Source organism: Rhineura floridana, chromosome 7 (genome assembly GCF_030035675.1).
Source record: "Rhineura floridana isolate rRhiFlo1 chromosome 7, rRhiFlo1.hap2, whole genome shotgun sequence".
Classification (NCBI taxonomy): domain Eukaryota; kingdom Metazoa; phylum Chordata; class Lepidosauria; order Squamata; family Rhineuridae; genus Rhineura; species Rhineura floridana.
In genome coordinates, this window is record NC_084486.1 from 25,060,720 (window position 1) to 25,204,898 (window position 144,179).

General features: G+C 40.8%; 1 protein-coding gene and 2 long non-coding RNA genes across 14 annotated transcripts; 1 reads left to right on the forward strand and 2 right to left on the reverse strand.

The window, feature by feature from the left end:
- Positions 1 to 17,681: 17,681 nt before the first annotated feature.
- On the reverse strand, positions 17,682 to 83,023 carry CCSER2 (coiled-coil serine rich protein 2). Of its 10 annotated transcripts, XM_061635058.1 has the most exons (12): positions 82,202 to 82,388; positions 73,577 to 75,053; positions 72,168 to 72,367; positions 59,316 to 59,406; positions 57,150 to 57,309; positions 55,672 to 55,861; positions 50,250 to 50,333; positions 47,882 to 47,968; positions 46,666 to 46,764; positions 34,724 to 34,808; positions 27,676 to 27,734; positions 17,682 to 23,427 (listed from the first exon to the last, which is right to left on the reverse strand). In XM_061635058.1, the coding sequence occupies exons 2-12, from the start codon at positions 75,006 to 75,008 to the stop codon at positions 22,624 to 22,626; spliced, it is 3,291 nt and encodes a 1,096-aa protein (XP_061491042.1). In that variant the 5' UTR covers positions 75,009 to 75,053; positions 82,202 to 82,388; the 3' UTR covers positions 17,682 to 22,623. The 10 variants fall into 10 exon arrangements, with proteins under 10 accessions (XP_061491042.1, XP_061491035.1, XP_061491033.1 ...); XM_061635057.1 differs by lacking the exon at positions 27,676 to 27,734 and having other exon boundaries at positions 23,246 to 23,427; XM_061635056.1 differs by lacking the exon at positions 27,676 to 27,734 and having other exon boundaries at positions 23,246 to 23,427; positions 72,168 to 72,373.
- Positions 83,024 to 86,819: 3,796 nt separating this feature from the next.
- LOC133388768 (uncharacterized) lies at positions 86,820 to 95,218 on the reverse strand. Of its 2 annotated transcripts, none has more exons than XR_009763902.1 (3): positions 95,104 to 95,218; positions 92,844 to 92,954; positions 86,820 to 88,396 (listed from the first exon to the last, which is right to left on the reverse strand). It is a non-coding gene; the product is annotated as an uncharacterized LOC133388768 (long non-coding RNA). The 2 variants fall into 2 exon arrangements; XR_009763903.1 differs by lacking the exon at positions 95,104 to 95,218 and adding an exon at positions 93,937 to 94,094.
- On the forward strand, positions 93,556 to 103,732 carry LOC133388767 (uncharacterized). Of its 2 annotated transcripts, none has more exons than XR_009763900.1 (3): positions 93,556 to 93,723; positions 97,470 to 97,532; positions 103,348 to 103,732. It is a non-coding gene; the product is annotated as an uncharacterized LOC133388767 (long non-coding RNA). The 2 variants fall into 2 exon arrangements; XR_009763901.1 differs by lacking the exon at positions 103,348 to 103,732 and adding an exon at positions 102,937 to 103,004.
- The last annotated feature ends 40,447 nt before the right edge of the window (positions 103,733 to 144,179 follow it).

Here is a 144,179-nt window from a genome sequence, read left to right on the forward strand (position 1 = left end):
TGTTGCTAGAGGTCCAGATGACTTCAGTGGCTAGGAGTGCCTTTTACCAGCTTCCGCTGGTAAGACAGCTGCGGCCATTTCTGGACCAGGATAGCCTGACCACTGTTGTCCATGCACTGGTAACCTCTAGGTTCGATTACTGTAATGCACTCTATGTGCGGCTGCCCTTGAGGTTGGTCCAGAAGATGCAGCTGGTGCAAAATGTGGCAGCGAGAGTGCTCACTGGGGCAGGGTATCGCCAACATGTCACTCCGCTGCTGAAAGAATTGCACTGACTGCCATTAGCTACCGGGCCAAGTTCAAGGTTCAAGTCTTGGTGTACAAAGCCCTCCACAGCTTAGGACCAGGTTACCTGAAAGACCGTCTTATCCCTTATATACCCAGTTGATCATTGCACTCTGCAGGTGAGGGCCTCCTACAGATACCAACTTATCAGGAGGTCCGTTCCACACAGCATAGGAAACAGACCTTTAGTGTGGCGGCACCTACCCTGTGGAATTTGCTCCCCATAAATATTAGACAGGCGCCATCTCTGTTATCTTTTCAGCACCTATTGAAGACCTTCCTCTTTCAACAAGCCTTTTAAGTTGAGACCTTATCCCAGTCTGCATCTGTGTTGGAATTGCTTTCTAATATGTTTTTAAATCTTTTTTTTTAAAAAAACAATGTCTTTTTAACTTTTTTTAAAGATGTCTTGAAAGCTTTAAAAATGTTTTTAAAGATGTTTTGTTTTAATGTATTTTAAAGTCTGTTTTTATGATGTTTTAAAGTGTTTTTAGTGCTTTTGTTTGCCGCCCTGGGCTCCTGCTGGGAGGAAGGGCAGGATATAAATCAAATAATAAATAAATAAATAAGTCCTGCAGGTTCATCAGGTTCCAGCTGGCAGAGCAGTTAAGTACTTGCTGATCTATTGGAAGCACATAATCTGTCTCCCTGCATTATCCTCTGTCAGTTTTGCCTACAACTTTCCCACAGCCTTTCACACTGAACATCGGACATACATATGGGAAATTATATATAAAAATCTCTTCTAATTTATGTATTACATTTTTTATATTTATTCATCACTTTTTACACCAACGTGTCTTAAAGCAACTTTCAGGATAAATATTGGAATAACAAGAAACATTAAAACCAAATATAAAAACAGCAATAAAACAAGACCTAACGTGCAAATGTGACCTATCCCACTTTAACGTTTGAGCACAAAAACGGGCCACAGGTATGTTACCCTCCAAATTAAGGACCAAAGGACTGAACAAATAAAAATGTTTATGCCTGGCTCCTAAAAGCAGACAATGATGGTGCCAGGCAAGCTTTCCTGGAGACAGCATTCCGCAAGTGAGGAGCCACCAATGAGAAGGCTCACTCTTATGCCACCACCATCTGCGCCTCCCTCAGGGCACACAGAGAAGAGCCTCCGTTGATTAATGCAGTGTCCATGTGGGTTCATATGGGGAAAGGCAGACCTGAGCCACATAAGGACTGATAGGTCAATACCAGCACTTTGAATCAAGCCCAGAAACTAATTGGTAGTCAGTGCAGTCATGCCAAGATTGGTGTTATATGCTCATACCATTTTGCCCCAGTCAGTCACCTTGCCATTGAATTCTGCACCAGCTGCAGTTTTCGAACCATCTTCAAAAGCAGCCCCTAGAAGTTATCCATCAGACACAACTGAATTCTGTTGTACTACTGTGCTTTATACTGTTCAGATCATGCAAAGCCACATCTTTACCAAATGTGTATTTACCACACATTTTGTCCACATCAGGGTTGTTTGTGTGGGCTTTGAGAGAATAAGGCTACAATCCAATACATGTGTATTAAGAAGAAAGCTCCATTGGGTTCAGTGGGACTTACTCCCAGGTAAGTGTGTATTGGATTGCAGTCTAAGTTACTACGTTGTATGTATAATTCTTCAGTAAGTCAGATATCTGAATTGTCTGATAGGAGAATTTTACCAGAAATTGTTTGTTGATGTGCAGCAAAATGTATCCACTCATGAAGCAAAAGATTACATACAGAATCTGTAGTGCTATTACACTTAAGTAACCTACACAAATGGCTGCAGCTCGTCTTGAATGAGACCAACAGTTCCTGTTTTAATTCATTGGTCATGTAGTTTTGAATATTGGGGAAAAACCAGATACAGCTATTCACAGCAAGTACAAAAAAAAACCACCCACGTTTTTATGAAGCTGGAACTGTATGGCAAAAATTCAAGCAGCCCTGCTTTTAGTTTAAAAAATGTGTTTGAAGGGAACTCTTACTTGGGTTTCCTCAGAGTAAGTGGGCCCCCAAATGGCAGATGAATGACACACTGAGGAAAAACATCTTCTTCCCAAATATATTGAAGGGTTCTGAACAACCCATGTCTATCCAGGAAAATTATCCGGGGACAGGAGTGTTCCACTGAATAGCTTACATTAAAGCTGATGTGAAATTTCTGTGTTTTTTCTTAGGAAATTCCTGATAATGTTATTTTTCGCCTCTTCCTGAAAAAAAGAAGGTAATTTTGCAGACTATATTCATTTTCCAAATATTCTCTGCCTTTTTTTTGTGGTGGTTACCATTTTTTTAACCCATAATGTCCTGGAATGGTTCGAGGTCTGGGGTATTTTGGGTGATGTGAAGTGGCGGCAAAGCTGCCAACACAACCTTGGGGGCAGAGGGAGAAACTGTGCTGTTGTTGATGGGGACCCTGCCTCAAGCATCTCTTGGAAGAAATTTCTTCCCCCTGGAGAAAATTGAGTAAAATGGCACCCCCAGTTGTGTTGTCTGCAAATAAGGTGGAGACTTTCAGGAGGCAATTTTTGCTCAGCTGAAAACCATGTTAAGGTTTTTTAGGGAAGACACAAAATGAAACCATGTAAAAATCTATAGCAAGGGCGAGGAAACTGTGGTTTTCCAGCTGCCTCTGGATTACATTTCCCATCAGCCCTAGCCAGCATGTCCAATGATCAGCGATGGTGGGAGTTGGAGTCCAGCAACACCTGGAGGGTCATAGGTTCCCCAGGCCTGGTCTATAGCACAACCACATTTTGGAATATGGATCTGAGGTTTGGTCATCCCTTCTTGAAAAGAATAGTACAGAGCTGAAAAAGTACAGGAAAGGGCAATCAAAATAAGCAAAGAGTTAAAGGATTTTTCATTTGAGTAAAGACTAAAGTGCTTGGGGCTTTTAGTTTAGAAACTTGACAGGAGTTTATAAAAGTATAAAAGTTTATAAAATTATGAATGCTGTGGAGAAATTGGATGGAAAGAAACTTTTAGCTGATATGAGAGTCTGGAATCATCCACATATTCAGTTCAGATAAGTATTTCTTCATATACTCATAATAAACTTATGGAATTCAATACCACAAAATGAGTTGGCCACTAGCTAAGTTGCCTTTAAAGCAGCCTTCCCCAACTTGATGTCCTCCAGATGTTTTAGACTACAAACTCATAGAGGATAGATCTGTTGACAACCATCAGCAAAGATGGCGAAATGGAGCCTTTCATGTGGAGACAATATATCTCTGAATACCAGGTACTGGGACAAAAGTAAGGGAGAAGTGTTTCCTTCGTGCCTTGCTTGTGAGCTTCTTGGAGGCAATTAGTGGGCCACTAACGGCTACCAACACAGTCCTATGCATGTTGACTCAGTAGTAAGTCCCATTGTATTTAATGGGGTTTACTCTAAGATAAGTGTACAAGGGATTGCACTACTGATAGATCTGTAGGTGATTTGCAGGAAATGGCTAGGCTGTCAAAGAGTGGGGAGGTGAGAAGGAAGGGGGGAAGAGAGAGGGAGAGAGAGAGAGATCAGCAATTATACTTTGATTTCTGGATAGTTCTAGCTGATGCAGTCAGGACTTCACTGATAACACTCGCTAACAAGGCTCCTGATCTCAGAACCCAACCCAGGCCTGCAACAATTTTGTGACCTATTCAGAAAGAATATGGCCTCCTCCCTACCCACCCCCATAAGGACTGGGCATCCATTGCAGCACTGCCTAGCAACCACAGCAGATAGATGCTGTGTTCCAGCTGGGAGGAGTTAAGTCTCCAAAGGTGTTGATGAGATTATTCACATTTTATTGAAGTAGATTAAAGGCAACCCATGGAGATGAGATCCTTTTATCATAGCTGTAGAGATGAGAAAAGTAACTGAAAATAAATTCTGACAATGTTTGTTCTGTTTGTCTAAGAAATAACCCAAGCCCCCAAAGCACAGGAAAATTAATTATTATCATACTTTTGATAGAAGGAAGATGGATGCTGAGGGCTTCAGACGGCAAGCTAACACCTCGAAGGAGCAGGAACATAGCTGAAAAACGATTTCTGTGGTTTCACTAGTAAAAGGTTAATTCAATGTCAATTTACCTAATGCTGATGAAAGGCTGGTGTCAACTAGAGTTATGATGATAAAAAGCTCAGCAATACTTACAATACCTCAGGGTCACCGTGAAAAGGGGTAATTTATAGGCAACCAAGTCACAAAATATAATCAAGCTTCTGAATGTGAGTCTGGGGGAGGGACAATGGCACAAGCTAGTGTGAACTGGTGAGAAAAGGAGTTGGGATACATAAATGATCTGGAGTTAATTTTCTAAACAAGAACTGAAAAGATACTTAAAAATAATACAATAATAATCAAACAGCGATGATGATGATGATTCCTAACAAAATTCCTGTCACTGTGATGAGTGGGATGTATGTGGAGGAAAGACCTATATATTTGGAACAAAACAAATACCAAGTCATACCATTGGTCCATTTAACTTGGTATTGTCTACACCAACCTTCCCCAACTTGGTGCCCTCCAGATGTTTTAGACTATAATTCCCATTATTATCCCCAACTAACATGATCAATAGTTAGGAATTATAGGAGTTACAGTCTGAAACATCTGGGGAGCACCAGGATTGACAGGCAGTAGTTCATCAGGGTATTAAACAGTGGTCTTCCCTAGCCCTGTTTACTATGGAGTAAACCTGGGAATTATTGCATGCAAAGCATATGTGCTAGAGGAAAGCATATGGCCCTTTCTTTGAGTCACACTGTATACTCCCTTGTTGTCCCTGCTGGTGACCCAGTGCAGGCCACGAGTGGCAGAATAACCTGTGATAACCTGTGATAATCAGTGATAGAGGAGGCTCACTAAAGCCAGTAGACTTCTTTCCAGCCTCTTCATTCCCAAAAATGATGCTCTTGGGCATTCTGTTATACAGCCTTCCCCAACCAGGTAACATTTTGGACTACAACTCCGAGTCCACACAGCCATCATTATGCCATACTGGCTGGGGCTGATGCAGTCTCTAATATTATTTAGAGAAAATTAAGCATAAACCTGGGTTTAATTTGCATGAGTTCTAATTCATGTTTTTAAAATGCTGTTTTTTCTCCAAAATACATTCATCCAATAACTCTATTTTCTTGTTGCTTGAAATTATTTTCACGTACAAAGGTAATCCATAGTACCTATGTTAGAATCCCTATATACCTTAATAGAAAATGGTTTACAGTGCAGTTCTTGACATGGAATACTTTCAGTAGTATTCTCTTATCAAAATCTTAATGGTCCAATTCTGTTGACCACTGTGCAAGGCATTAAGTGGCTAACAGATTAGTGATGTTCCAATGGTGCAGCAAAATACCCATGTCATTTTAACAGTGCAACTCCACTGTTTACAACACAGAAGTAACTAAGCTGGGCAAGAACTTTCAGGAGTCAGATGCGGAGAGCTGAATAGGAGAGCAGCAAATATTTACTTTATCATTGTATCTGAGCTGAGGGAAAAACACAGTTACGAGATTTAGTATATCTGATCATAGAAAAGAGCCCAATTGCTTAAAGAGAAATTACCCCATTGAATTCAGATAACTGGATAAAGATGAAGACAGTTTGAAAATGGAGAAATAAATTGACCTGAGCACAGTTATCCCATTGATATTAGGATAACCCTTGGACAGCTGTGATGAAACAGGATACCCCAAATCTCCCTTAATCTACCAAATCTACCAAAATGTTGAAAATGTACTTTAAACTAACCAGCTCAATGGATTTCCTAGGCCAAAATCTACTATCGTAGCTATCCAAGAGGGGAGGGGAGAAAGAGAGAGCACCTTCTTTTCTTATTTTATTTTGAAACTCAATAGGAGATTTAAATGGCTTTTAAAAAGCAACCTAGTTCTTGTTGAATGAAGACCTGCCCTGTGCATCTCCTCCTCATCTGCTCCATGTTGAAAGCCTCTCCTCGCCCCCTCCATGGCTTTCCAGGAGCAACAGCTACCCTGCAGGTTAGCTCAGCAGCTCACTGCAATAATCCTCTAGCGCCACACAAAAGAGCAGAAGTTATGACAAGTGCCTGAGGCGGAGGCAAACATTTGGTGATATTCAGCCTTGCATATATCAGAAAACTGCCAGACATTCATGCTACGCTAAGAATGCTGTCCTAGTTTGGGAAGAGAATAGCTATTTGATATGTGGAATAAAGAGGATTGATTCCCCATCCCCTTGACTCATCAGTACTTTTCTAAAGAAGCGCAAAGCTGAGCAACTTCAGATGGAAGTGCTTTAAAGGGTATTTATCAAAAGGTATTATACAGGGTGGAATTATTGACTGAATATTGTTCAGTGCAAAATGTATACAAACCAACAAAAATACATGTAGTTTCTGGTCTCAAAGACTGGTTGTGCAATTACCTCATACAGCCCAAGCATATTAAAACACTGTGTTTTCAACAGCTGACAGAACTCTTAGAATGCTCCAGACCTCACTATTTAGGATGATTGTTCACTTATTGTTCAAGCAGAGGATAGGGGTGATCTTCATTCTAACTGCTGTGAGTCTGTTGCATTGGGCATAGCAGGATTAACACAAGGTGGGGACTGGGCAAAAATCATTGCACTAAAACAGTAATAGTACCTCAAAATCCCCATAAAAGGAAGTTCCTCTGTCATTAATTCCTTACTGTTTCAAGTGGCTGCCTTCCTGCTTGCTATCCTGATGTCTACAAATACTCTATTTTCTTTATTTCCAATATTTATAGACCACCTTTCACCAGAAACGGTCGCAAAGCAGTAGTACAGAACCACCAATAAAACAATACATCAATGAAATAATATGGTGTCTAAAACAATAAAATCCACAGGCACCCCCCCCCAATAGAATAGGCATAATGCCTGCTGGAAGACAAAGGTCTCTGTCAATTGCCTAAAGTTCAACAGGGAGGGGGCCTTTCTGATCTCAGATGGGAGGGTGTTCTTCAGAGTTGGGCCCATAATACTGAATGCACGGTTCCTAGTGGATACGGATCATGCACTTGAGCCATGGGGGAGCACTAGCAGAGGCTCCATCTGTTGGCCTATTATGCCTTCTGTGTTTCTCACAGAAAGAGATTCTGTAATAAAGGGGTTAAACAGTACTGGAACTGTCAAGGCCAGCAGATGGTTGGCAAGGGCAACCGCCCAGATAAGAGGCATAATGCACGGACAGTTCTGTGTGGGGGATAGTGTATGGAAGGAGAACTATGTCTAACAAACCTTAATGTCAGTAAAAGACTCTTAAAAGTACTTTGCCTAGCCTGGATCATTTCTAACCGATCTACATTGGCACCTCTTTATGGATCACACACACACGCACTGCCAACAATAGGGTTATGGGCCCAGGATCTGGTCCATAAACAGGGGTTCCGAGGCTGATCCAATCCGTAATTGAAGAGAAAAGGAGCAGTAAACAAAAAGCAAAGTAAAGGAGTAAGCAACATGGCGATAAACCTATCAACCGGGATGCCGATGGAAAGATTGAGTGCCGTAAATTATGCCAGTTGGAAGTGGAGAATGAAAGCAGTTCTAGTCAAAGAGGATTTATATGACGTGGTGGAAAATCCCCCTCCGGCCGCTCCATCAGCAGCGTGGACGAAAAGAGACGAGAAAGCGAAAGCATTTATTACTTTAGGGCTGTCTGATTCTCAACTGCTACACGTAAGGAATGAGCCGACTGCACATCAAATGTGGAAAACGTTAAGGGCTGCTCATGTGCAGCAAACAGCAGGGAGCCGGCTGTGTTTAGCGAGGAAATTATATCAGATGCGTTTTACAGAAGAAGTGACTATGAGTGAGCATCTTGCTGAGTTTCGTCGTCTATTTGCTGAGTTACAGGACCGTGGAGTAAATCACAGCGATCTGCAAATGGTTTATATTGTGTTATCTTCATTTAATCAAAAATGGGACAATCTGGTTACTACTATGGAAACATTACCAGATGGGACATTAAATTTGGACTTTGTAAAACAAAAGTTGCTACAGGAATGGAACAGAAGACAGGAGAGCAAAAGGACTGAGTCTAAAGAGGCTGAAACAGCACAACAGAATTATTCAAGAAACAGGCAAGAAATCAAAACGTGTTATTTTTGTGGTTCTCGAGGACATATCCAAAGAAATTGTTTGAGCAAGAAAAGAAGAAACAGGGACTATGGATGGCAGAATCCAAGTGTAAACTTTGTCACTAAGGAGAGCAATAAAACACTTAACTCTACATGGCTCTTAGACAGCGGAGCGTCAAATTGCCTAATTACAGAAGCAAGTCTGTTTCACACTTCAAAGCCTGTTCAGGAGAAGATTTGTTTAGCTGACGGATTGACGTGTGACGTAATTGCCAGGGGAACTTTAAGGTTGAGTAATCTTAAGACTATTATTACAGATGTACTTTTAGTTCCGAACTTAAAATATAATGTGCTTTCAGTGAAGAAATTAACTGAAATTAACTGAAATAGGTTATAAAGTGGTGTTTGAAAGAAAGAAATGTCTTGTGCAGAAAGGCAATGAAATATGCATGCAAGGGAGATTGCAGGATTCAATGTTTATAATACAAAGTGAGCACGCTGAACCGGAATGTGCTTGGTTAAGAGTAAATAAACAAATACACGAAATCTTGCATACATGAGTGGCATAGAAAACTGGGACACGCCAACTTTGAAAAGATTAAAAACACACCCAAAGCATAGTAGAGACTTAAAGCTGAAAAGTTGTGAGCATGTAGATGATTGTGATGCATGTTATAAAACAAAAATGACAGTGGCACCCATAAATAAGAGCATTGAAAGTACTACCACTGAACCATATCAGTTTATTCATGTTGATTTAGCAGGACCTCTGCAGTGTTCCAAAGGAGGAGCGAGATTCTTCATGGTGATAGTGGATGATTTTTCTAGATTTAGTCACGTGTACTTATTGAAAAAGAAAAGTGAAGCAGAGGACAAATTACGCACATTCATACAGAAAACAGAGACACAACATGGGGTCGTTATTAAAAATATTAGATCAGACCAGGAAGGTGAATTCACGAGTAATGCATTGAAAAAATATCTGGAAAAGAAGGGAATAGCCCAAAGTCTCACTGCCCCCTTCTCTCCATATTCTAACGGATTGGCAGAGAGGAAAAACAGATCTCTGCAAGATTCCATGAGAGCTATGCTAGCAGATGCAGAATTAAACAACATATATTGGGGTGAATGTCTTCTTTATGCTGTGTACATACAGAACCGTCTGATGCATAGAATGATAGGAATGTCTCCATACGAAAAGCTGACAGGGAGAAAGCCCAGACTAACACACATTGAACGTTTTGGCGCAAAATGTTGGGTTCATGTTCCTAAACAGAAAAGACGTGGAAAAATAGCTCCGAGAGCGCAAGAAGGCCGTGTATTAGGATTTCAGAATGCATATTATAGGATATGGGTTCCTGAAGCGCAACAAGTGGTACTTAGTAGAAGTATCAAAGTAATTGATCATACATGGAAACAAAGTCAAACAGTTGATCTGGAAGACACACACAGTCAGAGAGCAGCAGATGTACCACAAATACCTTTAAGAGATGCTTTAACAGACTTAATTAAGGGTGGCATGCGTAACGTTAAGAGACTTAGAAGCGAGGACAGAGTAATGCAGGACACAGAAGTGCCAGGAACAAGTGCTAGCACAAGTGCAGGAGCGATAAAAGATGAGAGTGAAGAAATGGAAACAGATAGTTTGAGACGTTCAGAAAGAGCAAACAAAGGAAAACCACCACATAGGTTCACATTTAGTGTAACACAACACAAGGAAAATGAGACAGATGAATATCCTACAGAATGGAAAAAAGAAGGGCCTATAGATACTGAAACAATGGATTTAATATGGAAATGCTGTATGGAAGAATGAAATGTAAACTAATTCTGAGAAATATGTTGTTAAATAAAATTCAACAGAAATGTATATTGTATGAATAAAGGAGAACAAGGAAAAAGAGACTGTATCAAAGTGATGGAAAACAAAATGATGTGTAAAATTGTTTACTGAAATGAATTGCCCTTGTATTATATTGTAAAATGTAAAATAAGATAAAGATTTTTTTGTGTGCTTTCTGTGAGCAACAGGTGGGGGCTGTTGGCCTATTATGCCTTCTGTGTTTCTCACAGAAAGAGATTCTGTAATAAAGGGGTTAAACAGTACTGGAACTGTCAAGGTCAGCAGATGGTTGGCAAGGGCAACCGCCCAGATAAGAGGCATAACGCACGGACAGTTCTGTGTAGGGGGATAGTGTATGGAAGGAGAACTGTGTCTAACAAACCTTAATGTCAGTAAAAGACTCTTAAAAGTACTTTGCCTAGCCTGGATCATTTCTAACCGATCTACATTGGCACCTCTTTATGGATCACACACACACGCACTGCCAACAGTCCCCTGAGCTCTCTGAGTTTGGATCCCTGCCGTTGTACCTCTGCTCTGCTTTACTCCACCAACTCTTCTTCTTCCCCTCAGGCCACCTTGATCACAGCAGGGGGCTGGGAGAGCAAAGGAGAATGATGAGCAGAAAGGACGTTTCTACTGAGTGGGGATCTAAGATTGTGTGCTGAGGCCACAGAGGCCCTTCAAACACAGAAGCAGGCAGGAGTGGACGACAGGAGAGTTTGTCTCCACTTACTTTGGACTAAGTCAGAATAAACCAAGCCAAGTTTAATCTAGAGAAGCATTGGGTTTTTTGAAAAATTAATATTTTATTGATTTTTTTTCTGGCAGGTTGAGATGGAGGGGCTTTAATAGTTTATCCCATTTAAGGCAGTCTTTTAAGAAATTTTGCTTATGAGCCTTGCAAGCAAAAACTTTGCCAGCTTCCCTACCAATGATTGACAGGCCTAGTAAAAATACTAGAAGCCTTGCCTTCTGCCCTTGCCTAATAAACTTAATATTTTTTCTGCTTCCTGTATACTTCAGGCTCCTAGCCAAGGTTTCAAATACTGACCCTAAGGATGTATGATTGAGAACAAATGCTCCAGTGTGGATTTGGCACAGCCACCCATAATTCTAGCAGGGTCCTGAAACTTACTTTTTTAAAAAGTAGAACACTGCCAGATGAAAAACAACTGTTTCTGAATCAACAAGGACTATCCATCATATTTCAAGTAAGATTAAACTGCAGAAAAACCAAATACTAACATGATAAATAGCTTAAGGAACACAGGAAAAGAAACACATTAAACACACACAGAGAGAGAGAGAGAGAGAGAGAGAGAGAGAGAGATGTATATTCTGGGATAGGCATATTATCAAAACCACTATATCTACCTTCAGTTCATGGGAAAGTTTGTGGATGCACATTTTATATTCTGTTTTTATTCACTTCCTTGATCTAGCTGAGAACTGCAACTGAACTGTCTGGAAGCAGTATATGGCATGGAAATGACTGGCCTATGCGTGAAAGATTTCCGCATTGATTTTCCCTAACCAGTGAAAAAGTCCAGCTAATAAAATTTATATATGCTATAAAATGCACCATTGGTTAATTTTTTTTTTTAGTGCCTGAACAATTGGTCCTTCTGATGCAGAAGTCCCACCGCTGAACCAGAAAGGCATAATTACTTACTGGTTCATATATTATGGGTTGGATTGAGATGTGCACAGTAATCCTATGTATGTCTACCCAGAAGTAAAAACCCCGGTATTCATGGGGATTTATTCCCTAGTATGTATTTTTAAAACTGTAGTCCTTTTCAGATGTTACTAATAATTTTGAAGTTACCATGCTGCAGAAGGGGAGGGGGGCAGTGGGTATGACTGCACAAGCTCTACCACCCCCCATATAATCATCTTTGTCACCATCCAACTTCTGGAGGGTGACCTTGTAGAGTGGGAAGCCTTCTGCACTCATGGAGACTCCCTGCATATTTTAAAAGACTGGGTTCTGAAATATATGAGGAGCTTCAAAGAAGACTCCCTGCTTCACAAGGTCATCATCCACAAGCTGGAGGATGATGAGAACAGTAATTATTGGAGTTTAGTATATATTGCAGCAGAGTGGGAAGACTAGTGCTTGAAAGAGTAAATAAACTTAAACTTTGTAACTACTGGGAAATAAAATCATTGTGACTAATACAGACATACATGTGGCCTTACAGAGTCATGAAGCTACATTCACACACATTATCTCTGACTAAATAGAAAAGGAAGTAAAGCCTGAGAAAAGCGAACAAGTGGTTATTTTAAAGGAATCGGCAAAGGAAGAATAAGTTGCCTTTCTGTCTATCCCCCCCCCACTTATTAAGTTTATGTGTTACAAGTGCTTTGCTGCCAACAGTGTTGAGGGAAGTAGAGCTAACAAATTCATTCATCTCCATTCCCCCATGTGGTAACTTAACTTTTATTCATAATGACTGAAGAGGGCTATAGTTGCACATAGTTCTTACTGAAATCAGTGAGAACTAAGTTAAGACATGGTCATCTTGCCCCATTGATTTCAATGGGACCCAAGTGTATGTAGTATATTTTTGTATTTTACTTTTGTTGTAAGTCGCTTTGAGACTTCCTTGATTGGAAAAAAGCTATGAATAAATTTATGAATAAATCCTGGATCCAACTCTATGACTGCTCAGATTTGTGTGAATCCTTCACAGAAGTTAACTACTCACTTGTAATATGGAAAAGCAATACACTGCAGTAGTAGTGTATATACATTATAAAAGGTAAAAGGTAAAGGTGTCCCCGCACTTATAGTGCGAGTCGTTTCCGACTCTTAGGGTGATGTCTTGCGACATTTACTAGGCAGACCGTATATATGGGGTGGGATTGCCAGTTCCATCCCCGGCCTTTCTTTACCCCCCAGCCGGGTACTCATTTCACCGACCACGGATGGATGGAAGGCCGAGTGGACCTCGACCCCTTTTACCAGAGATTCAACTTCCTCCTTTCGTTGGAATCGAACTCCGGCCGTGAGCAGAGCTTTCGGCTGCGTTACCGCCGCTTACCACTCTGCGCCACAGAGGATCTATATACATTATACAGAAGGTTATATATTTAATCCACAGCTTTTCTGGGCAGTGGGACTAGGGAAGATCTTTGTCCAACCTTTGAACACCCACTACCAGTCAGAGCAAACAATACTGATCTATTTGAAAGAGGCTTTATATATTAGAAAATAGGAGCTTCCATGAGCAGGGCATACTGAAGCATGAGAAAATAGTTATTTGCCTATGGCAGTTGTAGAGATCCATATTGGTCCATGCTACATATATTTAAAGCACATGACATCCCCCAAAGAATCCTGGGAACTGTAGTCTGTCCCTCTCAGAGCTACAATTCCCAGCATCCTTAACAAACTACAGTTACCAGGGTTCTTTGAGGGAAGTGATGTGCTTTAAATGTGCATTGAATGTGCTTTTTTGGTATTGTTCTGCTCGAAGTCACAAGCAACCTTTTGAGTCCTCCACAACTCTTCGTCAGGCTGGATGTTGAGTAAGACGGTGGGATGGGGTCGAAGCCAGGCGTGATATTCCTACCCCTAAAGTCTGCAGTTTATAACAGTCGTAAACTAGAGTGCAGGAGTAGATATGCAGACTGGCTTCAGTTCAAAGTGAAGAACAAATTCTCTCACTTTCACAATATTCAGCCCCTCTCCATATCTCCTCTTCCCATAGCTATGGATTATAAATGCAATCAGCTGGAAATATGAGGTCTATGAATGATACACATTAATAAACATTCTGTTTCTAATTACAAATAGGCTTCACCTGGATTATCCATCTCTTTTTGTCCCCATCCTCCCACCTCAATAATGACTGTCTCCTTCAGCTGAAGAGTGGTGGCGGAGTTAATTTGCAATTGCTCACTGTCAAATATATTGGGGGGTGGGAAAGAAAAATCAGAAGTATTTAATTTGTGATCCTCCCATCACTGAGAACAAGACGGACATGAATGGTAGACTGCAACAAAAGCATTTGTCACGGGCCCAGGCACTGCACTAGGAAGCTGTTTCTGACACAGGCGGGAGTTTTATGCACCTTTTTAGAACACACATTTTTTCATCAGCTTGTATCACAGTGCCCTCTGCTGCACAGTAGCCAAAGCAAACATCTTCCCCCCTCTCTCACATATCCTTAAAAACAAGCAGGGAAGACAGAAGGAACTGAAACTACAAAGCACAGTTACATCTTTTCTTGGGAAGTAGCTGAAGTGATTTTACCTCACTCATTGTCAAGCCTTGGTCCTGTGTGTGTGAAACAGCATTCCACCCAATGTGAAATGATGAAAACTACCCATGTCAGAGTTGATGTGAAGGGGAAGGGGCAGCAGAAGCTAGATTAAAAAGTGATTTCACTGGTAGCTTTTCAGGTTTTCATCTGAGAGGCTATTTCACACAAATAGCTTTCAATGCAAAAACTAAACAGTAAGATCACCTTGTGAAATCAACCAACTCTGAAATATGTGACAGTCACAAGCTTTTACAATGGAAGTTATCACAGAATTGTGATGAAGAAAGGCCACATTCGTTCACAAAAACAGCATGATGTGGCATTGTCCTCTTCCAAATTGATCACTCTCTTCTCCTGCCTCGCAACCCCTTCACCATTCTCGACTGGGAGAAAAACAGGTGCTTCTGGTCTTGAGGCACATCTGACAAGAGAACAGCCCACACTTTCCTTTTTTTTTAAAAAAAAAAAATTGAGGTTGAATTGAACTAGGTTACTTGGCTTGCCCAGAGGGCTAAATAGATGCCTTGCCTAAAGACTGGCTGGAGGAGCAACAGTCTCCTTTTGAATTGAGATGGATCAAGTGCCAGAGGGCAAAGCTAGGTTTGATCACTGACTTGGGCTTCGGCAGCCATAACTGGTCTGTTTCCTCATCTCCAGCTACCAATTAGTACCATTAAAACAGGGGTAGCCAACACAGTACCCTCCAGATGTTGTTGGACTACAGCTCTCCAGCAGTCCCTGCCAGCATGGTCAACAGTCAGAGATGATGAGAGTTGTTGCAGTCCAGCAACATGTGGAGAGCACCACATTGGCTACCCCCGCCTTAGAGTTTGGGCTTCTCATGGCTAGTTCAGAAATAGCATTGGACCACTTGGTTTGTTAAGACACAAGCAGGAAATATAAAGCAAGTGGCTAAAGTATTTCCATTTGCATGCAACTGTTGTACTCAGTAGTTGCCCAGTGCTTGGATTATATAACCCTACTCTTCTTCCTAGCAGTTCCACTATCCATGGAAAGAGAGGTTATATTTTACCTCCATTTGTTGCACAAATCCCCAGCTTAACCCTAATCCCTGTTTCTAGGATATTTAGGGTATAAACTGTTTATGGGCTTTGAGTAGGTCAGTTCCTCTCCTCCTGCTGCCCCTTTCATTGGATGTGGTGCTTTGACAGCTGGGCCTGGGCATGGGAAATTCCACTGCAAATTCTCTCTCATATATGAGCTCATTGAGTAGCCCTACTCAAGCGATATTTAATGTACCTTCCAGATGAAGAGAAACTAAAATGGTCATTGGATGGAGACTTTCCGCGTAGTACAGTGGGTAGAATGTTAGCGAGTGTCTGAGAATAAATTCCTGCATAGCCATTGAGCTCACTGACCTTGGGCAGTCACTTTCTCTCAGTTTAACCTACCTTGTGAGGGTATTATGAAGATTCATTTGGAAGAATGACAGGTCTGCCACCTTGAGCTCCTTGGAGAAAGTATGGTATGCAAATATGATCAGGGCAGATAGCATAATGGATATTTAAACAGAGGTAGGTGCTACCAAAGCACAAGTTCAAATCACAGTGTGCCTGACCTTAGTTTTTTTATGAAAGAAGTTGTGAGTGGAATTGAGGTGCATACTACATTTTGGGAACCCATGCATGTACTCCAATCAAAATGAGTATGTTAACTCCAAAATGTATACCTGGACTACAGTGTTCTATATATAATGAAATCCAAGTTCTCCCCTGAAATCCTAACTTTTAGAGCAGCATTATGGAGAAATATTTAGGGAATACATAGATTAATCCAATATTACTAAAACTTGGAAGGCACAAATACCAGAATACTGTTCTCCCACAACTATGAACATTTTACATGTTCAGCTATTACAGTAAGGCCCCCGCTTTACAGCGCTTTGCTTTACGGCAATTCGCTAATACAACGGTCTCAATTAGACTAAAGCCCCACACATACGGAGCTTGTTCCGCTTTTATGGCGGTTTTCGGGCATCGCACGCCATTGTATTCAATGAGTTCCGCTTTACAGCGGGGGTCCAGAACGTAACCCACCATATGAGTGGGGCCCTACTGTACGTTATAGGCATTTTCTTTTGAGGAAGGCAGTGGGACAGGACCAAATAATAGTAATTAAAACCAATAAGTGAAAAGGTATATTTAAAGATGAATATACTGTAGTTTAGTGGTAAATACTGAAGCGAAGGAGTTCATCATGACAGTCCCATAGCCATACCCCCAAGAAATCCAAAGGTTGCACCAGCTGCCAGTTACTTTCTGAGTCTTGTTCAAGGTGATGTTTAATGCCTCTCATGGCCTAGGATCTGTATACCTTATGGAGCATCAGTATGAGATCTCTCTCTCTTTTCTCCCCTACCCCTCACCATAAAATGGATGGGTAGAACCCAGGTTTAAATGTTGGTTTGGAGATCAGGACAACAGTAGGAAAGGTTGCTGCAAGATTGGTGCTATTTGCATTCCCATTTAATTTGCATGGTTCACATGACGTTACAGGCAGCTATCACACAGTTTTCCTGTATCAAACCAATCCAATTTTAATGTGAAAAGGAAAGGAAAAACAATTTCAGGTTCACTGTGGTCGTCTGTGTAGGCACTTTGCCTTGGTGTTTTTTTAGTGAGCAGACTGTCTTATGCCCCATCACCAGCTCTCTCTCTCTCTGCCACCCGCAAAATCTGCCTTTCACTCACTCCCCCCTCTGTTCAGTTTCACAGTTTCATGTCAACTGCACCCACTCCCTCTCCTGGCTTCAGCTGGGAGAGGTGTGCAATAGACAAGAAACAATGAAACTGACAAAAAAAAACCTCCCTCATACTCTGGAGGGGGTAAGCATATAAAATTAGGGACAGGGCCACAAGGAAACAACAATACTAAAACTTTCCAGAGGAATGCCTACTTGTGTGAAAGGAAAACAACAGATTTAAATGTAGGAAGTGTGAACTTTGCCAATCTATCATGATGGCACAAGCTGCATCTTTACTGCGAAGTTCAGCTCCCATGTGAATGAGCCCAAAGCCTGGCAATTTGTTTGCCAGTTCACCGATTTCTATTGACAACACTAGGCAGCAGAATAATCATTTTAAAATTAAGGTTCAGAATGCTCTGTATCTCCCAGAATTTACCTAGCAAGCCACACATATACAAATGACTGCTAACACACAAAAGACATTCAGAATTATGAATTTTATTCACTAAAGCAACACTGAGGAAAGTCTTTACATACAAGTTTTTAAATCATCTTTACAAGCAAGTTCCAATATACAGTATTTACTCTGAATTTTTTTGTTAAAAGAAATATTTTTGTATTAAGGGTACTTTTGCAGCTAGTACCGAATGTAATACTAACACTGCAGTTAATACCAATTTATTGTGGTGCTTTTGACATTTATGTAGGCAGTGAGCAGCTTTACTACAGCAGTGATCAAAATATTTTTGAGTTTTCCTATAGCATGGTTGTAGAAAAGTCTAAAATCCGGATCTACAACCACAACTGTGTTTCAACAGGGCAAAATTCACCAACATTAAGCACTTAAATTCCACTGATTTCAGTAAGGGAAAGCCAAGCACAAGCTTAACTCTCCTACTGAAAGCAACAGGCCTTAAGTGTTTAACTTTTGCTGAATTGTGTCTATGGTGGTCAGAGAACCTCTGCAACCTGATAAAAAAACAGATAAAATGGAAATCACATTCCAAAACCAATATCCATTTTAATGGCATGAGAAGACATCTCTATCAAAGACAGTTATGCAAAAAGTAATTATGTGTCATCCGCAGGCATGCTAATCTGCCAGTATACAAAACGTTTCATGAATGCACGTGGATTGACATGCAAGGGACAAAATAAACTACAAATGCCATTCACGTTATCTAAGCTGCATGAAAACAAAAAAACAGCATTTGAGAACCAAGGGTTGATTTGTGTGTTGTCAACTTGAGCTTCACCATAGTTGGATTTGAAGTTGCGTCACATTTATATCTGTGAACCACTTGAAAGATATGATGCTCATTGATTACACAAATGATTCACTCAAGTTGGAGGGGGGTTTAGTATTGCACATTCGTTCAATAACACCTCAAAAGTAATATCCAACCATATAAAACTTGAAGGACAAACCTCTGCAAAATTGAGTATTTAAGCCTCAGTTCTGGCAAGTGTGTCCACAAGGGCTTCTCTTTTGAAAGAAACTTTTAGCAACATTATATAAATATCAGATGTTAAATAAGTGGGTGTTTAGTGAGACAAACATTTGAGGGACAAAATCTTGCAGTAATGAAGTGATACCATGAACATCTGGACATAATAAAGAACAGGTGGCAGGGAGTGGATGTGGCTGGAGGCATTTTTAAGCTGCATTGTCCACGGAAAGCTTCCATTGTTTTAAAACCCTAAACCATAACTCCAATATATAATGAAAACTAACTCAACCACAGGCATTTAGAGTTAATTTAGGCACAACTCCAAGCAATAGAGCTCATAGTTTAAAGTGCAAAATTAGTTTTGTTCCACTTTCACATCTATTGTTAAAAGATCAATATTTTCATTATACATGTTTAAGGAGTAGTTTAATACTTTAGGAATTATTGCGCAAAGTAGAACGATGAAATACACTCTTTTAAAAGCCTAAACAATATCCCAATTGCTTTATATGTGCATTTAAAATAATTTCTACTGGTACTAATGGCATTTCTTCCCTTCAAATAAATATTCGTATTTCTTGAAACATTCACCCATTAGAGTCCCACTGCAGGCCTGGCATCCCACAAAGCTTTTTCTATAAACTACAGTGAGCCTTCCCTCTTCCCTCTCATCCACTAAAAAATATTTGTCTCATACTCTGGACTTTCTACACATACACTGTAACTTTCTTTGATATAGTTATACTCAGGGAAAGTTCACACATCTGGTTTAGAGACTGACAAATGCATGATGGTGAAAGCCATCAGTTCCCACCTTGGCTTCCTCTGTCAGATAACAGCCTTAGGTAGTGTGGTAGTGACCCATGGCAACTCATAAAGTGATGGTAGCCAACTCACCCTGCCACCCACAACCCCAATTTGCATATGTGCTGCAGCACAAACAATTTAGGCTACCCATCTCAAACTTGCATAAAACCAAGTTGCTATCCTCAGCTTCGCTTCTTCATTGCCAGTTTGACATTTAAAAAAATGGCACATGCAATCTTAAAATTATCTTTGGTTTTATTTTAGTAATATTAATATAAATAGAACCATGACCGGTTCCAGTGCTTACCTGTCATTAAGTGCCCTATGTAATACAGTGATTTTAGTATTAATTTTTAAAAAATAAATCCTTGAATGTTTTCTAATTTATATCCAGAAGCATTAATACAAATCCAGACTTTAACATGTGATGCAAAGGTATTTAATAATTGAATACAACTTAGAGTACTCGCCCCGGGCAAGTGGCAATTCCTTCCCAGAAGAGCTGTTAGACTGCTCACCATAAAAGTACACATTGGTGGGCTGGCAATTTCATTTTTTGTAGCTGGACTGAATGTGACTGAACAAAGGGAGATGTAGAATAGCAGGATGTAGTCAAATCAGTCATAAAACTTCATTTATTAGTGACAGCCAGACTGCTCTCTTTGACAAAATGTATAAACACATCTGAAGGGGCAAGCAGATACATGAAGCACTTCTGCTCCAGAAATGTGTAAATATTGGAGAACCAACTGTATGACAGTATGGAATCCTGCTATATTTGTTGTTCAAAGAGTAAGCATGCACCTTGACTCGAACTAGACATAAAAGTGTTTATATGACAAACTGCTGTGCCACTTTAAATGTTAAAATATCTGCTGCCACACTGTTCTTCAACCTTGGGTCCCTAAATGTTGCTGGACAACAACTCCCATCAACCCCAGCCACCTTAGCCAATGATGGATGATGGGAGTTATAGTCCAACATCTGGGGACCCAAGGTTGACGAACAGTGCACTATAACACTTATATGAGAGAACCACTCTTCAAAGTGACAATTTAACTTATCTAGACAGATGGAATATAAAAACAGATGTGTTAAGTCAGCCTCATTTAAACAGTATAATGTGAGAATCTCAGCTGTAATCCATTTCAAGGTTTGAGTAGGTAATGCCACAACAGAAAACCATTGTAGATTTTAAAATTTAAGTCCTCATATTACCCCTATCCCTGATCACTAAAAGGCAACTGAAGTTTTAAATGTTTGCAGTGCTTTAGGAAGCTGGTTGTACTTTAGCCCTTTTCATGCATTATAGATGCAAAAGGGCTCTAGAGGTGCTGTGTGCCTCCTCCCAGCTCCTTACGTTCAAAGGGTAACTTCTGAAGTGGGGAGTCCTCCCTTGCCATGTAGGCTCTCTAATTCAGAAGTTATCCCTCAACCATGAGAGGCTGGGAGGAGTTGCGCTAACGGAGAGGTAGGGCTAAATTTCACAACCCTGCAGCTCCTGTGTTGCCTCTTGAAGGTGGTCTCTGCCATTGGGAATTCTTGGGAAGGGGTATTCCCTAGTTGAGGAAAGCAACCAAGAATTCATGATCTTGCAGGTGTAAAAGTGGTGCATAGATAGTTAACCTAAGTGGATGTTCTTGGTCAGTCTTATGACTGATGGATCATGTTTGGTTAATGCATGTTTCTTCAACATCCCTTCCGAGGGAGGCAGATACTCTTGGCTTAAAAGAAGCCAAAGCTACAGGTGCTCTGGTTTCATTTTTATAATGTTTTATTTTTGCACAATCAATATTTGATCTAGTATTCAACAAAGGACTCTAAGCTGCTACTCTAATGTACTCATATCTGCTTCATTTAAAGCACAAAAGTTGTTCTCTGGTTTGTGTTGGAGTAAGACTTAGATGTAGTTAAGCTACTACAGCTTTGGTTTTATGGGCTGTAATGTTTTTATAGAACATTTTATTGCATATTTGCTAATTTAAGTTATAGGTATATCTTTACACTTCATTGTGCCATAAATACTTAACTACAACCATCTTCGGACAGAGTATCTAAGAGAGTTTTTCTAATTTACCAGTCACTTTCCATCTCTCATTCAACACCTAGGAACTAGCCACAAATACAGTATTATTAATCTCTGAAAGGAGTACCAGTTCTGTTCTTATGACTCCACAAGATTTCCCAAAGTGTTTCTGTATTTTAAAAATCTTTTTTTAAAAAACAAGTTTTTATTATGAAAAAATAAACTTCAAATCCCTACATTTATGGCAAAGTTTCGTGCAAACATTTCAAGTTGGGTTCTTAAGACTTGCAAAAGCACAGAAATGAATAAATAATTAACAATTAAGTTAAGTATTAAAATGAAAGATGCGTTGTGAAAATCCTCAATATGGATGACATAGACCCATTCTTCCCAGAGTCACATCACATACCATTTCACAACAGCCTACATGAAAAGGTTGTGGAAATATATCTACAATGCATGGATGGATGAATGTTTAAAATATAATTAAGATCCATTTCACCCTGTGAAATTTTGTTGGTGAGTAGTGAAATATAGATTCAAAAAGCAAACAGAGCAATTTGGGATCCTCTTGGCAAAAAATAAAACCTCAGTTCAACACTAAATATACATAATTAAGAACGTTGAGTTCAGTGTTGTAATAAATAGGAGCATTTTGCATAGGTCTCTGAGATACAGTTAGAATTATGGCTGAGAATGAAGATAAAAAAAGACCAGCTTTGTATAATTTGTTAATCACTTATAATTGATGTCAGAACCAAACATGTAGGCATATCTATCTATTATTCAGTAGTTTAGACTACTAAGGGTCAGATTTCCAGCCAGCAGACCATCCTCCTCAAGCAAATGGTGTATAACTCTAGCAACCAGTAGTCACTGCAAACATTAGTGTTAAACCAAACTATCTTTAAAGGGACTTATGGGCAATGCAATCAATGGATAGCACAGGCTTTTGAAGAATGATGCACATTTCTACATGGCACAAAATCAAGTATAGAACAGAACAGTTCAGTACCAAAAGAACAGCAGCATTCAGTGCTTTTGATGAGGAATCTTGACGGAGACAAGAAAAGATGAGGGTAAGCAGCTTCACTATACAGGACAAGAAGATGTGCATATGCAAGTCATTATTTCAATTATGTCTTTGGTTTAGGAAGGCGGGAATGCCGATTAGAAGCCACACTATCACCAGAATGAATGTTTGAATCTTGCTTCTGCATGTTTTCTTTTGCTTGTGTTAGTTGCCTTGAGCGGGTGGTCTTGGAGCAGGCGTTCTGAGGTTCAGGAGGTATCATGATTTTGGGATTTGTCATTTGCTTGGGCCTAAAGGAAGCAGTTGGAGGACGAAGTTTAGAGGTCTTCTGGCTCTTATGACTCAGTTCAGACTGACTGGATGCCGTCTGCAGTTGTGTTAGGCTGCTTGGTGGCAGCTGTTCAAGCTCCTTTGAAGCAGAGCCATTTGGAGATGGTGCTGCAACGGTTACTGGAGGAGGCACTAAAGCATTCTGCTTTGGGGTCTTTGTGGCTCTTGAAGTCTTTGGCGGTGAAGCCTGGTTTGTCTGTGAGCAATGTTTTTTTAGAACTAATTTGGTCTGCACTTCTTGAGTATTTACTTGGGAAGATGATTGAGAAGAGGGATGAGAACGTAATGTACTAAATTTTCTACCAGTTAGTTCTTTAGGGTTTTCTCTAACTTTTACATTCTTGGTGGAATGTGCATTCTCTTCTGACTTCCTTACATTTAACTGTGTATTTAAAGTGCTCAGTTCATTTAGGCTGTTGAAGGAGCCATCTGCAGCATTTTGATATTCATGGCCACCACTTCTCTGTTGGTCTTCTGATGGTTCACTGTGGGCCACGATGAGTGATGTTTTTATTAATTTTCCCTGGGCGAGGTCTGTGAAACGAGGAAGGTGGCTGGAAGGCTGTAGTACTTGAGGCTATAGGAGAGAGAGTTACATGCCAACAATTAGGGGGAAAGCAGTCAATATAAACGCAAGACATACTGATCTGTTATGGTACTTTGAAATTCAACTTATCCATTAAAGTTTACATCTGAAAGACAAATGAAACAATACATTCCAGACATCTGCAGCAACAACAAAAGAATAAAATCCAGCAATCTCAAATAAATTGTGCAATACAGAGAGAAATTTATTGACTCAACTGTAGCAGGTAAAGTAGCCAGATAAAACAATGAAAATAAAACATACTACTGTAGCAAAAGGAACATTAATGCTCAAGAACTGATGACTTTGCATAAAGCAAATTTAATGACACACACGTGAATGAGAAGTTACACCTATCATTTCCTATTAAGTGCTCATACACTGAACCTATTAAATAAGATCCGAGGACATAAGGCAGGGGTGGGCAACTTTTTCCCCTCATCGAGGGCTATATTCCCTTGCCAGTAACCTGTCAGGGTCCACGTTAACTGTGGCTGCCAAAAGTGGTGGGGCCACCCTTCTTTCCCTACTTCTTCTCTGCCCAACAGGCTAGAAGGGGATGAATAGATTGTTTTTGCCAGAGTTCTGGACAGACAGCTTTCAAAGGGCTTCTGAAATTGGGTCAAGGGCTGCAAAAAATTAGGGCAAGGGCTACGTGTTCATCCTTGACAAAAGGAATTTGTTGCACAAATTTGTTTGAAATAATACTTCGCAATGCATTGCAAAGGCTTACTTTTTTCAAGACGTTGAGACGCATGGAAGGCTTGATTATAAAGTTTCCCTAATTTGCTCAAAAACTTCAAAGAGATTTTTAATAAAGCCACTGCATAATAGGTTTATACAAAATGGACTCTGGGATTGGAGATTTTATACTGCCATCACCACTCCCCAGAAAAGCATGATAAATATAGGGAAGAATCCATATCTAAGTGAAAGAGCATGAATTTTGCATGCAATGGCCACATTCATACCAATGTCTCAGTTTAAATGATCACAGACAGCAGGGGTGGGAAAGATCTCTGCCCGAAACCTCAAAAAAATGTCCACCAGTCAGAATAGACACTTAGATAGCCTATTACGTTCACTGCATTTTATGTAAAGGCTCATGTGATTTTACCAATGGAATTACTGGCCCTTTTTGCCTCTGGAATCGCTAGCACTTAAAAAAAATCTACACTACATAAGAGTTTACATATAGCGCTTTAAGAAATGTGAATATGCCCCCCCCAAATAACTTTTGACTCTGAAAGAACTGGAGATTCCATGGTTCATAGTATCCCCCTCCCCCCGCCTTGGAGATCAACACATTGCCAGTTAGTGCAACATATGAAAAGCCCAGATTTAAGTTTTCTACATCAATACTTACAGTAGGTTGAGGTGTATCAAAAGCTAGTCAAAGACCAGGTTCACATACAACCGTAAGCCAAACCATAGCTTAAGTGCAAATGTGTGAGTTCCTAGAAAGAATATTGCTGCTTTGCTACTTCTCTGTCATGCTGCTCTGAGCTAAGCCATGAGTTGGTTTAGAGTGTCATCTGACCCCAGGCTTGTGGGTTTGTCTTGACCCAGACAAGCCATCTTGGTTTACAGCTCACGGTTTGTCTGGAGGAGACAAACCATGAGTCTGGGTTTAGATGGCATGCTGAACCAGGGGTGAAGAACTGCATCCAGCTGGAGGGCCAGGTCCTTACCTCCCCCTTCTTCCATGTGCCAACTCTGATATGTGGCTGGGGTTACCCATTTTCCTTTGCCCACACAGTCATTTTTCACAAGCTTCATCTTATTTTGATTGAAACAGAAGTGAATTATTTTTTTTCAACAAGCCAACATTTATGGCACAAAGTGAAATGCAAGCTTCCTTACCAGGAGCTCCCCAACTGTACCCTTTTATTGCTCAGGGCAGTTTAGAAAGCAACTTGGGGATTTGCTTGGGAGGTGGAGGTTGCCTCTAATGAAAGCACCCACATACTCTGCATGTAGTTAAGGGTGTCTCCCTGGGCCATAAATGCTTTAAGTGGACTTCAGACTGCCCAGTCGTAGAGATTCATGATTGAGTGGAATATAAACATTCATAAACTTTGCCGGTCAGGTGTACTTGCAGAGTAAATAACCTTCCTTTTTGCTATATGAGAGCAATAGAAGCTGAATGTTTTGGTATGATCTGGTTGTTTATGTTTCTATACATATTACACAACCCTCCTCTAGCCATACAAACTCGTGCCCCTCCCTTCATCACTGTCTAGGATTGCAGCCATTGTGAAGCCTCCTTTACAAAATGAAAGCGTTCTGTTGACACAAAGGACTTTAACTTTCTAAAGCTGTAATCTTAGCCACATTTACCTGAGCATAAATACCACTGAACTCAGTCAAACCTGAGTAGATATGCTGCCCTGGGATTCTTTGAGATGAAGGGCAGAATATAAATTTGATAAATGATTAATACATCAATAATAAATATGCAATTGTGCTGCTAATCACTTTCTATAGGTATCAAGGAATGCAGAACAATATTCTAAGAATTTCAAATATTTCTAAACCATCAACATTTTCAAACTCAATTTACCAAAATAAGATGACAATGTGTTCCATGGCATAATATTCATTGCTTGCATTTCCTAGCAGTCCATCATTTCTGACCAGAGAAGCATAAAGAAATGCAGGATGCATGCAAAACATATGACCTGATAACTATACTGATAACTCAATGAAAACATAATTATTACTAGCATAAAGAGGCATACATGTTCCAGACACTGTAATATGGTGTGAAAAAGGACAGAACCCACCCCGTTCTCCACCTCTAAATCCTACCCCATACCTAGAATTCTTTCATTTCCAGGTGTGTGTGTGTGTCATCTAGACTGCTGCAGGAAACACCAAATTATGTGCAACATTGTGTGTTGCTGTGCTTAAATTTCCAGACATCTTACTATCTTAGAGCATAAAGAGGAAGAAAGGAAATGGTTAACAGAAAAATGACAAGCAGAAGGACCAGAAAAAATATCCAAGCTTGGATCCTATATGCACTACCTTGACATCACCAGACTGTCAAAGTGGAGGTGGATGGCAGTGGATGATGAAGGCAAAAGGGATCATTCTATGCTTCTGCTATGTAGATTGTTTCTCCACCATTACAATGGCTACACTCCAATTATGCATAATAAAACAATAATCAGTAAAGTCATACGATCTTTGCAAAGATGCATGAGAGCAGTGGGATGCATCCAATAACGTAACAGAAGAACACTGTATTTTCAAAATTACTCCTAAGTCCAAGAAGCTCCTGTTTGCACAAGCGATGCATCAAGACATTTATATGGCCTACTCAAGCTTGTATACTACATTCTGTACTTACTTCACCAAAGGAGCATTAATGCTATTTTTCTTTATGGGCACAGTTCTTTGAATCAATTTGTTTTAACAATTCGGAGTCACTTCCCTAGTAAGAGGTCACTTAACCTGCCATCTGTCCTCTCACAAACTTAAAACCTGAAAAGCATTAAACATTCTTGGCTTTCAAACAAGCAAAGTAGGAAATTTAATTTCCCCTTCAGGTAGGGTACACAGAAATCCTTTCCCAAGATCAGAGGAACAATAAAGATAGAACAGCTGGAAATTCCACAAAATAAATTTATAAGACTTCTGTGCCAGAAGTTTGAATTAGTATGGAATTTATATTTATACCTGTGTAGTCTTATGCTGTCATTTATGTATTATAAGCTTCTTAAAAGGGAAATTACCTTATTAGCAAACTAGAATCAAATCCTGAAATTGAATCTCAATGCCAAATTTAGGATCATCCCACAACATCTAAAAAATCAATGTGTGGGCCAGGCAAAAAAACCCCACACACCTTATCAAACTTAAATTGAAGGAACATTTCTCTAATTAAACCATGGAAACAGTTTGCTCTTTATTTTAATTTTTTAAAACCTCCACATTCTTTTGTAGCATAAATATAATAGCCCCTCTTACATTATAAAGATTAATGAAAACTCATATGAAATGCTATGTGCACTTTCAAAAGTGCTATATAAAATTTTTACTGTGCTGTAAAATACTTCTGAATTTGTATAAGAAAAGAAGCCGGTTATGACAAAACATTAAACACCAATTGTGCCTTTGGATACACCCCACCTATAACACTGTAAAGAGTTATTTTTATAGTACATATGGGTTCTAGAAATTATCCATCTCCAGGTATCTCTAGATGTCTTATTATAAAGGAGCCCAATGTACCCTGCCACAATATAACAGCATCCTGTGAAGGCTGGTTCTACACGAGTTCTTGTGGGGTGCTCACTAGCAGAAAATCAATGAAGAGAATTGCCACGTAAGACACACAGAGTAAACCGGAATTTACTTAGAATGCTTTGCAGTTTTGCATACAACTTGATGCTATTCTGTAAGGTATAGAAAAATACAGGCATGAAAATGTGATTCTCTCGCTTATAACACGTGAGATGAACATTGACTGCAATTTCAGTAAGAACTGCAGAGCAACCTTTTCTTATTAAGTTGTGAGGGATGGAGAAAGTGAGACAACTGCATGCACAACTTTAACATGCATGCACCATGCAGGCAGCAAACACAGTAAGTGAAGAAGTGGAAGGAGGAAGAAATCTTAAGTTGTACTGTACCACGCTTTATCATAGAAGTAATGGACTAATTCCTCAACTCCTTGCAAATAGCAAAATGGAAAGCAGAGACAAGGAAAAGACAAGGACAGTGATGTCAGAGGACCAAGACATAACAATGAGCAATTGCCATGAACAAGAGTACCCTCCCATTCATTATATGGTTGTGTATATGTACCTATACAATGCAGCATCCATTCCAATGTAATAAACCACAGTCTTGTACATAAAACAGGTATATCCCTGAATTTCAAGAACAAATCTATGCTAACTTTTCAAAGGACTCACCTTTAGCAGGATCTCAGCATTTATTCTAATTACAATAATATGAAGGATTCCCCACGCACTCCAATAGTCTCGGTTTATTGCTTATCTCATAATTTTCTTGTGAACCGCCTAGAGAGCTTTGGCTATGGGGCGGTCTATAAGTTTAATGAAATAAATAAATAAATAAATTTTGGAAGTGGTATTTGTCTATAGCAGAGGTAGGGAATCTGAGCCCCTTCAGATGATGCTAGATTTCACCTGTCACAGGGAAGCGATCGTCAGCCAGTGCCAGTTCCAAAGCATACTTAACAGCCCAGTATTGATTCAAGGTCATTCTTTGTCTGCTAGCTGCTGCTTTTGCTGATCCTTTTTTTCCAACTCACAAAATATACTGATATTATTGAAAGGAAATATTGATAAAATTATTGTTCTTAATACAGGAATACCCCGCTATACAGACCTTCACTTTAAGGACACTCGCGAGTACGGACATACTTACAGTAGCACCATTCCTGTTTGCGTACGCTCGCTTCGCAAAAACGGACACTTAACCTTTGGTTGTGGCCTGTTTTTTTGGTCCGTGGGGTGATGGAAAGAGATGTGACCGCGAATCAGCTGGGAGGCACGATCGCGATCAGCTGGGAGGCGCGGCGGCGCAGCAGCAGAGACACCTGCGGCACAGCCGCAGAGAATTTAGCGCGGGGCCTTGAGGCTCCGCGTGAAGGAGAGGTGGCACAGTGGCGGCGCAAGTGAAAAACGGTAGTTTTGCCTCCCCCCTCTCCATGAGCCAGGATATTTCCATTGCTCATAACATTCTAAAACCACACCTCCTCTGTCCAACCTCCAGTTGGCTTTGCATACATTTCTATCCTGTAATTATGCCAAATAAGATCCACTTGTTTCCATCACCCTAGCTCAACATATGTATGATTTGTCTTTGATCACACCATCAGCACACCTCTGATCAAACACAACAGCACACTTTGATTGGAGTGGATAAAGTTTACCAGTTATCATGGTCTAGATCTGGTCTCTTCATATGTTATTGGCCTCCAATCCCATCAATCTAAGTCAGCATGTCCAATGGTCAGGCATACTGGGCGCTGGAGTCTAACAACATCTGGAGGAACATAAATTCACCACCCTTAATCTACACACATAAGAACTGGAACAAGGTCTACAGATGATTATTCTAAATACTTCGATCAATGGGGTTTTGTCATTATTTTAAACACAGGTTGATTTTTTAATCAACTCAGTCTGAATAAATTTTGGTTGTGTAAACAGATTTGCCACACACCTAAATGCAGCTTACCAGCCAAGGGTACTGTTGAAAACTGCGGAAACTCTGGGAACATGGCAAAACTGTTCAACATGGCCTGTCCCTACATACAAATTCAAGCTATAGTGGCTACACACAAACACACGCACAAACTTAACCCAGTTTGAAACTCCTGTAAAAAGAAATCCTTGGACAAAAAGTCATTATTTTATTAAGATTTGTCTAGAGAAAAGATTGTCGGTATATCATATTTTGACAGACCTATTCGTGCATGAAACTGCCATGGCCTGGTTCACATATCACATTAAATGATAGGTTAGATTTAAACTATGGTTTAATGTGAACGGCCAGTGTGCTAGTGCACACTGCTCCAAAGTTCCTGTGGGGCTCTTCCCAACTTCTGCTGCTGTCAGGACACAGACAAAACAAGTCAGGGTAGGGCATGTTGAACCTAGACTTGTTTGTTTCCCCCAAACAGACCTCAAGCAAGAGTCAAGAGCAAAACGTGGTTACTGCTTACTATTTATTTGAAAGAAACAAACTATGAGCCCAGATTTGGGCAATGTGACAAGCCAGATTCTAGCTTGTTTTTCTTCGTGATGCAGAGCACCACAGAGATTTTTTAGCAGTGTGCACCCTCGTTCACATTAAACCATAGATGGGGAACCTTTTCCAGCCTGATGGCCATATTGCCATCTGGACAACCTTCCGCATGCCACATCCCAGTGCTGGGTGAGAAGCAAAAGTGGATAGCACCTTTATGTAGTAGGCTAGTTTCTACACAAATATTCACATCTCTTTCTGTCCTCCATCTAAACTAGTAAAAGTCATTATCAGAGTTCAAGGACACATTCCAACTAGGCACAAACACTCAAAAAGTATACGAAGCAAGGCCAATTAGAGATCTAGTCTGGGAAAACATGGTGTTGGGGGAGAAGGTATGCAGCCTGGGGAGAGAAAGCCTTGGGCCAGAAAGACATGGCTGTAGAGGTGTATTTGGCCCCAACTCGAGGTTCCACACCCCTTTTATACAGTGATTTAATGTTATGGGTTAACTGGGCCAATAAGTGCATTCGACTGAATTTTTTCATATGATTCTTTCACTGATTTCCTAGCTCTTAGCAACTTTCAGTTCACAGCTCACACTACCAAATATGGACCACAAAATATGAAAGACATACTGAGAACATAAGAAGAGTCCTCCTGGACCACAACAGCAGTTCATCTAATCCAAGCTCGGTGAGAAGATGGGGCCATGTGAGTTCAGATTAAGAAGCCAAAGAAATTGCTTACCCCAGTCTAGCATAATGGAAAGTAGATGTTCATTTTTAAAAGTTGCAATTAGAAACATCTTTGACATTAAATGTTTTGATCACATCAGTCACTGAATATGGACATGTCATACATAGTTTGAAGCTATAATATTTTTTTCAGTGTTCTTTGGCCTTTTCCAAACATAAAGGATTCATAATTCAATGTTTTAGCTCTGAGCTTTCCCTTTTCTTCCTAGTCATGTCAAACTATTCCTTCCTTATACCAAGAAAAGTAGAGGATAGGTAATGCAAAGTGTGCTACAGAAGAGATGTGCAAACATGAGTTCCTTATTAATTAGAATAGTAGCATTATGGAGCTATTTTCACTAGCTTCTTAGTGTTCCTAGAGCATTCCAGCATGAGAGACTAATATTGTACTTTTCCACACTGGCTGGAATAATTTCAACCTTCCTTTGGAACCAGTAATAAACTTTTCAGAATTTGGATTTTTTTTTTGGATGTGTGTTTGTGTTGTAATACCTTGGTGTGTTGCTATTTAGAATAGCGGCATGTCCACATTACACATATAAACCAGTTTCAAAACTATTTTATTATCACATTTCTCAAACAAGCAACCAAGGCAAGTGTTGTTCTGTGGAGGAATTAAGAATCTTTAACACAGGATTATCAGTGTTCTCACTGAGACCAAATGCAAGAATTCTTCTAATCAGTGTAGATGTGCTGCCCTGGGATCCTGCTAGGAGGAAGGTCAGGAAATAAATAAATAAATAAATAAATGTGCTATTTAGAGAATTTTGAATGAAAGCACTATCCCTGGTAAATTAGTAATGTCCACAGTGGAATCCACTGATAATCCTAAAATAACCCCTCCACTGGGACTAATGAAGAACATCTAAAAGAAATGCAGGTGACATAGGGTAATTTACAATTATTGCCCCATCAAGTCTTCTGTAGCTGCTAAATCACAAGCTTGCCCCTCAACAGCTAACAAAAGGAGCCTGAGAAGCCTGAAGAGCTCCACCTGATGGATGACCTTTACTGGGAGAAAGACAGGGGGAGTGCAACCCTGTTATTTTTACAGGATCTCTCAGTGGCTTTTGATACCATTGAACATGGTATCCTTCTGAGCCTTGGTCAGATGGGTATCAGCACCACTGTTTTACAGTGATTCCGATCCTATCTCTAGGGTCATTTTCACAGAACAGCACTGTGACAATGGTGCTGTGGGGTGCCGCAGGATACCATCTTGTCCCCAATGCTGTTTAACATCTACATAAAGCCCTTGGGAGTGGTCATCAGGAGATCTGGGGTGAGGTGTCAGCAGTACGCTGATGATATCCAGCTCTGTTTCTCTGTAACTTCTGAATGGGGAGAGGCCATGCAAGCCCAGGACCAGTGCCTGGACTCAATGGTGGGCTAGATGAGGGCTAATAAACTGAGTCTGAATCCTCGCAAGATGGAGGTGCTGTGCGTTGGTGGTTCCCGAGCTCAAATAATTGGTCGGTTGCCTGCTTTGGATGGGGTCGTACTCCCTCTGAAAGATCAGGTTCGTAGTCTGGGGGTGCTCCTGGATCCATCTTTGTTGCTAAAGGCCCAGGTGACCTCAATGGCTAGGAGTGCCTTTTACCAGCTTTGGCTGATAAGACAGCTGCAGCCGTTTCTGGACCAGGATAGCCTGGCCACTGATGTCCATGCACTGGCAACCTCCAGGCTGGATTACTGTAATGTGCTCTATGTGGGGGCCGCCGCTGAGGTTAGTCTGGATGCAGCAGCTGGTGCAAAATGCTGTGGTGTGACTGCTTACAGAGACAGGATGTCACCAATATGTTACCCTGCAGCTGAAAGAATTGCACTGGCTGCCCATTTGCTACTGGGTCAAGTTCAAGGTTTTCGTTTACAAAGCCCTATGCAGCTTGGGGCCAGGATAACTAAGAGATCCATCTTACCCCTTATATACCTAGTCAACCACTGTGCTCTGCAGGTCAGGGCCTCTGCAGATACAATCTTATCAGGAGGGTCCGTTTCACACAACATAGGAAGTGCCATAGGTTGTGGCACCTATCCTTTGGAATTCCCTTAGACAGGCACCATCTCTGTTATCTTTTCGGTACCTACTGAAAACTTTCCTCTTTCAACAAGGCTTTTAAGTAGAGACCTTATCCCAGTCTGCATTGGAATTGCTTTTTAATATGTTTTTAAAGATGTTTTGTTTTAATACGTTTTAGAGTGCTTTTAGTGTTTTTGTTTGCTGCCCTGGGCTCCTTCAGAGAGAAAGAGTGGGATATAATTGATCAATAAAATAAATAAATAAAGGTAAGGAGAAATCCTCTTGTTAGAAGTCCTGGCTGGCACAAGATTGTAATGATACTAGAAGCTGTGAGCCTGTTCTGTCAACTCTAGGCTGGCACCCCACCAGTCTAATGGCATCCTACCAGTCTCTGCCCTCCCAAACCCTTTTGCATGGCTTTCCCCTGCATCACAACAGGAGCTACATGGGCCAAGGCAAAACCCAGAGAAAGGGTCAAAGGTTTCCCTTACACCAGTTCTCAAGGCCAATTCTGCACAGTACAACATCGAAACAGTCCCTTTTTTTGTTCAAAATAGAGCAAAAAAAATCATCTGGGTGGGGCCTGACAACAAATCAGCACATCTGTCTTCCATCTGCAGAATGTTTGTCAGTAAGCATTCAGTCTTAGTTTAGTTCCCAAAGAGCAATCTCAAAATATAGGTAGCCATTTAGTTACCATCTTTTTATATTCTTAAAAACACCATACCTAAATTACATGAAGACTGCTTTCTCTCCCACATCCAGACAACTCCCTATGTAGGAGTTGGAAAACAGTACATAGAGAATAGGTCACCAGTACTATGTTGTGTTATACTCTTTTTCATTACTTTGCTGAAGATTTTACTTTTTGCTCATACTGAATTCATTTAGTAACATGAAAACACTGAAGCTGATAATGCAAATTCTTAAAACCACAAAAAATATGTATGTCACCACTCAACTTTTACTAAAAGTTGTGGAAAAACATCCTTGTTTTGCAAGTCAGCTTTCTAAAGCGTGGATATTTTAAAACTAAAAAAAAATCTACCATAAACAAATGAATTTGTTTGCACAAATAAGGCAGTCACTTTGTATTTCCCCTGCAATAATTGAAGCTAGTGTTCCACAGTATATGAAGACTTACCAGTTTTCCACTCTACAGTACAAATACAGTACAGTACAAATTAGCAAATTTGTCTTTTCTATTGTGCATAAACAATACAAAAACACCCCATTTTAGTTCAAGCAGTTGCTAGTTAATGAGCAATATTAATATATCATGCATTGCTGAAAAAGCCACGTTTTCCTTAATCTGTTACATGGGCAATTGCAGATTGAGAGATCTTTTAGAAAAGCTACCCAGCTGAAAGAAAAGTGTAATTTTCCAAAGATATACTGTTATCAACGTATGGCTTCCATGAACATCATATTTGCATAATATTTGCGGAGATATGTGGATGAGCACACATGCTAAGGACAGGAACAAACAGGACAAACACTTTAAAAGCCATGGGAGGGGAAAAACAAGCAAACTGTGCTGCAGGATAAATGAAATAAAGCTTTCAGGTAGCTTTTTGACATCTATTATGAAACTGTTTGATAAAGCTGTTAAGTTGCAGTTATATCGCACGTGAAGGAGGAGCTGAGGTTAGACCACAGACTTGCATGTGTCTTATGTTTTTGCTTGGAAGCACAAAATGCTACACAATGAACAGTGCGTGCAAAGGGGAAACTGCTACTGGAGCACAGCGAGGGATATGAGTGAGAAGTACAGACTCACTCTGTCTGCGTTGCGGTGGAACAGTCCGAGGGGTGCCCTGGAATGAGCCCTGCCAGGGAGAGAAGGAAGGAGCAGAATACCCACCCTGTGCAGAGAAAGATGGGGGAGAAAGAATCATAAAAAAAGAGAACGGGGGGAAAACAGCACCCAAAGCCACATTGTTCCTCTTATTAAGAAGAAGCACTTCTAAATCTAGCCATCTCAAATTATTCAAAAGATCAGCAATGCTTAGTAAAAATTCCCTCCTGGAGAATATCTGAAGGAAAAATTTGGCTTTAGGTGTTCAAAATGTGTTTACCAAAAACAACATTAAGTCAACCATGGCACAAATAGCCTTTTCATACATATTTTAAAACCATTTCAGAGTACCTTGTGGGAGCCTGGTCTGTTTAAGAAATTGTTTTATTAGAAAAAGTTAACCAAGACTTTCAAATAAGCAGGGAAGGCTGCTTTAAAACTGTGTGTCTTTCAAACCTGAAAAGAGCAGCAAGACATCTAAGTAAGACTCTCTCCATTGCCTGAATGCATCGAGATATCTGGAAGGTGTTTTACTAGATCGCACTTTAGATGGCTGAGGCTCACATTAAGCTCACACAGCTGTTTCAGGTGTCCTAAAAATTTATGTAGCAAGAGCTATGTGGTTCCTTAGTCAATGGGATAAACCACAATTCCCAATCACATAGAGTTGTGATTTCCTTTTTGGACCCCATGGCAAGAATGCAACCCAAGAGTGATCCAACATACGCACAGAATAGTTTTACTTTCAGATTGTTTTGGCCTTCGGTTGCCAAGAATTCCTACATTTGTTGGCCAGGTAAACACAAGGAACTAATCAGTAACTGACAACAAATTACCTTAGCCTGAGTCTTGCTCAGCAAAGTTAACACCAAAACCAGCTTCAAAGAAAGGTATTTTCTTGCAGAAGGACCAGAATATATTTCAGAGTTCTCCACTTCAAGGGGTTTTTTTTTGTTAAAAAGGGTGTTTTATGTTCAATTTGATGAAAATTATTGCTTCCAAATACATTTTCTTCAACATGAAAAGTCCTATTGTTTTTACTAAAGCCAACAAAATGTAGACACTGAAAAATGGGACAAGTTAAGTTGTATGAACTTTGATAATTTTTAATTGTGGTAATGATTCAAGGTCAACTAATCTTCCAAATAGCCACATAAAGGAGTTGCTGTTCTCATAACTTTTCTTCACTGGTTTTTCTTGACAAATTCACTTAGATAAGGAGGGAGACATAAGTAATTTATTTTATTTAGGAACTGAAGTATCACCCTTAATCAAAAGAGATCCCAGGTTGGCTTACATAAAAAAAATACACTACTACACAAAATCCAATCAGCATACACATAAGACAAAATAGTAATTAAAATGGCATACTGAAATTGTCAAACATGGGAAAATAAAAAGGGTTTAGACTGGCACCTAAAAGGACAGAATAGATCCCAGGCTGGCTCCCTCTCCCTGGTTACCTTTCACCTGACAGCAGAGGAACTGAAAAAGAGTGTTCGTAGATTATTTGAACATTTGGACAGGTTGATATGGAAACAGGCATTTTATGTACCTGAGTCCCAAGTCATTTAGGAGCTTTAAAGTCAGCAACAGCACCTTGAACTGGGTTTGGAAATGAACTGGCAGTCAGTGAAATTCTTTTAATACTGGTGAGATATGTTCCCAGTGGCTGTCCCGGTAAAGTCTTATAGCCACACTCTGTATTACCTGCAGTTTCCAAACCTTCTTTCAAGAGCAATTCCATGTACAACACATGCAGACTAACTCCATAGATAACTGCAACTGAGCACATGCTTGGGTTTAGGGTTGTTTCAAATTTTAACAATATATAGCTCCAAGAGTCTGAGGGTGGCATGGAAATTCTCCAGGCAACTAACATGACAGCTGTCTTTTATTATAGCCACTGCATAAAGTAGTTGCCACATGGAGGTTCATGGAGGTTCTGAGCAGTAATCATCATGTGAAGACCAGTCTCCACCTTGACTTAGAAAAAGGGATGTCTAGTTTGTGCAGAAAGTTTTACTAGTACTAGTTTTGCAGAAAGTATGGAGAAGTTCCATACTTTCTGCAAAAACAAAACCAGGAGCAGACTGCAGTACAGATCATGAACTGGTTGTATCGGGAATCAGAGTAAAGCAAAAGAAGAAGAACAAAGCAATCATAATGCCAAAATGCAATTTAAATAACATCACAGAAGAATATAAAGGTCAAATAAGGAACAGATTTGAGGCTTTAAATTTAGTTGACAGAGAGCCAGAAGAACTATGGAGTGGTCAGAGACATTATCAGGGAAGATTCCAAAAGATTAGAGAAATGAAAGGGAAATTTAAACCACAAGTAGGGATGTTGAATAATCAACAGGGGAACACACTGACTGACCAAGATGAAATAAAAGGAAGATGGAAGCAATACAACTGAAGAACTCTATAAAAGAGATGCAAGGATGACAGATTCATGCATGGAGGAACTGTATGATGAAGAACCAGAAATTTTAGAATGTGTGGTAAAAGCTGATCTTAAAATACTTGGAAGAAACAAATCACCAGGAACAGATGTCATACCAATAGAGTTGCTACAAGCTACTGAGGCTGAATCGGTCCAAATTTTGGCAAACATTTGTCAACAAATATGGAAAACTAAGCAATGGCCACAGACTGGAAGCGTTCAATATATATCCCAATTCCAAAGAAAGGGGATCCCAGGGAATGCAGTAATTATCGAACTATTGCCTTAATATCCCATGCAAGTAAAGTAATGCTCAACATTCTACAACAAAGGCTCCCACCATATATGGAGCGAGAAATGCCAGATGTCCAACCTGGATTTAGAAAGGGAAGAGGCACCAGAGATCATATTGCAAACATATATTGGATAATGGAACGGACCAAGGAATTTCAGAAGAAAATAACTCTGTGCTTTATAGATTACAGCAAAGCCTTTGACTGTGTAGATCATAAAAAACTATGGAATGCTTTAAAAGAAATGGGGGTGCCACAGCATCTGATTGTCCTGATGCGCAACCTATACTCTGGACAAGAGGCTACTGCAAGGACAGAATATGGAGAAACTGATTGGTTCCCTATAGGAAAGGGTGTGAGACAGGGGTGTATTTTATCACCCTGTTTGTTTAATCTCTACGCAGAACATATCCTACAGAAAGCGGGATTGGACCAAGATGGAGGTGTTCAAAAATTGAAGGGAGAAATATCCATAATTAAGGTTATGCAGACTATACCATACTACTAGCAGAAACCAGTAATGATTTGAAACAAATGCTGATGAAAGTTCAAGAGGAAAGCACAAAAGCAGGACTACAGCTGAATGTCAAAAAGACTAAAGTAATGACAACAGAAGATTTATGTAACTTTACAGATGACAATGAGGACATTGAATTTGTCAAGGATTATCAATCCCTTGGCACAGTCATTAACCAAAATGGAGACAATAGTCAAGAAATCAGAAGAAGGCTAGGACTGGGGAGGGCAGCTGTGAGAGAACTAGAAAAGGTCCTCATATGCAAAGATGTATCACTGAACACTAAGTCAGCATCATTCAGACCATGCTATTTGCAATCTCTATGTATGGATGTGAAAGTGGGACAGTGAAAAAAGCGGGTAAGAGAAAAATCAACTCCTTTGAAATGTGGTGCTGGAGGAGAGCTTTGCGGATACCATGGACTGTGAAAAAGACAAATAATTGTGTGTTAGAACAAATTAAACCAGAACTGTCACTAGAAACTAAAATGATGAAACTGAGGTTATCATACTTTGGACACATCATGAGAAGACATATTCATTAGAAAAGATAATAATGGTGGGAAAAACAGAATGGAGTGGGAAAAAAGGAAGGCCAAACAAGAGATGGATTGGTTCCATAAAGGAAGGCACAGATCTGAACAGGGTGGTTCATGACAGATGCTCTTGGAGGTCGCTGATTCATAGGGTCGCCATAAGTCATAGTCGACTTGGAGGCACATAACAACAACAACAACCATAAGTCATAATCGACTTGAGGGCACATAACAACAACAACAAAGTTTGTATTCGTACTAATAAATGGGGAAATGTTGCTTTGAGGATAATGAAATATTTGTGCAGCCTGATCCTATCCATGCTTATTTAGAAATAAATTCTGTTGAATTCAGTGGGACTTGTTCCCAAATAATAATAATAATAATAATAATAATAATAATAATAATAATAATAATAATAATAATAATAATATACATGGGACTGCAACTGTAGAAAGATTACATGGATTTTGCTAATTTGAAACATAAGGCGTAGTCATGATACAGGAAACAGGCATGATACAGGAAAAAATAACACATTTAAATAAAATCTGACTTTTATGATTAGTTGAATGGGGGAAAGTACAGGTGGGTCAATCTTTTCAAAATAGCTCTGTGACCTACATGTGTGGATTGTATGCATTATGATAAACCCCAGAGATGACAAAAGTCTGCAATATAAGTAGAACATTCAGCAATGTTGCCTGAGGTTACATGACAAATCATTAAAGTTATTATATTTATATTCACCAACATTGTTCTGCCCCTCCCATTTCTATCCCCACAACAACCCTGTGAGGTAGGTTAACCTGAGAGACAGTGACTAGCCCAAGGTCACCCAGTCAGCTTCATGGCCAAGTGAGGATTTGAACCCTGGTCTCCCAGGTCCCAGACTGACATGCTTTACCACTATACCACACTGACTCTCTACTTCCGATAAGGTATAGTGTACAGTACAACGGTATGAAGAATAGATGGCATAGTACTGTCAGTCAGGTTTGTAAATATATATTTTTCTGGTTGCCTATGTGAAGAATCAACTGTGAGCAATCTTTACGTAAGATTTCACCCTTTTTATGTTGCATTTTACAAGGCTGCAGCAAACCTATAATGGTTTGGCTATACATCAGCAATCAGTAACTAAAGACTTGCCTCTTTCAACAAGCCTTTTAAGTTGAGACCTATCCCAGTCTGCGTTCTGTGTTAGAATTGCTTGTTAATATGTTTTTTTTAATAATGTTTCAACCTTTTTTTTAAAGATGTTTTTAAACCTTTTTTTAAAAAATGTTTTTAATGTTGTTTTGTTTTAATGTACTTAGAGCCATTTTGGTGTAGTGGTTAAGGTGTTGGACTAGGGTTTGAATCCCCACACAACCATGAAGCTCACTGGGTGACCTTGGGCCAGTCACTGCCTCTCAGCCTCAGAGGAAGGCAACGGTAAACCACCTCTGAATACCGATTACCATGAAAACCCTATTCATAGGGTAGCCATAAGTCGGGATCGACTTGAAGGCAGTCCAAGGTCTGTTTTTATGGTGTTTTTAAGTGTTTTTAGCGCTTCTGTTTGCTGCCCTGGGCTCCTGATGGGAGGAAGGGCGGGATATAAACCAAATAATAAATAAATAAATACATACATACATACATACATTAAAGAATACAAGCATATTTTTCCACCAATGTACTGTAAAGTTATCACTATCACTTCCCCTTCAACTAAACCCCTAGCATAGACCTTGCACCCTTCTGAATCTTTTTGAAAACCAGTTATTAACACTAAATCCCTCTCCCCAAATTACAGTAATGAAACACACAAAGAAATTCCGTAAGGCAACAATGTAACCTTATTGCAGAGGGGATGTAAAAAGGAATGTTAAAAATGGGCTCAAACATTTTCCTAAGCTGTGAGGCAGCCCCACCTTTTGTGGAGATATAACACTGGCACATTCTTTTCTCTCCATCCTAGCCAATTGGTGGAGGAAGGGAACTGAGAATATAACTGTAGGCAGAGCCAAAAGTAGCACCAGTTAGGGATGGGTTGCAGATATGACAGGGGACCTAAAGTCATCCTCATGCCTGCCCTAAAGGTGGCACCAACAGGAGCTCTGTAATAGGTTAGTAAAACTCAAGTCTTTTCTTTTAAATGTCCAGTTTCCCCTATTGAAATGAAAGGGAAAGTAACACTACCAAACGCCTAAGCTAGTTGTGGTTTATTTTATGCCTAGCAACTTCTCAAAATGGCATAAGGAAAATAACTTAGCATTTTGCCTAGTATCATAACCTCTTTTTTGTGTGTGGTTACACCTCTTCAAGAGCACTTGAATGGATTGGTTCCCCATTTTTTGTAAAACAAAACAAAAACCCTGTACAAAACCCCACAAAATATTACAATGCACTGAAGGGATCCATAGACCACAAGAGTAGATTTTACCCTAAGGGGTTAAATTCTGCTCCAGGTTGACTTTTACCTTAAGAACATAAGAAGAGCCTGCTGGATCAGGCCAGTGGCCCATCTAGTCCAGCATCCTGTTCTCACAGTGGCCAACCAGGTGCCTGGGGGAAGCCTGCAAGCAGGACCCGAGTGCAAGAACACTCTCCCCTCCTGAGGCTTCCGGCAACTGGTTTTCAGAAGCATGCTGCCTCTGACTAGGGTGGCAGAGCACAGCCATCATGGCTAGTAGCCATTGATAGCCCTGTCCTCCATGAATTTCTCTAATCTTCTTTTAAAGCCATCCAAGCTGGTGGCCATTACTGCATCTTGTGGGAGCAAATTCCATAGTTTAACTATGTGCTGAGTAAAGAAGTACTTCCTTTTGTCTGTCCTGAATCTTCCAACATTCAGCTTCTTTGAATGTCCACGAGTTCTAGTATTATGAGAGAGGGAGAAAAACTTTTCTCTATCCATTTTCTCAATGCCATGCATAATTTTATACACTTCTATCATGTCTCCTCTGGCCCGCCTTTTCTCTAAACTAAAAAGCCCCAAATGCTGCAACCTTTCCTCGTAAGGGAGTTGCTCCATCCCCTTGATCATTCCGGTTGCCCTCCTCTGAACCTTTTCCAACTCTATAATATCCTTTTTGAGATGAGGCGACCAGAACTGTACACAGTATTCCAAATGCGGCCGCACCATAGATTTATACAACGGCATTATGATATCGGCTGTTTTATTTTCAATACCTTTCCTAATTATCGCTAGCATGGAATTTGCCTTTTTCACAGCTGCCGCACACTGGGTCGACATTTTCATCGTACTGTCCACTACAACCCCAAGGTCTCTCTCCTGGTCGGTCACCGCCAGTTCAGACCCCATGAGCGTATATGTGAAATTAAGATTTTTTGCTCCAATATGCATAATTTTACACTTGTTTATATTGAATTACATTTGCCATTTTTCCACCCATTCACTCAGTTTGGAGAGGTCTTTTTGGAGCTCTTCACAATCCCTTTTTGTTTTAACAACCCTGAACAATTTAGTGTCGTCAGCAAACTTGGCCACTTCACTGCTCACTCCTAATTCTAGGTCATTAATGAACAAGTTGAAAAGTACAGGTCCCAATACCGATCCTTGAGGGACTCCACTTTCTACAGTCCTCCACTGGGAGAACTGTCCGTTTATTCCTACTCTCTGCTTTCTGCTTCTTAACCAATCCCTTATCCACAAGAGGACCTCTCCTCTTATTCCATGACTGCTAAGCTTCCTCAGAAGTCTTTGGTGAGGTACCTTGTCAAATGCTTTTTGAAAGTCTAAGTACACTATGTCCACTGGATCACCTCTATCTATATGCTTGTTGACACTCTCAAAGAATTCTAATAGGTTACTGAGACAGGACTTTCCCTTGCAGAAGCCATGCTGGCTCTGCTTCAGCAAGGCTTCTTCTTCTATGTGCTTAGTTAATCTAGCTTTAATAATACTTTCTACCAGTTTTCCAGGGACAGAAGTTAAGCTAACTGGCCTGTAATTTCTGGGATCCCCTCTGGATCCCTTTTTGAAGATTGGCGTTACATTGGCCACTTTCCAGTCCTCAGGCACGGAGGAGGACCCGAGGGACAAGTTACATATTTTAGTTAGCAGATCAGCAATTTCACATTTGAGTTCTTTGAGAACTCTCGGGTGGATGCCATCCGGGCCCGGTGATTTGTCAGTTTTTATATTGTCCATTAAGCCTAGAACTTCCTCTCTCGTTACCACTATTTGTCTCAGTTCCTCAGAATCCCTTCCTGCAAATGTTAGTTCAGGTTCAGGGATCTGCCCTGTATCTTCCACTGTGAAGACAGATGCAAAGAATTCATTTAGCTTCTCTGCAATCTCCTTATCGTTCTTTAGTACACCTTTGACTCCCTTATCATCCAAGGGTCCAATCGCCTCCCTAGATGGTCTCCTGCTTTGAATGTATTTATAGAATTTTTTGTTGTTGGTTTTTATGTTCTTAGCAATGTGCTCCTCAAAATCTTTTTTAGCATCCCTTATTGTCTTCTTGCATTTCTTTTGCCAGAGTTTGTGTTCCTTTTTATTTTCTTCATTCGGACAAGACTTCCATTTTCTGAAGGAAGACTTTTTGCCTCTAAGAGCTTCCTTGACTTTGCTCGTTAACCATGCTGGCATCTTCTTGGCCCTGGCGGTACCTTTTCTGATCTGCGGTATGCACTCCAGTTGAGCTTCTAATATAGTGTTTTTAAACAACTTCCAAGCATTTTCAAGTGATGTAACCCTCTGGACTTTGTTTTTCAGCTTTCTTTTTACCAATCCCCTCATTTTTGTGAAGTTTCCTCTTTTGAAGTCAAATGTGACCGTGTTGGATTTTCTTGGCAATTGGCCATTTACATGTATGTTTAATTTATTTATTTAATTTTATTTATTTATTTATTTATTTATTTTCATTTCTAGACCGCCCATAGCTAATAGCTCTCTGGGCGGTGTACAAAACGAGATTAAAATACAATATAGAATAAAATCAATAACAAAGGAACACATTACACTAAAAACATAAACATAAAGCATTAAACATTAAAATGCCTGGGAGTATAGCCAGGTCTTAACCTGGTGCCTAAAAGAAAGAACCGTAGGCGCCAGGCGTATTTCCTCCGGTAAGCTGTTCCATAATTCGGGGACCACCACAGAAAAGGCCCTAGATCTAGTAACAGTCCTCCGGGCATCCTGGTGAGTTGGTACCCGGAGGAGGGCCTTAGATACTGAACGAAGTGAACGGGTAGGTTCATAGCGGGAGAGGCGTTCCACAAGGTATTGCGGTCCCACACCGTGTAATTTAATAGCACTGTGGTCACTGCTCCCAATCGGTTCAACGACACTTACATCTTGCACCAGGTCCCGGTCCCCACTGAGGATTAAGTCCAGGGTTGCCGTCCCTCTGGTCGGTTCCATGACCAACTGGTCTAGGGAACAGTCATTTAGAATATCTAGAAACTTTGCTTCTTTGTCATGACTGGAACACATATGCGGCCAGTCTATGTCCGGGTAGTTGAAGTCACCCATTACTACCACATTTCCTAGTTTGGATGCTTCCTCAATTTCATATCTCATCTCAAGGTCTCCCTGAGCATTTTGATCAGGGGGACGATAGATTGTTCTATCGATAGATAGATCATTCCCAGTACTAAGTCCCTCCTGGGGCATGGTATCACCACCCACAACGATTCTGTGGAGGAGTCTGCCTCTTTTGGGGTTTCGAGCTTGCTGGATTCAATGCCTTGAATCCAGAGCGACTCCGCCACCAATACGTCCTTCCCTGTCCTTCCGATATAGTTTATATCCAGGGATAACCGTATCCCACTGGTTTTCTCCATTCCACCAGGTCTCCGTTATGCTCACTATATCAATGGCACCTTGGCACAAAAGGTGTTGTCATAGTACAAACTTGGAACGCTTTTTAAATTTTGCAACACTTTTTTTACTGATAATGTTCTATCTAACCCCTTCTTTATTTACTCTGATTTCACCTAGGCTATAGGTTTTGGTATAGGAAAAGGACAGTGGTTTCTCACAGAATTCTTCAACATGAGGGTCTCAGTAGGTCAACTAAATAAGATTCAGACGTATCTGTACACTGAATCATTGTTTCCAACAAAAATAAGAAGGGAAGCAAAATTACAATACAATTTGTTGATGTTTTAGTTAGGCTCATTTCAGACTTCCTTCAAGAAATATTCAAAAGCAGATTAGAATCAAAATGTTAAATCAGAATGTCTGAGTTTATTATTTGTAATCTAATCATGCATTTTCAAGGTATGGATTACAGTGCCATTATATTGCTCTGTACCAATTTTATTTGGCAGCAGATATGAAACATACCTCAATACCTCAATTCAAGCTCGATTCAAATTGCTGGTTTTAACCTATAAAGCCTTACTACAGCTTGGGACCACAATACCTGATGGAATGCCTCTATCAACACGAACCCACCCGTACACTACACTCAACATCAAAGGCCCTCCTCTGGGTGCATACTCCGAGGGAAGCTTTCTCAGCAGTAGCCCCCAAATTATGGAATGATGTTTCTGACGAGGTGTGCCTGGAGCCAACAGCGCTATCTTTTCGGCGCCAGGTCAAGACTTTCCTCTTCTCCCAGGCATTTTAGCATGTGTTTTTTTTAAAAAAAGTGTTTTTAACTTTGTATATTTGTTTTTAATGTTTTTAATTGCTGTAAACCGCCCAGAGAGCTTCGGCTATGGGGCGGTGTACAAATGTAATAAATAATAATAATAATAATACGAATGGAAGCAGAATTTAAGAAATAATAATAATACTATTATAGTTTTTTCATGTTATATTGGAAGGCTAAGAGCTTTGATTTCAGTATGTTTTTTCAAGCTATAGGTCTGAAAACTTATTCACCCAAACCATATACTGCATTGTGAAAGATGGCTTCCAGTACAAAATCCAAACACTAACTTCTAGTTCACAAAAGAAATCCACAGAGTGTCCACTAATAACTCTTACACTACACTAGAAATAGTGTAGGAGCTTCTGGGACAGGGTCATGGAATGTATATGACATTGTAGAGCAGTTGGTAGCCATTTCAACGTAGTCAAAATACACAGTAATCAAGATCCTGTTTGTGTGTTAACGTTTAATGTACCATATAGAAGATGTTCAACCATCAAAAACAGGTTGAATAAAATGCACAAAATTCAGATATCCTCTTTGCCCTCTTCATAATAAATATCAAAATACACAGCTCAAATTGGCTAGAGAATGGTGAATCCCACTTTTTCTAATACAAGTTTAGAACTAGTGGAATTCACTTCCTGGACGTGCAATGGCCTCCAGTGTTATTCTGAAATCCGAAAGCATTGTTCTTCTGTTAGGAGGACTTTTTCAAATTTTTGGCACTACTGTACATTTATGAATGCTAATGGCAAATGATGTCCTATTAGCATCCTTCAAACTTGCAGAGAATTATACTTCCATGTATGCCAGTACTTCAGATTCCAAAAATGGAAACCAAAAGTAAACCCAGGACTAAAAGCTGGCTGTTTTTAAATAGCCAAAGCAAAAGAGGTAATTTTGCCAAGGAAATATGTATTGGAAAACCGTTCTCATGAGATTTGAAAAGAGTGTGTTGTATCCAATTAAGTCATACTCAGAGTAGACCCACTGAAACTAAGTAACTTAAGTTAATCATGTCCATTAATTTCAATGGGTCTAGTATGAGTAAGACAAATACTGGAAACAACCCAGTTTGGGAGTTTAGTCCTGAAGGGTGACAAACTGAATAGACAACCCATCTAAAATGAATTCAGAGATCAATCCAGTTTCAGAATTCTGGCATGCCTGCAGCTCTAAAAAGTCCAATGTGAACCAGACTAGCAACATATTGCATTTAGATGGCATTCCTAAAAAGGGTATTTAGGAATCAGGAAGGACTAGAATCTGAGGTCTTACTAAAAATGCTACTTAAGAGCTGGAGCAAAGGGGAGTGAATCAACACAAGCACACACAAGAAGATTTCTCCACTGCTCTATCATATATACATTGGAGCAAATGGTGAAATGTTTTTAAAATTATATAAAAATTTTAAAAAGTAGGTATCCTGTCAAGAAGGAAAGAATTAATGGACCCAAACAAGGAACCATCTCACATAAAAACAGGATTTTTTTTTATCAGCTACTCACAGCACTTTTCCTCCAGGAGGTCTGGGTGTATTTGTCAGCATATGTGCACACAGCCTGTTCAGATTTCTGGCTGTCTCTGTTGCAGACACACCTAATAGACTTTACGCATACAGAAAACACAAAGGATTAGACAAAATTATTAGTTGTTTTACACAAGCATCTCAAAACGTAGTAAAATAGTACTAGATAGTAAAAGACACAACACAACATATGCAAACAAAAATATTAAAATAAAACACAATATGAGGTAGTCAAGCCATTTAGTTCCTCCATCCACCACAAACGGGCCCCAAAGAAAAAAAGAAAATATCACAAGCTGCTGCAAAGGGGATGCTTTTTTTGTCTGATAAGGTGGTCCAAAGGCTAATTCACGCAAGAGATATTAGAAATACTTAATTCAGGTATAAACTGTTTATAAGCAGCTGTACAGAATGTCTGTAGTACTTAGTTTCCCAGAACGTAACCTAGACTCTCATCTACTGAGGCTTTATTATGCTCAACAGTTCTCAGCAATTAACATGAAGGATTTCTAAAATGCTTACAACAGATCCAAATCTTTAGAGAGTTTTCAATTTTTAATTCTAAATACCTTCATCCATAATATTTCCCCTAATAAAATTTATTTTAGGCTTCACATTATCATACACAATATCTGCTGCTCTTCAGAATACTGTTAGCTTATTCAAGTCAAAGCTCATCACTTGATTCAAAATGTAAAATGCAGTAAAATTGAGTGTAAAGTGAGACTATGCGACACACTAAAATGCATAAAAGAGTTGAAACACATCCTTCTTTGAGAATCCTGTGTTCTTAAGTTAACATTCATTTCATGCACATACATTCAGGAAACATGATCATCACTTGTCAGGAACAGATAGACAGATGCCATACTCCTGATCCAGGAATTCCTGCAAGAGCTTTGTTTCTCATAAGAAGCTCCCTATAAAAGGTTTTCCCTTTTACAGTATTTAACTACTGAGGTCAGTCCTACTCAGGTGACTGGGAAGCCCTCTCACGTTGATGAAAACTCCTGCGGTGTTTTGAATTAAGTTGTACATAAATATAGCTGCATCACCTCACAACAAAAATGTACTCATCTGTGTTTACAAATTTCAAGTTGCATGAATCTCTCAAACCTAAATCTATCCTATTACAGAGACATTTATAGAAATTATTGTAGATATCACATTCTGTACAGAGTTTATAATATACTCACAAGCCGATGTTCTAGTTGTTTGATTGTTTCATCTTTTTTCTTTAAATCTTCTTTAAGCTGTGTGATCTCATTAAGCAAATCATCAGTCTGGTAGACGAAAGAAAACAAAAACAACGAAGATATTAATGTTTTACCATGAAGTACATAGAATATTTCTAATTATCTCTCTCAGAGTGGGAGTGGGCAGAAGAAGTGAAAACCCATGCTGCCTAGGAGCTAATAATTTTTGAAAGATTAGGTTCCACATTGTTTTCATTACCAAATGTTGAGAAGTAATATCAACTGCAGATATTGGCAGCATGCTAGCATACTGGCTAAGGCCTCAAGCCAACACCTGTCTACTCAAAAGTAAGCTCCATTGGGTTCAATAGGACTTGCTCCCAGGAGTGTATTGGATCGCAGTCCAAGCCACTGTTTGTTTGGATATTCAGGACAACTAACTATGGACAGCTAATTATGGTTTATTTTGGGGCAACAAACCACTGGGTGAAATCCAACTACATTATACACTGCATGAACCTACTGAAACTTAATTTGATTTCAGTGGGTCTATCCACAGTTTGAAGTCACTGCTTGTTGTTGACATGAATTTTGGTTTGTTTTACTTGTCACTGTGTGAACCCAAGATCCTTGCTTAACTGATTTGTTTTGCCACCCTGCCCCAGCTTCTCACCAAAGGCAAGAGGAGCAGGAAAACAAAACCTCCTTCATTGGCAAAGTGATTCTTGATGGTGCTTTTCCAGAAGTGGCCTTCTCCCCTCATTCTGCTTGGCTACAGGCTTTTTCCCCTGTCTAGTTTCTCCACGACAAGAACAATTTCTCAAGCCAGACTACCTAGTTTTGCAGCGGCTTTGCAAGGGGAGGAAAATGTACAGGGATCCTTCTGCAACTTTAACTAATATATATGAAGGCCTGCAGGTCAAAAGCAATGCCTAACTCTTAGTGAACTACCTTCACTATTTTACCTACTTAGGATACTTATATCACACTTTTTCAACCAACAGTCCTGAAAGAAGCACTGTCACTAGAGTCAGAAACCTTTTCATTGGCCCAGTTAGCACATCATGCTAAAACCATGGTTTAGCATTACAAGGATGAGCTCCATATGAAGCTTTCCATATGAAACTTAATCTGTGGTTAATCTTAGTCATCATCAGTGAAAATAAGTCATCTTTTACAGTGGCTAATCCTTGTAGCATTAAAATCACGGTCCAGCATTAAATGCAAATGCTGCCGTTGTGTTTCAATTACCTTTTATGAAGGCTAGTTATAAAAGCCACCTGTACCCTACTCTTCAGCACACTCTTCAACTATCACACAGCATAGTACTCATAATTTATGTATTCTTTCTTTCTGCTCCTATTTTTACAGCACAATCCTATGCATGCCTACTCAGAAGTCCCACTGAATTAAATGGAGTTTACTTTGCAGCCTTATACTAAGCAATTTACATCCTATGTCTCAGTTTAATCTTTCAGGATTTTTTTTAGTACTTAAGACTTATTTTATCTGCTCAGAAATATGATTACAAATAATAAATCGTTTTTATTCTTTTCATATTCAATGTTATTAATATCCCTTATATCCTTCTTTATGTTCTGTGTGCCCTTTAAGGCTTTTAAATATTTGCATCTGCACTTTTTAAACTTTTCAGTCTTTATATCTAAAAACGTTATTTCCTGAAATCTCATCTATTGGATTCCTATATATATATATATGAATGAGTAGGGTCTTTTAAACTTTATTTTAAGTGCCTAGTTAATTTTAGGCCCTTAATCTTATATTAAGCAATGTATCAAATAATAAATTAAGCAGCTACTACCAAATTGCTTTATTTCCATGTGTAAACTGTTCATAAAACAAGTGGGTTCTATCCAAAGCCATCTAAGCACCAGCAGAGCAGACTTCCACTCATGCAACAGGATGTCATCTTCCTCTCCTTCCCCACCCCCCATGCTCTAAAAATCTGCTGCAGAGGGTAAGCAAACCCTCCAGAGCACAGTTTTGGAGTGTGTAAGGGAAGGGGAATTCCCATTGTGTGAACCCATCTCCTTGTGCATTGTTGAATTTTGCCCCATAAAAATAAACTGTTCGGAAAATACACCTTTGCATACCAGATACTATGGGTCGCACTCAGCCAAGTCATTCTTAAAGTGCACCGAAATCAATGGGCATGACTAAGTCCTTTCATTTCAATGGTCTACTCTGAAAACGACTTGGTTGGATACCCTATAGTTTTGCAAATATTATTTACATCTACCTGATTTATCTAATTAGACATGACTTCAACATGAAAGCCAAGGAATTGTTTAAAATTTTATTTTCTTCATCCAAAAGGCTCACCTCTAAACAAACACAAATGGTTTACCTTATATATTGGTTCAGACTCCTGCAGTTCTGGGCTTGAAGGAACTGAGAGTGTGATGTTGTGGAGTGACACATTTTCATCATTCTGCAATAAAAGAAGATTTTCCCATTTACATGAACACCTAAATCCTAACATAGTCTTTGAACTATAAATAGTACTAACTACTGGATTATTCCTGATGTTTTGTACAGACTTTGGGAGACTTTAAATTAAACTAAACAGTGAGATCTGCTAATAAAATGGACAAATTTTATTTGTGTAACATGCACTGATTATTATTTTACATTCTCAGTATTGAGAATCCAACTGTTTTCTTGACCTGTGAACTGCAAGGAAAATGGGTAACAGAAAGGGTCACTATAAAATAAATATAAATATCCAAGTTCATATAATTCTGGAGTATGTAGGCTTCATAATATATTGTTAACATCTAAATTAGCTTCACTGCTCTGCACCTTGTTCTTCTTTTGTGACTTTTTAATTTGGAGCCCCAATAATTGTACTGCCATCATCTCATCTTTGATGATGTCAAACAACCTCTGACACCCATCTTCAAAAAAACAAGTGTTCTATTTTTCTTTCTCTAGCTATAGCCAACATTTTAATTCTAACTTGGACACAAACCATACTTTCTTTCAGTTCTATATTTTATCTTTTGAACACCTAGTCAATGCAATGATTTAATTCAAGAGTTATCAGGCAAGAAATCAAAGCTTAATTTGTTACTACCAGATTGTTTGCTGAATAATTAGAAAAAAGTCACACAGCTGTGGAGTGTTACTGTTCCACTTTCACCAAAACTTTTTTGGTTCAGTGATTTGCATACATCTTGTGATCTAGAAGGCAAACAACTACAGAAAAATGAAGCTTGTATCTAGACTATTTTGTATGTGTATCCATAGACTTTACATTAAAAATTAACAGTCCTAATACAACAAGGTTCTTTAAGCCTCACTAAAATGGTAAATCTGTGTTTGGGCTGTACCATTTCAAAATGCAGGTGTAGGCTCCTCCATTCAAGCCATTACCACTATATGTGATGTTCATTTCATGCAATGTTTCTACTGTACACTATTTGTAGTGCAGTATTTGCCATGAAAAATCAACAAAATGAATATTAAAAAATATGTCATGGGATAAGGTTCTATCCATGGCTTCTCCCCAACATGCTAGTTTCCTATACATAGGAAGGCATTCAATCACGTGAGCATCCCCAACCTGTAGTTTGAAGTGGTATAATCCAGACACAGGTTTAAGGATTAGTCACTGAGGTGTCACAGCAAACTGAGTGTCACTATTACCAGAAAAATAATTTAGAATATTTAATAAATTTTAATTTTGGCTCATGTATCCGCTAACCTAATGTTGAAATCAATTTTATACAGTATAAATTTAAAAGTTCAAAATAATTTAGCAGCTGTTCTTTCATTGCCTATGATCTATTCTCTTAACAGTATTGGTTGCGTACAAGTATAACAGGTAAACACACACAAAACAGTATAATTCCCATGGATTAAAAAGGATGGTTAAAGGGGGAGCTATCCATATGCTCCAATCTAACCAGGGACCATACATAAGAAGAATGAGGCTGTCACTGCTATATCCCTAGCTTGATAGGGAACTGCATGCATAAAGTTGCTCCATGCATAGGCAGCTCTCCTGCCCGATCTACCAACAAGGATTACGCATACCCAGCTTCAGGTTAGAAACATAACACCCATTTTCTGTTTAGGCTGGGGAGCAGCAGCTGGTTGATTGAGTTCTCTCCACCAAAAAGCAGTTGGGCCTAGAGATGTGAAATTTCCAGAAATTTTGGAGCCATTGGGGGGGGGGATGGGATGGATTTTCTCCCATTTTTTTCCCAGAAAAAAAATGGAAATTTTTGGAAAAATTGAAAAAATGCAATATTTGCACTTTTTACAGATTGAAAGTCACTTTGTTACCTCAGGAACATCAAATATAATTATGTACAAGTTGGTTTGGCATAAAATTATCTCATTTGGTATATTAAAAGTACATTTTATTCAAACAATTATTACAAATTAAATTTACTTTTTTTAATTTTTTTGCCTTTTTTTGTAACAAATGGATCTACAAGATCCTGAAATGTAAGGAACCTCTTTCGTTTTGCCAGTTTATGAGGAGCAGGCCAAAAACAATTTAAAAAAAACCCAGAAGAAACTATCAACATTAATAACGAAGAAAATTATTTATGTCTCCGCTAGTCCTCCACGGTGTCAAGCAGACATAAAGGATCCATTCCCATAAAAAGAACTGAGAAAAGGGGCGGGCAAGATTCAATGAAACATTTTATTCATCATGCTAAAATAAAACATTCCATAATCCATTTTTCTTCATTTTTTCAATTTCAGAAAAAAACAAAAAAGGCTTCAGAAAAAAACAGAAAAAAAACAGTTTTTTTCTTAATTTTTCCAGTTTTTTTCCGGGCCTTCACATCTCTAAAAAGGTAAAGGTGTCCCTGCACTTGTAGTGCAAGTCGTTTCCGACTCTTAGGGTGACGTCTTGTGACATTTACTAGGCAGACCTTATATATGGAATGGGATTGCCAGTTCCATCCCCAGCCTTTCTTTACCCCCCAGGATATGCCGGGTACTCATTTTACTGACCACGGATGGATGGAAGGCTGAGTGGACCTCGACCCCTTTTACCGGAGATTCGACTTCCTCCTTCCGTTGGAATTGAACTCCGACCGCGAGCATAGCTTCGGTTGCATTACCGCCGCTTACCACTCTGCGCCACAGAGCCCTATTCAAAACTCTCTCTAACAAAAGGTACAGAACTTGCATGTGCGTGAATGTGGATCGAGAGTCATCATGCTTAGCTGTTCTGAGATTATAGCCATTCAGCAGTTACAAAGGGCTGGCTAAAACACAGCTCTGTTATCTACCCCCAGAAGTGATATTTCTTCATTTCACTGTGTCATCATGATATAAAAAAACTGCCACAGATGGAGGTGTCTGTATTATGAATCATTGAAGACTTAGCATTTTCATACAAAAAATATTACCCACAGACACAGGATTTTTGCACAGATACAGGGTATGTGTACATGCATGCCTATGTAACAAGCAAGGTAATGTAAATACAATCATATCGTGATGGACATAACTATCATATACATGATTATATCTTTAATTAGATGAGACATGAACAACCCTGCTGGCACATGCAACTCCTTTACTTTTTCCTTTGCACTGCACAAGCAAACAACTAAGAAGAATTCTTCAATTAAGCATAGCTTTCAGTTTCATCCAAACCAGGAGACTAATTACCAATTTTGGAAGAAACCAGACTATTAAACATGGTTTGAATGTGGCTTAATAGCCTGGGTTGTTCCAAAGTGGTAAACACGGTTTCCCAGTTTGAAGAAAATGGGAAACTATGCATAATCATCATCACCAAATTTATTATCCGCCCTTCATCAGTAGATCCCAGGGTGGGTCACAATGATATAAAACACATTATTAGAAACACTCTAAAACAAATTAGAAGCTTCATGGTTTAATTAAAGCTCATGCAAAAGGAGGAGTGAAGGGGTTGCATACCCAGGGAAAAGGTTCGTTCATCTTTCAGCTTATTAAGGCAATATATGATTGTCTGAACTGGCACTGTGTGCTTAGGTCCCAAGGTTTGATCCCTGCTAGTCAGAGTAGTAAAGAGACAGATAAATAGTCTGAACTAATATAAGGCAGCTTCTTCAGGCTCATAATATCCAAAAGGGATCCACTGCAAGAAAACTGAACTTCAGAGCACCTTAGTCAGCCTTCCCCAATCTGGTGCCTTTCAGGTGTTGTTAGATTAGAAATCCCATAATCTCAAATCATAGGCCATGCTGCTTGGGTCTGATGGAAGTTGTAGTCCAACAAGATAATGGGGAAAGTAGACTTTAAAAATCATTTCAGAATTTATTAGCTAAAACATAAGACAGTTATTAAGTGTTAGAATTATTAACAGCTAAAGAAAAGACAGGGGTACATCTCCAAAAGAGACCTCTGTGAAATATTGTCAGTACTAGAAAACAACCTTTTTTCCCGATTTTACTTTCCATCCATATGGCCTATACTGAATTCTTCGTATATTTCCCAGTGTAGCTGAAAGAAACATAATCTCCTTGACCAAAGGCTACATAGCTGCTTTTAGGAACAAAGAATGCTGAGCTCTGCTATCCAAAAGGACATCATCAGTGACATCATAGAACAATTGTAATAGGCAAAACTCCTCTACAAAGCCAGCACTAGTACGTTAGAAAAGGAAATATTTTAAGTAGCTTACATTTTGCCACCAATGTAACATATTAGCAGCACAAATTAGATCTGGGGACACATAACATATCCCTGTGATGCTTTATTTCATGTTCCTTGACAAAAAGCACTTTTGGCTTGGGGAGCAGGTGCTGAAAACTGTTCCTTTGTTGCCTAGTGCTCCTAGCCACAGCTGTAGTTCAGAGAGAGACGTTCCAGAGGAAGCTTCCCCGCCGAAAAGCGAAAACCGCTGAAAAGCGGAACTCATTGAATAGAATGGCATGCGACACCTGAAAACCACCGTAAAAGCGGAACAAGCGCCATATGAGTGGGGCTTCAGATGAATTGCGTCTAATTGAGACCGCCGCATTAGCGAAGCACCGTAAAGCGAAGCTTAGGAGATAGAATTGAAGCAGAAGAAAGACTTATTCAATTCTGTGAAGCCAATAATTTGTTTCTTGCAAACACATATTTTGAGCAACCAAAAAGATGACTGTACACATGGACATCTCCAAATGGTCAATACAGAAATCAAATCGATTATATAATTGGTAACAGAAGATGGAGAAGTTCCATACTTTCTGCGAAAACAAGACCAGGAACAGACTGTGGTACAGTTCATGAACTGGTAATACTGAAAATCAGAGTAAAGCTAAAGAACAACAACAAAGCAATCATAATGCCAAAATGCAATTTAAATAACTTCACAGAAGAATATAAAGATCAAATAAGGGACAGATTTGAGGCTTTAAACTTAGCTGATAGAGAACCAGTAGAACTATGGAGTGAAGTCAGAGACATTATTAGGGAAGAACGCATAAGGACAATACCAAAGTATTCCAAGTGATATTTCACTTGCAGAAGTGAACTGTTGTCCTTCCTCCCCAATACCCCTAAAATATCAATTCTAAACGTGAGGAGACCCCGAGGGACAGTGTTGAGTACAGCATGGTAGGTTGAAGATTAGGAGAAAGTTGGCAGACATCTCTCCCAAACCCCACGAGCAGAAATGCCTTTCCACTCACACTAGACACCTCTGTCCCAGCCACTATTTAAGCAACAGCTTTAACAAATTAAGCTATTACTATTATTTACCATAACACAAAAACTAGTGACAAGTGTTCCTTCAACCCTCACATTCTGTTCATAAACCTCCTAACCTGATTAAGTATTCTTTTCATTTTTAATAACTGTGTTTTCACAGCTGTGCAGTCTTGAACCATATGCCGAAGTGTCATTTCATCCAACATCACAGTGTTTGCCGGCAAACTCCTCAGAGGTGGGTACAAGTCTGGTGCTCCATATCCTTCAAGATGACCAGCAGGAGGTGAGTCAAAATAGTTGAAGCCCCTGAAAGACGTTTTTGAAATGTTTGATCTACAGTCCTATGTTGTATTTCAACAGGAAACAGATTCTGAAAACTTGGTGCACATGTTCAAAAACAGTCAAATATTATGAGAGTAGGAAGAAAGTACTTATATTAAAAATAATTAACTTTTTTTCAAAAAATGTTGCCTAACTGGGGATTCTTTTTAGTTAATTAAAATGGTGTTTAATCAGTTAGACTAAATGTCTGATCAATTAAAGGCTGCAACAATAAAGACTATAATCAAATATACAAAATATTTTTATCATTACTATGCCAACAGACCTTTTTGTTTTCTGATATAGCAAGAAAAACTCTCCTGATTACACCTCAAGGTAAGGTGAGGAGAATAGTTTAGTCTTCAAAATGCAAAGTCAGACCTTGATTCTAGTCTACAAGTATATATTTTTTAAAATTACAAAACAGTGAAAGCTAACAACTAAGAGTTAGAACATAAAAACATAAGGAGAGCCTGCTGGATCAGGCCAATGGCCCATCTAGTCCAGCATCCTGTTCTCACAGCGGCCAACCAGTAGCCCATGGGAAATCCACAAGCAGAACCTAAGTGCAAAAAACACTCTCCCCTCCTGTGATTTCCAGCAACTGGTATTTAGAAGCATACTGCCTTTGGAAACATAGTTGCTGGGGAGTGCACACTGACATTCCAATTCATAGGCAACATTAGCTAGGGTGCACACACCCCACAAGTTACCTTGCATTACAAGACCATTCCCATGTTAGGAATGTCTAGCAAATACACCAACCAGACCAGCATACCAAAGCACTAAAAACTAAATATATGCATTGCTATAATCCTTTGTGTCTTAGCTTTAGTATCTTTTCAGGAAGGAAAAGTACCGAAACACATAAAATGAATTGCCTTATCCAATGTGCTAGACTTACATTACGTATGCATGCATGCGTGCATGCATTTAGAGCCTATTACATGTACAAGATGGCCTGGAGGGTGGGGGTGGGGAGAAGGGAGCATTAGACCGGTATCTATCGTATTTAAATGTTGTTCACCAGAGGAAAAATAATCACTGATAGGATTCTATAACTAAGACATCTGTCTCGCTATCCCTTGCATCCCTCACTATATTCCCTTATGTCTCCTACCCAAGTATCCCGATTTCAGATGAGAGAGAAATTTCTCTTTACTTACGCTCATCTGTAAAGCACCATGTTTTACTGATGGCATAATACAAATAATTATAGTTTTAACAACAACAACAAAAACACCTGGACTATCATTATCTTCAAGGACCTTACCTGTTTAAATCATTTCTACTGTGGGAATAGTGGTCGGAGTGACCAAGATGATAATGGTCTTGGCTATTCCATCGTTGTGGTGTCCTCTTCCACAATCCCTCCTTCTGCTGTCGAATATTTCTATCTGGTCGGTCATAACGATTCATATTTTCACAATCCACTACACGGATAGGAGAAAATATTACAACATTCATCTATACAAAGGGAACTATTATCACCAGAAATCCAAAGTGCTTGCTAGGCATTACTCATTACTGATTTACAATGATGTACAAAATTAAGTACAGGAATTGATGTAAAGCACATTTCTGTTAAACTGCTATGGCTGCTAATTTGGTACATTTAATTATTTGTATAATATTGTGATGAGGCTATCGTTAATCAGCTGAAGAGCAAAAAGCAGAATACAAATGTTTTAGATAACTGCATAAATACAGCTTTATACTACACTAAAATGTCAAGCAACAGGGATTTCATATGATATCCTGAAAGTAGTTTCCTCACACAATAGTTACTACTTCAGTTACTACTTCAGTTAAGCAATTTAATAATTCAGTCATATAAGACAAGAAGTGATCAAACCTTATAGTAATGCTTAGACAATTAACTCTGTTTTTTTTGTTCTAAGGACTAAATTCTTTACCATTAGAATCTTAAGTTTAAGAGCAATGTTTAAAAACAATACGAACAGCACTTCATTTTATGGCAAAACAGCTTTCTTTCAACATTCATATAGCTATCTACTAAAAAGAAAGGTTTTTTATTATAGAAAAGTTTAAACATATTCATTCTACCACATATGACGAAAATGTGATTTTAGAGCTCTGTCAGTCTGCATAGCTAACAGACTGGTACGTGAAAGCTGTGACTGGCAGCTAACTCAAAAATATAAATTGCAGCCGGAGAGGACAAAAGTTTCAAGAAACCCTTTAGGCTTTTTACTTACCCAGACACTTTCACTTCACATTGTTAGGCTTTAACTATGAGAAGCTTTTCATAAAACCGAGCAGTCTGTTATTTTACTGCCTACTCAGACACAGTTTTGCATAAGACAGTGGTAAACAGGCCTTCCTTCCTGCTCATTCTCTGCTTGCGTATTGTTGGGAAATGAGCCCAATTTGACCCTGTGATTTAGAACTGCCGTACTTGCTCACTGAGTACATACTTGTTGCACTAGAACAGTTGCTATAAATAGAGTGCAACTTCCATCACAGACTCCAAAATGGAACAAGGAAAATACAAGCCTATGAACTAGTCTAGCATACTTGTTTAGTCAATCCATGTACAATTATTAACCATCTGTGACCTGCAAAGCACCAGGGTAAGATTTTTTTGTTCTTCAGACATTTTAAATTATATCATGTTATGTCCTTGCAATTTCAGCTCCTGATTTGTTGGTTGATTTTAACTCCCGAGATCTGTATTGTACTTTACTGTGTTATTATGTCTGGGTTTTATGCTGGGTCGGATTTTAACATTTAGTATGGATTTTACTGTAGGAGTATGTTTTTAACTGATTTATACGATACTTAGAAAACTTCTTTATGAAGCATAAAGACGGTGCATTTAAATGTTCAACACAATTGTACATTAAAAGCCACTCTTTAACAGATATTTGGACTTAGTCTCAATTTAACAGCTTTTAACAACTTAATCATAACACATCAAGAAGTATTTATATAGGTTACACTCTAGCAGAGCTTTTACACAAAAAGGTATGCAATTACTTAACAAAAAACTTTTTTGTTATATAGAATGCATTACATAACACAGCAAGAATCCTCCTTAAAAGTACTAAAAAAGCTGAGAGCCATTAGGTGTTCAGAAAACTCTTTATTATTTATTATTATTTATTATTTATTTCATTTCTAGACCGCCCATAGCTAATAGCTCTCTTTGAAAAAGATTCAGAAAAAATGCTGTTTCCAACACATTTATTCCGATTCCGACTGGATGCTTTAGAAGCTCTATAATAGCTGCAGCTGTTTTCTCTGAACATAGACATAAAGCTGAACATAGGGACCTAGTACTGCTAGTGGTGCCTCTGGGTGCATCCTAAGTTTTAAAATGGAAGGAGTGGTTGGCAAGGGAAAAGGCAGGAAGCGCTACCAGAATAGAGGAAAGTTACAAGAAAGCATTTAGACACATTACAATTATTTCACTAACCATTATCACAGGGCACATCTTCAGGCAAGTCAACATCAAGCATAAGATCATCATCTTCCAGATCACATGAATCAAGGTTATTCAAAATATCCTACAAGAAAATAAAAAATACTTTCTGCAAGATCTGCACATTTGAGTCTGTTTCTCCAATTTAAAGTTATCTATGTGCATTTTAAAATCAAATTTTTATTTAATCTTCAGCCATCTAATACAATAAAACACCAAAGTGAAAAGAAATAACCATGCTCCAAGCCTCTTAACCGGTGTGTTGTCTATTCAAGTTCCTGGGAAGTGCCAGGAGAGCTAGCTTCTCTTCCTTATAAAGTTCTAGTTTATAGTGTTGCATCTTCTACATAAAAACAAACTGGTTTAGAAATCAAGGGTAAAAAGGAACGGAAGCAGGTATAAGATCTTCCTACATGAGTCTGTCAGACTTGAACAGCTGCAAAGGTAGTTATACAACGAGACAGAATAATCATTACAATGGCTGCAGGAGATCCATCTACAGAAGCAAATTCTAAGATACGGAGGGGAAAAGAGGGATTTTATCTCTACATCAGGGGTGGGAAACAGGACCCAGCCACTCAGATCCTGAGTTCCCCCCACAGGCCACTTTGACATGTGGGCAGGGTTGTCCGTATGTCAATCAACTGCCAACACCACACTATCAGGTGACCCAACTTCAAAGGAAACTTTGAATGTACTCCTGCACTTTAAATATTCTCCTGATTCTTTCCTTTCTTCCTTTACAGACTGGCTGCAACTCAAGCTGGGCTGCAAAGGAAGAACGCAGCCAAAAGTGTGCCTTGCAACCCTTATTTTTGTCAGAAATCAGCTGCACTCAGGAGCTCCTGATAACAAACTCCCTAGTGCAACTGATCCCAGTGGGGCTTGCTGTCAGTGCTAATTAGCACTTTAAGGCTACTGATTGTTCCTTTGCAGACACCTTTTTATCCATCAGATGAGAGGCAGGTGGGTGTGACTTGCAGAAAATGGCCTCACCAGGCCAAATCAGGACTCCTGATGGGCCTAATCTGGCCTGCAGGCTAGAGACATCCCGTTCCTGTTTTACATAATTTAGTTTTAAAAGTGCTTTATAAATATAGGTAGAATTTCTTAATAAAGTGTTATAAATTTTACTCATTTTAAGTAGTCTATTACATTTTAATGAAGAGACTATACACTGGAAAGTCTTAGTTTAAAAATATTTTGTCATTAAAAGCAGCACAAATATATTTGTCAAAAGAAACTGACCATTTCTGTATTTTCAATAAATATGCAATAAAAACTCACCAGACTGACATTTAGCTGCCTCATCTCAATAAAAGTTATAAAATGAAACATGGCAAATAAACTGACAGAACATAACATTAAGGTTAGAATCATCTGAATGATGTCATCCTGGTTCCCATTCCCTTGGCAATGCCATAATGTCAAGCTTAGTGACATCCTGTACTCAAAGAAATGAAGGACTGGCAGGCAAGACTGTGTGCTTCCCATTGCGTTACAACCTTCAGAGATAATTACAGAAAAGTAAGTACTCTCTCAAAAGAAAAGACCAATAAAACTAATTCCAATATATAAAACTCTAGTTTATGGTGTTGTGTTTTGAGCTGTCAAACCCTGAATGCCAGTGACTCCTACCCTGGTCAAAAAATTAATACAATGTTACAGCATTCATACCTTTAAGAAGGAAAAAAGGAAGATGATTAAGGGTAAAAATGCTCCACAACTTAGGCTTACTATTGCAGCTACCATGGAAACCATGTGGTAAGTCAGGGAGTCCTTCCAACCTAATCAGCTTGCTGTCCAATCAGGGAGCAGCAGCCACAGACATTGCCTGAATATTGCCAGTCTCCCTGAAGCCAACTAAACAATCACATGGGTCAGTGTATCTGTTGTCATGGTGAGAAACAAGTGCTATTAGCATTTGAAGCCACCATCCCTCCAACATCTTACTGACTCTTCCACCAATGAAGTCTTTGCTGAGCTAAAAATTAGGGGGAAACTTATTTGGACAAATATGGTCTATTTCCATTTAACAAGCAAGTCAATATTTCTACACTGTAATTTCTCCATGTAGGCTACCCATAGAATGAGGGATGTTTAGCATACATTTACTCTCCACAGTAGCTATGCATGTGCCAAAGAACAGATGCAAGACAGCTATCTCATACAAATCTAAAGGAGATAACTAAGCACAGTAATAATTTATTGTTATTACCGATGAAGCATTCATATTTTGTGTAATACTGTTCTCAAAAATATTAGAATATGCTTCTTTTTACAAGGGCAACTCACTAAATTTCCATCCTCTGCACCAGAACATGATTCCATTTTTTCCAAGTAACATTTTGTTTGCTCCCTCCAACTTGCTAGGTACAAGAATGAGTGCATGAAGTTGAGAATATTCCTACATGTTTAGAACACAAGGATAAAAAGCAATGTGTCTAGCACACATGGAATTAACATTTAATGGCAATGCTTTTGTGCAGCTTCCTCTGGTTTATTTCAAAAAGACCTGTTCAAGAGAACTTTCCACTGGCTTCCATCCACAGCATGTGTCCTGAAAATTTATTCTGTTGATCTCTATATTTTTATACTGGGCCTACAAAGGGACTATGGGACTGGGATAATTTCTAATAGTATAGTTATTCTTCACTAGCCTGTAAGATTTAAACATACAGGTCAATGCCAGCCTCCAGTTTTACTCATTTCTTAGGTTCTCGTCTCATTTGAGTCCACCTATGTTTCTCTTTATAGGCTCACATTAGCTCAGTGTGGCAGGGTGTGCCCTCTACAACCCTGTATTTTATTTCGTTGCCAAAGACAATCTTGAGCTTTAACAAGTTTGGAAACAAAATACAGACAAGTTTCTTACTGGTAAAGCAGTTTTGTATAGAACAGCAACAAACCAACACCTACTCATTTCAAAGAAGCTGAAAGACATCTGAAGTTGAAGCAGTCCCACATTTGAAGTGAGAATGTAGATCATATTGAAGCTTCTCTTTAGCATCTCTCAGTTTTTTGGAGTAATATGATAAAACTCTAACACCAAATCGGAGAAATGAGTGCCTACATACTAGAAGATTTTTTTAAATGAGTACAGCAGTCCTATGTACAACATCCATGAGAAAAATGGAAAGCAACTCCACAGTATTTACAAGTATTATATATTTTATATTCTAGCCAAAGTTCATGCTCAGGTTTAAACAACTAGACTGAGATAATGACAGATATTCATAACCTATTATCTTTCAAATGTCATTAGGATTGCTGACATAAAATACATGTTTACTACCACAGCGAAGCAACATGTTCATAGCACCCTATTTTCTGAAATACATTAAAATAAGTCAAGAATACTGTAGCTTGAAAAACATCCTGTAAGGTAGGGATAGGCAGCCCTCGGGTCTTGCTTGGTTTTGTTTGTTTTTAAGCCAGAACTTCTGTGGTCCACAGATGCATTTTAAGTTTATGAAACAAGAGATCTGAAGTATATCCTCCTAATAAGGAGTAACTAAGGCGTAAAGGTCCTGAGAATGTACCCTTTCCCTGCTGATGGGATCAGATTAAGGTCCACCCTAATCCACCATTCTTTGCAAAACTCACAGTAGTCAGTAGGTGTTAGACCTAACTGTTAGGTGGACAACCAGAAATTAGCCAACAATATACCAGTGAAACAATACACCGCCCATAGCAGCAATTCCAACCCCCAATATATTATTATTATTATTATTATTATTATTATTTATTAAATTTATATACCGCCCGACTAGCAATAGCTCTCTGGGCGGTAAACATAAAACAGCATAAAAATACAATAAATAACAAAACAATACTAAAATACAAGCAACAATCCAACACAATAAACATTTTTAAAATTAAATCAGTGTAATTTAAAATGCTTCAGAGAATAGGAAGGTTTTGACCTGGCGCCGGAAGGAGAGCAGAGTCGGCGCCAGGCGTACTTCCTCAGGGAGACTGTTCCATAGTTCGGGGGCCACCACTGAGAAGGCCCTAGATCTTGTCATCACCCTCCGGGCCTCCCTGTGAGTTGGAACCCGGAGGAGGGCCTTCGTAGCAGAACGTAGTGCACGGGCCGGTTCATATCGGAAGAGGCGTTCCGCAAGGTATCGTGGTCCCGCACCGTATAAGGCTTTATAGGTTAATACCAACACTTTGAATCTAGCCCGGAAACATATTGGCAACCAGTGCAAGCTGGCCAGAACAGGTGTTATATGCTCGGACCGCTTGGTCCTTGTCAGCAATCTGGCCGCCGCATTTTGCACTAGTTGTAGCTTCCGAACTGTCTTCAAAGGTAGCCCTACGTAAAGCGCATTACAGTAATCCAAACGTGAGGTTACCAGAGCATGTACCACTGATGTAAGGTCCTCTTTACTCAAATAGGGACGTAGCTGGGCTACCAACCGAAGTTGGTAAAACGCATTCCTAACCACCGAGGCTACTTGAGCCTCAAGTGAGAGGGAAGAGTCTAAAAAGACTCCCAGACTACGAACCCGGTCCTTTAGGGGGAGTGTAACCCCGTCCAGGACAGGGTATATATCCACCATCCGATCAGAGAACCCGTCCACCAACAGCATCTCAGTCTTGTCTGGATTGAGCTTCAGTTTGTTAACTCTCATCCAGTCCATTGTCGAGGCCAGGCAACGGTTCAGCAAATCGACAGCCTCACCTGAAGAAGATGAAAAGGAGAAGTAGAGCTGCGTGTCATCAGCATACTGATGACAACACACTCCAAAACTCCTGATGACCTCTCCCAACGGCTTCATGTAGATATTAAAAAGCAGGGGGGACAAAACTGACCCCTGCGGGACCCCATATTGGAGAGCCCGCGGTGTCGAGCAATGTTCCCCAAGCACTACCTTCTGGAGACGACCCGCCAAGTAGGAGCAGAACCACTGCCAAGCAGTACCTCCAACTCCCAACTCCGCGAGCCTCTCCAGAAGGATACCATGGTCGATGGTATCAAAAGCCGCTGAGAGATCAAGGAGAATCAACAGAGTTACACTCCCTCTGTCCCTCTCCCGACATAGGTCATCGTACAGGGCGACCAAGGCTGTCTCAGTGCCAAAACCGGGCCTAAAACCCGATTGAAATGGATCTAGATAATCAGTTTCATCCAATAGCGCCTGGAGCTGGCCAGCAACCACCCGTTCCAAGACCTTGCCCAGGAATGGAACGTTCGCCACTGGCCTGTAGCTGTTAAAATTGTCTGGGTCCAAGGAAGGCTTTTTCAGGAGTGGTCTCACCACTGCCTCTTTCAGACAGCCCGGGACCACTCCCTCTCGTAAAGAGGCATTTATCACTTCCTTGGCCCAGCTACCTGTTCCATTCCTACTAGTTTTTATCAGCCAGGAGGGGCAAGGATCCAGTACCGAAGTGGTTGCACGTACCTGTCCAAGCACCTTGTCCACGTCCTCGAGTTGAACCAACTGAAGCTCATCCAACAAAACAGGACAAGACTGTGCTCCGGACATCTCACTAGGATCTACTGCTATAACTTGAGAGTCTAGGTCCCGGCGGATACATGAGATCTTATTCTGGAAGTGATCGGCAAACTGATTACAGCGGGCCTCCGATGATTCCACCGTATCCGGAGGGTTTGAATGGAGAAGCCAAAGGAACCTTTGACCTTCCAGATGCTGCTGAACTACAACTCCCATCAGCCCCAGCAAGCATGGTCAATGCCCTGGGATTATAGGAGTTGTAGTTCAGCAACATCTGAGGCGCCAAAGGCTTCCCACACCTGCTCTAGATGTAGAGGGCTAGGAAGAAAAATATGAAACCAATCTAGTTTGGGGCATCAATAAAACCAAAACCTGTTTCACTACATATCACAGAAAGCAAAGATTAAATATTAAGTTCCTTTTAGTAGCTTGTTTATTTTATTAATACAGCCAGTACTTTTGCTTATACAAAAGGAAAGGATAGGAGCTCTTTGCAAATGTGTAATCAATATACTATTACAGGAGGTATTATCATTTGCTTTATGTGAAATCTTCACTGCTTCTAAGAAAAATGGAAAACTAGGATAGTGAAGAGGCAGTTTGTTATATGCAATGAGAACAAGACATGCAGAGCAGGTATCTAAAGATGTAAATTCCATTATGTATTCCATTATCCCTTTATCCCATTATGTATTCACATAGTGAATTTACATCATCAGATTTCATAACATAAAAAATAGGTTCTTTAAGTCCTGGCAGTGGAACGGCAGGGCATAATTGTTTTAAATAAAATCACAAATAACGGCACCCTAAAGATATATGCTATTGGCTGTATTTGCACTGTCATCTGATATAAAATACAGATAGCATTGTTTAAGTGGAATTAAACAGCACCAATGATATTTCGTACCTAATAACAGTTTTTTCAAAACTTTATTTTACTAAAGATTTAACTTGGAAATCTATGACAAGTATGTCTGGTCATGATTTACACAGATGTTATCTATTGCACAGATACTAATTTTCACTATGGAAAGTTCAGCAAAGCATATAATCAAGCAACTTTGCTACCTACAATAAAAGCAAACAATATGAGAGCAGTCAACTTATCAAGATTTGAAGGATGTTAAAACCATCAGATTCTGGTCCTCTGCTACCATCTAGCCAAAAATTTGCAAGATCTGCATTAAATGTTCACCACCACATAGAATTCAACCAACCGAGGAGGGGGGGGGGAGGGAGAGAGAGGCTAGTAAAATGTGGATTAGATGACACTACTGTTGGGTAGATCCACAACTGGTTGAACAACTATACCCAATGTGTGCTCATCAATGCCTTTGTGTCAATTTCAAGGGAGGACTTGAGCAGGGTGTCATAAGGAGGGGTGTGCCTCAGGCCCTATGCTGTTAAACCTTTTTTAAAATGGCTAGGACAAAGGAGTAGAAGGGATGTTAGTGTCATCTGCAGATTTGACAGAGCTGGGAGGTGTAATTAACATCATAAAAGGCAGCACCAGTATTCAAAATTATCCAGGAAGGTTGGAATGCTGAACTGAAATCATCACAATAAAACTCAACAGAAATAAATGGAAAGTCCTGCATTTAGATACCAAGAATCAAAAACACAAATATAGGATAGGGAGAAAACCTAACTTAGCAGCAGTACTTTGAAAGGAATCTATATTGATTGTAAGACAAGCCAGCAATGAAGCTGCTAAAATAACAAATGCAATCTCAGGCAGCGTTGTCAGAAGCATAGTGTACACTCTATTCTGTACAAGTTAGACCAGATCTGAAATACTATTTAAGTCTAGCTCTAGACTCCACCTTTTGAGAAGGACACTGACAATCTGGAATCCAAGAGTGTAGAAATCAAATCCCATGAGGAATGGTTGAAAGAGTTGCATATGTCTGGCTTGAAAGAGAAGATTAAAGATGGGGAGCGGGAGAATAGGATGGTGATCTTCAAGTATCTGAAGTCCTGTCATGCAGAAGATAAAGCAGACTTGTACAAGTCCTGCCCTCTAGAGTGACAGAGAACAGGTGGAAACAGCTGGGAAGCAGGTTTCAGCATAAGAGCAGCCCTGCTGAATCAGGCCAGAGGCCCATCTAGTCCAACATCCTATTCTCACAATGGCCAACCAGATGCAAGCAGGACCTGAGTGTAAACAGAACTGTTAGGAGAAACCTCCTAACAATAAGAGCTGCCTTCCTTGGGAGCTGGTGGGCTCTTCTTCACTGGGGATTCAAGGAGAAGCTGGACAAACACTCATCAAGGATGTTGTAGCTGCACTGCATATCCTGCACCGACCAGGAGGTTGGATGTAATGAATTCAAGGTCCACTCTATATGAAAATGCCTGCATTCTTCATACAGCTTAATTGATTTTGATTGCAGATATTTATGAATACCAGACATCTAAATGCAGCTTCAGGTACCATTAGACAGTACCTTAAATACAACTTACTAGAGGAGAAAACTGTAACCCCTTGCAAACCCACATATTTCAAACTATGAATAACAGTCAGTAAATGTTGTTTTACCACAAAAATATACTGGTTTCACTAAGGAAATAAATGCTTAGTCAACAGTTTTATTCTCTTTGATCTCTGCAACAAGGAGTTTCCTCTGAACAAAAGCTCTAGGAGCCCTGTAGAAACCCAACTGTGGTTACCCAAATAAGGAATTCTAATTGTCTGGGAAACCAAACTGTCTTTGCTAGACTCTTAAGAATCTCAGTATATGGTTTAAAAGTGAAATAGATTTTAGGCATAATGACTGGCAAATCTGTAAGTAAAATTATCTAAGTTTTTCCCCAGTATCATCTGCAGGTCTCAGAGCTGGTTACATATACTGTATATTTGTATTACTAAAAATATACAGATGAACAAAGAAGTCTTTAAACATAGCAGCAGCACTAAAACACTCAGGGAGGCAGGTGGGCTATTAGAAAAGGAAAGGGTGGAAGAATTCCTAAAAGGAGGATGGGGGTTACAGAGAAGATAAACTAATTATTTGTGTTTATATTCAGTGCAAAAGATGTTGGATACATGTCTACGCCAGAACTGTTTTTTGTTTTGTTTTAGGTCAGGGATGGCCTCTGAAGTCAAACAGAATTTCTGAAGGAGTACCCATATTAGTCTGCTGTAGCATAAACAACAAAATTTGTATTAAGAACTCTGCTATTTACTTGGTTCATAAATGACCTGAAGTAAGGGTGCGCAGTGAGATGGGCAAGTTTGAGGATAACACCCAATTATTCAGGGTGGTGACAACACATTTCGACCAATTAGCCAAGGCAGAGTGATTCACAGGGATGTGGGGTTTCTGCAAGGTGAGGCAGGTACACGTTGAAGCAGGGATCCCCTGAAGCACTTTGTGTGCTTCAGCAATCCAGACATTTTAAAAAGCTGTTCACGAGTATTTCTGAAAAGCAAAGCTATAGCCCATTTCATTCCTAACCCTAAGCTAAACCATGGTTTCCTATAAATGAGTAGGTTGTTGGAGCAAAGATTGTGGCTGCTATGTTCCTCCTCCTCCCCAATCCTGCTGTTGCCATGTTACCCAGGGCTAAGCCATGGTTTGCTTATGTCATGTCTGAACCCAAGGCATGGTTTGTCTCACTCCAGCCAAAATATGAGGTGTGACCAAAGTTTGTTCTTGGTTTATCACGCATAATTTGTTTGAAGGAGATAAACACAAGTCTAAGTTCAAATCATGGCTTAGCCCTGTGTAGCGCAGCAGGTCTGGGGAAAAAATATTGCAGCCACAACCATTGCTCCAACAACCCCCTCATTTACGCTAAGCCATAATTTGGCTTAGTGTTATACATGAATCAGATCAATATATCTTAACCACTAGTGGCAGGATGTAAGGGAGGGAGAGGGAGCAACTTTTCAAAGCCAAAACTTATGTCTCTAGCTTAAGTGTCAGGATCAGAAGGGGGGGGCTACTCTGTGACTGACATGTCTCATCTGTAATCAAAGGGAATGATTTTTCCAGTGCTCTCCAATCCCATTGCTTTAGGGGAGGAAGCAGGCTTGCAAGAGCCAAAGAACATTGTATCCTCTAAACTTAAGGAAGATACTAGGATGGAGAGAAGGAAAGTTTGCAGGAGAGCCATATCGCAACTGACAGGTCAAGCATGCAAGTGTCTAGCACAAAAGCCTCTAGACCTATTTGTCTGCACCAGCATAGAACATCTATGCAGGAGCAGTACAACCACTGTGAAACACAACCTGTGCAAAAAGGACATCTGAGCAAAATGAGAAGTCTCCCTCAAAAGTTCTCCTCCCTCAATAACCCTCATCTTTTCTAGACCATTAAGTTTGCAAGATCTTTATGCAGTGTCTGTCTCTGAAAAAAGAGCTTAAACAAGCTACAAACAACAAATCTGTCAGTCTTTTTAAGTAACTTAAATGTGGTTTAGCCACATTAAAGTCATCAAGATATTTTGCACTAGGTATCATCCACTCCTCATCATTGGCAGTTTGTTTCAAATATTTTCTGTGATGCTTATTCAAAGGCAGCTACGGCCCAGCCCTTCTGCAACATCAGAGCAGATTATTCAATTGCAGCCAGAGGTTCTCTTGAGATAAAAGGAAACAAATGTAGTGTCTTGTGTACCAGCTGTAACCACAGAATGCAGAGAAATAACCACTAAAAGGGAAATGCAGGAAGCAATTGGAAGTTGTGCAATTTTTCACAGCAGGACCTCAGGAAACTGCTTTAGAACAGGAAAAAAAAACCCAATTTTTCCACAGGTCTTCACATTTCTAGTAAAGGCTATTCAGTATAACTCTCTTGCCACTTATTCATTCCATTTTTATCCATGGAGCCAGAGGGGAGTACATATACCTCCCTCCACCTGAACAGCAAACATTTTTCAGTTTAGGCTAGTACAGCAACTGTGCCCTTTCATGGAAAAGGTGGTTCTGGTCACTGTCACACATGCCTTGGTCACCTGCAGACTCCAATGTGCTGTATGTGGAGGTGCCTGTGAACTGTGTTTGGAAATTTCAGCTAATGTAAAATGATGCAGCTAGTGTACTGACAGGTCCCATTTTTCAGAACATTTTACTGACACAGCAGAAGCGTGTTACAATGTGGTTCACTGTACCATGGATGCGGCTATACCACAGGGATGATAATGTCCCCAGAGTAAAATACTGTGTACAGAACATGCGTTCGTTATAACACGGAAGCCCTGTAACATGGGCGTGTTCTTTCTCCTCCAACCCCTGCGTTATAACGAGTTTCTGCTATACCATACCATCTTCATTGGTTTCAAATCTGTTTCCAATACAAATGCAAAGAACTGGTTATAATCTTTAAAGCCCATGGCTTGGGCCAGGATATTTAAAAGACTGCCTTATCCCATACTAATCAGTTGATGTTCTAGTTACTTCAAGTCAGTCGTTTTCAAACTTTCTACCTTCAGAAAACTCTTTCCACAACGGCATCAGTCACAGAACTCCTATGCAGAGGATTTAGGACTCTGCCCAAACAATGAACTGTATATTGCACTTACTGCCACTCTGACAGAAGTCACATCATGGGGACACAAGCTAAGACATGGTATTAGTTCAAGCAATCCATCCTAGGGAATTCGAGTTTTTTTAAAAAAGAAGAATCCTTGTCCTCTTCAGAGAAAAATGGTCCAAGTGTGGACTTTATGGATGACCTCATAAAGCAATCTAAAGAAAGAATTCTTAGATATATCACTCCTTTTTGCAAGGTTATTGTCTATCAACACAAAGTACAAGATAAATTCCAGTTTAAAGCCATCTGCCCTCTAACTTATTAAAATAAATTTGCACATTACTGAAAACACAAAAGGAGCCTTATGAGATATCTACCACATATTTAACAAACTAAGGTTGCCACATACTAGGCAATGTGTAACATTATTTTTCATACCCCTTCTACAGGAACGTTCCAGAACAAAAAGTATTAAGTTAAAAGTATGCCCTTCACTCCAGATTCTGCAAATCTACCCTCAGGATTCATGAACAAATGCTTTCGGTTATTAATCTATTTGCAACTCTAATTTCAACAATGTCTAATCTACAATTCCAGAATTTAAATTGATATGCTACTTTTCCATTGGTCAAAACTTTAAAACCTCACTTTCAGCAAAGTATTGCTGTTCAACTGCTGTATCAAGTTGCAAACTATAACATATTTCCACATCATTTCATGATTTAAAGTAGTGACACCAGAAGAATATTTAACTGTCCTGAGGTTCAAGCGTAACACAGAATATTGCAATGGGCTCAATTCACTTGCATCATGAATGCATTGTTTATGTGCACAGGATGTCAGAAGGGTTCAGTATGGGCCCATTTTTCATCCTCCCTTTCCTCGTGTAGAGGCAGTCCAACATGGCACGATAGGTAACAGGAAATCTGGGTTCACTTCTCACATCCTCATCCAGATCTTCCTTGCCATGCTTTGCAAATCACTTGTCCTCAGAGTACAGAACATTTCACCCCTTCAATACTGGCAGGCAGGTGGAAAAAACAGTGTGCTACTGAGCCATAGTGCACCCTCAGAACACTGCATCCATAGCATACAGTAAGTGGGTTATCCTTTATATTTTTAAAATGTTTTTAACTTATTGTAAATAGACAATTGCAAATACAAGAACTGCTATGACATATGGAAAGTAGAGGCCTCTCTCCTGTTAACAACTAAGGTAAAGCAAAAATGTATTAATCCACAAAAGCGTAACACAAGCACTGAAAGTTTCCAGCACTAATTAACATCTGCAAAAGCCAATGCAATAATACCATACTTGGCATATGGCTTAATGTAAACTTCCCAATAAAATTGAAAAAAGGGAAGCTTCTTGATAATGATTGTCCAGTTTTATGAAGCATCATGTGATCATAATCGAGCATATTCCAGACTCCTCTTTGCCCCCTTCCTTCTTGTATTTATATGTGAACACTTCAGTCTAAATAAAGGTAGATGGTTTCATCTGAACTATAGTTTAAATTAGCACAAGCGCTTTACTCCTCTTTACTCCTCCCAACTAGTTTTGTCATTATGTGCAAACCCAGGCTTGTGGTTTCTTTCCCTTCAAACAAACTATGAACAGAAGCCAAAATTTGTTTTTGGCTTCTGCTCATGGTTTAATTGGAAAGATACAAACCACAAATCAGCACAAGACAAGGTTTGCATGTAATGACAAGACAGAAGGGGAGGAGCAACGCACTCATGCTGGTTCAATCACAATTTATTTTAAGCTACAATTTAAGGTTGCAGTTGAATTGGGGCATTGTGATCTTTGGGCAAGAATAAGTGTCCTTTTGAATTATCTATGAAGCACTGAGTTTATTTCAGATACTATTCCAATAAGATAAACAAGTTATACATACTAGACTATTCATTTCAGAAGAATCATAACTTCTACATGGAAGGACACTTCCAATGGGCTCCAACCCTTCTTCATCCCACATGTAGGTTCCATCGGAGCTATCAGATGGAGAAAGCTCAAAGGAAGAGCCAGCTCTGTAGTCCAGGTCTGAGGAAATTATGTTGTTACCAGCAGGATGTTTGGCACTTTCACTCTTGTCATCTACAACTTAAAAATTAAACATTAGCACTAAGCACAAACTATTGAAATATGCAGTTTGCATTCTTCATTACCCAGATACAGTTGTCAAGAGTAGAATTAATTTGCAATACTGTTTCTAAAAAGTAAACATTTTAATGAAAGTAATGGAAGAGTTTTGTTAAACAGGTGGGCCAGCAGTCAAACAAATACTTTCAACTGGTGTAAACAGAACTGTCTCCACTTTTTAAGTTTCACGAGCAACCAAGGAGAAGAAACAGGACTCTGTCCTTAAATCTTCACCACAACACTTTCTAAAACACTGTTCAATTTGTAAGACAAATACCAACTTTACAGTACATGCTTAGGGATCACAGCTCGGCTCACACAATCAACAATGTTTTAGGGTATAGACTATTCTTTTGGTTGCAAGACAATTTTATGCATGGCTAAGAGAAGTATTAGGCAAGGCTTAACTTTCTCAAATAAGACTTCACAGAACCAACATAACTATAGTTTCCCATAGTTTCCTCTTCCATAAGTGTTAGACTGTCACACCTAAGCTACTACTTCTAACAAAGCAGCTTAAACTTTGGCATTTTGCCAAAGTTTAAAGCACTAATAAACCCTGTTGAGTTCAGCGGGTGCAAGTTAAGCATGTGCTTTCAACTCTCCCATAAAATTCAGGACTTAAACTATAATCTGCTTTGACTAGATCATGCCCATTATTTATTTGAATTTCATCTGCACACTTTCCATTAGCATCATGGCACTAAGAATCCAAACATTCAGCTTTTAGGAATATGAACAGCAATGAAGATAATCAAATGGTAGAAGAGTTTGGGAATGACATGGTTGTATTATATGTACAAATTAACTTTCTTGTTAGGCCCATTAGGGCAATAAAAATTAGTTTTGTTTCTTAATGATATTGTATATAGAACTTGTTAATGAGTCTGTAGACAAAACATACCAGAGGAAAATTGAACTAGAACACCTTAATCAAAGGAATTCATTGTCTTGTCTTTTAAAATTGACTCAAGCTATCCCTGTGCATTAATATATACAGAAATCTTAATATACTTTTGGAAAAATCCATAAAACATATTGGCAGACTTTTTCACACACGTGTTCTTCATAGTGTAACCTAAGATACGCTATTAGGTGAAAAATGAGTAGTGGCAATACTTTAGCTTAGGCTCTCATCTAAAAAGAAAAACAAAACATATTTACCAGACAAACATATATTTAGCCATTCATCAGAATTAAAGTTGGATCTTTCACTTTTCTTAAGAGGCAGAAAAGGATCTAGTGGTATTCCACTGCCATGCTCCAGCTGTTGAACAGAGCCTTCCTCTTCTTGGACGTTTATTGTTCGGTTGGGATCTTCTAGATCAATGAAATCATCGCTAAAGTCCTCACTCAGATCATTTTTCTCAGAAGAGGACAAGGAAGATATAGAAATTTCATCCACATCACCATCCATGCAAATACTTTTACAGCTGTTATCTACAACATTATTATGTGCAGCTTTGCCATCTTCTGTTCTTTCACTGTTGTGCATTCCTTTTGCATCAATACCTCCAGTGATATTTGTTGACACTGAGTCCTCCTCTATGCAGCTTTCCATATTTTTGCTTGTGCTGCCATCCACAGGGATCTTTCTTCCCAAATGTTGAATGCTGGGCTTCAATAAAGAAGGACGGCCTGTTCTAAATCTCAGAGAGGGTGCATCTCCAGAGCCATTTAATAGTGGTTGTTTCTTCAAACCAGGGGAACCTAAAGCAGCATATGATCTAGCAAACCCATATTTTAATGGTTCGTTACCATTGGGCACATCCAACTGTCGTGCACTTCTTGACAATAGACCTGACCTCTGAGATGTTCTAATAGTTAGGTATTGGTTTTGATAAGGCCTTGTAAGATCCACAGCTCTATTGAAAGAGTGTGACCTAGTTAGGGTTGCAGAGGGCAAGAGAGAGCTTTGAATGGAATGTGAGAAGCTTTGCGATCTAACCATTTTTTCACAAGAAGATTTATCATTGTCAATTGACTTTGCCAGACTCTCCCCTAAGACTCCTAAGCTGGTCCTAGTGGCAGTAGAATTACCTCTATTCCTCTGCAAGCCTATAGTTGAACGGCTCCCACAAATTCCATTCAAGTGTGATTTTGGAGCATGAAGTCCAGAATAAGAAGTCCTACCTAACAATGAACTTTTAGTGTACTTAGCAGAACTAGACAGCCCATGCAAAGACTTTTGGTTTAATTCTTCTGTAGGTGACACAAACATGTTGCTTTGTTTTTCAATTTTTGATGAGGTGCTGTTTGAACCCACCCTGGGCAATTCTTTACCAACTATTTCTTCAGACTGAGGGCACTTTTCAGAGTTTGTCAGCCTTTCATTGGAATTATGACTGGAGCCAGATTCACTGCTGATCTGATCACCCAGCTGGCATTGATTTGATTTTTGCCAGTTAAAAGAGAAGGAAGGCATACGAATAGTGCCATTGTGCTTGCCAATTTTTTTGTCAATGCTCTGAGTATTCCCTGATAAATTGAGAGCTGTTCCATTCGGAACTGTCTGTAGGATATTCCCAGCAGGTTTTGTTCCATACTTTGGTAACCTGGAAACCAAGGATGTCCTGATATATTTTTTCTCTTCCATTAGCTATAGTCCTTCCATGAGATATTGTCCTGTAATGTTACTTGACTGTAGAAAGAAAAGAAAAAAATATAACATTAACTGCTCAAGCTTGATTATAGGGTGTACATAGAGCATACATATAAAATTAATTTGACATCCATAAAAGCTGTATGCTGAAACAACTGAAATACATTCACAGTGAATTTACTTATACATGAACAAATATTCCAACAAGAGACCCAGTAAATCTACCAAATGCAGATTTGCATTTTGCATTGGGGACCAGGGGAAAGAAAAGAGATGTAGGAACTGGATCATGGTTGTAATAAAATTGTCATACAATAATGATCTGGGAATAAATCTGGAGTAAACATCTCACACCCAGAGGAACAACTGCAAAATCATCCCTTTTTAATGCTTATAGGGAAGCAAATTTCATCAGAATGCATCATACATCCAACTTCTTCAGAAGTGATCCAGTGGGCTGATACCATACAAAACCTTGATCTTACACCAGGGAATCATTCCAAATGTCACCTCAAAATTAGTAACCAGTTTCTTAATTACCAGTGCTCTCACCAAGTAAGATTGCTACCTGCTCAAGGGTCCTCACTGATACAGGCAGCTGCTCTCTCAGGATGGCACACAAGTGTTTCCAAGAGCTCCAGAGCAACAGTTACAAGTTAGCCAGACAATATCTAAGCTATTGAGAACACCAACTGAAAGATAGAAACACTTTCAAATGAATCATTAAGCAGGGCCAGCTGTTCCATTTGAAAGAGAATAGTATTCCTATGAATGCACACCCAGAAAATGCACACACCATAAAACTGAGAACCAAACAAAACTGAAATGTTTTCTTTCCCTCTTTCAACAAGCCTTTTTAAGTAGAGACCTTATCCCAGTCTGTGTTGGAATTGTTTTTAAGATGTTATGAAAGAATTTTTAAAGACTTTTGTTTTAATATGCTTTAAAGTCTTTTGTTTTTAAGATTCTTTTAGCATTTTTATTTGCTGTCCTGGGCTCCTTCTGGGAGGAAGGGCGGGATAGAAATTTTAAAAATAAATATTTTACTCAAGCATTCCAATCATGTTAACATTTATGCACAAAAGTTCATTTTTGGACTTTAAATTCTGTAAAATGTGCTTTGGGTACACAAAGGCGCATGTGTTTGTGTTTGTGGGCATACTAGGAATAGTAATGTAAATACTGCTATGTGTACCAGAACACCGAGTCTACTACAATAAAGCTGCCCCAGCAAATAGGGCAGAGCCAGAATATTCTTAGATATGAAGCAGCTAGATGTTATCATACATACCTAATAAGAAGTATCTCCTTATTGTGATAAGTTATTACTATTGACTCCATTTCACTAAGATCAGCATGCAAGTTTTGAACTAGAAATGGATCACCCACAGCTCTGTTGACCATTGAACCGCACTGTCACTGAGTTTGTTTTCCATCAAGTCTGAAAAACTGTAGCTAGGGGGAGTTATGTCTTTGCCCAGTCTGGGAACGGACTGCCAAGGACGTTGCTATGGTAACCATCGCGATAGACTGGGAAAAGTTCTAGCAGCTATCTGTGTTGAGCTGGTTCTTCTGTGTATTGCCTCTGAACTGAGAGGTTGTCTTCTGTGTTTACCTTTGGAGAGAGATGTACCAGAAGGGGGGTGACTGAAGAAACTCTACATGTATTTACTCTTAAGCCTTTGGCCGTAATGTCTTAATAAAGACTTTTAACATGATCTAATGCTCTGAAGAAGTTTCTTGAGCAACTTAACTCCAACGTAATGTATGCTGTTTCACGCAACAACGCACACACGTCAACAAGCTCTACAAATCCTTATCAGCTTTGATCATGAGCAAGTGTACAAGAATCAGCTACAGGAGGAAACCCCATTTTTAAAGAAAGTAGGTAATAGGTATCAAATATCCTTGCTAAACTGACGTATGCATTTCACTGCATATTAAAAAAATATTCAAGGCCATGGTTTATAAATCGCTTACAGTAGCAACTGAACAGTAAAATCAATCTCTAACCAATGAGGACTTATTATTTTATGTGAAATTTAAGTCACATGAAGAAGTCATGCTTTAAATGTAGCATTATAAATGATGATATAGGCAGTGTTCATCCATCCCCTGCTCCAGTCAGCAAGACAGCACCTCTTTTCTCCATCCTCACACTGCAGCCACTGTCAGTTACCTTGCCCCTGTGGTACTATGCTGGGTGGATATGAAGGCATTGTTTGGGGACAAAGACACAGCCACCATACCCAGGCAGCACTAGGGAAGCTGCCATAGAAGCTGCCTCAAAGTAATGGGGATTCAGACTGGAATTTCTACCTATCTTAAACAATGCGTGAGTAGATCATTCCAAGCGTGCAGCTGACGAAAATAACTGTATAAATTAAAAATCACTATTATAAAAGCCTGGAAAAGTCAGTCCCTTAGAAATATGATCTGGCTAAGTTTTGTGTTTGTTTTTAATCTGATCAATTCAAACAAACAATAATCAAATCAAGCTTTAACACCCCTATCCTTCAAGAATATATTCTCTATTGTGCTTATTTGCAAGGTAGTGCTTGCATTGTTGAAGCACTTTGATAACATGCAGTACTAACTAGCAATTCAATCATCACATTGGCCACATTAAGAACTTTTTACAAAATGGAAAATGAAAGACTGAGACTCTGCCATGATCTACTCTTTTTAATACAGATTCTTCATTGTGTTAACTACTGATAGCTATCTTTACTAACCACACCTGTCAATCTTTGTCTGTGATCTGAAGTATACTCATTTGAATACAAGTTTCATGAAATCAAAGGAGAACTTTCATGATAATGTGTTTAGGATTCCAATGTAAGCAACTTAACTCTTGTTATTCCCCTTCAACATTGCACTCAAAGGGAATGATCATAAACATTTTGTTCCCTTCTTTTCCTTAGCAGGAATAAAACAGACTTGACTAAAGAGGATAAATTAAAAAACTAAGATGAGTCATGATTTTTGTGCTATGAGATACAACATAGTTCTGTGACAATGATATATTGTATTTATTATTTCTTAAATTTATGTCCCACCCTTCCTCCTAAAAGGAAGTGCTTAATGGGTTATGGATATAGGTTATGTAATGGGGAACATGGAAAGCAATAGTCCACAGGCTATTCCTTTCCTCAGGAGACACACAAAGAAAGCAAAAAAGGATTCTTCCTGCATTCTGTAATGAGCTCTGGTACAGTAACCAAAATATCATTTGCTGTTGATATCTGTACCTTAAGTTTAATTATGAGATAGGGAGAATATTCCATCATTCGCTAAACACAATTGGTCTTTGAATGCTGGAACACAACCTTCAGACAGAACAATCTTACTTTTTTTGTTGATTCCTACTGAATCCTAGAATTGATAATCTCAGGCATGTAAACAACCACTTGGCCTGATTATGTGCTATGAACAACATTTGACCAGGCAGGGAATCTTTATAACAAGCAGCTGACTTATAGTTATTAAACGTATGAATTAAACAGCAAATTTACTAACCAAATTTCTTACAACATAAAAGTTTTATAGAATACAAACAACTTTTTCTACTAAACATTATGCATACGATCCAGCCAATATTTAGCATCTGTAAGTACTATTGATTTAAATGGGAGAGCAACAACAGCAGAACTGCTCCATCATCAGGCATAAGTCTACTTACCTTTGACTGGATAATGCCCTATGTTTATAGATGTTAAGAGTTCTCCCTCACCATGATCCAGGAATTACTAATAGGTGTGTGGGCAAGTGAGTTAACTGTCATTGGCATTTGCAAGAACAAAATAACCCTTAACTTTTATAAGGTTTTTTCTTGTCTAAATTTATAAACTATGGCTGAATCAGGATAAGATGGAGGTACTGCGGATAGGCAGTTATTTTTCCAGGAATTGGGCAGACAGCTTGTTCTGGACGGAGTGGCATTCGCACTGAAGAGCATGTGCATAGCTTGCGGATACTCCTTAATATGATGTTGTCATTAGAGGCTCAGGGAACCTTGGCAGCAATAAGTGCCTATTTCCAGCTGTGCTGTGGCTCTTTCACCAGCTACAGCTGTTCCTGGACTGACAGTCGCATCAGTAACCTATGCTCTGGTGACCTCACATTGGTGACTAATTATTAACTGTGGCAGCAAAACAACAACAACAATGATCCTAAAACCACTGCACTAGTTGCCTGTATGCTGCCGGTTTAACCGGCTCAGGATCCAAGTATCTGCAGGAGCACTTCCTCCAACTCAATCCCATAAGATCAACAAGGGGGAGGGGTTCTGCTTGTAGTCCCCACTAGGATTCTTGGCTTGGGATGCACAACAGGGACTTCTTCACGGTGGCACCCTTACTTTAATACACCCTCCTCCAGCTATTTGTCATCCTTTTTACATTCAGATGACCACTGAAGATGGTTTGCAGACAGATTTACTTTCTCTTCAGCGTCAGGACACCCTCCCCCACAAGGATCTCTCTCATTCTCCTTTCAGTTAGCCACAATAAAGATTCATATGGTTGAAACCTACTTTAGAAATGTATAAATGTTATCTCGGTACCATCTGCAACTTCTGCTCACTCCTCTGAAGGTAAGAGACAACAATCTGAACCACAACATCTACTTTCAGGGACCCGATAAATAAATGAAATGGACAAAAAGATATATTGTAAGCGCCATGGGGATCCAATCTTGAGTGAAAACAAAATATTTAAAATACCTGAATTGCTCAGAAATGTTTAGTTTCTATCTTTCACAAATGAACCCAAGCTTTGATTAATTAAAGTATATACTCTGTAGAAAAAAATGGTACCAGCCTAATTCTTTAGGTAGTACCAATTTTGCTGCAAGACAATCGTAAAGGGATTATAACAGTTCTAAAATAATCCTCAACTCTGTTAAAAATATTAAAAATTAACATTGCTTTCAGAAATACTAATTTAGTACCTACACTCAACATTAATAGCATCTTCCACAAGCAACAAAAAACTGCCCTCCTTACCACTTGGACAAATTTTAAAGACATACACACAAGACGACTGATAGTATTAGTAAAAAATGTGTATGAACAAAATCTGCCTTCTTTAGTTAATGAAACTAGAAAGTTAATGAAAGTCAAAATCAAACCCTGTGTACTAATGCCAAATGGGAGTGCAGGAAACTGTCATAAGGATGAGCCCTTACTATACTAAGACCCACAGAACTCACAATTGAATGTCAATCCAATCTGAGAAACTTGAGAGAAACTGCTCACCAGAAAGCCACAAGGAAGTGCCCCCCCTTTTACCAAAGGTAACTGACAGAGAGACCATGTTGCCTTCTACATTTCCATCACATATCTAACCATAACAATCGCACTAATCAGTTAAGAACCCACACCACAGTTTGAGCTTCTAAATGTAAAACTGGGAATCCATGTTTTAGAGTTGCTTGTCTGTTTTCATTATCAAATGAACTGCATTTATTACTATTGCTTAGTCTCAAACTTAATGACAAACCACAGTTAGTGCAAACTTTGCTCTGCAAACCAGTTTAAAACAGCAGTTTGAAATCCTTGTTTGGCAATCCTTCAAAAACCACAGGGTTTATGAGCTGACACAGGTTTAGATGATTTGCCTTGTCAGCTGAATTCACCCCCTTCCATCTCTTCCACGTGGACTGAATTGTTTGAGGCCTAGCCAGCTGCCAGGAACCTGAAGGGGCCTGTCAGCACAAAGAAGGATAAGGAAAATTGAACTACTTGTATAAAACCTTTGGGAAGGTGGCTGTGGCAAGAAACTGAGTAGGCAGAAGAGCAGGCATGAATATTGTTATCTCCAAGTTTCAGAAATTCTCTACAATGTAATGAGTGGTGAACTTCTCTTCAAACTATTTAGAGAAAATTAGAATATTGTTAGTTCTATATCACTTTCAATTTGCAAAGTGTTTTACAGTCATTGTGTCTTTTACCCTCATAATCACAATATGAGAGAATGGGCTGAGAAGTGATGACTTGCCCAAGGCCAGAGAGCTTCAAAGTCTGAAACATAAGAAAACAAAGAAAGATACTCAATATTACCTTCCCTTAGAGGACAAGCTTACAATGAGTCATTGTGTGTTTGAAAGAAGACAAACATAGTTAGCACTACTTTAATCACTGGCCCAGGTAGAGAAGCAGCAGCCTCTGCTTGTTTTTAAGCAATGCAAGTCCGTAAGGAGATGTCATCTGCCCTCAAAAAGTAGGGAGATTTATCACACTTCATACATAATGCTCCCCCAGAGCATAAAAGGACACACCTACAGACTTACCAGCAGGAAACAATACCACAAGTCCACCTCCTGCTGCAAGCAAGCAAAGGGGCAGCAAGAAAGGCCTGCAGCCCTATGTTCATTATATATGTTTGCTCAGAAACAAATCCCTTTATTTAGTGGGATTCACTTCCAAATAAGTGTGTAAAAGGTTGCAGCCTGAGTTAAGACCAATACTTAAGTCTGTCAGGCCTCCCCAACATCTCTTTTCATTGCCAGAGCTAGATCCAGGAACACATGCTCTAAGCAGCCCTGAGCAGATAACAAAGTGAATCCCCCTCATCCTGGTTAACTAAAGGATCCCCAAAGATCAGGGATTAGGGGCGAGAAAGGCGGCACGGAGTCCAACCATCTCTTTTTCCCCAGGCACTTCTTTCGAGAAATCAATCGCTGGTTAAGAAAACTGTTGCCCATCCATGATGGCAATGTAGCAGCAACCTCGCCCCCTCTCCAAAACATGACACAGGCATCTCCTTGGCCTGGACAAGGGAGAGCTGGCGAGTGGTCATGATGATGCAGCAGTAGCAGCAGCATCTTCGTCTCCTGCACGGAAGAGCGAGTCACAGCAGCGCAGCCAATCACACCCACTGAGGCACCACGAGATTTAGAGATGGGGAGAAACAGACGGTAGGGAGGGGGAGCGAACAGAAGCAGAGGGAGGGGAGGGAGAGGAGCCAGATACCGGCTGTCTGCTGACTCAGTCCATAGACCACAAGCTGGGAGAGCAGGTTTGGGGGGGCCTGTCGCGGGCCAGCAAACGTGGATTCACAGAATACGATGGAAGCAGGGGGTGGCTCCTGCATTCATTAGGACAGAGGAGGGGGACCAGGGACCACCCCCTGCTCTCCTCATCCACCCATCCTTCTCAAAAAGAAAAACACACACCTGACACTCACCACAAGGGCAAGACGGGGAGGAATGAGAGAAGAAGCGCCTTGCAGGGGCTCGCCTTGGGTCCCTCTCAATCTGTCGACTGGGATAAACGATAAAAGAATGGTGGGGGGGGAGAAGCTTTCTCGCTATCCCTCGCAGCCGGCCAGCGTCCTCCGAGAAACCCGCCTTCCCTCATATACACGCCCCGGAACTCACAGCCGGTCTCCTGCTCCATCCGCTGTGGTGGTGACGGCGGCCGCCGGGCTGACAGCTGACGCTGACGTAATGCGTCTTGCAGTGCGCACGCGTGCCGTCGCTGGGCTTTTATCCGTCCGTCCTCTTCTTTCTGCTTCGCCTAAAACAGCTACCGGGCTGAGAGTGCGTGCCGCCCCTCGCTCTCGACCCCATTCTAACTCTCCCCTCTCAACCCCGCCAGTTCTTCACCCTCTCCTCACCGCAACGACTTTTCCCGCTCAAATTCAAACCAGCAACTGTAGTGTATATCCAGTAACCGCTGCGTTTGTTTTGTGGGAATGAGGTATTCCTCCCTAAAAGCAAAACAGCTGGAACCGCCCTCAAAGATGACTCTGGGGGCTAAGTACGCATCACACACACCCCGAAAAAGGACACATATTTGCATATGTTAATTTTCAAGCACAGGGCCAAATGACATAATTGCTATAACAAATAGACATACTTCACCGTAGTAAGGAAGACTGAGTTGTGTATGCTTGCCTCAATCTGCTCTCCAAGCTCTAATGGGCAACTTCAAGACCCATCTTTATCTTTAAACCAGAGATAGACTTGACAACCCTTCAGACAGATAACTCCTTTAAATAGAAGGCTGGTCTGCAGAAAATGGGGGAGGAGATTGCTCTGCCTCCTCCAAGGCCTTTACTCTTTTAACGAGACATTAATCCAGGAGGGGGTATTAATCTTTTCCCGGGGTTTTCCCTCCCACCCTGCTCTATGAAGACAGCATTAATCTATACCCTCTAAGGACTGATTTTCACCCACAGCATATCATAGGAGGGATGAGGGATGTGCACCTTCCTCATGCCTTTCTCCTCTAAGAATACACATGTTGTTGCAAAGTTAATCTTTTTTCAACAGCTATATGTATCCCATTCTTATGAGCATTCTGTTTCACTGAATTGCACAAAGAATCACGGCAGAAATGTTTAAAAGAAGAAGAAAAAAACCTGCTAGATATTGTATGGGTGTGACAGATGTACCATGTTTATCTTTTAAACAACTCTTCCTGCAATTGTATTGTTTCTGAATATAATCTGTAACAAGAAGTTTAGAGGCTCATGGCATTCTAAATCAGATAAGACGTTGGCTTTGTGTTTTGTCTGAATCATTTTAGTGAAGTGGTTCTTCAACTTAAAGTGATACCAGATTACTTGCAGAAGTATAGCTCAAACTTGCTTCCTTGTAAATTCTTTGATTGATAAATTGCAAAATCAAAAGGAAAATTTCAGACTCAGACCTGCTCAGTAAGGTGGTAGCCACATGCTGGCTAGATTCATTTCTGATCAGATTCATTTCTGATTAAATTCATAGAGACAACAGTTTAGTGCACTAACTCCTTTTGTCAATGAACTTCCCTGCAAGGTGTATGGCTGCTTACAGTAATTACATAACAATAATCTTGTGCATGGCTTTCTGCAGGCTTTATGGTTCCTAACAGCAGGATAACATATAGGTTATATTTTTCATGCTTGACATGATAACATTCTACGAGAGGATCAATGTATAATTTATGTAAACAGCATTTTCCCAAATATGCCAACTGATTGTGTAGGAGTTTTTAACTACTATGGAATAATGTTTGTTTATCAATAGCTATGTCTTCACAATTTATAGTCTTCTCACAAACCTGAAAACATTTGTAATGCATTTTAATGATCAAAATCACATTGTGAATTCTTTAAAACCAGGCATGCTGTAATTCATTCCATTATTATGATATATATCCTTTCCTTGCTGCAGTTCCTTTCATTTTTAAAATATATACACCCCTTGATGCTAGTCAAGATTCATGTATATTTAACTTACTTAATTTAAATCTAACATGATTTATTTGCACCCTCCCATATCATCTATATTATCTCAGGCTAGAACCTTTACTGGTTCTACATTTGAGTTAACATTTCTATTAGCTCAGTATGCCTATTGAGAACTATGGATGGATGTTGATTAAACAGTAACTGCATGGGAATATTTCAAGCACAGATTTGGATTTTAGCGCTAGAAATGGAAGTATAAAACATCCTCCTTGAGAAGCCAGAATAGCATGCTACAGAAAGGTTCTGTATCAAGATTGCTCCTCTCTGTATAGTGCACCAACTGTGCTGACTCTACGTTTGCTCACTTCCAACAGTGTAGTTGGGGTTGGGGACCAGCACAAGATGAGCATGGCCAGCCCAAGTGAGGCCGCTGCCTTGGTAGCTGATTTTGGTTGTCATGAAAGGCAATAAATTGTTAGCTATTTCATTTATCATTGTTGTGATTTTGCTCTCAGGGAGAAGTACTTGTGGGATTCTGCATGAGACTTGGAAAACCCATCATCACTCAATAGACAGCATTGGAAGCAATGACCTCACTTAGTATAAGTAGCTTTTTATGTTGTATAAGTAGATTAATTCTCTTCTATTATATTCCAGCTAGTTAAAGTTCCTATGAATATATCACAGCACAAATAAAACACATCCATATTTTGCAGTTTGATGCCACCTTCTGAAAAATGAAAGTATAATTCACTCTTGTCCAAGTCATTTGGCATACACCTATAACATTTGATACCAGTGTCTTTAATATGAGAATACATAAATGTTGCAACACATTATTTCTTGTTTGCTATATTTCTGCTAGAAATTTATCTACATTAATTATGGGACCTTTGTGCATTAGTTGTCACATGTCCTGACAGACATGTCTTTTGGAAGGAAGGGTGAGATATAACATTAATAATAAATAAGTCAATAAATATTACAAATAGATATAATTTGTAGTAAGCAATCTTTTAATGTTTGTTTCCACCAGACCAGTATCTTCTGATGTTAAAAAAATTAGAAAGTGAAATGGAACAAAAAAAGGCTTATATGACCTAGATCAAGTGCTGAAGAGCATCTTTAAAACCTTCTTTCAACATGTATTTGAAAATAAGAACATATCTGATCCTAATCTTTCTAATCTATCCTTGCAGAAACATAGGAGATAAAGAAATCAAAACAGGAATAATTTTAAGTTATATTTTTAGTATTAAATAGCAAAGTGCCTGAAAAGAAACTGCTTTCAAGATGCATGTTAAAATATATAACCTTTCCCACTTGTCTTGAGCACATGATGACATATGCAGAAGCCAGGAATTTAGATCATGGGCAAGATAATTTCATAATCTATCATAGCAACAGTATACACATATTTAAGTACAAAACGTTGGCTTATGTGAGTACATACTTCAAAAACTATGTGCCAGTGTAGCAGTGTTACACTCATACCCTTTCGCCAAGCGATTAGACCAAAGGTTGCTGACATTGTGCTTGTGAAGGCCTTAAATGGTGTGCCCAGCAGATAGCCCAGAATTTGAGTTTTCATTTTAAAAAAAGTTTCTCTAGCCCTCCTAGAAAGAAAGTTGTGAAGCAAAATGTGCAAGTACCCTTCTAAGGCTGCAATCCAATACACACTTACCTGGGAGTAAGTCCCATTGAACACAATGGAGCTTACTTCTGAGTAGACATTATTGGATTGCAGTGTATGTGAAAAGAGCCTGGCTGCTTTTGCCTGTCAGAGTTACTAGCCAATGAGTGAAGTCAGAACTATGATAAGTGAGATGCATCTTTCCTGCATTGGATTCATCTGAGATCAAGTAGTGCTTAGGAATTATTTTCTCAAATATTGCTACACAATAAGTGTGGGTTAATGCTAAAGAATCCCGCTCCCCACAAAAGGCAAATGTGAAAACTTTGCAAAGAGACTTAGGCACGTCTCCTGCTTTGTAGGAGCTAAAGACCAGGGACTTATTAAGAACTCACTGTATAGTTAACTTATGCTACAATGGTATATGTGTCTACTAGCGATAAACTTTTACCTATTTGTCACTCTCCTCCATGGTCAATATAATTTCAGTTTTCTGTCACTTTTATAGAGCGGAGAGGGCGGCTTATGAGCTTCCCTTGGTGAATTCTGACTTTTATACTGTGTTTAGCCAGTGTGATGTAGTAGCTAAGGTGTTGGACTACGACCTGGGAGACCAGGGTTTGAATCCCCACATAGCCATGAAGCTCAGTGGGTGACCTTGGGCCAGTCACTGCCTCTCAGCCTCATGAAACCCTATTCATAGGGTTGCCATAAGTCGGAATCGACTTGAAGACAGTACATTTATTTTTATGTATATGTTTATTACATGGATATTGTTTTTGTATTGAGCTTATGTATTATGAGTTTATGTATTATGCTTTGAGATCTTTTAGATAGTAAGTGGTCTATAAATGGAAATAATAATAATACTCAGAAGTAAGTCTATTTGTGTTTAATGAGGCTTAATGCATGTATATGAAATGTCTCCTCTGGTCCAAAAAAAATTGTGGCGACTCCTGGGTTAGACATTCCAGAGGCACAGTGCTTACCCTGGTATGATCTCCTTAGGGCTGAGGTCATTGGAGGCTTACGTTTGGTAAAATTTGAGGATTTTTTTTTTTACAAATTTACAGAGACCCACAGTTTGAACATCTTGTTGCTTGGAGCCTACCTCACATCTCCAGAGAGAGGCAGCCAGCAACTCAAAATATTCTCATAGTTTAGAGTCCAAAACACATCTCTTTGTCTCTCCCTTAGGATAGACTCCAAACTCCAGTTTTGATTGTTTCCTTTCACACAGAAATGTGGATTACATCATCCTTACCTGTCTGGGCGGTATATCATCTACCCCATTCTCTGATTGGTTTTTCCTATTTATAACATCTCAGAGTGGTCCTTTGTCAACAAACTATCTTTTAACTATGAATTAGCTCCCACTGAGGCACGTCACCTGATATTCCAGGCTCTTAACATTCTTTTGTTAAGACCAAGACTCTGGCTCCATATTGTTTTAAGATAAACCCACAGTGGTAATCCTATTGTGAGAAAACTGATAGCAAAACCCATACCAGTCTATTTTCATGTAATTTTTTCAACATGTGCCAATTCACTACACAGATATCCTTTGCAGAAGCTGCAAGATAAAAGTAACAGGATTTCTGCTTGTTATGTTGGCCTGCAAGGTTTGCATGCAGCCCCCCTCCCCACATCCAGAATGATCTAAGTTAACATGAATAAATTGCTCCATTTATTTCATTGGGACCCAAGTGTGATTAACTTCCTCTGGATTTGATGCCAAATGTGTGGATTCTTCTAAATTTCCTCTCAAAATATATTGTAAACGAAAACACACATCATGCTTAAGCTTGACCCCAGGACCCTCATCAAGTGAACCGTGCACACAAATGGATTCTACTCTTGACTGTGGAAGGAAACAACCTTGTGAAAGCTGTTGCTACTCTTGTGGTGCTCAGTTATTGGATCACGTCACAATTCAATGTTTTAAGCTTTTCTGCACCAAAATAAGCAAATAATTTTTGAAGTTTCCTGTGGATTTACAGCAATACTGAAAGTGGGAAACGGGAACAGAAAACTATATGGCAATGTTTATATATAACTTCAAGAAGCAAGACCAAGAAATGCAGATAACGGAGGCATAAAAGAGAAAGAGGATACTGAAAATCTAATTCAGATGGCAGTAAGTACCAGGAAAGTTAGAAAGCAATAACTTTCCAGGGTGAGTAAATAATATTTGAAACTGAATCAGAGGCCGCAATAGAAACTGCTATTGGGGATGTATTACATGTAATATGAAAAGCACTTAGGCTGGAAACAATAGAGTGGGTGTATCATCCTAGATGGTGTGTTTGGCCTTCTTCCATTTTTAAATTGCTTTCTGTTATCTGTTTGGTTTAGACGTATTTTAAACCACAGACTGTAACAGTTGTCTTCAGTTTTGCTCTATTTTCTTTTTTAGCCACTAGCATCCTTCTCTTTTCAAGGGTGATGTAGTACAATGAGTACGCAGTGTATGGACTGAGATGAACAAGAGGTGGATGTCTCAAGTGAACACTGGTGAATTATGTATGGCCAGCTGCTTTTGTTGACTACGATACTTATGTGCCAGAGGGGACCTGAAAAAAAATTAGTATGAGAGGAAAATTAGGCTCTGAATTTTCTGTTTATTTAGTTGAGAGCAATGGCAAAATAATTTTTTTAACTTGTCAGTGCTAGCATTACATTTTTAACAAATCTCAATATTTGGCAGTAATTTGAGGAACTTTACACGATCATACAAAGCATGCCCAGCTGAATTTTATCATTATGCACTTTTAGAAAAGAGAGCAATGTTAACATCCCACGTAAGTAAAGATGGAAGGGAGCACAGCTTTTTACAGGAGAATAGACATGCTGTTCTTCGCCTTTTGAAACAAACTTGTTTTTAACAAAATCTTTAAAAGCAAATACTTCTAAAAAAAATAGTACAGTAGGGTGCAGAGTAGGATATGGAGTGTGACTACAGTAGAACTATGAAGGCCGGGGGAGGGGGGACCTAAAAATGTGGTGGAGAGTGCCCTCCCCCCACGGAAAACAGAGGAAGTGTTTTTCCCCCTTTTCCCCCAGGTCTTAACATCTCTTAAGTGTGACATAGACCTGCCCATAGAAGGCCTGTCACTTTAAGAATCCCTTGCCCTTGGCTGCAATAACTAGAAGCCACAAGCCTCTTTTAAATCCACATGCTTGACTGGCACAAAAAGATTTAGCCACATCATTTCTCACTTTCTCTAGGGGATTCCTAGTGTTAATCACCTCTTTCCTTGGATGGTCCTTGTCCCTGGACAGCCCACATTGGTCGTTAGCCCCTCAGCTATAACTAATGACCCTGGTGACTAGAAGACATAAAATATGGAGGAAAATTCCCCTATTTTTTCATTTCTCAACCGTGCTAAGAGGCTGCAAGTATGACTGGGATAACCCTGTCTCTCTATGAAAGTGTACAGTAGGGCCCCACTCATATGGCCGGTTACGTTCCGGACCCGCGCTGTAAAGCGAAAACCGCTGTAAAGCAGAACTCATTGAATAGAATGGCACGAGATGCCCAAAAACCACCGTAAAAGCGGAACAAGCGCCATATGGGTGGGGCTTTAGTCTAATTGCGTCTAATTGAGACCGCTGCATTAGCGAATCGCCATAAAGCGAAGCGCTGTAAAGCGGGGCCCTACTGTACTTGGTCAGTATAGTTTTAGGTAGACCAATAAGCTATTTTCTTTATTGCATATGCTCTCTGCTTTTTCTTCTATTTTCCCTTTATGTCCTACTTTAATACAAATTAATTAATTTAGACTTTGAGATTTACTATATTCATGTACCACCCAGGGAATAAGAGTCCCTGTCCCCCAATGCTGCTTGGACGATTTGAGAAGCCCCAAGCTTAACTCAAGCTAAGGAGGGGAAGACAGCCTGATTCTTGCCTGGCAGGAGACTGAGAGTTCATCTGATGGGCCTCCTGTTCTTAGTTAAACAAGCCAGAAGCCATGGGAAGCTCACCTGCCCCAGCCTAAGTTGACCAAGAGTGAATAAAGGCATTACCAAAAAAGCAGAGGGCATGTTTCCAGCAGTCTGCTGGTGCTAGGACAGTGGTCTCCCATTTTCACAAGGGACAGCACACAAAGGATGAGTTCAGACATCATGATTTTAGTCTAATAAACCTTGTTTATTAGATCAAGAATTAGCCTTGTGCCTGTACATTTGGTTCTCCCCTTCCCCCATCCTTTCTCTTGCACACCTTAATTCAGTACTCCATTACATCCAAATTGGGATCCTGATTTCATATCTTCATTTGTAAACAGAGATTAAACCACAGTGTCCTGGTTCAGATGTAACAAGAAACTGTAGTTTAATAAACCACAATAGAAGTACCAAACCTAGGCACAGGAAAGGAGAAGGGGTGAGAATAAAGAGCATGGGCACAATGCTTATTCTCAGTCAATGATGATTTAATAGATTTGTTAGTCGTTTGTCACCTGGAGGTCTTCAAGCAACTTGCAACTCTGCAGCCAGCACAGCCACTTCCATCTCTCACACTCACTCAATCACCCACCCCCTGCCTCCACCTCGCCTCACAGTGTCACACTACTCATGAACACTTCTGCATAGGCATGCGCCTGTACAGAAGCGTTCACAGATAGTGTGACACTTAGAAAAATATTATATAGTAAGATTTATTAAATTTATATCCCGCCTTTCCTCCCAGAACGACCCAGGGCAGCAAATAAAAACACTCTAAATAATCTTTAAAACAAAATACTTTAAAAGCAAAACAACTTTAAAAACATTAAAAAAAAGGCTTTAAAAACATCTTAAAAAGCAATTCCAACACAGACGCAGAATGGGATAAGGTCTCTACTTAAAAGGCTTGTAGAAGGAGGAAGGTCTTCAGTAGGCACCAAAATGATAACAGAGATTGTGCCTGTCTATTTCTTAGGGGAGGGAATTCCAAAGGGGAGGTGCCACCACGCTAAAGGTCCGCTTCCCATGTTGTATGGAACTGACCTCCTGATAAGGTACTCACCTACAGAGCACAGTGATTGACTGGGTATATAAGGGGTAAGATACCTTTTAGTTATCCTGGTCCCAAGCTGCATAGGGCTTTGTAAACCAAAACCTTGAACTTAGCCTTGTAGCTAATGGGCAGCCAGTGCAATTCTTTCAGCAGTGGGGTAATATGCTGGCGATACCCTGTCCCAGTGAGCAGTTGCACCACTGCGTTTTGCACCAGCTGCAGCTTCTGGACCAACCTTAAAGGCAGCCATAGAGCACATTACAGTGATCCAGCCTGGAAATTACCAGTGCATGGACAACAGTGGTCAGGCTATCCCAGTCCAGAAACAGCCGTAGCTGTATTACCAGCCAAAGCTGGTAAAAGACAATCACCCAATGCTATTCTCTGAAACAGCCCTGTAGATAGGATCAGAACCACTGTAAAACAGTGCCTCTGATAGCCATCTCATTAAGCCTGGCTGAGATGCTTCACTGGAATTACCGAATACGGGTATATACAACCACACACAAACACGGCATGGGAGAATTGTGTTGCCCATATCTATTCAAGTTCTAGGCAAAGTACCTAGGACACTCACACATAGAAGCCCCCTTTACACCTAAAACATAGCTGTGGATTCAGACCTCTGGCTCTGCCCTGAGGTTGCATGCCCAAACATCCATGCATGATCATCTACAAAGGAAAGCATACACACCTATACATTCCATGAATTCAATAATCCTTAGTGTGCAAGATTCAAGATTGCGTGGAAAACTTATACACATAGATATTTGCATGCATAGGCTTTGACCACATCTAATACACAGTCATTTCCAGTGCATAAATGGAAAGGCAGATTGTACATTTTTAAGATTAACAAGCCAGAAATAAATACATTCAAAAAAGAAACATTCAGAAAGATGACTGCTATCTGTATTCACCGGGGGATGTTTTTGCACATTGTGCATTGTAAACATTTGAAAGAAAAGGCAAAACAAACGTGAGTCTTAATTATATTCACTAATAGGCAAAAAACCTTGCTGTTTAAGAACGTACCTATAGCCCACAGATATTTCTATCGAACTTTAAAAAGCAGGGAAATTGGGCAGCTATAGTGAATGCACCAGGGGAGCAGGACACCTGACCTCCTCTCTGAGATATTGGACTGCCCTACAAATTTGTCAAAATGCAAACACAATTTGGGTTGGTCTTTCACAGTCCAATCCACTTCCTGTGTAGCTTGGAAGAATTTGGTAACGTAAGGAAAATGTGAGTAAAGTAAATATGAGGCCGGGCCTGGCAACCAAGAGGTTTTCTGTATCTTTAAAAGCTGTACAGGGGCAAGGGAGAATTCCACCTTGTGGTTTTTCCCATTACAATGTTGCAAGAACACCTGCACTTGGCTGACTTTCTCTTCTCCTAAAGATATAGGATCAGTCTCAGGCCCTGAACCTGGCAACCCTACCTCCCACCCCAATTTAAAACAAACCTGTCCCTGGCCACATCCACACCAGACCTTTATTACACTTTGGACAATCATATTTTTTTATTGTATTTATATGCCGCCCCATTGCAGAATGTGAAAAATCCATGCTGGCTATAGTATACAGCCACTCTTGTGGCTGTATAAAATATACAGAAATGTCACCACAAGATTTTTTCCCCCTCCAGTATAACACTTCTGACCTTCATTACACGCATATGGCTGAGGGCGAGCACGTTTAAGTTCCATTGATTGCCATGAGAGAGATTTAAGCATATGCTTATCTCCCACAGTAGAATCAATGGGGCTTAAAAGTGCTAAGGTTGGAAAGGATCATGACCAAATAAATAATTTGTATTTACAGCACAAGGAGCAAAATACCTTACATGTATCAGACAGTAAACAGAGGGCTCCATGTCTGTTGTACGGTACAAAGCTGTGTTGACAGACCCATAGACATCCTTCACAATCTTAATAAATACTATTCTACTCTCCATGATTATTTCATATGGCACACACACACAATGAGCTTGGCTGCAGTCCAATATGCACTTACCTGGGAGTACGTCCCATTGAACCCAATGGAGCTTACTTCTCAGCAGGCATGTATTGGACATGTATTAGATTGCAGGCTTTGTATTGGATTGCAGCTTTGCTAGCAGTAGCTCTTTGGGGTAAAATTAGACAGTTACTACCAGTACCTGAAGACATATTTTGCAAGGTATTTAAAATAAAGTATATCTACATTCATGTGGCATAAGACATACATTCTGTGCCTCCAGGTGTTTGTTGTCAACACAGTATCATTGCCTAGAAATACACTTCTTTGACTAACAGCACAATCCTAACCATGTCTACTCGGAAATAATTCAGTGGGGCTTACTTCCAGGTAAGAGGTTCTAGGAATGCAGCCTCAATAACTTTACAGCACTCCTGTTTTTAGTCTTCTCATGTAACAAATTAATGTAGGACAATTATAGAACTTTAGGCAGCAATCTAATACATGCTTATCTGGGAGTAAACCCAAGTGAACTTAGTGGGGCTTACTCCTGAGTAGACCTATGTATAATTGCACTGTTAAACTCTTTATAGTTGGGTTTTTTTCTGGAGAGTAACAGTTTAGTTGGAATAGTCCTGTGAATGGGCGAAGGAGGAATGTATGTATGTATGTAGTGATTCCAGATTTAGTAGCAACCTCCCACTTTAATGCACATTGTCAAATCAGTACATGTGCTCCCATCATATGCCATTAGACATACACAAAACCGGAAGATTCTGGACTACTCCTTTGCTGATTCTGGCTTTGCCTCTTCTACATTTATAATGAAATCACTAGTTTTCACAGTTAATACATGGAGCATTTGTGCACCTCAGCAAACATGCTGGCTGTTTTAAGAAAGGTTTGAAGGGAAAAAAGACCTTTTGGCCACTGTAAGGTAAGTGCAAGCCCACAAAGTTTCTCCAGCCTCTTATTAGGCCATTTCAATATACTGTACCACAGCCCTCAAATTTTCAAAAAGAAGGGCTCAAAAGCACTAGTGAATACTGCTGACTGATTAAAATATTTTAGTCAGCATAACTTCTCCCACAATTTTACCAGGCTGAACAACCATTTCTGCCACCACCACCTTGTAAGTATGGTTTCTCACCTGTTTTTCAAAAGCAAAAAAAGTGTCCTATTATAGAATTTAGGAAAGAAAAAAGAAGGCCATCATAGAATTTGCTGGGACTCAAAGGAATCATCTTAGCAACAAGCTGTAGAGAGTAGGAAGTTGCTAGGAGAATGTAGTAGGTGATTTGCTAGGCTCTTCTGTTTGGTATCATTTTGCATTAACCACTCACAAGGAGCTTGATTTGATTTGACAGCTCTTTTGTAGCTTAATGCAGCTACAAAAACCCAAATGCACCTTTGTGTCTTGAATATTAACCAGACACAAACATTTTCAGAAATGTTAACATTTACTTATTACAACAGATGCTTTTCCCCAGCTACAGTGCCACTATCCTGGAACTAATACAATGTGCTGGACTTATTTTGGAAATAATATATCTAAAATTGAAGCAGCACTAAATTAAAGATTCAAGGTTGTCCATTTGAGTTTTCAAAAAAGAAATGAGCAAACGAACCAGTCTAGTATTTATTTGAATCATTACTTTAATAAAATTGTTACAGACATTCTAATAATGAAATTAAATTCTAATCAATTATTGTATAACAGTGTGGCAAAGCTACACATTATTCATGATTGGATCCCCAGATTATTTCTATTTTTTCTTTAATGCAGCCGTGGGAGGCTCTGGCACAGAGAAAGGGGTTGGTTAACCTTTTCTCCCATGTGGTTTTCCTGATCTACACCACCACCCTAAAAAAACTGGGAAAAGATAATATGTACCTGCATTTTCTGCTGCAAGGATAACAACAGCTTTGAGGGGCAATACATCAGGAAAATGGTGCAGGGGAAGGCTAAGCAACCTCTCCCCCAGTGCTTCTGCTATATCAGTTTCAGAGCACTCCATGGGTTCATTAAAGTAAAAACATAAAATGTCTGAAGAATAAGATCCAATTTCTAATTTCCTCTATAATGTGTAGTTTGGCCACACTTAGTTTAGGATGTAAATTAATTATTAGCACAATTCTCTTTGTTACAGTTCTACTAAATGAATGTTTTAAATAAATGTTAGACTGGTCAATTTGAGCCCCCCCCCTTTTTTTTTTTTGGTCAAGAGATTGGGTATAGAATCATAGAGTTGGAGGGACCTATAAGGCCATTGAGTTCAACCCCCTGCTCAATGTAGAAATCCAGTTTCAAACATACCCAACAGGTGGCTGTCCAGCTGCCTTCTTCACTTTTATTTGAAGCCCCAGAAGTAATCCAAACTTAGAAAATTTATTTAAAATGAAATTAAATATAATTCCTTTATCTATAAATTATGAAAGTTAATTTTTCAATTTGTTCATACTGCAGTGTAAGTCATACTTATTTGTAAGTGTTGTGTATGTGTGTCTAGAATCCTGCAGGGTTGGGTTGGGTTGGGGTATCAGGTGATACTATTATTCAATTTAAAAGATAGGCTATCACCTTTGCTAGAACATTCATGGCTTTGTGGAACGTTTGACAACCATCAGATGTTTCCAAATATTAGTCAGACAAAATAAATGTGCAGTCTTTGTCCAGTCTGCATGTAGATGACAGGGTGGAATGTCTAGATGACTTTACTCAGCGACAATAAGGGCTATCCTCATACATGGGCCTTGTGGGAAAGAAATTGTTAAACTGGCTGCTTGTTCAAGAGTAGCCCAACCAGCAATCAGCCAAGATTGGCTGCAGGTGAGTAAGGATGAAGCTGATAAGAGATTGCAAATCTCCAGGCTGGGGCTGATGGCTTATAAACCCTGAAGTGGGGATTCCCAAACTATGGTCTGTGAGCTTCATTCAGGTTGTCCATAGAGTGTCTGGAAAAATACAATTATAAAATCATACAGCATCTAGCAGAGTGCCTTACAATTGCTACAATAGGTAGAAAAATCAGTGAGCAATTTTCAAGTGGTCTGTGGGGGGGGAAAGTTTGGAAACCACTGCCTTAGAGGAAGCCTGAGCCAGAAAGAGGTTTCCCCTGTAAGGAGGGTGGGATTATTCTCCTCCATGATGAGCAGGGCTCTTCTGGTCTGACAAGAAGACTGAAAAGGAAAGGCAGTTTGTGCCTGAAAGGAGAACTCGGGACAGCTCATAATAAAATCAATACAATGTTTAATAAAATCTGATAAGAACCCAGCAAATAATAGTTAAACTCAAATGCTCCAAGGAGATAGTCTAAAGGCACATGAAGCTGCTATCTTGTTGAAGCTCTAGGTCTAGTTAGTGCCTGGATGGGAGACTAACTGCAAATCCCGTATATGCTGCCATAAGTACCATGATGGGGGGGAAAGTCAGGATATTAATGTGAGAGAATAAATTTAACAAGGCCACAACACTGAGTGTAAGAATGAGCCAATGTCACTGCCTAGGGGTTCTGCCAAAAAAGAAATTATTCCCAGCATTTTGAAAGTCACCAAGAAGCTTGCTGAAAAGGGATTCCACAGCAGAGGAGCCATCACTGAAAAGACTTGAGGAGATAAATCTGTGTCTTGTGAAGTTGCAGGTGGGGGTCCATGAAACTGAACACCCTCCATATAAACTATTCCTTTACATATACAATTAGATGGCAGGGGGATGTGTTGTAGGAAGATGGGGACTGCTAGTTTTCTATGTTAAGAGATTTGGAATGGGAGAGAACATTCGCTCTTCTAATATTCCTGACCAAAATCACTCCTGCAAGGCTGTAGGGAGTACTTCCATTTTTCCCCTGTGGAGAAACAGCTGCCCGGGGAGGGCAAGCTATCTGGATGTAGAAAATGGTGATATGGAAAATGTTAACCCCCATATCATTGCTCGGATCAGACTGGCCACCTGTATGTTTGCGGTGAGAAGAAGGAAGTGGGATAGCACCCGCATCCTGTCCCAAACCTACTTACCACCTTACCTTTGAATAAAACATTTCAAGTAGCATTTATGGGCACAGAATCCAATGTACATGATTCTGATAGCATGTTCCTTACTCCTTTGAGATATGTGCCAAAGATAATGACCTCAATCCAGCTGAAATGATTGATGTCCCATTAAAACCAATGGAAGGAGTTAGTAATGGTTAACTGAAAACCCATTGCTTTTGATGGGGCTTAGTCGTGACTAACTTTGGCTGGAATGGGGCAAGGCCTATAGCTGGGGGGGAATGGGGGTACCACCCCCCTTAACTGTACTTCAACCCCCCCAAGGGTTCTTTTGGGAAATTGTCTTTTTAATTTGTGACATGACAGACAAAGGCACTCTCCATTTAAGGAATGATAGCTTGTTTTAAGAAGTGGACCCATTTAAGAATAGGACCTTCTGAAAATTTCAGTGAATAAGGCAGCGTGAGTACACAACGCCTCATCTGGAAGAATGCCCCAAAGTGTGCTCACTCAAGATTTTCTCTGACTGAGGGTGGTTTTTCCATGATCACAATCACCCTATAATTACTTCAGTGATCCTTAAAAAAAGAGCCTGTATAATAACATGACCTAGAAGAATTAAATATTAGAACTTTGTATTATGGGCTAGAGATAGATTCCACCCCTTGGACTTTCCTTTGCTCTGCTTTTCAGTTTCAGTTGTGTTCTCTATCCAGCCAACAATAAAGAAGCATGTTTGTTTGCCTGCAGTAAAAGGTAAGTTTGTTTATTCTGCAGTTATTATGATGAGTAGAACAGGATTGGGTGCTTATTGCTAAAGGGTGAAATAGAGAGATAATTTAAAGTGATCTGAAAAATGGCTACCCTAAGTTACCTTTTTCTCTTTTAAAGCACTCACTGTATTCACAATCATAGTGGATATTTTTTCTTTTTCTTGTGTACTTGATGGAAAAGAATGAAAACAGCTATAGAAATATTGCTGTGTACACTACAGTTAGCTAGCTTGCTGCCTGGCCATGAAGGCTATAATTCGGGCCTAATTTCTGATTTTCCCAATATGTACAGCTCAGCATGAGGCCTTTTCGGGGTTTCTGGGCAGAAAAATCAACCTAACAACCAGGGGAAAAATCCAATTGCTTTCCATAATTAGTTTCCAGTTGCTTAGTGAATCCCTTATATAGCAACCAGTTAAACAAAAATCCCTTGATTGTCCAACATAAAGGAAAACTAAACGTCAGGAACAAGATTAGAAAGGAGGACTCTCAAGGTGTGGTTAACAAACATCCTAAACTATTTATTTTCTCCCTGCCCTTCCCTAAACTTATAGTATGGACGTGGTTTTTTGGGTGGAATCTAAAAATGAGATATCTAATGCAGCATCAAAGCCAAGCTTAGGAGCTCACTGACATTATCAAAGTAGTTCATGAAGAATCAGAACACAGGGATAGACCACAATTGAAAGAAGGCTATAGCTATAGGCAAAATCATGTTTTTAAGTCTGGTATTCCTGGGGATTTCTCAAAAAAGTGTGAAACTATTCAACAGACTAGCTTCATTCATGTAACACACTCTCTAGATGGAAGATGAGCAAGGGGAAAAGTTACTACCTTTCCCTTCCCCTGTCCTGGCCCTCATATTCTCTCCACCAGTGTATGTGTGTGTGTGTGTGTGGGGGGGGGAAATTGGCTAAAACTGTGTGTCTCCCCCCTCCAAAAAAATGCCCCACCTGGAAATGTATCTGCCCCATTGAACAAGGAAGGCTGGCTACAGGGCTGAATGGGGCACATATATGGACTGTGACAAACCATGATTTATGAAGCTGTGGATAAGTATCATGACCATGAGCTACTCTAGAGCCCATCCCTTCCCCATCTTCTGTTGCTCATGGGCTTTAATGTGGAGATCTTGGCTTGTATTAAGCTAGAGTTCCGTTATGTTGAACCTTGGGTATTCTGGCTTAATGCAAGTCAGGATCTCTGCACCAAAGCTGGTACATAATGTAAGGAGTGTGTGGCTGGCTATGGCAGTGTGAAGCCACTGCTGAACAATTGAATGTGACCATAGTGTGCCCCTGTGTACATATTTGCCAGTTATGTTGTGTCCAATGCATGAAGACAAGGATGTGCCCAGGAAGAGAAGTTCTGCTGCTCCTACTGTGTTGAGCATAACTACTTTTCAAAAAATGTGGATAGTTTGGTTGTCTTGTTCCTGGGAGAAGAAAGGTCACTACAAATGGTGAGGAGAGGAAACTAATCTTGCTTTAGAGGAGGGAAGGGGAAGATCCAGTTTTGATGGATGATGATAATGATGACTCTTGAAACTGGAAGCAGGTGGAGATAATGCAAACAACAATATAGTTAACTCTTGAAGCAGATTTGCTTCTATTTGTATATGTAATTTATGTATATATTTCCCTGAAGGAAAAAAGGGGAACAATTCTGTTCTCCATGTGCATGCTGGAATTGTGGGGATGCAATTCAAATGAGGGGGGGTTGCATTTCTGAAGGGAGATAGAGAGGAGTCCTCCAGGTTGCTGGACTGTACTTGTTATCTGCTAATCTTCCTTCCTGTAAACTGATCATCTTAGGGATGCTTAACCAGTTCCTGGGAACTGCAGGAGAGGAGAGTGCTCGTGTTCAGGCCCTGCTTGCACTGTGAGAATAGGATGCTGGACTAGATGGACCACAGGCTATTCCTATGTTCTTACCACACCTTCCAACTCTCCTTCCTGCTTCTTCTCCATCTCTCCAGAAGAGGAGGCATCTTTGCTTTGCCTCTCTCACCTGTAGCATGAAGTTAAAGGTCATGACTAGACTTTGGACCTCCAACGTAGAAAGATAAAACTAGAATCCCTTTCCTATCTATTATGTATTTCCTTCAATAAAGTAAGCTTTTCTTATTTTGCCAAGTCTGAATCCTCAGTGATTATAGCAGAGTAAAAGTCTGCTCCTTTACAGGTAAAGTAACACACACACTCCCAATCCGTTGTACTGCTGTTGAATTAAAAGCTCACTCTGTTAACAGCACAGAGGTTCCAACTTTGCTAGATACATTGCAGTGTGGCAGTTCATGATAAAACAGCATTTGGGACATGCAGGGTTCCAGGCTCTGCACACACATATTGTATTCTGTCTTGAGAGAGGTTGGGAGGTTACACATCCAATGAGCTGGAAAAGGGTATAGTATCTGTAAATGTGGCCTGCTTCTTCACTTCCCTAACAGCAGTTAAGGCCTGCCATAGCCCCAATCACAAATCCCTCTGAGGTTAAGACAGGATTTGCCAACTTTTTCTGACCAGAGGGCACATTTCAAATTTTAAAAGAGTGGCAGGGGACACCAGTCACAAAATGGCTTTCATGGGGGCATGGTATAACACAAAATTAGAGAGTAGTAATAGTGAAGCTTTTCCCATAATCATATTTCCATACTAGGAAAGGCTTGACCTGTTGCCTGCCTTACAGCTGTTAAAGGTATAAGAACCCTATTTTTTTCTCCAGTGCCAACCCTAAACCAAAGCCTAGGCCAGCTGTCATCCTATACCCACTTACCTGAAAGTAAGCTGCATTAAACACAAAGACTTACTTCTGAGTAGACACATATACCATTGTCCTATAAGTTAACTATACAGTGAATTCTTAACAAGCCCCTGGCCTTAGACTCCTGCAAAGCAGGAGACATGCCTAAGCCTCTTTGCAAAGTTTTCATATTTGTCTTTTGCAGGAAGAGGGGTTCTTTAACATTCACCCATACATATAGTGTAGTAGTAGTGGGGAAGAGAGCCTGGCTGGGAGTCCAGAGTCTGTGAGTTCAAATCCCTGCTCGTGTCTCCTGGGTGTCAAGGGCCAGCTAAAGATCACCCGACAGTGAGTGGCTCAGGGGTTACGTCCCCTGCCACCTGTGCAGTTGTGGGCAAGCTGCATAGTCCCAAGGAGCCCAGTTGCCCCCCAGCTGGCAGTTGCGGACAAGGAAGGGGCTGGCTTGTGCAGCTGTGGCAAGCTGAGCAGGCCCTAGCCAGCTGGGGAGGACTAGTCTCAGAGGGAGGCAATGGTAAACCCCCTCTGAATACCACTAACTATGAAATCCCTATTCATAGGGTTGCCATAAGTCGGGATGGACTTGAAGGCAGTCCATTTCTATTTTCATTTGCAGAATATAATTTCTAGGCACTATCTGATCTCAGGTGAATCCAGCACAGGAAAGATGCATCCTGGCTGCGATGGAAAAAGGAAGGGCAAATTATGGCGATTCCAAGGACTAGGAAAGAAAGACCAAAGTAGGAGAAGTGCAATAAAAGGGGAGGACAAAACAGCAGCTCTTTAGGACTCCAGGCATTCCTGTTGTCTGGTGTCCAAACAAGTCACTTATCAGTCACAGCTCTGACTTTACTCATTAGCTGATAACACTAGCAGGCAGGAGCAGACAGGCTGGCTCATTTCACATAAATGACTTCAAAGGGTATCTACACATTTTGCTCCATAACTTTCTTTCTTGGAAGGCTAGTTCTATTTCTATATTTGTGTTTATTTTTTGTAAGCCGCCTTGAGGGGCTTTTGGCCAAAAGGTGGCACAGCAATAAACAACAACAACAACAATAAGGCTAGAATTTTTTTTAAAAAAATGAAAGCTCGAAGTCTGAGCTGTCTACTGGGGGCACCTGCAGGCCACAGGTTGACAACCCCTGCCTTAGAGCCATGCATCAGAGTATAAAATTAATAAACTAATAAATAACTCCTAACCTTGAGACCTTACGTGATGGTAGAGCTTGAGTTTGAATATGTAATTATAATTGTATCTTCCTGAATATGCATACCAACATCCATTTCAATCTTCAAAGGAGTTATGGCACTGTGTTTTGTTTTATGACTTTTCTGTCCCCATTGAAAACAGGTACAGGGGTCAATCTGTGGTTCATATTTGAAATACAGAATGCTGTGTTCTTGAGTGTGCCCACCAGCTTTCATCCCAATGCCTCAGTCCTTAAGGGAGAAATTGCATGTCACTGCATAGAGCATTTCCCTCCCCGCTTTGAAAATGAGTACAGAAGTTAAGCAGATATTTCAGTTGTAGAATGCTGCTTGAATGTGCGGACCAACTTTCATTCCATCTCAACATTTAATGGATTTATCATCTTCTAAAGCAAAGCTTGGAAGTAATTAGTTACAAAAAATGAGTTACTTGTCATTTATTACTTTTTTGAGGAACAAGTGGGTAATTTCTTTCCATTTTGATTGTAATGGAATAAGGATTAATTTTATTACTTTTGAAGAGTAATTGTAATGTTTCCAGCATTATTTTTGAGTGTTACGGGGGCGGGGAAGTCTTCTGCTCCTCTGATTCATGGATGAAAATCATGTGCCTCAAACTGGGATTCTGCATAGGGTTGCACTTCCCCTGTCCTCTGTGGGTGTTCAGGAGGTGATGAGGGAGGAGCTGGAGGGCGAGATGGGGATAGAGTGGAGAAAACTACTGTTAAAAAAATGCACAGTGATGGAGAAGAATGGAGTGGAGGGAGAAAGGAGCCAGAGGGCAAGGGCATGGATGACGAAGGAGAAGGGGGCAGCAGCAGAATGGAGATAAAGAACTTTGGTGGTGAGAGACGTCCACGCGTGTGTGTGAATACTGTGTTTGCACTTGGTGTGCATCATCCGCCGCCCTCCCTGTCAACTTTGCTGCATTTGCAGTGTTTTAACTTTTTTTGCACCACAGGGAAAATGTTTGCTTGGGTGGGTGTGCCCTAGTTGGTGGCAGGGCAGGGTCCGGGAGGTGGTTGAGTGAGAGAGGTGATGCTTGCTGGCTGGGGGGGGGCTGCACTTGGTTTGACACACAAAGATCCGAGCGGTGGCCTCTGCCTCCCTCCCTGCCTCTCTCACCAGCGGAGAGATCACCGCTGCTATGTTTTGGATAAAATAATTGCTCTCCTAACTCTCTCTCTCTGTGTTTATTTTTAATGTTGTTTTAGGCTACTTTGGTGTGCAGCAGGCAAAGCTAGCATCTTGTAGGCACTCTAGTTTGTTTATTAAAGTAACTTAACTGTAATTGTAGTGATTACTTTTGAGGAATGGTAAAGTAATCAATTCCTTTCAGAACAATTGTAATTTGTAATGGCATTTTATTCCTTTTGGGGGCCATGTAACAGTAATTGTATTTTATTCCTTTTTAGAAGTAATCTTCCAAGCTCTGTTCTAAAACAAACACTGACAGAAGGAGTGCTGTGGCCCAGACTGGGGACCTTTGGATCTGTCCTGTGCAGTGAAACACAGAAGTCCAGATTAGAGCATCTGGACTTGCCTCACCCACCCAAGCTGGCCACTGGATCCTCCTGGGCCAACTAAAAGGGCTTCCTTGGCTCTTGACAGGAACTGTTATTGAAATTACTGCATTTATAAGCACTAAACACTAAAGCATATAAAAGTGGCTTACAGAATGAACCCTTGCCTGACCATCAAGGTCTTCTTGATTCTGCTGCATTTATATGTAGTGTTTGACTTGTTCTTCCAGTGCTGACTTCTGGCTTTGTCCTCTGCTCTGACCTCTAGCTCACTCCTTGATTTTGATTCCTGCTTGTTCACAGGCCTCCTGTGGTGCCTCTGGCCGGCTCCCGGGTTCTGGTTCCCGCTTGTTCCCTGGCTCAGCTCAGTCAGTTGCCTACAGCTGAGCCCTGACACTCACAAATGGAATGACGAATGGCCAAGTTAACCAAAGCCAAGAGAAAAGAAAATTAGCTTCAGATTATGCGTTCCTGCACACAATGAGGAAAGTTATTTCCACCTTGTCTCCATTGCACTTTGGAAAGGTAGATATATGGATGTTAAGTGTAGACAGGTGCAAAAGAAGACAGGACTCCTGCTGCTGTGATAATTGCCATTTCAGCAGGTGTAGCTTGTCATTCCCTCTTCTAGACATCTGTAAAAGCTGCAGGACCCCTGTCCTCCTTTTTTCACCTGACTACCCTAATAAATGTGCTACTGATTTTGTTTCTCTGCTGTGCACAGTGTTTGACGCTATTGCTGCTTTACAATATGTGCTAACGTATGAAAGCATACTAATGTGGCACAATGAATTATAAAATGCTGAAAGGCAGGCCTGTTTCCTATAAAACTAGCCAACCCTTTGATGCTCCCAAATGTGTTGTGCTCTTAGTCTTCTAAATCACTCATTGCTGCCTGATCAGTTCAGAAAGTAAATGGGCAATTGCAACATGGAGATAGATATGGATTACTGCCTCCCCCAACAAAACACATTGTTAATGCAAGCTGCAGCAAAATGGGGGGGGGGGGAGATTATTAAGATATTGGCACCAGGGCCTGTAGGCAGAAAATGAGGATTGAGAACAGCACATTAGGCTGAGTTGAGCATTTCCAGAACAGCCTTAATTCTGAGAAGTGGTGTGTAATGATGGGAATCAGAGAGGATATTTTTGTTTGTTTTAGGAGATGCTGTTTACTTCAGCATGTACTCTTGGTCATAACACTATCTTTATCACTCATCTAGAGCTATTGCATTCTAGAACTCTTCACAACTAGATGTGGTAGAATACCCACAGACCATTAGTCTTAGCCCAACTCTAGAATTTCATTTCTCTGTGGTTGTGAGGAGCTAGGGCTTCTGTGTGGTTGGGAAGAGAGCAGCAGTACAGACTGCAAGCAGTCCACTTTGGAAGTAACAGGAAAAGAAGAAGGGTCCAGGGCATCACAGATTCCAGAGTGTCAGACAACAAACCCAAAAAGAGAGAAGGAGAAACTGAAATCAAGGAACAAATGCCCAAGGATATGTTTTCATACTATTTTCATACTGTCTAGGGGCCCAGGGAAAGGAGAATACCAGGTGTAGGAAGAAGAATTAGGGTGAATGAGTAGTCTTTTCCCTCCTATTCTCAGCCAAAAAGGTTGACACACACATACACATGCAAATGCATACATCGTGCATTAATTTCCACCCTGCAAGTTCAACATGCAGTTGTGAGTTTGCTTTTATGTTTATCTGCTTTAATACTAAGTTATCTAGATTCCTGCAATGTGCTCTATGTGTGGCTGCCCTTGGGCCTGGTTTGGAAGTTCCAGCTGGTGCAAAATGCGGCAGCCAGATTGCTGATGAGGGCACATGGCCAACAATATGTGGCACCACTGTTAAGACATCTGCACTGGCTGCCTATCTACTACCAAGCCAAGTTCAAGGTCCTTGTATTAATTTACAAAGCCCTGAACAACTTAGGCCTTGGGTACATTAGTGACTGCCTGAACTCTTATATCCCAGCTCGATCACTGAGATCATCTGCAGGAGCAGAACTGGTCGTGCCCTGAGTTGGAAAGGCTCATTTAACATCAACATAAAATCAAGCTTTCAGCATTATCTGCCCAGTTGACTGGAATGCTCCACCAACAAAGATTCAGCAGGCACCTTCTGTTTTAACCTTTAAACAACTGCTGAAAACCTTTCTGTTCTGCCAGGCTTATGCAGGCAGTAAATAAGATGTGTCTTTGCAGTAGCTGACCTTGTTCTTATTGTATTTTTAATGGTTTTTATTATACAATTTTTATTTGTTGTAAACTGTTGTGATGTTTTTAGAAATGAAATAACAGTATACGAATATGTTTATTAAATAAATTATAGTACAAACAACTGCTTCATTTTGACCTCTAGCTGATGCAGATGCAACATAACAAACAGACCAGGTGAAAAGCATTCACCTGGAACTGTCTTTGAAATTACTGCACGTATAAGCAGCAAGGCATGAATGAAAGCATGTCTCAAAGCCAAAATACTGAGTTGCTGCTGGGCAACAAAAGGAAAGATTCTTTTTCCCCCCAGACACTGAGTCCACACTTGTTTGTGTATACAAAATGACTGGCCCTTTGCCAGTGTCGTATTCATTCATTCATTCATTCAACAGCAAAATGTAGCTGCACCATGGAAGTCTAGTCTGACTGAAAAACAGAACCCATGTAGCTCTGTGAATCTGCAACTGTCACAATTACATCCACTGAGAAAGCAAGATGTTAGAGGAGCACCAAGGTAGTGGATATTCTCAGGAAAGTAAAAGACACACACACACGTAAACAGAGGGACAAATATGTTGGGGGGAAATCTCTCCTCTAGCCTAATACTTCTGTTTCATTTTGCTGAACGCTTGTTTCTTGGTGATACATAATGGTCCTCTCCTAGGTATTTGAACAGTTTGGCACTCCATAGTGGGTTTGATTAACAGCCTTTAGTGGCCAGCAGCTATCAAGACACTGAAATATCACGCCTATGCCTGGATCACCACTGAAATAATATATTTTGCTGCTTAAATATGGCCAGAGAGTGCCTGAGCATGACACTTCCTAAAGTAAATGGATAAGACTTTTCTGCTCTTCAGCAGTTTCTGGGCTGATGTCACGGGACTAGTACTACCTTCCTGCATGGTTGCACATCTGCATGTTTTGCTTCCTACCTGCTCAGTCTTTAATAGCACTTTCCTTTAAACAGAATAAGGCAGCACTCACTACAAAAGGAGAGCCAGTGTGGTGTAGTGGTTAAGGTGTTGGACTACAACCTGGGAGACCAGGGTTCGAATCCCCACACAGTCATTAAGCTCACTGGGTGACCTTGGGCCAGTCACTTCCTCTCAGCCTCAGAGGAAGGCAATGGTAAAACCACCTCTGAATACCGCTTACCATGAAAACCCCATTCACAGGGTAGCCATAAGTCGGGATCGACTTGAAGGCAGTTCATTTCATTTTTCACTACAAAAGGAAACCCAACTGTAAGAATCTGCCCTAGAACTTCCTACAGCTTGGGAGTGCAAAATGCTATTAATTGAGGCAGAAGATTTTTGAAGCCCTACACTGTTGAACCAAGACTAGAAAAGGAACAGAAAAACATGTCGCAGACCTAAAACAGGAGGCTGCTTCTCTGGAAATCACACAGAATGTTGTCACATAATTCAGTGAATCTAGTTAGTATAACATACAAAAATATTTTGCCTAGATATGAGTAGCATGAAAGAATAGCCTGTGTTTTGTTCTCCATTAATGGAATTACTTTGTGGTTCTCTGATAAGAAAATGTAATAAATGCAGCCAAGCTTTGATGCTCTATGAAAAGACTGTCCTCGATGGTTAAGACTTCAAAACTCAGATTATTTGAAAACAACTGGCATGCACAAGTGTTATCTCCTACAATCTGGGACAGCTAGATTAGAAAGGGCTATTGTAGCTCAACCCTGAGATCTATGGGCAACCTTAGGCAGCCCTCCTTTTACAACATAGGGATATTAATACTGGCCTATCTTTAACAATGTTATTACAATGACTTCTGAGATACTCTATATGTGAAACATTTTAGATTAGATTAGATTAGATTAGATAGATAGATAGATAGATAGATAGATAGATAGATAGATAGATAGATAGATAGATAGGTAGGTAGGTAGGTAGGTAGGTAGGTAGGTAGGTAGGTAGGTAGGTAGGTAGGTAGGTAGATAGATAGGTAGATAGATAGATAGATAGATAGATAGATAGATAGACAGACAGACAGACAGACAGACAGACAGACAGACAGACAGAAATAATTTTACGATACTGGGAAGTAATAATCTCCCACAGACAGTTCAGACCATCTGTAAAATATTCCAGTGAGCTGGCAAATTTCTGTGAAGATTACAGAGCAGACTCCTCTCCTGAACTGAGCTCACCCTAAAAGGGAATGGAAAGGTTTGGAACAAGTCCTGCAGGCATCGAAGTTATCAGACGTTTGAAATGCTGCACTGACACTTTAGGCCAGAAATAACCTTCCTGCTATTAATTGTTTACATTTGCACATTACATCTACCTCCACAGGTGCTTTTTTGAGATACAGAATATGTAAAATTTTAATTTTTAAATAATTTACAATTTAGTAAACAAAACTGGGCACTCGTTAGAAGTAAAGACTATTTCATTTATTTAATAGATTTTAGCCCACCTTTTAGGGTATCATCTACACTTCCAAGATGGATTATATACCATATCAGTATAGTACAGTAGTAACAATTCCAAATTTTTAAAATATGAACATTAAAAATAACTGCAGCAGAAAAATTATGAAAACTCAGCACTGTAAAATGATCCAAATGCAGACTTGAATTAAAAAGTCTTTAAAGCTCTCCTAAAGGCCACATTTACCTATGAGCTCACCAAAGAAAAGGTCCTGCTTTTAGTATTCACCAACCTAACAGCTTCCACTGGGGGGCCAGGAAGCAGGGCCCCAAAAGCTGGTCTTCAGGCAGATACATATATGTGCAAATGGACCTTCAAACTGGACTTAGTCCCAAACTATTCAGGGCTTTAAAGGCTAATACCAGCAATTTAATCTGATCCCAGGAACGAACAGGCAAATAGCACAACTGGTGCAGGATAGATGTTAACATGATCAGCACACCTAGCTTCTCTGAGGTTCAGTGCTCTTGCTGCCACATTCTGCAACAATTGAAACTTCCAGAATATCATTAAAGTCAGCCCTACACGGACTGACCACATGTGTCACTAAATATCCATTGTCTTGCAGTAACACACCAGAACCAAAATAGCCTTAAAATATAAACAGATAAACCTTATAACTTGAAACCCCACTGATTAATCTACTAAACTCAAGTTGATTAATTTGACAATTAAACCAATTACATTTGCACACCTAATTTATGTAGTTAACTTATAGAATTAACTGTCCCAGAAAGTAGTTATGTCCATGAACATATCACCTTATGTCCACAGAAACAAATACACAGAACTTTTTGCTCCTGCTGTCTGCACACTGCAGTTCGGTTAAGAACTAATCCAAGAAGATAGGGTCTACTAATGTGAGCTTTAAAGCGGAATGAATTAAGAGACATTCTGCTTTAAGGCAAAAGGTTGACAGTCATGATCTTCTGGCCCCATCTGGCCTCATACATTTATGAATTTATATTTTAAAGGTTTGCAAAAGCAATTATTACACCAGCCACCATCAGAGATAGGGTAAGCGGGCTGGATGAACAATGAGCGTGACACGGTACAGCTCTGTAGCATTGCCAGGTCTCCAGTTTTTGCCTGGAGACTCCAGATCCTGGGGGTCCTCTCTAGGTCTCCGGATGAGTCATCTTAATCTCCGCACTCTCACCCTTAATTTTTTTTTTTTTATAAATCGTTTCTAGGTGGTCTGGTTCAGGAGATATACACCAAAACATCAGCCACCGCCTTCTGCAACTTCTGTTAAATCAGCTGCTCTAACCCCACCCTTTCAGGTTTGTAGCCAATAAGAGAAGTCAGAGTTGTGATTTGTTGTCCTCCAGGCAGTGCCTAGACCCCATTGCAGTGCCAGAAAATGGTTGTTTTTTTCCTGCTTATTTGAAAATCTCATAAATTGAGTAGGTATATAGCTTTCAGGTTTTTTCGCTCTTGTGTGCAGGAGTCAAACAATTTTAAATTTTCCTAGGCTGTTAAAGAGGGCACTGTTTTGAAAAACTTCCCAATATGAAGCTTTAATCCAATATTCACTTTTCTGGGAATAAAGCTGCAATGCTAATCCCACATACCCAGAGTAAACCCCATTGAATTCAATAGGACTTACTTTTGAGTAGACATGGTTAAGATTTCACTGTAAATTAATGGGACTTGAGTTAACATAGCAAAGAATTGTGTTTGCGTTGTAAATCTTTCTCTCCCTCTCCAATCCTATTTTTTAAAGCGATTAGGCGGGGCTTACTTAGGAAACTAATATTGATTTTTTTAAAAATGTTCTGCAATGACCAACTGGTTTGACAATAAACTATTATATGGTGTGTATGTATTTTTACATTTGTAGTGTGTCTGTGTATATGGAGTCTTTTCAACAACCCTGTGAGGTAGAGCTGGTGACAGGAAACCAAGGCAGCTCACAACAAGATATAAATCTCTTTAAAATCCAATAGCCATAAAAACAAGTATAAACAGTTGCAAAACAGCTTAAAGTGGCATAATTCTGAATTTTGGGTTGGGAAAATGAAGTTCCTTATCACTTATTATTATATAATAATCAACTTTGACAGTCATAAATATTTTTCATACTGTGTTCCAATAAGTACTTGATGGTTGTAGATTATTTTTTCCTCTACCTTTTAAGTGTGCTCTTCTTCCTTGGGATGGTTCCCTTCTGTTGTTTTCATCCTGAGGAGCAGGTTAGGCTGAGAAATAGTGAGTAGCCCATGGTCATTCAGTACACTTTATAGCTCAGTTCCATTTTTAAAAAATTAAAACCATTTACATGCAGGCAAAGTATATGAAGTAGATCCACACAATACATTTAAAGCACAACCAACTTGCATTTAAAGCGCATGACTTTCCCTAAAGAATCCTGGGAAGTGTAGTTTTCCCCTCACAGTTATAGTTCTCACCACCTTTAACAAACTACAGTTCCCATGAGTCTGTGGTGGGATTCATGTGCTTCAAATGTATGTTGAATGTGCTTTAAATGAATGGTGTGGATCTGCCCTAGGCACGATGTGCATTCATTAGTGAATTGAAAAGAACAATTTTAAAAGATATTTTTTTTAAACAGGGGAAGGGTTGTAGCTGAGTGGTAGGTCATCTGTTTTGCATGCAAACGTCCAAAATTCAATTTCTGGAAAAGACTATTGCCTGGAATCCAGGAGAGCCAGTGCTAGTCCATGTCATCAGTCCTGAGCTAGATGGTACCAACTGGCCTGAATCAGTACAAGGCAGATTCCTTTGATCCTAAAAGTGGAAAGAGACCCAAGAGCCACAGTGACTCCAAAATTTATTCATGTATTTTATTTACAACATTTATATACCACTTTATTTTAAAAAAAATCAGAGTGGTTAATAGAAGGAATTAAAACAATACAATTATTGGCAAAAACAGTTAAAGACAGGTATTTAAAAACATTCAAAATAATAAAAAGATGAGTTAAAAACAGATAAAAAACACAACTTCTGCATGCCTGGATGGGCTTGCCTAAACAAAAATGATTTTAGCAGGTGCTGCAGAGTACAATAAAGGCATCTGCCTAATGTCAATAGGCATGGAGTTCCAAAGTGTAGGTGCTGCCACACTAAAGGACTGATTTCTTGCAAGAGCAGAACAAGTACTGTGTGGCACCCGTGGCGTGGAAAGCACACCGTAGCAAATTAGCAACCAGTGCAGATTTCACAGCAGAGATTTTAAGTGCTGATAGGGTCTCACTCATGTCAATAATGGTGCCACAGCATTCTGCACTATCTGCAGCCCCCATGTCAGGTTGTGCTACATGGGGAGTTCTGTGACCTTGGCTGACTAGCTGCTAGGAGTTTTTAGTTTTGGTTTTTGGTTAGGAATCCTGATTGGCTGTGGGATGCTGAGTTTTCTGCCTTACTCATAGGAATCTTGTGCTTGGTATGGTATTGCATTTAGGAAATCATCATTGTCTTTTGTTTTTATTTTCTATTTGCATTCCATATGTGGAAGGGAAAACAACTTACCAGTCAAATTTAGGAGTAGCAGTCGCTTGAACAAGCTTTATTGCAATAAAGAAAACACTGATGTACATCAGGAGAGAGAGTCAGAGAGTCTCCCTCCCAAACCGTGGACTTACAGGCTTATATAGTTATACATGCGTCACACAGAACATTTCCAGATTTATTCCATATATAGTTAGCATATCACACTTCAGGGTGGTCCTTTTACACGTGTCAGGTGTCATATACCCTTAACCCACTGTTTTAGCTGGAGCCAGATCTAAACCTCTTAGCAGAAAGATTTCACATACCCCTGCTGTCCACAGCATCTCTTTTCCATCAGCTAGCTGGCAGAACACAGCACTTCCTCGTTTCCTTTGTGACCGCAAAATGTACCTTAAGATGTGATCAGAAAGCTCTTAGAGGCAGATGTAAGCATATTGATTACAGAGTCCCTCTTATCAGTAAAGGTCAAAGTTCAGCATTTCCTTTCACACATACAAGCAACAATAGTGGTTCCATCTCAACTCCCTTAAACCCACTGATGGTGCGCCTTGTTGGTTGCATGACAGTTTGTTTCTTGCCCCAAAATGCTAAAAGCTGCAGCCTGTGAAAGTAGACCAAATCATGTCTGTTTTCTCTCTGTCAGTTATTACTCCCTGGAATTGGGTTGGCTGTCAAAGTGAGTTTATAGCAGCCCACAAGGTAGACAGAAAAGGGTAGAGAATCTTCTTACTTTTTACCCATTTTTCAGACCGCTTTCTGAAGTGAAGGGTCAACTCTGTAAAGAAGTTGGGAGCAGCTATGTTAAAAGATAGGGGTGGGACATTCCAGGCAGCGGGTTGCCCACCCTGCTTGGATATAGATGTCTTTGCAGAGGATCCCTAGTCAAGCTTTACCAACAGCATAATCCAAACTATATCCAGAGCTTGGAAGTAACTCGTTAGAAATAACGAGTTACTTGTAATTCATTCCTTTTTTAAGTAACGAGGGCCAAGTTTCAGCGAACTGACCTTTGTTGATAAGGAAGGCAAACTTTTAATCAGGGTACGTGTGTTTGTATGTTGGATGTTACATACACGTGTATGTCTGTGTGTGTCAGAGGAGTTAAAATGAATAGATGTAAGTTCCTTAAGTCCACTGATTTCAATAGGTCTACCTGAGTGTCATCAGCATTGGGTATCATCCATACACACCCATGAACTGGGCAAATACCTTCTAAAGACACTCAGGTGGCTTCCATTCTTGTTGGCAAATTCCATGACTTGACAAATTGGGGAACATGTAATATGAGGATTTTCTGCATTTACCACATCCTTTTCATGTGTCTGCTTTGAGAGCTAAGAGTGTTCCCCCTCATTTTCTGGTTCCAACACAACACCTGCCTTCATCAGTAAGATCAGCTTGATGATGTTGCGAAGAATTTTGTGCACTTGGCCAGTTAGCTGTTTGAATAGTTACGCTCAGGCTGCAATCCTAAACACACTTACTAGGAAGTAAGACCCACTGGAGAAAACAAGACTGATTTCCAAGGTTTGTGTAGTTAGGCTGAATCTTATATAGAGGATTGGACTCAGTGGGACTTCTATCTGAGTAGCATGCACAGGATTGTGCTGTGAAGACTCTTGTCACTCCCAAAAGCTAAAAAGACTTTTGTAATGCATGACAAAGCAAGTCTGTGTATGAAGCCAGAATCTCTGTCTGAAGACTCAAGCTATCAACAAACTCCCACCCACTCAACAAAGTCATCTTCAATATGCCCAATAGGTTGTTTCAGTCCCAAGCTAGAATTTTGTTCATGGGCATAGCTCCTGGCTCCATCTCCAGAGGGTTTTGGCTGGACCAAAATGGGAAAAGCAAGGGTGCTACTTTGGATAACAGTTCCAGAGGTCTTTAAAATATACAGCAAGCTTATCCTGTAATAGCTTTAAAAATATTTTCAGTGATCTCACAAACGATTCCCATTCAGGCAGTGACCAGACCCCAGGCTTACTTTCAGTTCAGGTTGTTGCATCATGTGATCTCAGACCATGCCCTGAGACTGGTCAGAAATACATTTTTAAAGATGTAAGTCATAAGGAAAGAATATAGGGAAAGATCAATGTGTACATGATGTGTCAATGTTTCCAAGGCAAGTTGTAACTGTATTTCAAACCTCCCTGAGTTTCTAGTGATTGCCTGTTTTCCCTCTATACGCTAATGATTAGGTTTCTTAAAACACTTTTTCAAACTACTTTCCATATGAGTTATATGCATTGATTTGTAAATCACCAAATCTTGTTCTTGAAAAAATATATTGTTCATTTTTTCACAGTCATTGGAGATTTATTCTGTCTTCCACAGATGTTCTAATATAGTTGCTAACAGTTTAGATATTTCCACTGCTGGTGCCTTCAGCACCCTGAGGTGTAAGTCATTAGCACCTGCTGTCTTAAAATCATTAAGATTAGTTCTGCTTTGTTTCTACCCTTACCTGCACCTCTTTCCCTCCAACTACCATGACTAGCATTTTTGCGAAGCTAGAGACAAACCCCCTCTCTGCTGCCTAGATCTAAGATGCTATTCAGCAAGAGAACTTTGAGCTTAAGTCTATTCTCTGCTAAATAAAATTAGTATTTCATAGGAGAAACTAACACATTCCAGGCCCTCCTCATATGGAGGTTTTATTATGGGAAACTGCAGCTGAAGACCTTGTGACAAGGTTAATTTGACAATAAGATATATTGATTTCTCACTTCTGTTCAGACTTATAGGAATCTTTTGACTAAAACAATTCACTTCAAGTGAATGAACATCTGTCAAAAGAAAGAAAGCTTCAGAAAATTCTATGTGGAACTGTTACTGAAAGATTGGTACAACACACACATTTTGCATACCATGGACTGCAAAAAAGACAAATAATTGGGTGTTAGAACAAATTAAACCAGAACTGTCCCTAGAAGCTAAAATGAGAAAACTGAGGTGATCATACTTCGGACACATAATGAGAAGACATGATTCACTAGAAAAGACAATACTGTAACGCTGAGAAAAACAGAAGGGAGTAGAAAAAGAGAAAGACCAAACAAGAGATGGATTGATTCCATAAAGGAAGCCACAGACCTGAACTTACAAGATCTGAACAGGGTGGTTCATGACAGATGCTGTTGGAGGTCACCAATTCATAGGGTCGCCATAAGTCATAATTGACTTGAAGGCACATAATAACAACAACAAAGCTCGCTTCCAAGAGATAACTTTTCTTGCCCTCCCAACAACCAGGTCTTAGAAGCCATAATTCTTAGATAAAACTCCTGGCTAGGCTTGCCTGCCTTTACCTGTGATGCTCTGACTGACTTCCTTCACAGACTGATATGCTTAGGGAAGCTTCCTCCTTCCACCCTTTCCCCCTCTTCTCTTCTTCGACTGTCTGAGAGAGAGGAGACACCTTTGTCTCTGCTCTCTCCCTCTTTGGGGTAACAGCCCACTGGATCAACCCAACTACCCTGAAATGTGAGGTCGGGGTGGGGGGATGTAAGATTCTGTTATGCCATTCTGTTAATCTTATGGATAAAATTTTTTATTCTACTATCGCCTATGTGATTGTGTGTGTTTATTTTTAATATTGTTTTAGGCTACTTAGATGTGCAGTAGCCAAGGCCAGCACTTTGTAGGTTTTTTTTAAAAAAAGTAACTTAAATGTAACTGTAGTGATTACTTTTGAGAAAAAGTAAAGTAATCAGTTACTTTCAGAGCAATTGTAATTGCAACGGTAATTACTACTTTTTTGGGCCAAGTAATTGTAACTGTAATTTATTACTTTTTAAAAGTAATCTTCCACGCTCTGACTGTATCTACTCAGAAGTAAGTCCTGTTGAGTTCTATAGGGCTTAGTAAGTGTGTTTAGAATTGCAGCCTTCAGGGGCATCTATCTTTACTCCTGAGTGCACCTATCTAACATCTCCACAACACTAGGCTCCTTTCTTCCTACAATGGCCTTCTGGTGACTAGCCTGGCCTGAGGGGTCTTAAACCCTTCTTGCCAGAATCAGGTAGGCTAAATTAAATGTTCCCTACCCAGGCTCCATCTTTTAGCTAAGATTTCTATCTTAATTTCCAATCAGAGAAATGTTTTTGTTTGAATTGTATGCTCCAAGCAACTGTGGTTGATGCTTTATGTATCGTGCTTAATGATATCACTCAGGCCTGCTCCATGACATCATTTGGGCCCACCCCATGACATCACTCAGGCCTGCCCCTATGACATTACTAGCGCCCCTGAAATCTCAGGGGTTGGGATGCTTCTGACCTGGCAACCCTATACAGCAGTACTGTGTGCTTTCAATAAAATGATTAAAGGCAATCTCTGCAATCTGCATGAGTCATACAAATTAAATACATTTGTATTTCCTCTTTTGCATAATTTATTCTGATTTTACTAGTTATGGAGAGGAGCAAGGAGCTATGCAAGGTGTTGAAGTCCTGCCTCTAATGACTGGAAATCCTAGTTCAGCTACCCTTCTGAAATTTCAGTGTGACATATTTTTAAACATATCTTCACAGCCATAAGGGTTAGAAGCTTGTTTCTTTTTAATTAAAAGTGATATTCTCAAGAAGCTGAATTCTATATCCAATACCATTTTTCAAGTTTTCTACATTCCAGCAGACTTACAGCATACACATAACCTTGCTTGTGTTCTTATCAAACTCTTTTCTCCATTAAGTGTAGTTGGTGAAGATTTCAATAATGGCTCCAATCTTGCTTTCATCTCTTGTGTGCCACCTGTGTAGCATTTACTGTTGGACAGTGCCAGCCAAACACGAAAGCAAGCTGAAAGAAAAAAACATAGCCAAACTAAAGTGAAGCATTCCAGTTATGTATCTGATGGAAAGAATGATGATTATCATTGAATGATAATTGGAATGATGATTGGCTACCTTGGCTGTGTGTTTATTGGCTGGCTGTTCTTGCGCGCAGCCGGCGGCGGCTAGAGAAGTCGTGGTCGGTCTCTGTAGCAGAGAGCGGGAGACGACGGTGAGTCGGTGAGGTGATCTTTTTGTCCTTTCCTGAGGTTATGGTTTTGTAAGCCTCTTGGAAGAGACGTTCGCCTAGTGAGGCCATGGCAGCCGTCGGACTCAAGGCTGCAAGCGGCGGCATCTGGAAAAGCGGCGGAGTCAGCCTCCAGCTGGTGGCCGCTGTTTCCAGCAATCACAGCTGTTCCTCTAGTAGTGGAAGAAGCAGCGGCTCTGGAGACCGCTGCCTTGATTGCTACCACCAAAGGGCCCATCAGCACCAGTCTGCAGGGCATTCTCAGCCTCCGTCCTTCAACGCCAAATCCAAGAGAGCCGGGGACTCTAGCCATGCAGCAGCAGCAGCAGCAACTCTCCCTTTGGGCAGCCAACAGCCTAGCCCCGTCGAAGGGATCGACACCAAGTCCTACCTCTGGGCCAGATACCACGAGATGAAAAGGCTTGTTTATTATCTTCTCCCACCTGGTGTCTGCAATCTTCTTAACCCAGCAGCTATTTATGCAAATAATGAGATAAGCCTGGAAGATGTGGAGATCTATGGCTTTGATTATGATTACACATTAGCACAGTACTCAAATTTGTTGCATTCTATGATATTCAACACTGCCAGAGACATCCTAATTGAACAATATAAGTATCCAGAGGGACTCGGGAAATATGAATACATTCCTGGATTTGCTATAAGAGGGCTTCACTATGATGTCCACGAGAGCCTTCTAAATGAAGATTGATGCTTTCCACTATGTTCAATTGGGTACTGCATATCGAGGGCTGAAGCCAGTGCCTGATGAAGAGGTTATTGAGATGTATGGTGGAACCCAGCACATTCCTTTATACCAGATAAGTGACTTCTATGGCAAGGGTCCATCGATTAAACAGTTTATGGACATCTTCTCCCTTCCTGACTCTCCTTTCATCAGTGACTGACTATTTCATGACTCACAATATTGAGTATGACCAAGTTCATCTTTACAAGGATATAAGTGATGCCATTAAAGATGTTCATGTAAAAGGAATGATGTACAAATGGATTGAAAAGGACATGGGTCAGCTAAGCTCTAAATTTTGATTAAGGTTTTTTGAATAGTAATGAATACTGTCTGGCATCTAAGAGCTTTAGATTAATGGTCTTGAACCACCAAGCTAAAATTTACCTAAATATTTTCTTTTTCTGTCATAATGTGTAGTAGTAGTAGTAGTATTTATTACCTGCCCTTCACCCAGAGGTCCCAGGGTGGGTCACAACATTTTAAAACCCATAATTAAAAAAGTTAAAAACAACAACAAAAAATCACAGCAATATTATTAATAAGCCTGCTGCTGCTGCTGCTGCTGCTGCTGCTGCTGCTGCTGCTGCTGCTGCTGCTGCTGCTGCTGCTGCTGCTGCTGCTGCTGCTGCTGCTCGGCTACCAGGTGGTCGTTACCTCGTCGGTGTTGGACTTTCTCATACTGCCTCGCATGGACTTATGGATTGCCCAGATGGCGCCCAGACATCTTGATGGTGCTACTAAACGGCATTGACGAATGGCTTTATGTTAGCGACCCACGGGTAGGAACTGTGGTGGATTTAGGAGGGGGTTTGCGTTTATTATCTGCGATTCCCCGCCCGTTTGGTGGTTGAGGACAACGGCTGGACTATTCCACGGAGCTGGAGGAAGTTGATGGTGGCGTTGCTCGTCCGCAGAAGGTGGCTTGATACTTTTAACAACGAAGCTATACTGGAGAAGGAGTGACCTTGTAGTGGCTATTGCTTCGTGTGGGTTTGTGAGGGAGTGTATGGTTGTGAGTGTGTGTGTATGTGTGAGTTTACAATATGTGCCTGGGAGAGAGGAGCCAAAATCGATTGGGAGGATCTCTGGAGGCCTCAATTAACGTAGTGACGGGTAAAGGGAGATATGGTGTTGTGTGGAGGACTTGCCAGGTGAGAGGAACATGGCCCAGACAATTGATAGCTGTGCCATGTTCCGGTCCCCCATGCACCCACAGGATTGCTGGTTGCCCTATCAGCCAGCTCTCAGATCTCCGGATGCTGCTTTTAAATGCCAGATCGGTCCATAATAAGACCTCTCTCATCCACGATTTAATCGTGGATGAGGAGGCTGATCTCGCATGTATAACCGAGACCTGGGTGGGTGAACAGGGTGGAGCTAGTCTCTCCCAACTGTGCCCACCTGGGTACTTGGTTCAGCATCAGGGTAGGTCTGAGGGCCGGGGAGGGGGGTTGCTGTGGTCTGTAGGAGTTCCATCTTTCTCTCCAAGCACCCTGTCCATTTAGCTACTGGCCTGGAGTGTTTGCACCTTGTGTTGGGTAAACGGGACAGGTTGGGGATTCTGTTGGTGTACCGCCCACCCCGCTGCCCAACTGACTCCCTAACTGAGCTGACAGAGGTGGTCTCGGATGTGCTGTTGAGATCCCCTAGACTTTTAGTGCTGGGGGATGTCAACATCCATGCCGAGGCCGCCTTCTCTGGGGTGGCTCAGGACTTCATGGCCTCCATGACAACCATGGGGCTGTCCCAATACGCCATTGGCCCAACGCATGTGGCAGGGCGTACTCTGTTGACCCATAGGCATTACTGCCACTGGTTATTTTCATCAAGTCTGAAAGCCTGGAGCTGGACCTGATTTTTGCAACTGGACAGGGTGAAGGTGATCTGAAGGTAGGGAATCTTACATCAGCCCCTTTGTCATGGTCAGATCACCGCTTGCTGAAGTTTAGACTTACAGCGACTTTCCCCCTCTGCAGGGGTGGGGGACCTATTAAGATGGTCCGCCCTCGGAGACTAATGAATCCGGATGGTTTTCAGAAGGCTCTGGGGAGTTTTCCGGCTGATAAGGCTGCCGCTCCTGTCGAAACCCTGGTCGAACTGTGGCACACTGAAGTGACCCGGTCAGTTGACATGATCGCTCCTGAGCGCCCTCTCCTGGGTAGAGCTCATACAGCTGCGTGGTATACTCCGGAGCTGAGAACGATGAAACAGCATAGGAGACGGCTTGAGTGCAGATGGAGACGAACTCCTGATGGATGCAACTTTGCACTGGTAAGTGCCTATGCTAAGTTATATTTAGTGGCAGTGCGGGCAGCAAAAAAACAACATTTTGCTGCCTCTATTCAATCTTCTATCTGCCGGCCGGCGGAGCTTTTTAAGATTGTCCGAGGGCTATTACATTCTGGCCCTAAGGACATGATAGATCCATCTGAAGCCCGTTGTAATGAATTTGCCAGGCACTTCCAGGACAAAATTTCTTGCATCCGTCAGGACTTGGACTCCAATGTTATAGCAGTGGATTTAAATTAGGCATCCGGAGCACAGTCTGGTCATGTTTTGTTGGATGAGTTTTAATTGGTACAGCTCGAGGACGTTGACAAGGTGCTTGGACAGGTGCATGCGACCACTTCTATACTAGATCCTTGCCCCTCTTGGCTGATAAAAGCTAGCAGGGTTGGAACCGCCAGCCGGGCCATGGAGGTGATTAATGCCTCATTACGAGAGGGAGTGGTCCCTGGTTGCCCGAAGGAGGCGGCGGTGAGACCACTTCTGAAAAAATCTTCCTTGGACCCAGAAATTTTTAACAATTACAGGCCGGTAGCGAACGTTCCATTCCTGGGCAAGGTTCTAGAAAGAGCGGTCGCGGACCAGCTCCAGGCACTCTTGGATGAGACCGATTATCTAGATCCATTTCAATCGGGGTTCAGGCCCGGTTTTGGCACTGAGACGGCCTTGGTTGCCCTGTATGATGACCTCTGTCGGGAGAAAGACAGGGGGAGTGTAACCCTGTTGATTCTCCTTGATCTCTCAGTGGCTTTTGATACCATCGACCATGGTATCCTTCTGGGGAGACTCGCTGATTTGGAAGTTGGAGGTACTGTATGGCAGTGGTTCTGCTCCTATTTAGCGGGTCGTCTCCAGAAGGTAGTGCTGGGGGAGTCTTGCTCGGCACCCTGGGTCCTCCAATACAGAGTTCCACAGGGGTCAGTACTATCCCCCATGCTTTTTAACATCTACATGAAGCCGCTGGGTGCGGTCATCAGGAGTTTTGGAGTGCATTGCCACCAGTATGCTGATGACATGCAGCTCTACTTCTCCTGTTCATCCTTTTCAGGTGAGGCTGTCAAGGTGCTGAACCGATGCCTGGCTGCGGTAATGGACTGGATGAGAGCGAATAAATTGAAGCTCAATCCAGATAAGACTGAGATGCTGTTAGTGGGTGGTTCCCCTGACCAGATGGGAGAGGCTCAACCTGCTCTGGACGGGGTTGCACTCCCCCTGAAGGAGCAGGTCCATAGTTTGGGAGTTCTTTTAGAACCATCCCTGTCACTAGATGCACAAGTAGCCTCGGTGGCACGGAATGCTTTCTATCAACTTCGGTTGGTGGCCCAACTACGCCCCTATCTGGATAGGGAAAACATTGCTTCAGTTGTCCATGCACTGGTAACCTCAAAATTGGACTACTGCAAAGCACTCTACGTGGGGCTGCCTCTGAAGACAGTTCGGAAGCTGCAGCTCGTGCAAAACGCAGCGGCCAGATTGCTAACAGGGACTCGGAGATGTGAACATATAACTCCGATTCTGGCTTGCTTGCACTGGCTGCCTATATGCTTCCGGGCTCAATTCAAAGTGCTGGTTTTGACTTATAAAGCCTTACACGGCTTGGGACCACAATACCTGGTGGAACACCTCTCCCGATATGAACCTACCCGTACTCTGCGTTCAACATCGAAGGGCCTCCTTCGGGGGCCCACCCAGAGAGAAGCCCGGAAGGTGACAACAAGAAAACGGGCTTTCTCTGTGGTGGCCCCCGGACTATGGAACTCTCTCCCTGATGAGGTATGCCTGGCGCCAACATTGTTGTCCTTCCGTCACCAGGTAAAAACCTTTTTGTTCTCCCAGGCTTTTTAACAACATTTTAACAACATTTTAAACATCTATTGTAACACCTACATTTGCACTTACGCTCTTAATATTTTAGTAATTTTAATTCTTAACATCTTAATACTTTTAACTGATTTAATATGTTTTAATTTTTAGGCTTGTGTTGTAGTTGTTTATATGTTTAATTATGTTCTACTATTTTTGGTATATTGTTTTTAAGTTGTTGATATATGTTTTTACTTGTATATTGGATGTTTTTATGTTGTGCACCGCCCAGAGAGCTACGGCTATTGGGCGGTATAGAAATATAATTAATTAATTAATTAGTAAAATAATAAAACCAGATTTTTAATCGACACTGATTGTACCATACATTTAATAATAAAATGATTTGTTTAAGAACTTAAGCCCTCATGCACAGAATGTAATCACAGCATCAGAAGATGTTTTCTGTTCTCAAGGTATAGGCTCGGTGGAGATACTTTGTAAAGCACCAGAGGGCGCCAGAGAGCTTGAACTGAAAAATTGTGTATTTGTTCCAGCATTTAAAGATAATTTAATAAGTGCCACTAAAATAATGTAGCTTCGAGGTGAACTGTGTTTATATGACAAAATTTGCCAAGTTTTAGATGAAGGAGAAGTATGTTGTATTGCAACATTGAAAAATGGACTTTTGCTTTTGGAATATTTTGAAACTATGCATGTAAATATAGCCAAAGAAACCTGTGATTCTGGATGTTTACATGTTTGGCATAGAAAAATGGGACATGCCAGCTTAACCAGAATCAATGCTCTAGAGAAGGAAAATTTGGCTAGAGGCATTAAAATTGGGCAGTGTAAATCCACAGAAAAATGTGAATGTTGTATAAGCACAAAAAGTGTGAAACCAAAATTTCCTAAGAAAAGTGAACGGAAAACTACAAAACCTTTAGAATTAATTCACACAGACATTTGTGGACCCATTAAAATGCCATCACAGGGTGGAAATTTATACATGCTCACTTTCATAGATGATTACTCAAGGTATACCACAATGTACCTACTGAGAGAGAAAAGTCAAGTACTTCAAAAATTGAAGGACTATCAGAATTGTGTCCAATAAATTTGGCAGAAAGCCACAGATTATAAGATCTGACAATGGAGGAGAATTTGTGTCCAGGGTTATGCAAGACTTTCTACGTGAGGAAAGCATAGAGCACCAGACTACTGTTTATACTCCAGAACAAAATGGGGTTGCGGAACACATGAACCAGACTCTTGGACAGATGAGTCATTCCTTGTTGGAAGATGCACAGTTACCACAGAAGTACTGGGGGGAAGCAGGGGTTACTGCCACCTATCTGCAGAACCGACTTTCAGCAGCTGCAACCAACAAAGCACCTTTTGAGCTATGGCATGATTGGACACCAAGTGTGTCTCACCTATGTGTATTCAGCTGCAAGGCCTTGGTACACATCCCGAAACAAAAGAGGTCAGAATTTAACAACAACACCAAGGACGTAATATTCATTGGATGTTCTTCAATGCAGAAGGGATACCAAGTCATAAATCCCAAAACTGGCAAAGTTGGAGTATACAGAGCTGTCCACTTTGATGAAGGAAAGTGTGCATACCAACCAGAAGGGGTGCCACACCGAACAGATGACAGTGAAATGGAAGAAGACACTGAGCTATTCTTCCGCAACAGAAGGGATCACAGTAATACACCAGCAGAGGAAGACAAGGAGTCTGAGCCAGAAGAGGCATCAGAGCAAGAAGAGGCAGCTGAAGTGCCAGCACCCAGACTCTCTGAATGCATCAACAAAGGTGTACCACCAGACAGACTTGCTTACCTCATGAGAGATGAACCTCCAGAGCCAGAGACCTGGAAAGAGATTGAAGCCTTACCCAAAGCTGAAGCTGAGAGGTGGAGGCAGGCAGCCAAGGAAGAGCTGGAAGCTCTACACAAGAATAAAACTTGGACACTGACCAAGCTTCCTCAAGGAAGAAAAGCTGTAGGCTGCAAGATAATATTCAAGGAAAAGCCGAACGCTGAAGGAAAAGTTGAGAGATACGAGACATCTGGAAACTTCTATATATCAGCACTGTTACCAGGCCAGATGTGGTGGTAACAGTGGGATACTTGTGCAGAAAAACCAGCTTGCCAACCAAGAAAGACTGGGAAGAAATCAAGAGAGTGCCGAAATATCTGAAGGCCACTGCAACCATGAAAATGAAGTTAGCGGCTACCCAAGATCCCAAACTAGTGGGATATGCAGATGCTGATTGGGCTGAAGACATTACAGATCGAAAATCTACCAGTGGAAACGTCTTCTACTATGGAGATTCTGTGATCAGCTGGGCAAGTAAGAAACAAGAGTCTATAGCACTCTCTTCCACAGAAGCAGAGTATGTGTCAGCTTCTGAAGCTAGCAGACAGTCGACATGGCTACTTGAACTGTTCAAAGATTTAGGCATCTCTATACCTGGGCCTGTTGTGATGCCAAGGATGCATGACTCATCGAGTCAGAAGGGGTGAGTTCACGAACCAAGCACATAGATGTGAAGTACCATTTCATTAGAGATACCTACCGCAGAGGACTACTCAAGATGGAGTATTGTCCAACAGAAGACATGACTGCAGATGCTCTGACGAAGGCATTGGACAAAGTCAGATACTGCAAACTGCGAGACAAGATGAACCTCATGGGCTGAACCAAACACTCGTTGAGAAGGGGTGTTGGAAGAGGGGCAAGAGCAACTTCTGTTTGGATTCCAGAAGGAAGATAGAGTTAGGGTCCACCAGCTGGCTAGGCTTGCCTACCTTTACCTGTGCTCTTCTCTACCTAATTTCCTTCTGTTGTAAACTGATATGCTCAGGGAAGCTGACCTGCTCCTCCTTCCTTTGTCTTCTTCTTCGACCATCTGTGGAGAGAGGAGACATCGTTGTCTTTGATCTCTCTCCTGAGCCATGAGGGCAATACCCAAGTCTGGGCATTGCACCTCCAACTTAGTTAGTTAGTTAGAACTAGGTATGCCTTTCCTACTATGTATTTCTATAAATAAAGTAGCTTTTCTTATTTTAGTAAGTCTTTCGTCTCAGTGATCTAAATGCATGGTAAAAGCCTGCTTCTAAGGCAAATACACACACTGGCACACATGCAGCTCAGATGCTGAGTATCTCTGCGTATTTCCATAACAATCACCTCAAAATCTCAAGCAGCAGAGATCTCTCCATCTGTGCAACGGAGCTAAGCTGTCGTTATTGCATTTTTGCCTCACTCCCGAAATCCCTCTCATGATGGGCAAAGGAAAAATAAAACAATCTGAGCTAATTGTCTCATTACAAGTATCAACAACAAACCACTTGACATTCCATTGCTTCCTTTCAGCCTCACGAGGATCCAAAATGGGGAAATCGGTCTGCCAAGCTATTCTCACTGAAAATTAGGCACTGTTGTCAAGTGGCTTCCGGGAAGTGGATACTAAAAGAGGGCCACATAATCCTAGGCTGAAGATGGGTGCCCCATCCCTCATGCCACCTACATTCAGCTAACCAGTCCATGCTCTGAAAGCTTTCACAATGCAAAGTGAAAAGATCAATAGCATGGAGGAGCAGGACCTTCACTGCTGTGACCCTGAGGCTGTGTAGTGGCCTGCTAGAAGCAGCTGCTTCTCTCTCTTGGAAGACACAAGCGAGGTAGGTAAGAATTAGGATGGGGGGGTGCATTGCCAACAGGTTGTAGCTGTCTTGCAGAAGAAAATACTTGCCCAGTGTTTTTTGTTTTTAATGTCTCCCATTGCCAAAGAGATTATGAACTTAGACTGTAAGGTCCTTGATGCAGACCTTGAGGTTGGTCTGTTGCTTATATATATTGATAGCGCTGTCTAAGTAAATAAATGTGTGCACTGATTTCAGAACAGCAAAAGATCTGACTGCCATCCTTTGAGGGTCTCAAAAAACACTGGCAATTATCATTTGTGCAATTCTAATATAGGAATGTTATGAAACAAATGGCCAAATTTAAAAGTAAACTACATGTGATGAATTAACATTAGGAATAAACAGCCCTGAACTAACTGACAGTGCAGACATACTGTAGTTCTCCTGAAAATGACTGTCTGGGGCTCCTTTCAGATGTTCTAATTGTGTAACATTGATACACAGGGAGGTAGAGCAGATGTCATCACAACGTCAATCTGCATATTAATTTCACTGCCTGAAATACATCTATGTGTACATAAAACTATCTGTGCATATAAACTCCACATGCAATCAAGAATCCTAGTACTAAAAAAATTTAAGGATAAACAGTTAACAGCACATACAGATGGTAATAACGGGTGTGTCTGTGTGTGTGTTAAATACTGTTTGTATGAGTTTTGAGCTGGCCCCAAAAAACAGGTTTCAGTAAATAACCTCACAGAAGGTTTCCAGGGGATTAATATTTAGTTGATGCTGGGTCAGACAGACCATCCAGTGACCAAGATAAGGAAATGACATTGCTCTGAAACTAATCACATTAAAATGATAAGGCTTTGCCCTCCCCTAGTTTTGTCTGCAGCCTTTGCCTCTTCCTTCCTTTCCTTCAGCTAAAGCCTCTGGCAGACAGCAGACTCTTCATTTTTAGAGATGAAAATTTAAAAGAAAAGCACCAGGATTGTTTAGGTGTTATTGTGTGGTGGGTTACAGACAAAAACAAATGCCCATGTTTTCATTGGAATCTGTAAATAAGAACAAAAGCCTTGCACGTTCACAATATCAAACTAGATGACACATATATTTAATGCATGCATTTAACATATCTTGGCTTTACTTCAAAAGGGAGGGGTCATCGGGATTGGGATTACAGTATATGGGGAGGTGGCCTTAAATATTTCCCCTGCATTTTGGTCCTGGTGAAAACCAGCCCTGCTCCAGAAACAATTTCCCCTAGGAGGGAGACTGCAATTGATCCCAGTGACGGCCTCCTCCCTCCTCAGCAAATAGCAGCTAGGAGGGAGGAGGGATTATTTTCACAGAGACTGTGGCACAGGGCAAAAGGATTACATTACATTGCATTATTACATTTATACATTTCTATTCTGCCTTTCCTCCAAAAAGCTTATAGTGGCATACATGGTTCTCCTCCTCCTCATTTTGTCCTTACAACAACCCTGTTATGTACGTTAGACTGAAAGTGACTGGCCCAGAGTCATACAGTGAGATTCATGTCTGAGTGGGGATTTGAACTCTGTTCCCCCAAATCATAGCACAACACTCTAGCCACCACACTAATTATTTATTTGTTTATTTTATATCCCACCCTTCCTGCAGGAGGAGCCATGTGCAGCAAACACATCAATATTACTTTTTTAAAATAAATATCTAAAAACCGTTAAACCATTCTGTCAACCAGTGATCTCATGGTTGCCAGGAACAGTGTCTTTCAGCCATCAAATGCTTGAGTAAACAATGATGTCGGAGACAGGTTCATCTCACCAGCGAGGGCATTCCACAAATGAGGAACTGCCACTGAAAAGGCCCTATCATGGGTCAACACCACACAGGCAACCACAGTGGTACTTGGGTTCCAAGGCATCTGGGCATGAATTGGGCCCAGCAGCTCATTGGCAGCCAGCACAGAGTTTTCAGAACTGGTGCCACAAAGTTACCAGCTTAGCAGCCACATTCTACACTAACTGCAGCCTCTGGACTGACTTTAAGGGCAGTCCCACATCCAACCCACAGATACACAGAAACTCCATATTGTGAATGTCCATTCTACATCATCATCATCATTCTACAGCCCAAGTTGTGGCTACAAGTTCTCTATGCCATACATGAAGTTATGTAGAAGCTGACAGATAATTAAAATGAACTTTATAATTTGTTTTTCAGAATGTATTTATTTATTGATTTGATTTATATCCTGCCCTTCCTCCCAGCAGAAGCCCAGGGCGGAAAACAAAAGCACCAAAAACAATTTAAAACATCATAAAAACAGACTTTAAAATAAATTAAAACAAAACATCTTTAAAATCAGTTTTAAAAAAAAGCTTTCAAGACATCTTTTTAAAAAAAAGGTTTAAAAACATATTGTATTTTTTTTTAAAAAAAAGGTTTAAAAACATATTAAAAAGCAATTCCAACACAGAGGCAGACTGCGATAAGATTTCAACTTAAAATGCTTGTTGAAAGAGGAAAGTCTTCAATAGGCACTGAAAAGATAACAGAGATGGCGCCTGTCTAATATTTAAAGGGAGGGAATTCCACAGGGTAGGTGCCGACACACTAAAGGTCTGTTTCCTATGTTGTACATGTTGCGCTGTGTGTAGTTGTGTTGCTTAATTTCATTTAAAAGCAACACCACAGCAGCAGAAAGTAACAGCAGATGTTGAAATGCAAGTGTGCCAGCGTGTGCGTGCGTTTGCCTAAGAAAGCAGGCTTTTACCCTGCATCAGCATCACTGAGACTGGAGACTTAGTAAAATAAGAAAAGCTACTTTATTTATAGAAATACATAGTAGATAGAAAAGGCATACCTAGTTCTAACTAATTAGCTAAGTTGGAGGCATAACGCCCAGGTGTAGGAGTCAGCCCCATGCTCGGAGAGAGACAAAGGGAGTCTCCTCTCTCCTGGACAGACGGAGGACAAAGGAGTGGAAAGGGCAGAAGGAGGAGGGGCAGGTAAGCTTCCCTAATGGCGTCACAGTCTAGAGACAGAAGGAAGTCAGTCAGAGCATCACAGGTAAAAGGTAAACAAAGCCTATCCATCTGGAGGACCCTAGCCCTATCTTCACTCTGGAGCTTAAACAAAAGAACAAAACAGGAGTTGCTCTTGCCCCACTTCCAACAGTACAGAATGGACCTCCTGATAAAATTGTAGCTGCAGGAGGGCCTCACCTGCAGAGCGCAGGGATTGACTGGGTATATAAGGGATAAGACGGTCTTTTAGATGAGCTGGCACGCACTATGCCTCCTGATACGCTGAGGGGCTTGATCCAACTGTGTATGCAAATAGACAGCCGCCTGGAGGAAAGAAAGCTTGAATGTCAGATGGACTCCTCTCGTGCACAGACTGCCGCCCCTCTTCCCCGGGTGTGTCATTCGCCCAACGTGGGAGCCCCTACCCCATCAGGGGAAAAGCCCATGCAGATTGGGGGAGCTAGACCACGACTGTCAGAGGAGGAGAAGGAGAAGCAAAGGAGAGACGGATTGTGTCTATCTGGCCCGGAACTGTTCAGCCAAGGCCAGGAAACCCCAACTGCCAGAAAACTATACATCCCAGCTCTTGTAGAGGCCAAAGATTTGGGGAGCAGTGCCGACTCTAGGCCTCTGCCACGTCCCCTTCCATCCCAAGGAGCTCTACTGATTCCTATCCGGATCACCCTGCCATCGGGGCAAAGTTTCCAGGCTCAGGCTATGATCGACAGTGGGGCCTCCTCTTGTTTCATAGATAGGTACCTTGTGCGAAAGCATGCCATTCTGACCAAAGAACTGCCCCAGCCATTGGAAGTGGAGACCATAGATGGACAGCCCTTGAAATCAGGCGGGGTGACCTGGGCAACAGAGAACTTGGTGGTGGACATCCCGGGGCATCGGGAAGGGATGTCATTTTATGTAGCATCCTTGCCTCATTTTCCAGTGGTGCTGGGAATGCCCTGGCTGGTTCAGCACAGCCCCACCATCTTCTGGGAAGGAGCCATAGTAGTTTTTACTCCGGAGGCACCGGAGATAGCGGCAGGAGTGCTTCCCCCAGAGGGAATAACATTAACCGCTAAGCATGGGGAGTTCCAGGATGTATTCGACAAGAAAAGAGCAGACCAGTTGCCTCCTCACCGTTCCGATGATTGTGCCATCAACTTGATGCCTGGGGCGCGCATTCTACTCGCTGTCTGAGCCAGAGTTGGCTGCCTTACGGGAGTTTCTGGATACCAATTTGAAGAGAGGATTCATACGCCCATCGCAATCCCCTGCTGGGGCGCCGCTGTTGTTTGTCAAGAAAAAGGGGGGAGCTCTGTCCCTGTAATGACTATAGAGCCCTCAACCAAACCACGATCCCCAATAGTTATCCCTTACCCCTCATCAGGGAGATGCTGGAGCGGTTGCGGTCTGCCAAGATTTACACGAAACTAGACTTGTGGGGGGCTTATAATTTGGTGCGCATCCGAGAAGGGGATGAGTAGAAAACTGCCTTTAAGACCCGTTATGGACAGTATGAGTATCTAGTGATGCCTTTCGGATTGTGTGGGGCGCTTGTAGTCTTCCAGAATTTTATGAACAACAATACAATAGTGTATTTGGATGATATCTTGGTGTACTCGGACTCCCTTGAGGAACATGAAACACATGTACACGCTGTGCTGCAGATACTGCGAGATCACCATCTTTACGCTAAGTTGGAGAAATGTGGGTTTGATCTAACCACTCTGGACTTTTTGGGGTATCGCATCTCTCCCACGGGAGTGGAGATGGACCCTGTGAAGGTCCGTTGAGTTCTTTCTTGACAGCCCCCTAAGACGAAGAAGGATTTACAACGGTTCCTAGGGTTTGCCAACTACTACCATCACTTCATAGCTAATTACTCCAAGCAGACCGCCCCCCTCACAGCTTGCTTGAAGGGCTCCGGACCGTTCCGGTGGACAGAAGCCACGCAGAAAGTCTTCGAAAGACTGAAGCAGAAGTTTGCCTCAGAGCCCATCTTACAACATGTGGATCCTAGCCTTCCGTTCGTGGTGGAGTCAGATGCATCTGACTTTGCGATCGGAGGTGTCCTTCTGCAACCGACTAGAAAAGGGGGAGGGCTGAGCCCATGCATCTACTTCTCGAGGAAACTCACTGATTCTGAACAGAACTACACCATGTGGGAAAAGGAGCTACTGGCCATTAGAGATGCCTTCGAAGCTTGGCGACATCATCTGGAGGGGGCACAGCATGAGATCGAGGTGCACACGGACCACCGTAATCTAGAGAGCCTACACAAGGCTCGTAAACTCAATCAGAGACAAGTGTGCTGGGCTCAGTTTTTCACACGTTTCCATTTCAAAATCTACTACGTTCCCCAAGCACAGAACAAGCGCGCCGACGCCCTGTCACGCAAACCAGAGTACCGTAAAAACCTTGACCCCAAGCCTTTACAGTACATCATCCCTTCCGAGAAGGGGGTAGTTGGGGCTTGCCAGGACTCTTGGGAGTTGGAATTGTGGGAAGCGCAAAAACAGGATCCATACGTCTAAGCACGGCTCTCGGACCTAGCTATGTAGCCTGAAGCAGTTCAGGGGGAGTTCACTTGTAAAGGTGATATCCTATACCATCAGGACTCTATCTATGTACCCCCGGGCGAAGTGAGAGCCAAAGTGCTATGTCAATGCCATGACTCCCCCACAGCAGGGCATTTTGGGGTCTTTAAGACTATTCAGTCAGTAACCCTGGAGTTCTGGTGGCCCAAGGTGAAGAAAGACGTGGAGAACTATGTTCGGTCCTGTCCCATTTGCATGAGAGCCAAACATGCCACTGGACGGCCACCAGGGCTCCTGGAACCCCTCCCCACATCACAGGGACCTTGGTAGATGGTCACCATGGACTTTATTACAGATCTCCCTTCCTCTCAAGGAACCACAATTCTAGTAGTAGTGGATACCTTCACAAAAATGGCTCACTTCATTCCATGTTCCGGACTCCCAAACACCCAGGACACCACTCAACTGTATGTGCAACACATATACCGGTTGCATGGACTGCCAGACAGCTTGGTCTCAGACCGGGGAACCCAATTTACTGCCCATTTTTGGCGAGCCTTGTGGCACTTACTGCAGAGTGAATTAAGACTATCGTCCGCACACCACCCCCAAACAGATGGTCAGACCGAGAGGGTGAACGTGGTTTTGGAGCAATATTTACGTTGCTATGTGGGGTACCGGCAGGACAATTGGATATCCTATTTGCCTCTAGATGAATTCGCCTATAACAATGCAGTGCATTCACACACGCAACAGACTCCTTTCTTTGCCAATTTGGGATATCATCCTACAGCTTTCCCAATCCCTCGAACCCATCCCTCTGTCCCAGCAGCTGAGGAGTTTATGCAGGAACTTCAAGCCATGCAGCAGTTGCTAAAGGAACAGTTGAGCCAAGGCAGATTATAAGCAAGCAGCTGACCAGCATCGACAAGAGGGTCCCACCATCCAAGTGGGAGACAGGGTGTGGTTGTCTACGCGCTATTTGCCCATGACTGGCCACTGTCAGAAGTTACAAGACCGGAGGATCTGGAGGGACCATTCGAGGTGGAAGTGCAGATCAACCCCGTGGCTTACAGGCTCAAGTTATCCCCCACTTTCAAGATGCATCCAGTGTTCCACCGGGTGCTGCTGACACTGGAAGCTCCCCCTGATCCTCATCGGCCACAGACCGAGCCAGGCCCTCTGCTCCTAGTAAATGGAGAGGAGGAATACAAAGTGGAACAGATACTGGACTTGCGGAAGCGCCGGGGGCGCCTCCAATACCTGGTTCATTGGAAAGGGTATGATCAGACTGAACGTTCCTGAGAGTCAGTGGAGGACGTGCATGCACCGGAGTTGGTAAGAGACTTCCATGACGCTTATCCAGAGAAGCCCCGACCGAGGGGTTGGGGTGAGGGGATATCTGGAGGGGGGAATGATGTTGAGCCCAGGGGTGTTGAGCCCAGCCTCTCTCCTGAGGATCAAGGAGGGGGAAGGCATGAGTTGCAGACGCCTCAGCCGTCAGCGGGCATGGACAATCCAGCTGTTGTTGAGTCTAACCCAGACCTTGAGGAAGAGAGTGAGATAGATGCCCCGTCAGTTCCCACAGATGGCCCTGCCCCTCAATGGGACAGCGCTCAGCCATCAAGCACCCCCACGGAGCCATTAGAAGAGGATTCCGAAAGAGCAGTAAATCCTCCTGTGCCAAGCAGTATCCTAGGAGCGCCCGACGCTTCCCAGCCCTCTGTTTCCCCGCCTGCAGATGAGGACCCTGTTCTGTCAGATGAGCCCATGGAGGCTCGCCCCCCTTCACCGCGCTCACAATGTAGGGAGAAGTGGACAGGGCAGAGGGCGTGTGTGCGAAGGAGAGGTTACGCTCCAAGACCTCTCCTATTTAAGACTGCCGCGCGGTGAATGCGGGGCTGAGTCAACTTTCATCACACGTTGCAGAGCATGTCTAGAGGGTAGTTAGGGACTTGCAGTGAGTTAGCATAGGGTCTTTCTATGAGGCGCTCAGCCTTTGATGTATCCATTACGTTAATAAAGCAAGAGTTCCTTGCACCCTCGTCTCCGACTCGTGTTTTCCGCTCTGAACTGGACAGCAATACACCAGATTGCTAAATCTCATGGATTTCACAGGATGATCTTCTTTTGTAGAAATTTTTTTATTACTGTTTTTCAGTCAGTGAAAGGCCCTTGATTTTGTAAGGTAAGGTACAAAAATATCTTCAGGCACTACAAGACCAATCCTGGATTGTATAAAACAATTTGAATTAATCGATGCAGTCTGACTGCCCTAAGACTTCAATAATTGATCATTAGAAAGCCCCACTTCAGAACCATAATTTTGTAATTTGGGAATGAAGAATAGCCAAAGGCATAGTAACAGTTTTTGCTGAGCAAGACATTTTTCCCACTTGATTGATGGGTTACATTTCTGTGATAGAGGCTAGCGGTGCAATGCAAAGGAATGCAGGCTCCACTGAGTAAGCAGACAAATGTTATCTGACCCTGCTTTGAAACATACAGCTCAGTTCTATGGATGCTGTCCCACTGCAGAGGAAAAGGACATCACGTGTCAGAGTCTTCTTATAGTGTGATTCAGAGAGTGAAGTCAGGTGGTCATGGTCCAAAGTCAATCAAGGTGAGATCAACAAGAGAGGCAAAGCCCAGTAGCAGGAAATCAGATTCACAGGAAGTCAAGGAGCTAGGGCAAAAAAGTTGTTCTAGCAACTTTCTACAGGCACTGAAAGCTTTTATCTAAGGAGTTGAGTCTACTTGTGAGAAAGCTGATCCTCACAAGTAGCCTGCTATTCTTAAGGAGGTCTTAACTTTCAGACAGGCACTCTGGTACCTGTGCCTTCATGCTCCAGTGTCCTTTTGGGATTGGAGGTGGCGGTTTCCATTTCTGCCTCTGAGCCTGGGCTCTCTATAGGGGGCAGAGGCAGCTGGGATGCAGTAAAACCAGATGGTTCAGGTTCTGCCTTGCTGCTGCCTGACCCCACCTGTTCCTCTGTATGGTTCCCTTCTCTGATGAGGACTCCTTTAGCAAGGGCATGACACATGTTTACTCAGAAGTAAATTCCATTGTGTTTGATCGGGTCTACTTCTGGGAAAGCGTGCATAGGATTGTAGCCTAAAATTGCATAGTTGACTCGATTGATATCATGTGCTGAGAAAGAGTAGTTTGACAATGTTAATTCTCCTAGACCTTTCAGTGGCTTTTGATACCATTGACCATGGTATGCTTCAGGATTATCTGTCAGGGATGGGAGCTGAAGGCACCATTCTACTACTGTTGGTGGGAATATTCCATGGCATCTGTAACAAGCGGTGATATAGGGTTCTAGTCTGTTTCCCAAGCTATTTAACATCTAGATGAAATTCAGGGTGGGGCAGATATCCCACCCCACTTCCACTGGACCATTAGTACCCCACAAAAGTGGGGGAGCAATATCAACAACGTTTGAGGAGCTGGCAAAATCAAAGTACTTTCAGGTTAAAAAAGTACTTTCAGGTGAGAGTGGACTTATCTTTGAAAATGAGATGGAACAAGTTTTTTTTTTAACAAGAACTAGTACTTATACCTGTCCAGTCTTTGTAATCTGCCACTGACATATGTCTGGGGGCGGGGTGTGTGTCCTCAACTAGAAATTGTGCGTTTGTAGTGTGATGGAACCAGGGTTATGGAACTATTTACATAGTGCAATCAAGTTGGCATCATCTGTATTGAGCTTCAGTCACCAACTCTAGGTCATGAAATACAGAGGCAGAAAAAACTTATTACTATAGGAGGAACTATTTCATCTTACATGCACAAAATGTTAATTCCAACATTGTTATAATGTTCTCCTCTTGCCCAGAAATGTACTCCTGTGAGAGATGGATACTTTTGATACGTACAGATGAATTGATTTAATTCTATCCCAAGCCTTCCTTTGCTGATTTTGAACTGATAACTAGTGAGCATGTGTCAAATAATCAATGGCATGCTTGACAGCTACTCCATGACACAGGTCATGGAATAAATCCAATCTGGAAAATCACTATTCTATTGGAATAAACATCATGGTATCAAAGTGACTTGAAATACTGTTCTCAGGAAGGAACTTGTTCAAAAAGAAAGAAAGTTTGATTAGAGCAAGTCATGCTTTGATAGTAGCTCAAATAGTAGGATTTTTAAAATTTGAACATTTAGATACACTACTGCTTGTAGGAAAATGGGTTTAAAGTATTTTAGAAATCCACACAGTAGCATATCTAACAGAATGTCTATGTAACATGCAATGAACTTGGTTTTCCTTCCAAAAATTAATAAAGTTTATTAATTACCAATTTCAACTGTCCCTTTAATCTTTGACAGTTTGGTAACCTTCCCTGAATAGTGTTATTAAATCATTGTTTCCCCCACTTTTTATAGGTGGGCCTTGCTTAATCTTCAGTATGTGTTATAATGTATTGTAGCCGCTATAACCATCCTAAGATCAGAGCACTGGACTAATAATTCACCTAAAGAGATGCTGAAACAGCACCCAGTGGGCATTATCTATGCAAGATGTAAACTTACTAAATAGCTACTCCTTCTTCCCAGGCAACTTACTTTTTTTGAACAAATCAGTAAGAACAGCAGAGGGTCCAATTTAAGGTTTAGCTCTGTAATTCCAAAAATAACAATAATAAGAATTGTGACCTGCATCTGTTGATAATTGGTGAAGGAGTTGTTCTTCGGAATAGGAGGACTGAATTTTAGTCCCACTATTTGCATGAAAGAAATGGAATTGATTTCCAAAGCACTCCTCTTCGGAAGCAGCAACTGTGGGATAATTATGGAATAATCCTGAAGTAATCAGCTAGCAAGATCTGACACAAGTTCAGTTTCACATTAGAAAGATATCAGATGAACCCAATGCCTTCCTTTCCCTTCTCTGATATGCCCAGAGCATCACATACAGAATGTTGGGAACTGGCTATCCTATATTTCATATTTTGATACAGACAGCAGAATTAATATATCAACTGGCAACATGTTGTAGCAGTATGCCATAAGCTCAGGGGCCAAATGTGGCCCATCGGCCCTCAGGACTCTCCCCAGCTCATGCCCTTTCCTAAGCCACACCCCTCACCAGACTGCTCCACACCCTCCTCAAGTGCTTTTGCCTGGCTGAAAGGTGTTCTTGAACCACAACAGTGCCTCTTGCTTGCCTAGATGGAGAAATGCTTCTGTGTGAGCATAAAAACCGCTGGCGTTCACACAGCTGAAATGTGGCCTACTGCACAAGAGTAAGAGGCACATCCTTTGCCCCACCCCCTTTTGTCTCTGACCCCATCCAGCACTGGCATGTGGCCCACGGAAGGTTTTCCATGAGGAAATGTGGCCCACAGACTGAAAAAAGATTTTCCACCACTGCCATAGCTTTGGGTAATAAAGGAGGCCTTGTTTGAACTGCACAGGTGCAAAGTAAAGAAGAAGCTGAATTAATTGGGAATAAAATTAGGACTCATGGTGTCCCACTTTGAGGCATTCCCCAAGGCTACACTATTTGTGGATTGGATTGGGTGCTGTCTTTCCTTCCTTCTTCCCTCCATGTATGCACATTTTCTCTGCATTATGTGCAGATACACATGCAAACTGTTTAGCTTAGCACATTTAAATCCATATATGTTTATGCAGGGTTATGCTTATTAAGTTAAGGACATTTACAAAATTAGAGTATGCACGTCTCCTGATGCTGTGATCCATTGCTAGCAAAATCAATACAAACAAAAAAGGAAGCATCGTATTTTGGTCAATATCTGCCTTACAAATATTGCATGTAAATCAAGTAAACAGTTGACATCAGCTCTGGGGTAGGAAACCAAGTGTATTAGTTTAAAAAATAAAAGTGCCCATACCATGAAGCATCAAGGCAAAGTTCTTTGTTTTTATACATGAGAAAGTACAAATATAAATGCAGCAAACTAGAATCAAAGTCAAGCAATTTTAAATGGTTTTTGTGCTGACTAAAATGGAGTCTAAATTATTGGGCTGGATCAAATTATATATCTCCCCTGGTCTAGTCTATTGTGTGGAGGGGATTGAGTCCACACATCCTCCCTGTTCATCTAGTGTACCTGTCAGCCCCACATGTCCACATGGTTAAAATCACACTAGATGTTTTCCAGGGGACTGACTGTGCAATTTTGGCCTACGTGCATTGGATGGTACATACCTAAACCATACTGGAATGTTCAATCCCCACATGGATATGTGGAGAGAGCAGAGCAGAGAGAGAGAGCATCTTGCTTATAGATGTCTTATCAACATCATCATAATTTCTGTACTGCTTCTTTTAGGCCCTAACGAAGACCCTGAAAGCAGATTAGATAAAAAAACAAACCCCACCAAGTAACAAACCTTAAAACTAAAACCTTAAAATCCAGTGTCAACATCTTCCATGATAAATTAAGAACCAATAAAAGCCACGTGGAATAAGAACGTTTTCACTACCAATATCATGTGCATCAGGGATGAGGCTGATAGTATAACCTCTTTGTTGAATCTCTGATCCACTAGGTTAGGCCAGCCTTTGCTGAGGGAATGCTGTGGGTGGTTTCTAGGAGCTCCACTTATGCATTTGATGAGGGAGAAGTTACTGGATGGTTTCTATGACATAATCTTGTATGATGTCATCTTGTTATATGTGTGGTGTTTTCCATACAGAGGTAATGGGGGGGGACTTCACCAGTGAAGCAATGGATAGTAGAGCTGGCAGAGATGCAGTGGGAATAGCTGTTGTTCCTATATTGCATCTTCTTTTTGTACTGTTCTTATTGAGATTTCCATATTGCTGCCAGTGGAGCACAGGATCCCCTAAGTCCTGCTATGCCTGCCCTAGACATCTATAAGCAAGTAGACTCCCTTAGATAGATGTTCAAATGCCCTGGCAGCCCGAAAAAGCCAGCAGCCGCCTGTACTGTCCAAGGTGACCAAGTAATTGCAGCATCATGGACAGCTCGAAGTGAGCAACCTGCCCCAACAAAGACTAGAAGAGGAGTGCCCCAATCTGGTCTGCTCCTCCTAAGCTCAGCCTCATAGAGCGTAGGAAGCTGCTTTATTCTGAGTCAGACCCTTGGCCCATCTAGCTCTGTATTATCTCCACGGACTGGCAGTGGCACTCCACAGTTTCAGGCTGGGGGACTCTCCCAGTCCTATCCAGAGATTTGGGGGACTGAACCTAGGAACAGATGTTCTACCATGGAGCTACAGCCTTTCCACCACCAACAGAGTGCAAACTTAAAGAGTCAACCCCCTGGCCTGAAGGTAATTCTCCTCCTTTCTGTGACCAGATTGTTCTCCACTGACTTTGAGCTCAAGGGCCATGCCACAGCCTTTCAGCAACCCTGTTCCTAGGGCTAAATGGAAGGGTTACTTTTCTAGTCACTACACTTAGCCGCAGCAACAGGAAGTGGCTAGCAAATAAAGCCAGGGGAATATGAGGAAGGAAACCAAAATGCTAGAAAAATAAGAGTTTTTTTGTAATCCAAGCCCAACGCGTTCCAGCCTTTGTGTATTTAGGCCTTCATCAGGGGAATAAAGGCTGGCAAGAAGTATCTTCCAATGGCGTTTGCATCGGTGAAAGCAGTTTGCTTATTGGAAGATACTTCTTGCCAGCCTTTATTCCCCTGATGAAGACCTAAATACACAAAGGCTGAAATGCGTTGGGCTTGGATTACAAATAAACTCTTATTTTCCTAGCATTTTGGTTTCCTTCCTCATATTCCACTACACTTAGCCAACATCATTGGTCAAGTGCCGAGGAGACCTATATATTAAACATATAGGTGACAGGTTCCCAGAACAAGGGTCCAATTCCTGCTGTAGTATAAGGCTTGACACACAGGACAATTGTGTTGATGTCTGTGTGAGGGGCAGAAAGCATTTTGCAAGAGAGAGGGGAAGTTCCATCAGAGACACTGAGCTGACCTTCAAAAAGCAGCGTTTATCTTATAGGTCCCCTGAGATGCATCAATAATTATGCATAGCAGCCAGTAGAACAAACTCACACCTCCCACTCCAGACAGCAACATCAATCACAAAGCTACAGGAACAAGGAAAAGGAGCCAGATGGGAGATTTCTGATCCACCAAGGGCCTAGCTCCATGACACACTCCTTTCCATCACCATCACTCCTGCGTATGGAACCTAGGGAATCTATATGCACACACCCCAGCCCTGATGGTATGTTGTGGTGACTAATGCAATGGGACTTCCAAAAAAAAAAAAAAGGAGTCAAGAGTGCCCAAACTTCTAAAAGCTATTCTCTGTTAGAATACCAAATATGGTTAGAAAACTAACAATGTCTAAAAACAGTTTATTATAAATAAATAAATAAAACCTAATCAGAGAAAGATAGATGAATCAAAAATACATATATTTCACAACATGAACAGGGGGAAAATTGTTCCTATCAAACAGATTCCTACCAAACAGTTTCTACCTACAGGTCTTAGAATTTTATACCGATCATTGATTTTTATTATTGTTGTTGTTTTGTACACCAGTAATTGCTGGATAGCTGGACTGCTCTATTTGGTATTTGCAAAGGAGTTCCTGGATCAAAATTGGTGAACTCATGCCCAAAGGATGCTACAACCAAACAGGCCATTGAAGAAGGCTAAGAAGCTGAAATGTACTTGGCATGAATCTATCCAGAAAGTCTACTGAGGAATAGCCTATGTGATAACATCAGCTGTGCAAACAATATTCACTGTTGATTGGACTATATGCATAACCATTACATTGTCTTATGCTACATGCAGGCCTTATCCCCATTTGATTAATGCATGGTTCTTGTTTAGCTTTTTTCTGTTCAGGTTTTGAATATTATATATCACATGGTATTTCTCCTGTTCTTGTTGTGAAATTTGTGTATTTTTGCATCATCTATCCTTCGACCATTGTGCTGCTTATTGGGGATCCTAGGTAGAAGTAAGATCACCCTTCGAGTCTCTAAACGGGAGCAAGGATATAGCAGAAGGAGAAAAAATATATCCTTTCCTCAGATGCCTGGAACTCTGGAAATCAAAAACTGCACTCTGGAATGTCTATAATATTGAGGAAATATGCCAAAATACTCTCTTGGGGAAGTGGGCATGTGTTTTCCAGTTCACTGCAATGCACTCTAAGTATTAATTTAAAAATCCTACAGCTGAATTCATAGTACATGAGCAGCTTCCCAAATGCCTTTTCAGAATTATATTGAGATCACTGCATATTTTCAATGCTTCAAAATATCTGGGAAATTGGATGTCATCTAAAGTCATTCTTGGCACACGTATCATACCGTGCAAGTAATTTCTCTTCCTTTTTGGAGAACAAGATGCAACACTTGTTTTTAAGAGAAATTTGCAGATGCCTTTTGTTCTAGCAATTACTTTAAAATGCTGCATTATACCTCCATTTACACATGGTGACCTTCATTTCACATTGTCTAAAGTTATTTTTCCTCTCTGATGATCACTTGAAATATTATGATTGTTTTGCTATATTAAGAAGTATTTCCAAACAAACAACAATAATAAAAATCCTTAAGGTCATTCACTGTAGGCCGTGGCTGGGTTGATGTATGTTGTACAGCAGGACCAACTTCAGTGTAGAGGCCATTGTCCAAAGAGACAGACAGCTGGTTTTGGTGTAAATCTGCACACCTTAGAGAGAAAGAAGGATATGGAGCAGGAGGTTCCTGGGACAGGGTCCTAAGAGGAATTGAATAGGTAAGAGAATAATAGCCAAGGATAGCATCAGAACCTGGCAGCCAATCAGAAGGCGCTGACCACAGGCTAATCTATAACAAGGGGGAGACGGGGCACCCAGAGAGGAACCCCTGAGGTTGTACACCAGGACAACTTACCACTCAGGGAATCAGCAGAATTGGGATGGTGGTGGCTGATGTGCCCCAACTTGATGCATCTCTTCTCTGCCACCCCCACCCCCAACCACCACTGAATCCTCAAGAATGGAGACAACAATGAAACCATACTAAAGCTAGGTAGAAAAAGGCACCCCATGTCAGAGTCTTGCTCTTGGGGAGGCCCTATGGCCATACAGTCAAGATTAGGGATACACTAGTATACCATGAAGGGTGAGGCAGCCAGGCTGAGCTTTTAAACCCTCACTGGCTGCCTGGAAGCCACTGATGTAACAGCGTCCCTAAACCTGCTTCTTGTCTAGTTACCCCTTGGACAGCTCCTCCTTCCCTGACTGTTGGACAGCTCCCCAGTCACCAGACAAGGCCAAGCTGATTGTTGGCCAAGCAAAACCCAAATCTGGCTCATTTTTTATAGCTCTGATAGGTCTCACTTCAGGGGAAACACATGGGCTGCCTCAGTGGATAGAGTCACCCTGGAGCCTGGGAGGACACAGTCCCGGGGAAGTCTTCAGATCTTCCAGTCCTGGAGAGTTCCAAAAGGTTCACACAATAACCTCTTAATGATGTGCACAGAGACTTCTAGACATGTAGTATCTTATTTAAAAGCCAAGGTGTAACACAATCCTCAGTCCTACTGTACTTGCTGACAATAAAGCCTATACATTGAAACCTGCAGATAGAGTCACATGTCACATAGAGTCACCATTATTTCCCATGGCCATCTTGGTGTATATATCACTGCTCCGCAATGTCCAGGAGAGCCATCACCTGATTGCTGGATGGCTTGCGAACTGCAGCTGCAATGATCTGAGCATGACTCCATGAAGAACAGTTGGAATTAAAGTAACGTTGCTATCGTCTAATACAGCTACTATAAGCATGACTCTTTATAGCAAAATAGAGGAACAATGACAACATCACCCAGGCCAAGGGCAGATGTGCCCCCAAACTGAAACAATAATGGCCATTTCTTCCTCCACCTCTTGTAATGCCAAATAGCAGTTATGCCATCTGGTGGTTTGGAAAAGTTGCTCAGGCAAGATCCAAGTGAATGAGAAAGGAATTATGGATGAGCTGAGACAAAAATTAAAAATGCTCCCTTTAAAAGGGAAAAAAAGACAGAAATGTAAACTTCTGCAAATCTCACCATCTGTCTCATAATTCTATTGCATTATGCTGCTGACAGAAAATCTCCACTGATCCACAGAGTGATCCATGTGGAAATAAAGAAATGACAGATTCCCCCCACCTCCCCTGCACCTGGAAACACTCTCCATTTTTATCAAAATATTTAATATACATGCAGCTGTCAATATTATTCAGGAAACAAAACTGTTACAACTGCATGGTAGATTAAATCTTGCTACTCTCTAAATATCTCCTGAGACAACTCTGTAGGTCTGTGGAAGGTCTGAGTACCCCTGAGGTCAATTAATGCAAGATTGTGGACTAGCTTTACATGCTAACATTACAAATAGTGATGAGAATCAAGTGTCTAAATGCTTTGATAGACTTCTCCTTGGGTGACCAGACTGCAGTTCAAAAGTCATGTATGGCTTCCAGGCCACTCTCATGTGTGGTTCTTGTATGGGATTGATATTCATTCATTCATTCAACTTAAAAACATTTATATGCTGCCTTTCCAAATAAAAAAATCATCCACAGTAGCTTACATATTAAAATCAACTGTAGTAGAATAAAATACCCTCCCAAAAAACCTCCCAAAGAATATTTCAGACAACAAATTCCATACAAGATAGTTCATAAAATCAGCAGTAAAAGTTAGCCACAACTGAATAACATTGTCTCCCTAAAAGCAACCTAAAACAGCTTTCCAAAACGATTGGGGTGCAGTGGGCTTCCAGGTGTCAACAGGTAACAAAATCCAGAGGTGTGGGGACACCACAGAAAAAGCCCTCTCTTTTTTGAGATCGTGAACATGTCTTCAAGTCTATCCATCACCACTTCTTCCTGAACCATTTCACCCACATGGTCAGGAGAGGGACTGTCAGATAGCCAAGAGGAATTAGAAGAAAACAGATTGTTTAGAGAAATTTAGCACTGGTGGGGAAGTCCTGCATGCCCTATTTCCCCTAACAATGAAAGTAAAGAAAAGGCTACCTTAATGCTTTGTTACAAAACAACCAATAGTCCAGTCATCTCCCTCTGCCCTTTTTTCTGTTTGGATGCTAGCAAATTCTAAGTTCACATGGTAAGCTAGGCCATGCAACAGATTTCATACATTCCCAGTATTTTGTGGGCATTTCATTAATTTATACTGTGGGCACTTCTAGATGACCTGTTTATTGAGCATTCATCTTGATTTGTTTGGGGGGAGATTAGATTACATTGCATCAAAGCAAATGTTATCCCACAGTTCCCATCACTTTCCTTATTGCAAAAAGTCAAATCTTTTGGGAAAGTGACTTTGTTGTGCAAGAGCTCCAAATCAGGAACCCGAATTTGCTGTTATATGATTGAATTCTACCCAAAAACCATGACATTTGGGAAACTTTGAGTTAGCAAGCTGCTCACCACTGGTAGACGTGTGAAAATGCAATCACAGAGGCAGGCTACAGTGGCAGCCCCAGCTTCCTTTTCCTCCATTGGTTTTGCCCAACTTTCTTGCCCTTTGCACTTCTTCTAAATTTGTCATTCCCCCCCCCGCAGGTCTGATGATTTTTGACAAACAGAACTGTTATACGCTGCAGGTTTTTCTTGGCAACTAGAGCATGGTAGATTCAAACCAGGGTAGGTAATGGTTGCTCAGTTGACATCACAATGGCCCTTACCCTCTGCACTGAAAGCCTTTTCCTTACTGCTTTTCGTTGTGGGAAGGAAGATTTGGCAGTCTCTTGCCCAGATGAAAGGTCACAGTTTCTTAACCATAATCCCACACCTGCATCTAGTTGTGAGAACAGGATGCTGGACTAGATGAGCCTGTGGCCTAATCCAGCAGAGCTCTTTTTATTTTCTTAATCTATTATTTATTTATTTATTTATTTATTTATTTATTTAATTAATTAATTAATTTTATTTATATACCACCCTAAGCCAAAAAGGCTCTCTGGGCGGTGTACATAAGAGATAAAACAAGCACAATATATAAATACAATAAGTATAACAAAATCAAAGATCAAAACAAACAACAAAGAACCAACAATGTCAAAATACAACAATAATGAAAATACTGATAAAATACACTATAAAATACAATTTAAAATACACTTTAAAATGCCTCTCCCTCTCTTTTTTATGATGGTATCTCTCCTACTCACACCAGAGAAGAGATGCAGGAGAAGGTGGACAGGCCATCTTGCATGCTCACTTGCAGATATGGGCAATGTTATTATACAAGATCATTATTGGCAGTTTAAGACCATCGAGAATCCTCCTCACTGCTCTTATCTCCATGTTGTCAAAGAGATATTATCAGTCAAGATGCAGATACTCAGGGCTATGTACAAATCTAGCAATGCCCAACAGCTACCTCTCTATATTTTTTCCTATTCCCATCACCTTTTGTGCTCAGTATTGCTTCATCAGAAGCACAGAAAAAGATTATTAAATCCAGGAGCTTTTCAAGCAGCCTCCCACATGGTCATAATAACAGTGGCAGTCTACAAAGGACCAATGCATTATTAATAGTGATCTGTAAAACAGCACAGCTTAAACATCACAGTTTTAAGAGGACCTCTTCAGGGTATTGTCATGGCCCCGTCAGAGGACTCATCAGACGAGGATGACTCGGGAGTAACAGCAGCAGACCCAGAAGGAGAAATGGAGGAAACTCCTGAGAACCCAGCTCCTTCTCCCCCTCAGCTGCAGAGCGCCCCAGACACAGCTGAAGCCCTTCAGCCAGACGCAGACAGTGAACAGGATACTCACCCCTCACCTGCAGAACGTAGACAACAGAAGGTCAGCCAGAAGAGGGGCAGGCCTGTCCACTTAAGGCCAAAACGCTGATGGCTCACACCTGCTGACAAACCTGCTCCTTAAAATGTT

Excerpts from the sequence above, each read along its gene's own strand:
- CCSER2 (XM_061635058.1), bottom strand. The coding sequence starts at position 75,008 with ATGGAAGAGAAAAAATATATCAGGACATCCTTGGTTTCCAGGTTACCA. Across the intron at positions 47,969-50,249 it reads AGTCTGAACCAATATATAAG|ACTGATGATTTGCTTAATGA; the intron begins GTAAACCATTTG and ends TTCGTCTACCAG. Across the intron at positions 23,428-27,675 it reads TGCTGTTATATTGTGGCAGG|CCTCAAGTACTACAGCCTTC; the intron begins GTACATTGGGCT and ends TCTCTCCTATAG.